At 38.3% G+C, this 144,179-nt stretch overlaps 1 protein-coding gene across 1 annotated transcript; it reads right to left on the bottom strand.

Moving 5' to 3' along the window:
• Positions 1 to 9,026: 9,026 nt before the first annotated feature.
• SEMA3D (semaphorin 3D) lies at positions 9,027 to 102,117 on the bottom strand. Its single transcript, XM_026052213.1, has 17 exons — positions 101,924 to 102,117; positions 85,661 to 85,821; positions 73,585 to 73,647; positions 71,901 to 72,020; positions 67,936 to 68,029; positions 64,667 to 64,795; positions 58,666 to 58,808; positions 44,890 to 45,004; positions 44,434 to 44,503; positions 43,065 to 43,209; positions 29,967 to 30,189; positions 27,056 to 27,144; positions 25,781 to 25,822; positions 24,417 to 24,574; positions 22,195 to 22,259; positions 19,874 to 20,013; positions 9,027 to 9,893 (listed from the first exon to the last, which is right to left on the bottom strand). The coding sequence occupies exons 1-17, from the start codon at positions 102,036 to 102,038 to the stop codon at positions 9,480 to 9,482; spliced, it is 2,286 nt and encodes a 761-aa protein (XP_025907998.1). The 5' UTR covers positions 102,039 to 102,117; the 3' UTR covers positions 9,027 to 9,479.
• Between the last annotated feature and the right edge of the window lie 42,062 nt (positions 102,118 to 144,179).

Genomic DNA, 144,179 nt, shown 5'->3' on the forward strand with positions numbered 1-144,179 from the left:
CAATTTTATTATTGTGACCAGTCTTCTTCGTAATACAGTATAAACCACAATGGATATTACTTTGATTCCATAACAGAGTTCTATGTCTCCTAAAATAAATAAAAAGATAATGACAATGGCACTGGTGTTTTTAAGGAATGTTTTATGTGGCCACACTCTCAGCTTCTGAAAGTAGACCAGCAATCTCAGCCCTGCCAGTGTCAGCACCTGGCTCAGCTTGAAATCRCTGAGAATAATGCCAGCAATGGGCAGAAACAAGTCTTGTGTTAAWAGATTCCAAACACTTTGTGTTTGTGGTTCTGTTTTTATGGGAAAAAAAAACAACCAAGTTTTATAGGGAACTATTACTGACCACACCTATCTGTAAGAGATAAAAAAAGCAGCTGCTAGCGCTTTCACTGACAGTTTTCTTTCCTGCATAGTGTTGCAAATAAATGCAACATTGGCAGATTAATTGCGTGTGATAGTGTCCTTAAAATTTTAATGGTGAGGCAAAGAATGAGGCTTTGGCTATAGAGTCAAGGTTTGTCATTTCCTGACCTAGCCCCTTAAGTTTAATTTAACAACTCCTAAAAAAATGCTTGCTAACTTTTTCCATGGTATATTTAGTTGTAAATTATCTTAAGGAATTTAAGCCAAACCAGCAAGGAAGATAATATTTGCATTTCACAAGCAGTTTTGTGCATCCTGGCATATTTTTTTGTTTGTTTGATTGTTTTGTCTTTTAATGTGAGATTTCTTGTAGCACTGGGGAACTGAAAGTTTGGTGACTGGCTACAGACAGGGCTAWTCCCATACGTACTAGCACTGTGGACGCAGCAGTGCAGAGTATATGAACCCCATAGCATCCTCTGCATCAGGTTTTACCTTGCAGAAACACAAGTGATTATGAATAGACAGCTCCCAGATGCCTATTGTTTTCACAGTACATATGGACCCTATGTGTGAACATGTCCCTGAATACTTCCAGTGATTTGAGTTAAGCACCTGATTTACCGCATGCCTCTTACCTTAAACACAGATTTCCTCAGCTAACAGCACTTCTGGTTTCTAAGGGCCTGGCAAAGAAAAGGCATCACTCACTGAAAAGAGTGGAACAGAACAAAATCAGGAAGCTAATCAATTTTAGAAATGTTTCTGAGCAACTGTAGTTTGATTTGATGAGCAACAAGGGTGTATGCTTTTTCCAGAGCCCCATCCCTAATTGTCTAGAAGTCTGACCTTGCTAAATCATTTCAGATAAAATGTCAGATTCCAGCTTAATTAGCTTTTCTTTCTACAAGTGGACACAAAGTAGAGCTGCATTTATGATCTTCGGAAGCATGYGGCTGCAGAAGGGAGCTCGAGCGTTTCTTTCTCATTCCCCTTCCCTCTCAACTCCATCACCGACTAATGAACCTGGATAATCACCAGACTTTGCAAAGCACCTCTTATCCTTCAGGAGCTACAAGTACTTTAGCAGCTGTACAGAGCACCAGATCGGGGACGGCCTGGCAGAATTCCCATTGACTTCAATGGGACCAAGATTGATCCTACACGAGACGTTATCAAGGGCGGCCACCTGCGGGGAGGGAGCGAGGGAACAGCAGCTGCTTAACAGGAACGCAGAAACAAGAGTTCCGACTAGGAAATGAAGGATGCCGTATCCAATTGCAACCACAGGTGGAATTTAGGTAAGTGGAACATTCTTGCCGCAGTTGGGACTTGGCATCGACTTTCAGGCCGGCAGGACCATAGGGTCTTTCCCAGTGAAGGGTCAGAACCACTGTGATCTAATGGACACAGCATGGGACTGGAAATCAAACATCCTCAAGTGCACYGGCATGGATGTCCTTGGAAATAATGTGACGACCGTCTGTTAGCAAAATATCCTCCTTAACCTTTAATATATCCCATGAAACACAAGKGGCTCTGCTGGAGGCTAGAAAAGGAGGTGGACAAGGGAGTCTATTTATTTCCTGCCTGAAGGACTTTTATTATTTTCCAAAATTCCCCTTTCCCTGTAGCCATTGAGAGAGGTAATGATACTTGATTAAAAAAACAAACAGCCTTTCCTTCTTCCAGAGATATCCCTATCCTAAAAACACTCCTAATTGCAGGAAACAGTCACACTCCCTTAGAGCCAAAGGTGGCTCCAGAGGCTGTCAGAGATAGAGGCTGGATCAATTTGACTGGAGGGTATCTGTGAAATACAATTTCAGTGCAGTCTTTAAGGATACTGGTGTTAATCATTTAGAAATGCATGCATTTAAAAGCTGTTATTGAATAAAACCCAACAAATATAGAGCTGCCTTTTGTGTATTGTTTTGTGTATACTAACTCCAAATCATGTAAGGCCTGTGGCTCCCCTAAGCTGTTTTTGGAGGTTCACTCTTTTTATTGGTCTGGAACATGTTCTCCATATAGGGGTGAAACTCCTTATTCAGGTAGGATGCCTTCTGAAGCAAGACACTTTGGATGGCTGACCTTATACTAATTCCATAGCCTTGGTATTTCCATTATTTCTATTGGGCTTTATTTCTCTGAAAGCTCATATTTTCCTCTAGAGTTGGATAGGGATTTAAAGAAGAAACACAGACTGAGAATTTGCTGTTTATTACAGTACAGATGAAAGATACATTTAATGGTTTCAGTTACCTTGCAGAATAAGATTGGAATCTCTAGTAAAATAGCAAGAATGGCAAGCTCATTGCTTATTATTGGTCTGAAGTGATTTTTCACTTATAATATTAGCACAATTAGCTGTAGTCATTTACAAATAGATACTCTTATTAAACAGTTTTACTCATATTATTCTATAGTTATGCTACAACAGTGAAATTCAGCCCCAGTCACAAGGCCAGCCTGTGTACCACTCATACTGTACAAATTAAAAAGGTTTAAGGAAAACTGTCCATGTGCTGGGCTTCTGAAGGAGCAATGTATTTTACCTTAGGAAAAAATATTAGTATTCATTGGTCAAATATGAGGCATTAATAAAAATTGTGATGGCAAATCCATTTAGTCTGTTTTTCCACTCTGGAATTTGGAGATATTCCTTTGTAATCTTTTCCTTTCTTCCCAGCCAATACACATCCTGAGATAATCCCAGGTCACTGGGGTAAAGGAAAGTAGAGAAGCATGCATCATCCACAATGAAAAATCCATGTAAACATTTGAAGATAATCTATTTTCACTTGTATTACCTCAGATCTGTATGCTTTGAATCCAGTTTTTACAACCAAGAGATGCTGACAAGCAGAATTAAAAGTGATTACTAGAATTCATTTCTACACAAAAAGTCTTTTACAGAAGTCACATAAAGTTTCAAACAATGATACAGGTAGTCTCTGCTGCTGCTTTCTAAGCTTTGAATACACTACACTTGGATATAACATTCCACTTCAACTTACAACTTTCCCATTTTTTTTCTAATTTTGCTTATCAAAAGACATTTCAAAGTGCAGATCAGAAAAAATATTTTAGAAAAGAAATTCTTAATTAAAAATAGTTTAAATAAAAACATATTTTAATGAAAGTTGATTATTAAATACATTTTTAAATCTGAAAATAAACTTCTGAAAGTCCTGAAAATAAAAAGTGGAAATTTCTGAGATTTTGTTAATGCATTTTTATTTGCATAATTCTGTCCAGTGACAGACCTAATAACAGCTTAGATTTTCTGTATCTATTTACATTGATAATGCTTTAAAATAAAAAAAAAAAGAAAAATACACCTTCTGTAAATTTATCCTCAATTTCAGCCCAGACTATATAAATGGTACAGTGTCTATTACATTTCAGTATAGTCATTAAAACCATAAGGCATTATCGACTATGATCATATTATGTTATCTCCATATCGAAATAGCTGCATAAAACTTCTGTCCCACTTATCATTTTGTCCTGTGTTGCATATCTAGAGAGTGTCTGGACTAGGGCACGGTTCTTCCTAGTGGTAGAAGTAGCAGAAATAAAATATTTAGAAGAAACACACACACAAACACACAAATAATATAATAAAAAAAAAAATCCAAAAGACCTTCAGGGAAAAAGGTCAAAGTAGGAGGCAACACCAAAACCAAAGTTTTTCTAGGCTTGTTAAAAATACTGTGGGTGTCTATGGCTGAGTAAAGGACTTCTTTGGCTTGTCCTTTTTGAAGCTATTAACCAGCAGTCCATATCAATCCAAAAAGTCACCCATAAATGTTCTTCTTCCACAATATGTAATATCTTACATTTTAAAGCATAAAAGACTTGGATTTTAAATTGGTGAATTTATTAAAGTATTAACATCAGCAAATGGAAAATGGAGAACTTTAAGTAAGACTCACTAAATTTCCACTGAAGGTGAAAAGCCAATCTGGTCTCTACCACACAGTAGTTTGTTAACATCTGATATAGAATGTAAAACCTAATGCTTAGAAATATCCTTGTTTGCAATATTCCTTCACAGAGAAGCAGAATTGCATGACAGAAGGAAAATGTCTCAAAGACATGAGAAAACTGGCTTAACTGGAGGAAGGAAAAAAAAATCAAACAAAAAGAAACCCCAAGTAAATACCCATTCTTGCTACTCCTGTCACCACAGATGGTTCAGCCACAAACTGGAAGGTGATAATCTGAGGTTTAGAATTTGTTACGTACCATTACCTGCCCCAAAAAAGAGGGGGGGGAAAAGAAAAAAAAAAAAGGTATTTACAATACATTTTAAGATGGTCACTATTTTGATATTATGTAGAACTTCGATTTTACAAAAAAAAAAAAAAAAAAAAAAAAAAACCCTATCTCTTGGAATGTATAATCAAATCATGTCTTCTGTTTTGTTGCCATAATGAACTTACTTTACAGATCTGGAGAACTGGCCTACAACTGCGAGGAATTTCACACTTCAGCTAACCACGGAAGCCTAACTCAGGGTAATGTTAGCAACACTAGAGTAAAATATTAYGATAGAGACCATTTAAAGTTTATAAAATGTAACAAAATATATGAGAGACATGAGGGCTTAATCATCCGTCCATGTTGATGTAATGCTTTAGACTTCCCCATCTCATCTGCAACTGTAGGAGAGAAGAACCAGCCCGATGCAGTGTATAGAACAACACACAGTTTGGACTGTCTAACTACTGGACTGTTAGTAAATAAGAGTCTATTTAGGCAAGGATTCAGTTCTGCTGAAGCCATTAGGATTTTAGTCTTTGCCATCAGTGGAAGCTGGTCTGAACCTCCTCCTGAAATCATTTGCAATTATCAGCTACAAAATGAGCAGACAATAACACGTTAAGACAAGACCTGCTATACATATGTGCTTCCATGGCAAATCATGAGCAAAATCAATTTTCATTACTAAATATTGATCAAACATTATTACAAGACTATGGACTCATTATATGAATAACAAGCAATAATAACAAATAATTGTCCACCATCTTAAATGCAGATCAATACRCATAACAGTCAGATTAAAGGGTTTGTAACACTTAAACGGTGGAGATCTTCTGATCTCAACAGTACATGGACCAGAAGAACTCCATTGCATTTAACCTAATTAGTACATTATGAGTGTCATAAGAAGTCCAAAAACTGCTTATGATTAGGCTGCTAAGATATCTCAAGCATGTGTAAGTTTAACTGCTTAGAGGGGGAAAAAATGCTTATGGCTTGAATACACATTCACACCTGCTGTTAGAGCTGATTCCAGTAACAGAACAGGTTTACCACAATAAGTGTTAATACTTTATTCCTTTTTTTTTTTGCTAATCCCATTTTCTGCTTTATTTTAACTGACTTCTTGATTGCTGCAAACTTTAGGACCCTGTTGGGCTTTAAAGCTTATGTCAATTTTTAACATTTTCATAACGTCAGCTCACATTGTGATGGTTATTCTAAGACTCCATCTGAAACCCCTGCACTTTGATTAAACTCCAGTTTTTATAGAAGTAGGGTCAGAAAGAGGAAAAGATAATTTATTATTTATTAATAATCAGACTCCTGGTAAATATGTAAATATATATCTATATTGCATCATATGAACTAAGGGATCTGTTTAAAATTTTCAGCTATTAAGGTGGAGGCAACAATTTTTCCACTCTGAATCAAAACTTCGTTTAACTTMATTTTTATTGAGCTCTTGAAGGAGTTTAGGTTCAGTTTCATTTTAACTATGAGCCTGTTGTGGCTTGTAGTGTAGCTTACAGCAGCACAACTAACCCCCAAATCCTCATTTTGAAATTCAAGTAAATTTAGATTTGAGGCTTTAAATTACACACAAGGTGAAACTTTTTTTTTTTTTTTTTTTTTTTTTTTTTTTAAATGGAGGACCTTTTCCAGTCCTCTCCTGTTACAATTTCTGGGTTTCTGGGTTATGTCATCCTTTGAAACCCTCTGGAGGATGCCAGGTTGCTGGATGACCCATTGCTCCTACTACTCCTACTTGTGACCTTGCATTAAGAGTCTAACCGAACAAAATCCTGTCTTACCTTCTTCTTTAGGGATCCCTGGTCTGTCCAACTCATACACTAGTCTCCTATGGCCTGTGGAAATGTGCATTAGCTGCTGCACACAAAAAGCTGTGCTAGCTGTGCAAGCTACAGGATATGTCTTATACAATGTATCRAACCACAGATTTTTATCTGTGCAATATTATTAAATACCTCTCCCTGGGGCAGTATGAACCCAATAGAGTGCACTGATCTGGAGGATATTGAAATTATTTCCCTGTGATGAAAGTGGCCTTATATATCACTTGGGGTTTCACTCTAGCAGCAAACCCCAGACTGATGAGGTCATTTCTTTAAGAAGAGTCTCATTGCAACAACATTTGGAATAAATGAAATAAAAGGCATTTTTTAGGAGTAATAACATTTTAATTCAACTACTTAAATTTAATGCTTCCAGTGCTGTGACCATTAGTCATTCAAGACTTCTACTGAAGTCAAAGGTGAGCTTCATTTGCAGAATACATACTCCCAGTCATTTCTAAATATGTCAAATGATTTAGTTTTCATGGAAGACGAAAAACAGGAAAGAAGGAGTTGATTTGCTTGTTAATTTAGAAAGCAAGCATGGGATAAGAACTTTCTGAAATGCAACAATTCAAGCATTGAGTCATCACTAGGGAGGAAAACAGATCTCTGTCAGTGCATGCAAATTTGTGCACCTAGACCTGAGTGTGATTCCACTCATTTACTTCAGGCCAAGTTAGAGAATTGGGACTTTATGGACTGATAAAAATCCAGTAAGGAATAATCTGGCAAGTTCTGTAAACTGACAGCATAAGTTTCCAGCCAGGAATACTGAGTATTCCAGGCTAAGGGTACTTTAAAACTAGCAGTTTAATACACCCCACATGTCCTTAGAGAAAACTAAATAGTCCKTAATATCAAGACACCTCAAATGACGAGTCTCTTGTGAAACATCTGGCCTTAGTTTTGCAGCAAAAAAAATGACAAAAAGTTCTATGCAGGTGCTCAGACATTGTACTACTGGTTAGTATCTTCAGCATCAGTCTCTCTGCTGATTAAAGCTCTTTTGCCACAAAATTCCCTCCTTCCCACAGCCATGTTTTTATAATATTTAGCACTCAGTGCTTTACACTATCAAAGCATTTTACGCATGCTATCTAATACCTTCCAATTAACTCATACATCTCCTATTAAAAAAAAAAAAAAACTAAAATTAATGACATATGGTACTGCTGGCTTTTATATAATATATGCAAATTCAGCTTTAAGGGACAAACTTGGGTAAGCTGAGCTCCTTTCCTGAAACCCTCCCTACACGTTGCCGCCTTAGTGCTTCTCAGCAGAAAGGAAATGAACAATGATGCAAATTGCAGCCACGCAATTAGGGGCCAGGGACCAAACGTACACGCAGACACCAGCGGGGCCATGGGCAAACTGCAACTTGCAGCGCCAAGGTTTTCAGTGCCTTAATGAGCTGCACACCAATTACACTGGCTTCCCACAGACCTTGCTCTGGAGATCTGCAGAATGCATGAGAAACGGGTGAAGTCTGTCGTTTTGGTAGCCATCAAAGCTCCCTTCCATGCGAGGAAGTGCCTAATTTGTCATTTCACACTCAAAAAGGCGTGAAAGGCAAAGGGGAGGGAGGTTAGATGGAAGACAGAAAATGGGGGAGCGACTCATGGGAAGGCATAGTAAGCCTAATTTTGAGCTTGTGTTTGTTGTTGCAAATCACGAATAAATTCGATGAAATCACACTGATATAAAACAGGTAAGAACGAGGCCCAGTGTTTCTCTTATATAGAAAGATTCAGACTCTTAAAACCCAAATATGAAACTAGGAGCAAGGAACACTTTATAAATGAGATTCTGGTCTATAGCAAATTTCTAACTTACATATTTTATTTACACATGGACATCTTTTGTTTTATTTAATTATAATAAAAAGTATTAATTCCAACAATGCAATTTTTTTCAACTTAAAAATACATAAGACCTTTGGGAGAAAAATCCCAAAGAATACAAACATCTGAGGAAAGTCTGCTCTGTATCAAGAGCACTGGTCTCAGCTGCTAAATATGTTTCCCTCATCGTCTTTTCTTTAGCTTCGCTGTTGTCTTTTATTTTTCTTTCTCTCTGCAAAAATGAAGCTAGCAAAGGGCCAGAGAAACAGTCAAATCCTTTGAGAGATAGGAGAGGTGCAGGCAGGAATCCCATTATTTGTTAATAGGATTTGTGCACATACCTCCCACGCATCACTTAGGAAATTTACTCCCAAGCATCTTGGTGGCAGTTTCAATTAGAGTCAACATTTCATTTCAGCAGATGGACTGCAAAATGATGGCTTCTCAAACTCTGAAGGATAACACTTTATAATTTCCCACTTTTAAAGCACAATTATGCCGTTTTCCTTTTGTGGGGAAAATGAATGTTGTCCCTAAGCCAACACTTAATTTTTTTTTTTTTTTTTTTTTTTTTTTTTTTGCTGAGCCTCTCCCTGCTCACAAATTCCACCCATGTGCCTTTATGCAAAATCAACGGGTTAAAAAGAGAAGGGAGAGGGAGCGCATTTTGCAGATCTGTCACACATTTCTACAGTGCTTCTTATTCAGAAAGATGCCAAAGAACTACAAATACGTCTGCCCTCCTCTGAAATGTAGCCACCTCTGAGGGGGAACGTGGCAGCAAGTACTAACACGGGAACATGGACACTAGCTCCTATGTGAAAATTATGCAAGAAGTACAGAATACAACTCGTGTAGCCTCAGGCTATCCAGAAATTACCTAAAGTGTACATCTTTTGTTCTTAATGAGTATATCTGAAACTATTGCCTGGTGTGTGGTACTCCAATAAGGAACATTTCATTTGGTACTGTATCCCATGACACAAACCCATAACATTATTAGTGATGGTGAGTTATCTGATTTTGACAAGAAGCAATATTAATTCATAGGCAAGATGCACAAAACCATAACACAGTATTTTTTTTTCTTTCCACAGAAAATGTCCTTGCTTTAAATAGAATTTCCAGACTACGTAGATGGTGGCCGGGCAGGCTCGTGATGCCTCCGGTTTCGCTTTTTCTTCATCTCCTGCACGTGCTTCCACTTGGCCCCACCTTTGTTCCGCTGCCGCCGCTTCTCGCGGTGCCACATCTGCTCACAGTACTCGTCCAGGCTGAAGCTGGGGCTGCTCACCAGCTGGATGTAGTCCTTGTACCTGAGCCGTGACTCGGTGAGCAAATCCCTCACCCGGCCCTCCTCGTCCTCCGTCTTCTGAGTGCTTTCCATTTGCCCATTCTCAATGACGTTTAAATTCAGCTTCACGATGGTGTGCACGAAGGTGTGCTCCTGGGCTTTGCAGTAGTAGGCTCCTGCATCCCGCCTTTGCAAGCTGCGGATCAGCAGCCCATGCTCCGTTTTGATGATCCTCTCATCGGCCTTTAGCTRTGTGATGGGACAAAGAAGAATACATGGCATTAATTTCATTGGATAAAGTGCTCCAAGACTGTCTCCAGTTGGAGGGAAGGCATAGTTGGTACATGGCACATCCCATCCACGGACTGCCAGCACRGATGGGGTATGTGAAGCTCAGGCAGGTGCCATGCAACCCCTGAATTTTGGAGGGATGCTCCTAATTATAGCATCTCCATCTCCAGCGTTTCAGCATGCGTTGGTGAAATACACACTCTGCACAGCTGAAAGGACCCCAACACTCAGCAGACCGAAATAAAGGTATCCTACATTCTCCATGGAAGGGTCAGCTTTTACTGCCCATAAATCCCCAACATTTTTTAACTCATGAAGCAGAGACTTTTTTTTGTTGAGGTATTTGTACTTCACCCGACATATTTGGGTCCTTGTACATACCTGAAGCACTGAGGCACTATTATCTTTCTTAATCCTACTACAACTACTGAGTTTTTAAAGTCACTTCATTTGATTCTGGTTTTCAACTTGGCTTTATAAAAGCGATATGGCTTTGACTCACTGGAATATGACTAAAACCACCATATAATACCAGAAGACTAAAACTCCACATAGTTCTTCATTTTTTTTTTCATCGTGTTGACTTTAAGGACAAAAAAGGAAAGAACTTACAGGGAAAAAAAAAATGTATACGTATAGGGAAAACGTACTGGCAACGAGAAGAAAAAAAAAAAAAAAGAGATTTTGAAGATTTCTAGTAGAGGCTCAAGTCTGTCAATGGAGAATTATACTTTGATTTACGAATGGAAATATTTCCCAAAATACAGCATAATATCTCTTGTTACAATAAGAAGCACCTTAAGAGTAATAGCACTGTCAGGTAAATTATATATCTGGTGATCTGAAGATGATTTACAAAATAACCTAACTCCCAGAAAACAACCAGGACAGAGCAGCAGGTACCCAAATATTTTTGCAGATGTAGTACCTAGAAGGTAAGTGATTTGCCAAAGCCCATGCAAAGATCGATAGCAGAGTTGGGAGTAGAAATGAGAGCCCAAACTACCAGTGTCTTTTTCTGACACCAGCCTTTGCTTGGAAAATGATCCAATTCCAGCAGCAAGCTGCCACCTTGGGGAGCGCTATGCTCTGCTGCCACGCAGAGGCTGCAGCACCCAACAGCACTGAGACGACCTGGAGCGCAGCTCCAGGAGCCCTCGTTAAAGCCAGTGCTTTAAATACTGCACCAGCACTGCTGGTGGTATCACTATAACGTTAAAAAAACTTCAGCACAAGACAGAGGATTCAGTTTAAAAAGGGAGAAAGGAGGGGGCAGAGAAACTCAGCGATGAATCTGGAAAATTTCCCAGGGTGTGCATCTGACCCTGCAGCAAACTTCAGAGAAGGAAGAGCAGGGAGGCATAAAGATGCCTAAATTAGATWTATTCACAGCGGGTAAGCTACACACTGCTTCTTTATGTAAAAAATCTGCACACGATTTCCTCCTCGAGTCCATGGGAAAAGCTGTGTGTGCGTGCAGTATGTGTGCATATGTGTATAGACATATACTTTTTACATATATATRTTGTGTGTATATATATGATAAGATTCCGTAGTAACTATTTTGTAATTACTAGATAGTTTTATAGACTATTCCTAGAGCACTAGAGAAAGCAATACACACATAGGTATACAAATAATACATGCAGAGATAGGGTGGCTCTGGTTTGATATAGTACCCACTATAACACTCTTGAGTAAGGTAMGGATAGACAGACAGATAGATCCATTCCTCTGTATTACCATTGATCTGACTGTATCAGAGACAAGAAATAACTGCTACAAATCCCACAACAGGACATGGCTCTGGCAGCCCAGTCCTTTGTTCAAACCCTATTTGGCTCCCGCCACTGTTCACAGTGTGGGACTGCCTCTCAGCTTCAGCTTCTTTAATCATAAACTGGATATAACCATGTGTACTGGCACCAGCGGTATGAAATCCTGCTAATTTCAGCAAATTCCTGGAAAAATGGATTATCTCCTGACAACAGGTGCTACATGAGCACAAGCTAGTTTTGATTTACTACACCAAATTTAAACCAGAGAATTCATGGTGGATACACAAGCACTTGTACAGACGATAGCAAGGGGACAGATAGTAAAGACCACTTCTCTATCCACAGAAGCTACAGTAGAAGACAGTAGTTCTTAATTTTAACAGCCTGTAACGCTTTATTCAAAGTTAAACTCTGTACCTTTCTCATTGTTGCTGTAAATGTAGGGGCACAGAAGGCATTAATGCATCAAAAGATAAGTAGCTGTAGGCAGATATGCATCTAGGGCAGGTGTTTTCTTGTGGGGCTGGACTCCACAAAGAGAGGGAGAGTGGGACCAGGTGGAAATGCCCAGGTGGGAGCTTTGCTTGTCATCACCTGATGGGGAAACCCTTCTCTCCTGCCCAGGCTTCATGCCAAGGATGGTGAATCCCACACATCCATGTGTGAGGAACTTGGGGAAAAGAAGGATGGGAAGCAGCCGATGATTCCCAGACATGTGGGTTCTGTGAAGTGCTACCACAGAGCCAGTTCCCACATTGTCTGAGTGAGAGCGGGAGCCAGTTTGTCGAGCGGGGGGCTCTGTGCAGTTGCACTCGTAGCATCTGCCGATCGGCATCTCTGCCAGAATTAGAGTCCAGAGTGGCTGGACAGCTGTGCACCTCCCACCCTTGGACGTGCTCCAGCCACTCCAAAGGGCCCCTACTAGCAGTCCGAGGATTTTCCAGTGAAAGGACAGCAGAAAAACGGCAGATATCCAGCTGGAAAGACCACCAGACCCCATCTCCCTGCAATTTGTAACCATTCACCATTGTGCCTTCTGATCTTAAACATGTTAACTAAAGGAGCTGCCCTCTCTGCCTGGGGTATCCCCGAGGAGGCTAACAGAGTAAATTGGTCATGTCCCTTAATCCCAGGCCATCACGACATCTATTTTTAATGAAGCAGTGCTCTTACAGAATGTCCTGTGCTAACCTTGGGTAATGATTTACGGGGACTGTCACCTCCTTCTTCTCTGTGGTTTCATTGTTCATTCCTTTCTTATCCTCTGGCAGGATGAAATTATGGCTCCGATTTCACACATATTGAGCAACACTTCATTATTGTTTTYCCTCCTTGCTTCTCTTTTCGGTATCCTGTTTATGTTGTTTTACCCACAGGTACARAACTCTTCCTGCCTTTCCTCTCTACTTGTTGCCCCACAGGGCTCTGGAGTTTCATAAACACCTGGCATTTCATTACTTGGTAGCAGATCTTTAACCTTTCTCTTGAATACTTAATGTGGTCTTTGGTTCCTGRACTATCGATGTAAAACATAATTTACTAGATTTTGGGGACAGTGAAAAAGTATATGTAGGTAAAAACATCATTTTATCTCAGTCAAATATGGATTTTTTTTCAATATATCATAACTARTTACTGTCTTGTATTACAACTCTTAAACTATTTATAAATTCGAYAACAATTCAGAATCACAAAAGCTTTAATTCCTAAAAGGATACAGATATGTGTTTAAATCTGTTTAAATGATTTAATCTTTAAATCATTTTCTTAGTGGAGATGGATCAGATTTTGACTATATTTTATCATAAAATGTATTTTTTAATCTGYAGTAATCACTTTAAGTTTGCATAAGACACATTACTTAAAACATGGGGCATGCCATAGATAGCAACAACACTGGACAACAGAAAAAGACCTCCATGTAAACCAAATACTTGATTTTCACTACCTGGATTTAACCGTGCAGAAAGAATAGGCCTTGCCAATAAGGATGGCAAATCTTTAAACAATCAGTAGGTTGGAAAACAACCAAGGATTTGAAAGTGCTGTGGCACCAGGTTAAGTCAATGCCTTTTGTCCTTTGCTAATGATGTGTTTAGATAGCTCCCTCTTTACAAATAATTCACATGTCAACTCTTTCACAGTTAAAACACTGCACCTGTCTGGGAGAAGAAAGTGGCTTCAAAGCCTGCCCTCCCTCATTAATCAACATGAGAAAAATGCTAGAGGTAAAGCTGGGCTAATCAAGGGTTAGCTGCAAACCCTGAAAAAAATCAAGCGTGGGAGGAAGGAAAAGGGAGAACATTTGCTGAGATTTTGCATTCATCTTTGTTTGTGCATTGTCTTCTTCATCCCCACCACTTGACTGGAAATAAAGGTCAGTCTGGAATTGCTGTTATATGCCATGTTGTTGCTTTTGTATGGGGAAAATAATCATTTAACTCTAACACAACTGCAGTGTTATTTTTTTCTCTTTTTTTTTTTGTTTTACTTTCTTTTTATTATTATTATTTACTAAGAAACTACAGGAAAAATTAAGAATATATTACTAGTACAATATTWTCATGGAGACATAAGAGTCCTATTACTTTCAAGGTGAACCTCTGAAGCTAATGTCTCACTACAAGTTTATTTTTAAACTCCTATCCCCAATTATATTCAGATGAAAGGAAAACAAAAAGTCACATGGCATATGTCAACTCAGAGTTACTTTTTTTCTCTACATTTTTCTAGACAACTCAAAAATATTAATCATATCTAATAATTTGACAATATTGAGGGAAAGTGGGATAATAAAACAACAATTCTAATCCAATGAATCAGTAAAACAAAAGAGGAAAGAAGGAGAGCTGCATTTAGTTCCCAGGCTGCAGAATCCACGTCTAAATGTTTTCCTTCTTTCTTGCTCTCTTTCTCACTGACCAAAGCTTCAGTGTGTGTCTGCAACACAAACACTGAACTGCACCCCTCTAACCAAGAGTCCTACTGAGACTCACACTTGACGCATTTCCTATTCCTCACTCAGCTCTCCACCAACTCTCAYGGAATCTGTGACCTTTAATCATAAGATGCTGCTGACCAGATGTTTGCAGCACAGATGACCATGGCTATTGTGATGCAAAATTGTCCAGACAAGAAACAACATGGAAGCTTTTGCTTCACACTGCTTCACTCACCAATGTATGCCTGATAAGGTTAAGTAAATGGGACATAAATCTAGGCTGGTCAAACTGAAAGATGCCTTCCAAGTCTGGCTAAAACACAGAAAGGGAACAACAGCTCTTTGCTCTGATGAGGTAAGTGGGTCAGAATGCTGTGCCTAGCAAGGCCTATTCTCTAATTCTGGACTAAGCCTTCCAGGTGGGCATTAAGCTGGGTCTTCAGGAAAACACAGCCTTGTTTTGGGGCCGGAATTTGGCAAAAGAGCTGCTGCAGGAGACACCAGAACATACTTCAGCCTTCCAGAGGATTCCTCCCCTCAGATATGAACAGAGCAAGAAAGAGCAAGGTAGGAAAGACTGGTGCCTATTCTTCATTACAAACCATATGGCTTGTGCTGTACCCTGCTAGGGTGCGTGGCAGCTTGGTAAACATCAGGGCACAGGTGACTTGGGCTAAAAAACTCAGCCTTATGTAGAGAGCCAAATATTTTTAAAAGCCATTGGACACTCAAAATAATGACTTTCTGTTCACTAATAGCCCTGCATTTGCTTTTTTATTCCCCCCCCCCCCAGTCCTGACACCTATTATATACATAGCACAACACACATGAATTTTAGGAGAAATAAACATCTGATTTTAACCTTCAGGAAACTTCATCACTTTAACACATTATGGACAAACGATGTCCCAACTTTTTATATGATTTCCACTCCCAATAAAGCTCTGACTCCACTCAGTGACTAAGCCTGAAAGCACGGGAATAAATATGATCAATTGCGTGAGCACCACAAGATGCAAAAGCACTCRATATTTGATTCGTGACCTTAAAACAGCCCCAAACTGCAGGGAAATGTACTCCCACTGGCWGTCAAATGACCTGGTGACAGCTCCTGTGTCACAGGAGATCCTGTCCCATCCCACAGGTCGTTCTGGCTGGAAGTTGGAGGCTGAACCATGACCTGGAGGGCGAAATGTCAAAGGCATCATGCTGGGCCAAATGCTTCCCATCTCCTCTGGATTTTGCCCTTTTCTTTTCCTCAGGAAGCTGGACTGCATGTCATGGACAAGGCATAACCTTGTACAACTGTTTGCAAAATGAGGTTTAAAGATTTGCTGAGACGTTACAGGTTCAGCTCTGGAACTAAAAGTCCATAACTTAAGTTCCAGGTGCAGAGTCATTTGTAGAGCCTGGTATCGTCATCACTATAAGTTATACCTTGAAGACACACACTGAAATAATGTATGGTGTTATTTGAGAAATCTACTGCAGGAAGAGGGAAAGAGCATAAAATATAACTGTAATAGGAAATATTACAGTAAGGCATTGGCCAAGCAAAGATCAAGCTACATGTTAAATATGACTGCATTGTTTCTGTCACATTCGGCATTTTGGTCAAATTGAAGAAATTTGAAAAAAAAAAAAAAAAGGAAAAGAAAAAAATATACAAATATATTCTATATTTGTATCTTTCAAACTCTCCATTTAGGCAACAATACTGAATAATTTGTTTTCACTGATGAATTACATTTCAAATTAGAACACATCAAATCTTTAATTTCTAGATCCCCAAATAGTGTTCTAACCGGAAAATATCTTTATTCTCTATAATAGGAGAAGTGATCACTCCGTATTTGAGTGATTTGGTAATTTATTTAGGCTACAATATATAAATCTGCTGCATTTCAAATGCATAGCTGTGCATTTGAAAACATTCAAAAATTAATACATTTATCTTAAAAAAAATAATAACATAAAGCTCCTCTTTAAAAAAAAAAAAGAAATTTCCCAGCATGATGATTTTGGGTGTGCAAAATGAGTTTACTTGCACTGACTTCCAGTTTTTACAACACTGACACTAACCTGCTTCAAAATACTAAGAAATCTGTTCCTATAGGAAGAAGAATTTTCTGGCAGGGACCAAACAAAGCTCATACTATCTCTAAATGATCTCATCCTGTGATTGCCCAAGTGTTTATGCATTTACATAGGCTGTAGTATTCAAAGACTGAAAAAAAAAATAAAAATAAACTAACAAAACTACCCTCAAGGAGTTCCGCAACATGTGCTCCAACTTCTATTTTATCAAAGTTAGATCACAGAAATACTGCTATGGCTTTAGGGACAATATGTGGCAAGAAGATATTTGCCTACTGTTAGCATTCATAATGCAGACAATCTGTCTGCAGATTTCTTCTTCAAATTTTCTTCTAAATTTGCCTCAAAGGTTAATCTAGTCTTTTAGCAAAGCTTTACTTTTCTCATACAAACAGATGCCAGGCTGTTTACACAGTAAACAGCACTGGGGAAGGCTGCTAATGTGCAAAGAAGTGTGCTGGGTGCTTGTTAAAGATCCAAGTGCTGTCGACCCATGCACCCCTTGCAATCCTTGGCTCTTTACTCAGGAAAACTGGGCCATCCCATGGGACAGCAGCATTACTGCTCCCGGATTACTGGTATTTCAGTACAAAATAGGGAGTGGAGTGCCAGTTCACTGCCCCAGTGAACCTTTYGTAAATAGGAACAGTAGCAGGAGATAATAAGGTAATAAAGCTTTAAGTTRGGCTATATTAGGTAGGCTTATAGGCTGCCTTAACTTTGTTCAAGAGCCAGTGTGACCTGCAGTCTGATCTACAATTGAATGAGAAAGACAACATGAATTTGGTTTCCTGACCTCCAGAGGTCTGTAATTAAAGCAGTATTTTGTAAGAAATTCAACCATTTTTTCCCCCTCAGTTTGAATAGACAAATCTGAGAAACAGCTCTGTACACAGCTCAGACTTTCAAAACCATAAAGTGGTATTTATTGTGATTCTGAATTACACAGTCTTCACAAGGAATTGGCCACATTTGGCATTTTGTAGCTTAGTTAGAGAAACGTGGACCTGTGTTATAATTAAAACACATTCTTTTTATAATGATTGAGGCTCCTTAAAACTTGATATAAACTTCTTGTTCAGGAAAAAAAAAGTGAAAAAAAAAAGAGAAAAAAAGTAAGTATCTGCTTAAATATATTTGAAAATGAGACTTAAACACGTGGTTGGAATTAAGCCTGTACTTAGCTTGTTTTCCTGAATGAGGATGGGTATAATCAAATATGTTAAGTGCATTTTCTGAACTGTTGCCTTAGGGAAGTAGAGCACAYAGTCATCTGTACAGGACAGTTAAAGATAAATCAATTACAGCATAAACCATGAATTTTCATAGGTCTTTAAAGACGGATAAACCCAAGCTTACGGTAAGTTTTGAGTTCAACCACCTGTGGCTATGAGCATGCTTGGCCTGCTGATCAGAAAACTGCATTTTTTTTCCAAGTATGGATTATAACAGAAGTTAAAGACAGCATTTCAAACCACTAACCTCCTTCCTTTGGTATTAAGCCCACACTATGGGAAATACTGTGCCTATCAATGACACGTTCTTTCTCTGCAGAAGAAGGAAGGTTTGCCAAACCAAAGCACAAGACAAAGGAAGAAAATTCGAAGTACTGCAGTGTTGCAATCCTGCATTTTTTGTCTCATCTGGAGGAAAATCAGAAGTGCTTGAGGCCTCCTTACCCTCATTTCCTGGGCCAACACATAACTGGAATTAGCAGCTCTAAGGCAGCCACTTTTTGGAGACTTGCCTTCACACTGTAAGCAGTGCTTTGAGTTTACCACGGTGAGCTGCATCTCAGCAAATGTGGCTGTGCTCACAGGTACCAGGGCAAGCCTAGGCCTCCCTGACATTTAAAAGCAAAGAGCCCRCGTTTGCACCTAGAAGGTCTCATAGGAAGAATGAGCATTGAAAAAGGAAGGCCACACTTGAAATGACACTKTGCATTTCACCGAATCAGAGAATCATACAATCCTTAAGGTTGGAAGGGACCTCTAGAGATGATCTAGTCCAACCTGCCTGCTCCAGTAGGGTCTCCTACAGTACATGGCAGAGTCGCATCCAGGCGGATTTGGAACATCTCCAGAGAAGGTCATTCAAACTAAATTTTATCTAGGTTGAATATTTAACAACAACAACAACAAAAGCCTATCTAACACCGGGGACCAGCTCATTTGAACAGACAGTTCTTTTCTCTTTCCCTGTTGCCATGGTTGCAATCACAGCAGGACTTGGCCTCAGATGCAGAATCGTTCATGTAAGAGAAAGGCTAGGAAGGCTTATGAGGTTGGAGATGCGCTCAAGCCCAGTCCAAAACAGTCCCACTCCATAGATCGTAGACTGTTTGGGTATGTGCTTGGGCCTCCTTCATTTTCTCACTAGCTCAGAGAGGAATCTGCAGGAAAATATGGAGGATACCAGCAGGGAACTAGAGTCTTTCCAAGGGCTTCTCCACCAGGGAGGACCCCTAGCCTGATCCTGCAGGAATTAGGGACAACCACAGATCTCACTGCTTTCTATTCCAGATGCAAAGAATGAATCTTTAACCTGACTTCTTCATACAAGTGCAGAGCAATATTTAAATAAAATCCTCAGACTCCACCAACAAAACAAGGTGGAAAAAAAAATTATGTCTGAATGGATTGTTCCTTCCTCAGGGAGGGATAGGGAGAAGAGAGCCATATATATCAGCCCTTAGCTACATCGCTCAACATGATAAGGGAAGGCAATCAGACACTGAAGTGAATAAAGTTTCATTTTTTTGATACATTTTTGTTCATAGAACTATTAGTTTTGCTAATTACTAGGAGGAAGAAAAGTAACTTTTTAGTACTTTTTAGATTTTTTACTGTTTAAAACACAATTTCTCTCTTTTTTTTTTTTTTTTTTTTTGGTAATAGAATGAGCATATAAGTCAAAGTAAATAAACAAAACTGCTTAAGATGCAGTACAAATGGCCTCTGTCTTCCCCCAATGTATGACCCAAATGGTGATACCAGAATGCTATGTGATAGCTAAGGTGAAGCAAGGAAAAGTAAAACATCTACTAATCCCAGTAACTCCTGCCTCTCAATACTCAGCTGAATTCTCTGTGGAAGAAACTTGCCTTGATGACTATAACTTACCTCTTCTCGATGTTCTTCTCCAGAGCGTTGAATATACCACCTAATAGAGGCTTGCTGCGACTTAGGAATACATTCCAGAAAAGTTGAATTAAATTCAATGCCAAAAATCACCTTTTCATCAGCAGTTTCATGACTAATGCCTGGAAAGCAAACACAGTACAGCAGATTAACCCTGACCTGATTTTTAAAGCAATGGGAAAATAGCCTGATTCAGAACAGATGCTATAAGAGCAAGTGAAGTACAAAAAAAGCAAAAGGAAACTTAACTTCTAGCTTAAAACATAACTATGAGGATTTAGAGGCGGCTGCTAACCTTCCTTCAGTGCAACTGGTTTTTAAGGAGGTCAATAAAATCTCTATCATGGGCTTGCTCCATTTTAAAGTTGAGGCTTTCACCTTTGAGGGATTTAAAACCTGCTCTGTATTTTTCCTGGAYGTAATGCTACTGCTGGACCTGACTGAGGGGGAGCAGTGACTGAAGCCAGGCTCTGGTCACTGGGGTCTGCTTTGCTCCTCCTGAACCCTGAGAAGGAGTCACRGGACTATTTGACTTTTTCAGTTGGTGGAACGCTGTGCAGACTGCTTTAGACAAAACTCCAAAGTTGAAATAAGCAGATCTGGGTTCCCTTTGTGGCCTTCTGTAAAACCTAAGCATGTCATTTCTAATCTCTGCTCTCTATTTTCCTTTCCAGTACAGTCTTATCTGCCTTATCTGGGTCTTATCTGCCTTATCATTAGGCACAAGCTGTTACTTACACTTTGTCAATATCAGTGAGGAAGGTGAAAGCAGCAGCTTCCCCTAAAACAAAAGTCAGCTCAAAAACAAAATGGATGCAATTTTGTTTTTTTTTTTCAATATTTTAAGTATATATAGTAGATCCACAGAAATTCAAGCTCTCTGAATTAAATGCTTTTCTTTTATTTCACTGCACCACAGAGGTTTCAGCAGAGGCAAACAACTTCATGAAGCCAAGACAGTCTGCAAACAGAAAATCTTGCACGATAGAGTACTAAACTTATATAAGCTTTGGGGCTGTAACACTGCTAATCATCACAAATAACARAGATTAGCCAAGAGCCTGGAGTGGTACAGGCCAGCTTCATGTTCTTATGGTGCACAGTGGTCATCCTCAGCAGGATAAAATTTATCTTGATGGCATGCAGGAGGACCAAGGATTTGTTTCAATTTGTGTACTGAGCCATTTTACATTTGTCCAGCAAGAACGTTTCTTTCACTATCTCTTTATGCATCCAGGAAAAAGTGGCATTGGCAGCCTTTCTCCTAGTGTTGCTGCAACTGAGAGCTTTGCACAGTCTCAGATACCGCAGTAAGTGGAGAAATGCTGGCCCTTTGGGAACCAACGGGAGTTTTGCCATTGACTCTAATGGAAATAAGATTTTTTGCCTGACTTTTTAATTATGTCTGCATGTACGCATGTACAGTGGGAGTCCTGTATACTGTGCAGCAGGCTCGGGCTTTGATCCTGTGGCAAGCAGCTCTGATTTCTGCAGTGTCTCACACTGAGATCTGCGGCAGGCATCCAGCGCCGCCACGGCATGAGAATAACCGGAGATCAGTCAAAAGTGGTGGCTTCACTCGAATCAAACGTTCAACTCTGCGATACGATCAATACTGTTTTGACTGGGCTGTTCACTTTAATAAGTGAATACAAGAACCCCAGACAAACCCAAGCTTGGTTTTGAATGCTTTCCATTTATTCATGCTGCCACAGAGATCGCTGTGTAACCACAGGACTTCATACTGACAGTGCAGGCTGCAAGGGAACGGCTGCAGTTGCCAACGGAGCAAGCCAGACACTTTGGCATCCGAAAAGAGGGTGTGGGAAAGGGAAGGGGGAGCTGGCAGGAGGAGGTCGAGGCTCTTGTTAATAACAGGAGTATTTAAGTAGCCTTGGGGAGGGGGAGCTGCACAGTTTGGCAGCTGGACCTGGGCCCTTGGACTTTTGTCTTGATGTGCATGGCAGCAGAGAAGAGGATGGAGCAGCCCCTGCTTGCCCATATAGGTTTCCTCATGAGATTATCTACTCTCTTTCTGAAGGAGTGTAGGTTCTGGTATCTGCTCAGGTGCAGTGTAAGGTTTTTGCATCGCTGGCACATTTTGGTGCTGTGGGTCAATGCTGGGATGCATTACACAAGGAGCATGAGGGGTGCTGGACACCATATCCAGCACTGGCCAAGCCTCAGCAAAGCCAAGGTACACAGTGGCAGCAGCTTCCCAAACGTCATCAGTCCCTCCAGCTCAGCAGATTTGCAACTGTTATTGAAACAACCAAAGGAAAAGAAAGATGCAAAATACTCACTGTCTTCAATGTCCCAGCACTGTGCAACAGGGTCTCCGTATTTGACATCCTGCCTTCTGGCTCGCCTATGGGAAGAGCATGAAAACTTGTAACACTTCAGACATAATTGCTGGAATTCAACAACAAAATGCAGAGGAGCTCAGCAGATGTGGACTTGCGTTGCTCCCACCCTACTGCTGACAATTACGGTCTTAACTAAAACCAGCCTCACCCTCAAAGCAGCATGTGGCCTAGAGAGATTTGTACAATTCACATCAAGAGAAAGGCTTGTGATTTGGGAAAACCGCTGGGAAGAGCAAGAGGGAAAAAGAAACAAAAAAAAAAGAGAAAGAGGGAAAAAGAGGGAAAAAACCCGTTTGCCTAGACTAAAAGATGTGGAATATGGTGATAGAGCATCTGAATTGCTCCAGGAGCTCTATCACAGATCTTCTGATAGAATTGATTGTCTTGGAAATATTCAAAAACATATTTAATGGTGTATGTTGTGAAAAAGAATTCTGGTTCAGTGGGTGATTCAAAGCTGAGCTCAGGATCTGCCCAGGATAAGTAGTAAGTCAACCATTAAAATGAAGAAGGAAAAACTTACAATTTACTTAAATTAAAAAGTAAATAAATGACACAAATCTGATTATCTTTCTTTATAAGGAAATGAACGGAGTAAAGTCCTGGGAGTCTTAGACTGTCAACCCAGTTTCACAACTAACTTGTTTGGTAATCTCTGGGTGTGTTACTTAAACTCACTGTGATTTAATGCTGTTTCATTATAATAGTTCTAAAGAAAAAAAAWTCTTCCCATGTCAATGACTGCATTTGTCTCCCAAGAGCTAGAAACAGAAGTTCATATTTTAATCTTTCAGTAGAAGCAGCTGAGACACAGGAAGGAGCTCACTTTCTCACAGCTACATTGCAAGTAAAAGGAGGAGGACAAAGYGATGCCTCGGCAGGAGAGCTGGATCCTGAGGCAGAGGTGTCCACTGTGGTAAAAGGTTTAGACATGCTGGAAGCAGAGGCAGCTAGACAGAGGGAAACATTTAAGTAACTGATCTACTGGAGGTTTCCCAAGGCCAGTCACCCATTCCTTCTTTTGGAGCCACAGATTTCTGGCCTATCCACCAAACCGAACATCTGTTTAAGAGCATGGACCATCAATCTCTGTATCCCAGTCCCATCTCAGGCTTCAGCAACCCTCACGTGTGACTAACTTTGCAGTGAGCCTGAACACTTGCTTTTCTGCTTTCATCTACATTTCACTGAATTTAGTTTACTTTGGCTTTGAGGGAAAATACATAAAGTTCCATGACACCATGACACAATAACCTATGACTCATTAACTTCAATGGCTTGTCTAATTGCTTAGGCCCCAGTCCTGCAGTCCCTAAGGCAGAAGAAGGTCTCATTCCAGAGCCTGAGCTCAGGCTGCAACCCCCGACCCTTACTACAAGAATTACTGTCAGGAAAGCTTCCTCCAAAGAGGAACAAACAGGCTGTAAAGGCAGCATGCTCAGAGCTCTGGCTAAATCGGCTAAATCAGCCAACAGTCCAAGAGGGACACTATGTGCCAAACAGCAAACACAGTTAGTGCTCCCCCTACATGTGAATTCATACCGGCTGTCCTAACCCATAGGTAAAGTTCATATATAGCCCCTTTCTTTGTGGAAAACTGCTCCCGATGTGTTCAAAACACACCATTGCAACCTCTGTCTGCCTCTCATGATTGGTTCATGAGTGCAATTTATGAGTGACACATTGAGCCGTAGCTGGCTTACTAAGTTATATGAGACAGGGGTAGCTTGTTAGTTTAGACTTGGAGAGTTAAACGCATCTGCTATTGACAGCTCTGGGGTGCTATACTAAACTCCACTATATGACTGTAAGTTTCCCCTATGCAAAAAGAGAGGGTCTTGCTTCTCTGTTTTCCATCACTACACTCACGCAGGCTCAGGCCTCAATCTAAGCATCTTGTAACTTAAAGCATTTGGCACAAAAAAGGGAAGTGATGAATTTACAGTGCCATTTGCAGTATCTGAGTTATTGTCACATGCACTTAAACAGTGTTATGTTGCCTTCACAGCTCTCCTAGCAGAAAAACAAATACAGTCAAAGCTTGATTATGATTTTAAGGCAAAAAGCGTGCCAAGTAAAAAGAAATACTCTGATTCGGAATCGCTAAATTCTTGCGAAGAAGAGGGTCTTTTGTGGTGCATAGCATTCTTTTTTCTCACCTTTTAGAAGTGGGGGCATATCTGGAACACGAGTTTCCATCCCAGGCACAGTATGGGTCTCTGGCAAGGCAGCAGTCTGCACAAGCCTTCCCATACGTGTGACATCTGTGCAGGGAGAGCTGAACCAATCCATCCCTGGAACCAATGTACAATTGTTGCTGCAAATCAGGCAAAGCAAATGAATTAGAAGCGTTCTCTGGGCAGCCCTTTTTAAAAGTTCCCTTCTGCAGGGTCACAGTTGCAGACTTTCAACCTTGTCCCAGATTTTATAAGGCGTGCGAGGACACCTCCTTCACTGCAAAATGTTTCTCAGGGCTCTGTTTRAATTGTACAATCTCCATCAATGCCGGACAACATGACAGTAAAGGGAGAGGACAGTAGTCCTGGAAAGACAACTGTACTCAACACCCTTTCACCTTTTGYCTGAACATATGAAAAAATCAGATGGTATCCACAGTGAGAGCAGTTTTAACAGTATGCTTAAAAAACAAGGGAAAGGATAGCCGTGGCAGAATCTGKATGGGGAACTAGCGATGACCTTGTGTGAATAAAACATTATCCCCGATTTGCTTCTGTTCTCCATGCAAAACAGGGATAATGTTACTTCCCTCTCCCCCAAGAGCGCGCGGGCTGCGTGCTGAGACAAGGGTGGTCCAGCGGCCGCTCTTGAGCCGGATCCGGCTCCGGCAGCGCTTCCAGCTGGCCCAACACCTCTTCCCGGGGGCGACGGATGGGAGGCAGCTGTGCAGTGCGTGTCCTGCTCGGCATGGCAGGCACGCCATGCTCTGCCACCACAGTGGGGTGGCGAGGGGGGCTCTGGTGTCATTGCGGCCCCCGAGTGCACGTGTGGCCACTGCAGAGCTGCCRTGGAGCAGCTTTTCACAGGGAGCTCCCCAATTGGTGCTGGACCTTGCCATTGCCAGCCTGGGACCACCCACATCTGCACTGTGAATTCGGAGCAGAGCCGCCAGTTTTCGGTCTGGGTAGGCACAACTTTTAGCACAAGGCCCTGATCTCAGTGAAGTCCTCTGTATTCCTAATAACAGAATAGCAGCAATAATAGTAACAAAAGTTTATTACTAGATTTAATAGAGTCAAGCATTTCTAATGTCAGGAAAATTGAGTGTGCATTGACTTCACTCACAAATTGCACAACTATATGACTAGAGATTTGTTTCCATGAATAATTTTGCTACACAAATTCCTGTTTGCAAGCAAATGTGAATTACTTTTTTTTTTCCTTTTTACCAAATACAATTTAAGAATCATCTCTGCAGAGTTTAGCAGATAAGCAACAGAAGTCATCAGAATATAAGAAGCTAGATGTCAAGTATACAATATATCTTAACAAACTTCTAAATTACCTGTTTCTGAGAAATCTCCATAGTTGAGATAAATGAAGGATGCTGAAAAATGAATTAGTAAAGCTTATTAATTTACATATTTTTCAGATGTTAATGGAAAAAGAGAACATCCGCACAACAACCACAAAAAAAGTAAGTAAAATTACAGATGAATTTACTTGGTTTAAATAGGTGTGGAAAAACAAAGCAAAACAAATACAAAACCTCCCCAGAAGCCTTTACATACATGCTTCCAGAAAAACCTCCCTGAATTACTGATGACTTCATTACTGATGAATTTTCCCTACTACTCATGAGGTGAGTGGCTCTTATTCACGGTCTGCAGTTTATCTCATCCCAGGGACTAGCAATGATCCTTCATATGAACCTAAGCACTATTTGAAAAGCTCAGATGGCTCTTAAGGGATGCAAAGGCAGATCTTCTGCACCAGAGCTTATTTCACTCCTATGAAAGACAGTGCAAGTTTTGTGAATGACTGATGGAAGARCAGGACAGAGCTCAGAGTACTATCTATTTCCTAACAGAAAATGATTCATTTAAGTCTAATGTTTAATTTTAATGTTTATTTTTAATTTTAATGAATATTTTAAGCCCTTCACTCTCTTCAATTTTTTTTTGTATTCAAAAGCACACAAGTAATATTTATAAAAGTTACCAAAAAGCCTTAAAAGAATGTCTGCTGAGCAGAAAAAAAAATCTACTTTTTTTTTTTTTTTTTTTTTTTTTTTTTTTTTTTTTGTATTAAATATGATATGGGGCATTTGCCCTTGATGTTATATTCTAAGAATGCAGCAAATTGGTACACATAGTGAAACTCTTGATTACTTGGCAGACCATTGAGTGATCTTGGTATTTTCAAAGTGATATTTATAATTAGTGTTCAAGACAGTGGAAAGAAGACATGAAGAACAAAAGCCTGACATATTAAAAGATATATGGAGAAATAATATATAAAGCTTTTGTCCTTAGGCTTGGAAAACACTGTGTTTAACTTCTAACTTCATTTATTTAATATTGGTCAGAACTTCTGGCTAAGGCCACCTCTAGCACATAAGAGAGAGAATATATGATAAAGTGATCAAAAAATATGGAGTTTTGTTTCTTTTTCTCATTTGACTTAGCCAAGGAATACCAACACATTTAAAATTTTAAACAGTGTCCCTCTGGAAACTTGAACTAGTTCCAATAAACAAACAACCAGACATATGAGGTCACTCTGGGCCTTAAATTCCCCTAAATAATATTTAATTAATGTTGTTTCTATTAATACTTACCTTGAATATTTGGAGTTCTTCTAGGACTACCTCCTCTTTAGTCCACTTCTCCTTTGTGATGCTCACAACTTTCAACACTGTGCCTATGTCTGAAACAAAAACACATTGCATTATCCCTACAGTCATGTTTCAGTACAAAAGTGCTTCTTCCTTTCTTATTTTATATCAACTTGATCTTGGATTCCTTTTTTAATAAATAAAATAATAAAAAAGCGATGTTCTAAACTTAGATTACAAAGAAAAAAATGAAATAATGGCCATTGGAAAACAAGTTAGTGAACCAGGGATGTAGTCTTCAAACAACATCTATCCATGCTAGGTATGTGAATGGCTCCTGTACACTACACTTGTGTTTTTACTGTATTGATGAGCSAATGGAACTGTAGGCTGCTCTTGGCATCAGTGATCTAACTTGCCTGCTGCACACACAGGCACACATGCATACACACCACGCACATGCATACACACCCCTACACACACTTCCCAGCTACTAGTTTCTGCACTTTTCCTTGCCCCAGACTTGGAGCCCATCTCACACCCAAAGAGAGTCAACTTGGAGAGCTACAGTGGCAGGAAGCTACTTGCTTTTGTTTTAGAGGATCAGTTTTTATACTGCTGAGCTTCTTAGTGAGAAGTAGGTTGCATTTTAATGTGTGGAATTATGCATTATATTTTTTCTCATTTACCCTGATACTCGGGGGAAATTTTTGAACAAATAATTCTTTTCACATCAGGACATTCATTTAGAAACTGTAGAAAGAGCTTGCTTAGATATACCTGGAGGGTTTTTGTTCTTTTTTTTTCAAGTTGAAGTTATTTGTTAATTTCAACTTTAATTCCTGATTAATGAATAAAATAGCTACCCAGTTCAACTCATATCTCCACAAACATGTGAATTTTGAACTGCCTTAAAAATAAACATTGAAAGTGAGATGGGGAAGTGGACTGAGTGGCTCGAATATACAATGTGGAAATGCCAAAAGACAGCCTGATCCTAAGCATTATGCACAATATTAAAAGGGTAACAGCACAGGAAAGTGGAAGGAGTGAGATTATCATTCTAAGTTTCCCAAAAAGCATCATATGACTAATCACAATGAAAAATATTTCAATTTGTCTTGGCCAGTTTACCATGTTTGCCAAAGTCTGTGCATGTGTAAGGGGTTGCAGGGAGGCTGGGTACTGAGCTGCCAGCCTCCCTGAGGTCTGTCACATTCAAACACACAAACTCCCAAACTGCTGCTGCTCAAAATCTTGAGTTATTTGCTATATTTGTGTTTGGTCTCTACATATAACAGCTGAAATTCTATCTTTGAGTTTACTTTTCTCTTTTTCTTAGGACAATTTTATGTGGGTAAAATGGAACAAAACCATGTGCTTTTGGAAAAGAAAACTCTCACTTTTAATGAAGGCAGTGCAGACAAAAAAAAGTTTGTGTATTACAGAGTGCCACCTAGTGACTACATCATATATGCTGGTCTAAAAAGCTCCAAGCCTGAAGAATTACTCTGCAAATTTAATCATTTATGCTGGTCAGTAACAGTATTCTAGCCACTAAACTCTTTATATAGTTTAATTCCTATGAGAAATGATTATAATCAAGGATAGCAAAACCCTGAGAGTAACCTATGCAACCACTGGAAGGAAATTTTGTACGCTTTAGCTAGCAAACTTATGTTTCCTTACAGCTTAAGCTTAAATTTTTTTTCTACTTTATTATCATATGAAAAGTAAGACTTAGATGGAGCAGGCACTCTCTCAAATTCAAGACATCTCACAACTTAAGAAATGTGGTCATTTTTCCACTTGGGTGACTATAAGAACGATTTCGTTCAGAAAGCAACCAGGATTTTCCATGATTATGGCACCAAGGCAACCCTTCTAGCTCTGTGTACCTCAGCTTCCCCTCTTGTGGGATAAGGATAACGACAATGACCTCCTTAGCAAAGCATTTAAATGGGAAAGAAAGTGCTTTGTTAGAGCTGGTAATACTCAAGGAATTTCAAATGTGGATTGGGAATAAGGAATTCCAGTAAAGTAAGTGTGTGTATAATTACTTCTGAAACACTATGAATAGGTATGGTATGCTAATGTTTCTTTGCATACCATGCTGCTGGGTGATCCTTCCAGTGATTTGAAACTTAATTGCAATTATAAAATTAGACTTTCTCCTTAAGGTATACAATAATCATACAAATGTAAATAGATACATAATTATGCATAATATAACCACAAAGCATGTTTTTTCCTGTCAGAGTAGCTCAATCTCAATCTATTCATCAAACTCAGACCTCTGATTTGAAGCTATTCATGTTGCAAAGTAATATTTTTTAAGTGTTTTAGTGGAATAAGGCAAGAGCTTTAGGCCTGATTTTAAATGTTCAATGTCACATAAAACTTAATACTGAAGCAGTAGGTCATTTTTGATAATGGAAATTACTTCTTTAAGCTACTAAGGGTTTTTCTTTTTATTGCTTTGTTGTGTTTTGCTTTTTAATGGCTTACTGATGTGCTGCCATCAAGAAGTAGAGCCAGATAACCATGTAGTTTATACTGTATACACTATCATGTAGTTTATCCCAGTCAGGCACTTGGACAGGAAGAAAGTCTATTCTCAATTTATCTGAGTTATCTCCTCAAGAGCATGACATGTTAAAATCCTCATCTCAGTAGTGATTCTCTGAGCCAACAAGTTCATCTAATATCAGTGTTTTTATGAAGTGCTGGCACACACTTGAGGGTACCTGAAACCTTCATGAAGTTGCATCCAGGCGAAAAAAAATATTACTTTTAAAAGAAGATTTTGAGCTTTCTGATGCTTACCGGAATGTTTACTGGTGCCTGCTGGTTCAAAAGAAATTGTTCTTAAGGGACAAGTGTTCTGTAGCGTGACCCTGGAAATCTTACATACCTGTTCCTAGGAACATAACATCATACTGTCCATCCTCTGCCATGACGTGATCCACCACAATCTGTGTCAGTCGGTAGTCCACATTGATTCGAGTGAACACTGGTCCTCTGGTCACTGGGTAGACTGATTTGTACATCAATGGATGGCGTTTTATAAAGCTGATGACTTCATCAGGGAAATCTCTGGTAGACTTTATAAGCGGGTCGTAAGTTTTGCTTGGACACTGAACAAAAGAGAGGGAACAAGAAGATGAAAGGAATATTAGGAAAGAAATAGGGGTAATTGCAGATATTTTTGTGTGTGTATTTTGAAGACTAGAGGTTTCTATCTAGCTTCTCAGTTTTCTTGAAAAGCAGGATACTGACACATGTGCCTAAATAGAAATATAAGTTTAGTCAGATGTTTCCTTAACCTAAAACCTTGGCCAAGAAAGGCTTGTTCTGTATACGTGTAAACACACAAATCCATTCAAAGAATAGCTCCCATCTATTTTMTTTTATCTTTTAAAACTACCTAAAACTTGCTAATTTTTCTCATCCTACCTACTTGTGCTACTATAGTCAGAATCACAAATCTTCTGTAATATTTCGATACCTGCACCTACCCCACAGATGTATGTATATTCTGAAGAAAGAACCCTGAAGAAAGTTATGTTCCAGACATAACTTGGGCTAACACAAATTTAACATTAAAAAGGCAATATGAGAAAAAAAAAAGGTTGTCTGTTCAATGGTGGATAGTATTAGATGTAACATTAATAGTCTTACCACTAAACCAATCATGACGATACAACACTATTCTCAACCTGCTTCTTTCAAGCCATACATTCATGACATATTTTTAGGTTTTTTTTTCTTTGCAATATATATTGGCATCATCAAAATTTAATCATTAACAATCCAATCATGTAGGATAATTCCAACTATTCTTATAGCATTTTGGAACTACTGAGATATAATACTGTAATATCCAATGACAGTCTAGATCCCATGAGAAATTTGGTCTCATATAAGTCCATATAAGATGAATTCAGTCCACATTCAATTAGAAACCAAGTCTTCTGCCAGAACATTGGGAAATCTTTTTGAATCTGTAAGAAATCAGGGTGCTCAGTTCATCATTTCATACCACTGACCAGAAAGCCGCACTAGTGCCCACTATTTCATTCACAGAAAGCATCTCTCTATCTCTCTCATATATAGATATGTATATATTTACATATAAATAATCACATATATAGCATATGTATAGATATTAATCTGGAGAGTTTTCATGGTGGGATGCATATATCCCTAGAGAGTTTTACCTCCCTCATTCTCTGCCCCACTCACAGGAGCCTTCTCACTTCAGGTGTTTTCCGAGAGGGAAATCAAGTCTGAAATGAATAAATGATCTATTATTCCAYTCAGCTTGCCATTTCAAGGTACAGGTACCCATACACAGTTCAAGCACAGATACCCATATACAGTTCAATTTGCTATATACTGAATAAACTAATTTTCCTGGTAGCTGTGCAGGAGACTTTCAAAGGTAAATCTGCACTGCCCTCCAGTGGCTATTGCTGGATAATCTCAACGACTCAAATCACAGGAACTAGTCACAAGTCATTTATTTTCTGCTGATTTTATTTCCTCTATCTTCAGCAAAGCCAGAGAATGTGTCCTCTGTGCATAGAGGAGAGAAATCAAGCACAACACATGTATGAAAGGCAGTGGATTTAGGCAGAAGTATTTCTGCCAATTTCCTATTCCTGAGTGATGGGTGATGTCTGATTGCCCCTCTCTCTCAGGCCAAGTATCTGCCCTGGTGTTGAAGTGGACAAGAACTGGGCAAGTGACCCACTGACTTGAGGCTTGACTAATGCTTGGCTTGACTAATGGCTGAATCTTTGGGGAATAAGTCCAGAGTCATAGTAGTAGAAGGCGACTAGTAAGTGCTTTAATAATGTTCCTTTTTTTTTATTTTCCTTTTTTTTTTTTTTTTTGTTACCTCTTGACTGAATTGCCCACACCTATCTTTTTGATTGCCTACAGGCAATAAAGGACCATAACTTTCTAATAAATTGCATAGGACAGCCTCATTTTTATTTTTCTTATAATAAAAGGCATATTCCACAGATGTCAAATGATTTCTCAGAGGAGAGTTTCGTTTCTTATTCGCGTAGCTGAAAGTTGTGCCCCAGCTCACAGATCTAGGGCTGCTCTCTGGCTCTGAACAGTGCAGCCTCATCCTCTTCCAAGGATGCTGAGATCCCTCTTTTAGACCACACTTGCCCAGTGTCTCTTGTTCACTGTTGAGGTTGGCTCCCATTTCTATTTGGCCTTTACCAACAACCTAATCAAATCCTGCTGTTCATTTTTTCTTACACACATCTTTGTGCTTTACTCCAGGCTGATCCTCACATTTCCTGCTTTCAGAATGCCAAAAACCTTCCTCCCCAATCTCCTTCAAGKGTCTCCTTAACATGCCTGTTGGTGTGAGTCCAAGAAGTTCTACAAGGCTGATTATATCGATACTTTGCGATCCATATTCTCTCAAATTCATCTTTGTACCTTCTTTCCTTCTACGACTTCTTACATGTTTTTACTGTCCCGTTTTACACTTAATCTGTCACCTGAGTCTGAGACACTTTTTAGTTTCAGTCTGGATTTATCTAAATGCATTACTGGGAAGTACTAATTCCTAGACAATAATAAGAACTAGAGACCATATTCCAAGTGATGACATGCCTTCATGTATGTCCTGCGGTTTGCTTAATTTTTCAAACTACTTTTTTTCCCTGTGCTTCCTGCCAGGTGGAGCCATAACACAGTTTGTGAAGAAAGAAATATGAACAAGTAATATCTTCGCAAGGTTGGGATTTGAAGTGAAGTTGCTTTGCAATCCTCCTTCACAGTTAATCCCTACAAACAGAAAGCACTACACTCCCCAGTTCTCCAGCTCAACACGCCTTCCATTTGTGGTGCCAATTAAGGACTTGCAGTCAGGATTTATTCCATGATGTAAGGGTTGGCATTATCCAAAGCATTTGAATTAGGAATGATATACACTGTGCCAAGGGCTGAGCACATGCCTCTCCCTTTGCTGGTGCTTATCCTCCCAGTGAGGCAACTTTAGCTAACTAGGAGCGGATCTCTCCCTGTGGACTCTGTACCAAACTTGGATCCATCTCCCCTTAAAGACCCTTTTCCTCTCCAATGACAATTCCCTACCTTGGAAAAGTAAAAGTTAATAGGACAGGGCATGACTGAAGCTTTGATCTTGCAGATTTAGCTTCACAAGGGGTGTTGTGTGCCTGTATCTAAATACATCTAATACAATGCACTTCATATCCAGTTCCATGAACACACACCTGCACAAATAAACTAAAAGGAAAGATAGACCAATTTGTCAAGCAAAATATTCTGAGGATAACATTCTTAAAAATGTCAGAGATTCACTGAAGATAAAACAGGTCAGTGAAGTACAGTCCAGCTACTGTTTTTATAGTTTAATTCTCTTTCTTATTTTCCAAAACAGGGTAGAAACATCAAATCTGCAGGGGACATTTCCAGATCTGTCTTCAACCCCAAACAGGCCTACAGGATTGCCTGGGGGACACATGCCTCAAGTATACTAGCATTATACCCTACTAGCATTAAGAAGCATGAAAAAAACAGTTCATTTAGAAGTATATATACTTTTGTTAAGAGCTAATCCTATGGATTTTCTGCTAGCATTTGCRCAAGAAATTTATCCTCTGGTTTGCTGAGTATGATCTCCCATGCTCTGTGTCCTGCTGCGCTTTCACACATTAAAGGCTTTACAAGGTTACACTCTTGAGGTGGGTTGTAATCTTATTTTTTTAAGATAATAATGTTAGTTTAATAATTTGACAAAGAAATACATAGTTCTGAATTACTTACCAAAAGACACTGAAGAATAGGTGTGACAAACAATATAATATCGATTTTATACTTTTGTTTTTGGGAAAAAAATTGAGCAATACTACAAAAGAAATGATTAAAACAGCTCGATAACTATACAAATGCCAAGTTATATACACACTTTCAACATAAACAATGCTTCAGAAATGGACATTTCTCTTTATCTTTAGAACAATTTAGTCTGAATCTCTTCCTACTTACACTGGAATCCAGACTCAAAAATCTTACTGATTTCAAAAAGGAATTTGTGTTTAACGGGCTGAACTGAAGTTTTTTGAATTTAGTAGAAAGAGACTCATTTTCCATATTTACACAGGACCAGAATCAAAGTCATTGTTATTTGCTTCCCCAGCTGTACTCTCTTTTCCCTTACTCAGTACTACAGTTTGATTTTCCCTTATATGTGCATTTTCTGTGGTTCATGCTCTCACTCAATAACTTTAAGATACAGCCTACATCTTCTGTGGCTCTGTTTATTGTTCACCTACCTCTGGCCAGAAATGTATTTCTATTTCAAAATGAGAATAGCCCAATGAGTCTAAAAGATGTCCCAGATTTTTGCCAAGCTTGGGATGTGAAGTGCTTAAGCACCTTATCAAAAATGTTTAAACAAAGGATGATGAGAGTAGTGACATCACTTACTAARGACAGCTAGGTTAAAATGTATACCAACATGGAACTATAAAGCTGTTAAAATATTCCCAGAAGCCCTAAACCTATCATGCACAATATGGGGAAATCTCTGCCAACTTGTGTAGTTCATTTATGAGAAACAAGAACTAAAGGTCTGATCTAGAGTCCACTTGAGTCAACAGGACTTTTCCAATTATATCAGTGGGCTCTGGATCCCATCCTAAGAAAGCATGACCACCAAGAACAGCTGGCCAGGTGTGACTCTATTATGCTTGGCAAAGGGGGCTATTTCCAGAGGCATCACCAACCGTGGCACRATGAATGGAATGAAAACTGCATTTGGGCCACCCTTTGGCAAAGTCCTCAGGCAGCTGTTAAAAACTGTGTCCACCCATCATTACAGAACAATTCCTGTAAGCTTGTGCTTCCTTTTGGAGCGATCAATAGGATGTATGATGATAAAGGCTGGATGGCCAAGTGGGTGAGTGAAGTAGCCTTTCACCTCAGAAAATGTGAGATCACATCCTGGTGCATGTCCCATGTGATAATGGTAGGGTGTTCTCTGCCCAGTTCACAGGGGACATTTATTCACATCATCAGCACCAGATGCTGTCTCAGATATGTRAAATGGTCTCCCACTGGAGACAATGAGAGATCTGCATTTGTATCAAATGTCACAGGCGTAGGCTGGCAGTTTTGTTTTGTGTGAATTACACAGGCATCCATTTCCACAGAAGTTCTTATAATATTATCACTCTGCTATCTCATCATGTGTTTTACAATAGATAAGGGATTCATCTCACCTCACTTAGATTCTTCCCTTGGCTGCATATGAACTTTTCAAAGGAGATGTCTATCTCTTTCTTTCTAACAAACAAATCTAAAGAAACAGCTCAGAGATGATRCTTTTCTTCTAGATAGTTAATGTCAAGAAAAATGAATCATCTAATGGGAAATGGGAAAATTCTAATGGGAAAATTAGTTTTGCCGGAGAGAAATAATGCAAAGAACATTCACTGTGCAATTTATTCTTTTCAGGTTTCTTACACTTTTGTTATCATGAAGGATAACAATATAAATCTGCATGTTAAGAAATGAAAAATTTCTTGAATGAAAAATGAAAAAGAGAGAAAAAATAACCACCACAAAACACGGTGAAAAGTGCTATGTATACTTCTATTCAACTGCTGTACAAACTCCAAGTTACAAAACTTTTACAGAATTAATTCACTATTTACTTTAAGTCTTTTCAATACCTTCAATGTAACCTCAAGTTGACAATAATCACACTGGATCCAGTTCTAATCCTGAATGATCTGAAAAAAAATGCCTTTTCTTCTTCCCTCACTTGTCTGTATCCAAACTTGATCAGGAGGTGGTAAATGAAAGTTAATCTTTCTCAACTAAAAGTAAATATTCACTAACTCAGCTGCACTACACACACGTGAGATTTTCTCTTTTTTCACTTATCTTATTAAATTTGCAGCTTAGCGTGGTACTGGATGTGTAGATCTCACACAATACTAAGACATACGGTGCAACTGTGTTAACATTATGTGGGGCCTCTGGCCAAGATTTTCAAAGGCTTGTGCCAGAAGTCAGGGTCCTAAATAAATGCCTGATTTGCCAAAATGCATAGTGCTTCATAGCATCCAGTGAAGTCAGTAAGAGCTGCTGGATCTAACACCTATTAAAATTGTGACAATTATTTAGGAATCTACCTTTAAAGACTGTAAAAAAAAATCCTTTTCATTTAGTGGTGTGTCTTTAATTCAGTAATAATGTTGACTGTCAACAATTTTTAAACACTGAATGCCCTTCCCTGTGATCTTCAAGAGTTCTGCTTTCTACTGTGCCTAAAGTCCTAGCTTAAGAGTGACTTACCACTCTTCCTTAATCTTAGATCTCCTTAACAKCCTAACACCCACAGGCTGGATACACAAGAGGCACTCGACATAAYTGAGCGCAGGGGGCATCTGCTTGACAAATTTCACAACCTCCAGGTAATTTTATGCAACTCACAAGGAAAAATAAGCACTATACTAATCCAGGCACTTTCTTGAGAGCATCTGAAGAAGTTAGTGGGAAATACTACGGCTGTTAAACTGTAAATTTTTGCTATCCTGGAGAATGAGATACCTTAGTCTGGATACTCTCCTGAGGGAAGGTTCCCTCTGTTCCAGGCTAATGGACCTGAATCATCCTGGGATCTCCCCCATTCCTTCCTGTGGAAGGTGTTTCACTGCTCATGGAATAACTATTATTAGTTTAACCAAAATACTAAGGATGTAATATATTAACCAAGGAGGCAAAAGATATGTTTTCCACTGGAAAACTCTCTTTTACACTAAGTGCTGCAGGAACTGGGAAAAAAGCTCTGCTTTACAGGAGAATGTATTAACCAGACACCAATACAGACACGGTCCTTGTCTCTACAACTCTCACATAGTGAATTTTTACCTAATAAGAGGACACAATGAAAAAAAATATGGTGCAGTCCATCAGCATTCCCCAATGATATAAAGTGTCCCAAGCTCTAAATGAGTTTTCTTATCACTGAATCATCTATTCACTTCTTTGTTAAATATAGACCTTCCCTTGACATTAAATGATGATTCTTAGGATTTAGGCACTTTCATGCTGTTGGAGATCTAGCTATAAACTGTTTTGAAGATGAGCTGACTCTGAGTCAGCTCGATGTGTGGCTCCTACTCAGCAGTTTGATCAGAGCTGCACAATACATTTGGCATTTGGACGTGCCTGCAAAGAGCCTTACTGTTTCTCTGTAGAACGGATGGGTTGTGTCAGAAAAAGAAAGTCTGGACATTTATCGGAAAGAATTTCTTGCTAACTTTGTAGTTACTGAGAGCAAGTATTAAAGAGGCCAAAGAATAAAAAGGCTCTCACAGATCACAGAATGTTCAAGTTTGGAAGGGACCTCTGGAGATCATCTAGTCCAACCTTCCTGCTGAAGCAGGGACATCTACAGCATGTGGCACAGGGCGGCATCCAGGCGGGTTTTGAAGACCTCCAGAGGAGGAGTCTCCACAACCTCCCTGGGCAGCCTGTTCCAGGGCTCTGTCACCCTCACAGGAATGAAATTCCTCCTCACACGGAGATGGAATTTCCTGTGTTTCAACTTACACCCATTTCCCCTTGTCCTGTCACTGGCCACCACTGAGAAGAGCTTGGCCCCTTCCTCCCTACATTCACCCTTCATGAACTTATACATGTTCATCAGGTGCCCTCTCAGTTTTCTCCAAGCTGAACAGGCCCAGTTCACTCAGTCTCTCCTCATACGGGAGATGTTCCAGTCCCTTAATCATCTTTGTCGCTCTCTGCTGGACCCTCCCTAGGAGCTCCACGTCCCTTTTGTACTGGGGAGCCCAGAACTGCACACAGTACTCCAGGTGAAGCCTCACCAGAGCTGAGTAGAGGGGCAGAATCACCTCCCTTGACCTGCTGGCAACACTCTTCATCATGCAGKCCAGGATCCCGTTGGCCTTCCTGGCCACGAGGGCACACTGCTSACTCATGGTTAACTTAGTGTCAACCAGGACTCCCACGTCCCTCTCCGTGGAGCTGCTCTCCAGCAGGTCGACCCCTAATCTGTACTGATGCCTGGGGTTATTCCTCCCCAGGTGCAGGACCCTGCACTTGTCCCCATTGAACCTCATGAGGTTCCTCTCTGCCCAACTCACCAGCCTGTCCAGGTCTCTCTGGATGGCAGCACAGCCCTCCAAAATGTTGGCCACCCCACCCAGCTTGGTATCACCTGCGAACTTGCTCAGGGTGCACTCAGTGCCCTCGTCCAGGTCATTGATGAAGAAATTGAACAGCACTGGGCCCAGTACTGACCCCTGGGGGACACCACTGGCCACAGGCCTCCAAGTGTACTCGGCCCCATTTATTACCACCCTCTGAGCTCTGCCATCCAGCCAGTTCTCCAGCTAGTTCTCTCCAGCCAGTTCTCTTCTTCTCTGAAGAGAAGAAGAAAACAGCCCAAATTTTTAGTGGAATTAAGAAGAACCTCCTCCCTCTGCTTAAAGAGTATAATCAAGCAAAACAAACAAACAAAAAATCTCTCTAAAACAAATTGGACATGGCAAATCTGCCCTATGCTGTCCTGGTATCTGCACTTTCACTGTGTATTTCTTTACCATTTAACACACCTGTTCTGTTGATGGTAGAGGCTGATACAAGAAAGCATTAATCTGAGGCCAACCAGACTGAGAACATTTGGATGAGCAAACTGGACTTTGCAGGTGGCACTTTGCAATCCTGCGCCAACCTCTGCAAGTGGGAAAGGTGACTGGGTTCACAGAGTTTCGAGAGGAGGCTATGAGCTGAACCATGATTCATGTTGGGGAAAACATGTTGGTAAGTAAGAGGAAGTGGAGGAGGATTTCTCAGGAAAACAAACCCCTAAAGTGAAACATTTCGCTTAATTGAGCAGCCCCATTTACAGTGGGGAGATCAAAGGGCTGAGGAATTGGAGAAGTGAAGAATGCATTCCACCCTATAAAAGAGCAGGTGAAGGAGGAAGAAAGTCTAAAAATAACAAGGAAAACCTGTGCATCCTCGGTGTTTTATGAACACACTTATTAAAGCAGCAAAACTAACCAGATGGGAGGACAGCGGGAAGCTTTTTGGCAGACAATGTTGTAGCATCTTTCTCTGTGGCTCAGCCAAGTCACAATAGGATGGATACAATATCCTGGCCAGCCTGTGCATTGGGTTAACAGAAGAAATAAAAGAAAGGGCTTCATTGAAGAAGGAGAGAAAAAATAAAGATGAGAAAGATCACAGAATAGCCAAACTGTCATMAGATTGTAAAGGTTTTGGAAAAAAATAAATAAAACAGAGTATCTGGAGGCTCAGGGCCATATTTTGGTGTTCAGGTAGGAAGTGGAATGAGGTGAGATGTAATGTTCTTAAAATGGACAAAAGGTGCATCCTCCATTCTGGACAGTTTTTTATTGTGATCAAGAAATCAATCAGAATACAAAATTCTGGCTTTGTTAATTCAGAAAATTCTTTTGAACTTTTGGCAAATTGATTAATATGAAAACCAGATCCCTCCGGAAGTATTTGGTGTTGCCCCAAATAAGAATTAAGGTCTGTGGTATTTTGATAGATTCGATTAAATGTTAATCAGCATTTTTAAACACTAAAAGTCTGGCCATAGTGATGATCTATTCATCAATAAAGGCAGGATGATTCCTTATATTCCTTATAAGGGTTACCAAATGGGCTGAATTCACTGTGTGATGCTCTGATACTACAATAGGTACAGCTACAGAAATGGGCTAGAAATGCTCTTTCCTCTTTATTTACTGAAAATCTTATTCTAATGCTTTCTCTGATCCCTCATTGGGCATTCTGAAAACTGTTCTAGGACACAGAGAAGATTCAGAACACATTTTAAGCAAAGTTCATGATTTCTTTTTCAATTGATAATTTTATGAATGAATCCTTAAAGGACTGGAAGAAAACTAGTTTTATTATCTGGGAACAGCTTCAGACATGCAAGTCCAATTTTCAAACAGTTAAAAAAAGACACGGCTAAAGCTCCCTCGGCTTCCAAGCCATCCTATGTGCTGGGGATGTTTCTTTTGTCTCTGTTTTTTTTTTTGCAGCTTCCCAATCTAAGGGTATTTCAAGCATTATCTCTGCTTAATTTCCATTATTTCCACTTCCTACCAACAGTGAGAAGAAAGCTGCAGGATCTGCAGGCGTGAGACATCAGACATGGGCCTGTCAGGGGGTCCCAGAGCTGACACCAGAGGGCAGGCGGACCATGCGGGTGCGCGAGACCCGGAGCTGCTGCCCCCAGTGCAGCAGGCGCCGCATTGTGAAGGAATGATCTCATGGTCATGTTGGGAGTTTATCGCCAGCACAAATTGCCACAGGAAGCATTTTGTCAAAATTTCAATATCAAAGTGGTCACAGCCCCTATAGTGAACAGCTTTATTTACTTAGGAGATAAAGGCAGCTGAGCAGAACGTTAAATTAGGGTAAGCAGGCTCCTGCTTCTGTATAAATGCTGAAAGGAAGTCAATGTCTCTCTGGAAGTCAAACTTCAAAAGGAAATGCATTTCATAATATAAGCATTTTTAGAAGTGGTTAGTTGCTTAAAATATAAGAAATATAAAACCAGAGGAGTACTGATCATGCTAATAGTGGGCAACACTTAGGGAAAGTTTTAATCTAAAAAAGAAAAAAAAAAATCTTAAAAATGGATGGATTATCCATCTTTGGCATTATTCTGAGCACTCCTGAACCAAAAAAGTGAAGACATTTGTCTTTAAGGAGTGGTGTTGCAGTACTTACACAAACTGAAGCTTTCTGAAGGCACAGCGCATACTGCCTCCCTTCCCTGCCATAGAGCACAGATCCCTGTTTTGGGATCACAGCCTAAACCTGTGCTGTTCCATAAGCTTGGCTTAGCCCATTATAAGATAAGAGTATGGCATAAGACTATTTTTTTATTTGGATGCCCTACCTTTAACCACCAAGCTTAAAGTATGTTGCAATCTAAGACTACTCCAGCTCACTAAGACATTAAAGATAAATAACTGTGCAGCAATACATTTACCTTATCTATACAGCAAAAAATTACAGATAGCCTTCCTCAGAGAGCTTTCTTCAGTAAAATCCGTTTCTATCCTCAGCCTATGGTCAGACAAACTGCTACAAAGATCATCTGGGTATGGAGGTCTTAAGGATTTTCATGGGACCATTTTCTCACAGCTGTTATCAGGTGCTTAAAGGAAGCAGTTGTAGAGTTAAGGGGTGGCTTATGGAAAATATCTGTTTATCTTTAAACTCCCAACCTTTAAAATACTTTAATGGATACTCAAATCAGTGATAAAGATCAGTGTTGACATGCTTCAGCATGACATGTTTCCTTCCTTGTGAATCCCAGCTCAACCATGTGATGGCTAATACACTCAAAAATGCAATGAGCTTATGACCCGTCTGTCTGTGCAGAGTGTTCATCCTTATGGGGCACCGTGAGCTTTTCAAGAGAGTTATTTTAATCTCTTCAGATACCATGGGACCAGCTATTGTTCTCACTGGCACCATTTTTGTACTTAAAATTAAATGCATCTGCACTTCTTGACCAGTAATGGAGTTGCATGTGCTGAAGAAATAATGATTAAAATAATTAAACGTAATCTTNTTTTTTTTTTTTTTTTTTTTTTTTTCTGGGGACATCATGCATTCTGCACAAGAGCAAGACATGTAAGCTACACTGTCTAAATTAGGAGTCTATTTGCTCCAGCAGTTCAGATCCCAGGCGGTCTGAATCAGGCTCTGAAGCTGCCTTGCTCTTTATGGAGATCATTTATGCCTTAAAGACATGGGCCAAGGCTTGGTCCATAGCCTGCTGAAGGGGGAATGGCTAGTTCAGTAGTTAATTGAGGCCTATAATTTTGAACTACATATAAAGACATTTACATATAAATAAATTGTGAACTACAACATCCAGAACTCTGATAATTATACTCTGATACATATGTGCCTGAACGTACCATTCAAAGATAAGCTGTTCAAATATGTGTTATAGATGCCCACTCCAACTTGTACCACTTATCTCCCAGATATGTAGGACAACAGTGGACTTGGCAGGAAGGCAGGAAGGTGCATTGACAGGATGATGAAGAGTACACAGATACACAAGTGAAATAGTGAGAAGATCTAAATAAACCAGAAAATATGGCCAGAAACTAAGGTTACGCTGATGCTGACATCCCAGAAATCACACCGAGCCACCTGGATGGATTTTAGCTGAGGCAGCAGTGCCATTCTGACCATGGAAGCTTGGTGCTCAGCTGGGTTTGCACAGCTGCCTACTACCACTTTGCTCAGTACCTGACCTAGATTATATAAAGCTATCTTAGATAATATCTATATTACTCCTAATTTATTTCACTCTGACCTTCTAAGTAAAATTCTACTCATTTTATTTTCTGCTTTTTTAAAATTATTATTAAGTGGTTGCATTTTTTTGAAATATCCTTTTCTTCCTCAACTGCGAATGCAGGACCATGATTTAAAAAATTTATTGTTGCAGTACAAAGATAAAACAAAAAGTCAGAAATGTGAGAATTCAAATAAAACACCTCTTCATAATTTAATAGTCTGAAAAGAAAAGCATTTAGCTTTTTATGGAGTGTTGGTGTCTCAGGGGTGATATGTCTCAACAGATGGGAATATAGCTGAATAGTAGAGAATAGCTGAATAGTAGGAGACCACAATATGAGAGACAATCAGGAAATGGACAGTCTGGACACAATGTTATCTCAGAGAAGTGGAAACTGTGCGTGTCTGTGTGTGTGTATATATATACACACACAAACACATACATATTTAAGAAGGGTAGGTAGAAGTCTGAGCTGTCAACCGTAGGGAAAGAGTTGAGAGGATAATTTAAAACATCCTGAGTGGAAAATGTTAGTTACTAATCTGGAGGGGAGAAAAGTATAATGACCTTTCAGTAAAAATAGCAGTATGTAATTAAGGAGACACTTACTGTACCAGGTCTGGGATACGGGATACGACCTTCGTATTGTACCCATCGATGATCTGCACTCTCTTTGTGAGCGTAAGGGCCATTGAAGACAGCCCGGATGTCTGCCATGCTGTACACACAAACCGCTGAGCCCTTGAAGACAGAGCTGAAAAGAGAAGGCAGGTAGAAATGCATGTTTCAAGTGTTAATAAGAGTATCTTTGATCAGATCAATTAATTCTGCTGAGTCTGATAGGTTCTGCATCAAGTCCTGCACCCAAGAGTTGCTACAAATGGTGCTAAATAACAGATGTTGTGTACTGGTCTGGTAATTTCACATGATTTATGTTGCTGTCACTGCAGTTTAAATATTGCTCACCAGGACTTGCTGGTCCTTGGGATAACTTGCTAGACTGTCATTTCTCCTAGTGGCAGACTGGTTCTTATGTCATTTATTGACTATTATGATAAGAACCTTCTGCAGCTGGAAGTCTGCATTTGTATCATTTTGTAGAATTATGAGTACATAAAACAGAATTAAAGAAGAGATAGAGAGGAATKAATATTCTGTGTTCTTTTCTAAAAGAAACAGTCCATTTCTTTAGTGAAACCCCATCACGCTGCAGACAGAGATGTATTTTAGTTATTTCCTGGGCCATCATCAGCAACATTTCATTCCATTCTAAATATTTAATGTGGTTGCAAGTTCTGTGGATCCACAGTGGAGGTTGTTTCTCACTTAAGGAATGTCTTTTCACTACGCTTGCAGTGTTCAAGGTACAATTAGTTCTTATTAATTACACTAAATTCAGAGGTTCTGGAGGCAAAATAAATAATAATTTTCTGACAGTTCTGCATAGCTTGCCTCACTATCATAACTGAGATGTTCATTACTCTACCCCATGAGATAAAGTTATTCTTCAATCAACTCTGCATATAAAATGGTAGTGCTTTATGAATTTTTCWTTAACAAAAATGGCATCTTGATATACTGCTTTAAAGCACAATACTTTTTGATCTAAAGACAAGTTGATATCAAGCCATTGTTTATAGAAAAGATAACATTTGATGTCAATAAAATATATTAAATAGGTACTATTTGGATCTTAATAATGTAGTTTGCAAATTTGAATCAGTATGTTCTTGTTTGTTTTTAAATTTGTATGTTGTTTTTTCATAAGTTAGGCACACAAAGRTTTAGGAAAATTAGTTTTTCCATTTCTGAAAATACTGGCCAYATTGATTACAGCCCCACTATGGTAAACCTTACTCCAGCAGTCTCCTGTTGCTCTTAAAATGAGGGTGAACTGATATCAGGGTTTTATGAAAGGCCTGAGCTAAACCTTCAGGACTGGTTTGGTGGTGGTAGGGAACACAATCCTAACACATACCTTGTTGTAGTGAAGACTCCATATACAAGAGGGTTTCTCTCATCTCTGGTAGAAAGTAAGAATATATCTTCTGCAATGGGAAAAGAGCCTTTTTTAATTAAACATCCATTTAACATTTATATTTATAATTTGGAGTTTTGTAAACACTTAAGCTTCATTTTTCAGTTTTAATTTATGCCACATGAATTCATGCAAATATTCTGAGGTATCTACATTCGCAGATAGTCTGCTTCCTATACAGAATCATCAGGTCACTTTGCAGGTAGGGGAAAGAAAGTAGAAAAAAAAATCTGAGTGGAATAATGGCAGTTATAATCAAGGACCTCTAATAAAAGACAGAGATATTGCCAGCAGTGAAAAATGAGTGAAATCAGAATGAGACATGGTGCTCTGACAAAGCAGAAACAAACAAGCAAAGTTCATGTCAAAACAAGCCATTAAGGAAACACAACTTACGCAATTCATCAAAATGTGTGTCGGCTCCCTCAGGACCAGGTATCGAGCACACAAGCCTAGCTTTCAGAAAAGTGGTCCACTTGTTTATTAGGCTCCGTTGACCTCCCATATCATTCTAGTAAAAACAGTAAAAACCACAACAGTGATTTTTTTTGCCTTTGTTTTCTCAAAACACAGGACATTTTTTTTTATAAATAGCTCCAGTAGTTGCTTCTCAGCTCAGAGAATGAGAAATTAAAAATTCTTAATTATATCCAGATCTATTTGCAATATTCTCTGAACAGCTCCACAGCTGGAATGCCCCAAAAACATATGTCTAGGTCATGTGATTTCATGTTCCATGTAATGTGATTTTTTGCAATCAGTGGTTCTTCAAGAATTGTTTACAAACTCAATAATAGTACAGAATATTTTGGATAGATTTCTTAAAAATGAAAAACTGTATTCACAAACAAATTCCAGAGATGCAAATACTGAACTGCTTTGTATATATATCAAAGATAGGCATGCCAGGGAAAGACAGTCATGTTATTTTAATAATTATTGTTATGGAAATATCATTCTACCCTCCACAAAATATTTGTTTTGTACCATTTATCTTATTTTAGTTCTCAAAGATATTAGGACACTTGCCCAAATTCTCTGCAGCCAACAGAGAAAGGGTAACTGGAAATTTGAATTKCCCTTCTGAAGGGTAGGTATCCTTTCACTGACTTTAAGTGAACCTGTGTGCATAAAGATAAGCGAAAGACAGGACTTGATAATTCCATCTAGCTGCATTTAAGAAATTAAGCTATTTCTAAAATGACTGGAGATATTCAAAAACATTCCTCTGAAGGAAACAGAATAGCATGACAGAAGTGTTTCAAAATACTAATGAGTATGTCAAAGACAGTAGTAATCATTTGTCAGGAAATAAAAAAAAAATGGAGGGGCAGTAGATCTTAGAAGGAATTTTTAAATTTTAGAAAGCAGGAACTAGGAGTCTGCTTAAGAATTTACTTCTTTCTGATGAGAATATGAGCAAACTATTGATTTTGTGTGTTCCCTATTGTCCCGAATCACAGATGTCTTTCAATTCCACAGCCCTATTTGGGCACAAAATTTTATATATTGGCATATGCAAGGATATTGATGAGCAGAAACCAAGATTTTGAACACTTGAGAGAAACATTCTCATCACTAACAGTGGTCTGTAGGCTTTATAGATGTCTACCTCACTTCATTTATAAACTATGAAAGCATAAAATTTAAGGGGTTGTTGCTCTGAAGTTAGGCACTGCAAATATGGTTATAAAAGCCATCGTCTCTAGATTCATTAGAACAAAGGGAAAAAAAAAGAAAAAAAAAAAAAGACTTCRTAAAGATCAATTGAATCTGAAGGTCTAGAACCAGCCAACAGGAAACACTGGGTAAAGAGAGTTAAGTGCTATTTCCATGGATTATATGTGACCCTTTAGGGCTATATCATAAATATTACAGGCGTTCACAAAGAGAGTTTTAAGTGTTGAAATTCACTTCATGAGGAGTAGCAATTTTCTGGTAATGCACTCTGACTGACTTCCCTTTTCATCTACTAGCTACTTTTAGATAGTTTAGCTCAGTTGGAAATAATTTTTGTTAATATATTGCCTCTGGAACTCCTGTTCTTACAGGAATTGCTACCTCTCCTCTTGATTTCCTAAAGGCCTGCCAAGCCTGAACCTTTGCATCTAGCTAACAGATTTATTACAAAGGTGTCAAAATTAGCAGCCTTAAGCCAATAGAAGTCAGCTGTGCCTGTGTGTGTGTTCCATTCAAAGGCATGAGAGATAAACGTTGCGGCATAATTAAAACCAAACAATTACAAAGACATGACAAAGACTCTTAAAAAGAAAGAAAAGAAAAAAGAAAAAAAAAAAAAAAAAAGTGTTAAGCTTTTCCTGCCTCTGGTAATTCAGATCAGCTAAACAATTCTTGTGTTGCACTGCTTTGACTTAGGTTTCTGGTGGATGCTCGCATGCCCCTGAGATGTGCGTAACCACCTGGCTAGGATCAGAAAGCTGGGAGGCAGCAAGAGGTGTTGGGGCTGGAATGGAAAAAACAGCATTGTCCAGCTCCTGCTCCTGTCATCTCAGACATTCAGCTTCTGTGAGGAACTGGAAAATCCAGAAATGTGTTTTACACCCTGAAGCTGTGATCCAAGAGAATATTTTTGCAAGTGTTTATTTTAAACATATCAGTAATTCTACAGAGTGAACTGAGAGAGACTACTAAAGAGTAGTGCAAACCAAACACTTTGCTGGAAGGAAGCAGTCTTAGCAAGTGCTATGTATTTTGAAATATAAGTTTCCCTTGGATTTAAGATGCTTCCATATTTCCTCATGTTCAAGCCAAGACACAATGTTAACCATGTTACTTGAATTTAAGATACATTAGCAAAGACATTTAGTTGAGTGTGCCTTATGTTTGAAGCATAAATCTAAATGTTGCCAATAACACTATACTAATTATAAGGGAATAAAGAGAAATTCATGACCAGCCAGCACTATAAATGGAGTCTGTCTGCAGAGACCAAAAAACTCATGGTAAAAATTTTATTTGAGGCAAAAAGTACTCTTTACTTGTTTAAACAGTTCTATATAAGATATTCTGACACATCCTTCAACATGCTTCAACCTACAGAAACCTAAAATGTATATTTTATTTTTTTAATTTGATTAGCAGTCGTATAATACTTTCATCTCTCTTCTGCCATCTCTGAATAATGCCGTATCTTTGAATGCCTAATGATACACTGACTGTGAAACTGCAAGAACTGATGACAGCTGTGACAGTTTTAACTACAAGGTGGACTTAGTTCAGCTCAGAGCAAAGAGATTCCAAACCAATCAGTAGTTTAGACAAATACCTGCTCTTGGATTCCCAGGTAACATCTGGAATCCGTAGAAATCTCCATGTCATAACGGAAGGACAGCCCTTCCTTCCTAACATTATTTATTTGATATAGATTAGATTAAACTTTGAGAGCTGTCTTGACGTTTCAGCTGCTGAAAAACATGTGATTATCTGCCTTTTCTTCAGACCATATTGGTACAAACTAGTTAGCCTTGCATCCTATCTGCTGACCTTGACATGGATACCTCAGGTCCTCATATTTCATCATTATTGGTCCCTGAAAGGTTGGGTAAAGGAGTAATTGGCCCAACATCTGTCTGAGATGGGGTTGATCCACAAGAAAAACAATCTCTTCTATGGAAAAATTGGCTTAATAAAATCAGTCCACAATGAATCACTGATATTTGCTAAAATGCTGCAAACCTTGATGACTGGGTTATTATAGCGAGATGAAGAGGCTGCGCAATCAGTGGGTTAGAAAGAAGGCTGAATAAGAAAGCAAAGATAACATGGATCACAGAAAGAAAATCAAGAAAGGGGAGGCCAGGGCAGTGGTGAACTTAAAGGTGAACTTAATACAAAGTAAAAGATTCCTAAAATCCCTGTTTGACTGATTTACACCAAGCAAGGATTGGGCTCAGTGCCACTGGAGCATGTAGTTGATACGCTGCAATGGTTCTGAGTTGGAGATACCAGGACTGAAAACAAAGAACACTAGGTATTTCGGTGAGATGAAACAAGAAGACAAGACAAATTTAAGATTTAAGTGCTCAGAGAAAAGCAGAATGAACAGTCCTTTCATTCCAAAAATATGGCTAATCTCCCTGTAACAGACAGCACCCACAAGTATCTGAAATCTTATCTCACAAAATATCACTTCTAAGCACAGTGGATTAACAGTGTTTACTATAAACCTTGTTACATTACAGATGAAGGCACTTAAGACTGCATATTTCTTTTGAATATAAATAAAAGTTTAATTATCACTTACTGCTTTGCAGTTTCACAAGCTGTAACAAATACCAAATTTTTTGCCTGAAATACCTTCTCTATGACAGAAAAAAAGAAGTGCCTGTAAAATCTCTAACTTGTTTTTGTCTGATTGGAGATTTAGATAAATTGTCAGCTAGAAGGCAGACAGTTCAATGTGTCATGCATAGAGAACTAAAACAACAAAAAAAMCCACAAAGGCCGAAATGCAGAAATTATCCACAAAAGTAGGTATTTCATTATATTGATAGAGATAAATTAGAAATTAAAGAGTTTTTGCTATTTTTTTTTGCTATGCCTTTGTTCTAAAAATAATTAGATTTGGAGTGAAAAATCAGGTTTCAAGCTGCAAAAAGAATTAAAATAACTGATGCACAACTTAGATTAAAATACAGGTACACCTGTAAATGTTTCACTAAATAATCAAATCACTAAAGCCTCACTTCAAATCACTAAAAAATGATGTTTAAATGCCATAATCTAACATTTGTGAAGTAAAAAATATTTTTACTGGGAGAATTCTATGCATATCTGCAATTTACATATAGCAGAACAAATGTGATTTTCAAACCATTTGCTTAGAGATGCTACCAGCTTACTGTGAATTAATCCTGTTGGAATAGAGTTAAGAACAAGTGGTTTAAAAAACAAGTTATACTAAAGACTTTCTGTTGCATCAGCTTTCCCTCCGGCTATGTCTTCTGCATGATAGAAATTTAGCTTCATCAAAATGCACAAATGTGTGTCATAGAAGCTACTAAGCAAGCAAACAGATCGCAACAAAGCTAAAGAACATCTGCATCTTAGAGGCTCTAAATCTTTTGTTTGTTTCTAAGTAATAGTGACAAATTGAGCATTAGAACAGAAAGTGCAGKTTTTCGGAAAATCAATCAACTTCAAAGATGTCAAACACTGTGATTCATAAAACTTTTAAAATAGTAATTATCCTGAACAACCACTTAAATCAAAGAAGACAATGACTGGAATTTCTAGAAACAGGTTATTAATTAGAGCCAGTGGCAAGATATGCAAAAGAATCCTCCAAAGTGAATTCCTTGACTGAACAAAAGGAAATGCTGAGGAATAGAGGGGGAAAGTGCTGAAACTGCAAACAGCCCTGGAGCCCTTCTTTTGTTTGCAGTCTAAACAGTAAAGCCACCATAAACACATTAAATATAAGAAGTAAAGTCACACATTATGGAAAAATCTTTCAGCAGACTTCAGGAATTTCTATAAGGACAAACAGCCAACATACTTATCAGTGGACTAATGTGTTCAAAGCCGTATTTCATTTACTATTATGTCTTGTTGCATACATTCTGTCCGTTCCCAACTCTCATAAAGTACTGGCCGTGCACAGGAAAGTAAGACGTCTCCCTTCACAAATCTAGCTTCAAAGTCTCTAGTCTGAACTATACTGATGTAGAAGGAAAGATTCCTCACATGATTCCAACAGGTTGTGGTGCAGATACAGGCAACCCATGAAGTGCGACCGAGAGAGAGWGTAAAAATTCAGTTGATACATAAACAAGAGAAATATGATTTAAATATGGGACTGCTCTTTTATAGAAGTCTGGAGTAGCTTTGGGAAAGCCAGTTCACCTTTCTGTCTCCAGGTCTTATCTGAAAGTGAAGGTGGCAATTCTGTCTAGCATTTCTGCTATTTCTGTGAAATGACAGAGCCTTTGCATGGAAATGCTTTTTACCATGAGATCATATACTTTTATATACAAGGCAGCTTCAGCTYTTCTGGGTACTGTGGCTATTGCTAGTTTATAGCACTTCTGCTAATTGATCTTCTATAGCCAAAATCAKGATATGGCTGGGACTCAGTCACACCTTTCACATGTTTTCCCAGTAACAGATGTTACCAAGCACGCAAGTAGCAGAACGGTGAAAATCTTCAGCACACAGTCTGTGCATTGCAAGGTCTCCAGCACCACAGCAGACCTAAGACACAATTAGAACTAAATCTAAGTGAGAACGTGTACAGAGAGCTGATGTGAACTGCTCAGCCGCATGTCACCTCCATAGGAAGGCTTGGGATAAACAGAACCTCCGCAGGACTCCTCAAACTACAGGCCACGTCATCTTTGTCCTCTAGGGACAAAATCAGAAGTTCCTCTGTATCTGTGAAGCTCCTCTGTTGGCCTTTGCACTACCCAAACTTGCTTTCACAGCTGGTTTGACCATTTTCCCCACAACTCTTCAGAGCTGGGTKTTATTGCAAATCAAACAGAAAACTCAGTCTAGAGTGCAGATGTGCAAACCCCAGACTGCCACTTGGTCCCTGTGGGGCTGTCACGTCTGAAATCTTTCTGGACTAAGACTCTGTTATAGTCCAGTACCTAATACATCACTGGTCCTGCATTTCTGTCTGTATTCCCCAACCTGAGACAGAGCCATAGCGTCAGGCAGAGAGACTAAAGAGTCTTCATCTTTAACTTTGCAAGTTTTCCACTCTCAAACACTGTCACTGCTCTAGCCTCCTCTTAGTGTAAACCACGCTGTTTGCTGCAAAAGAAACCAGAGAGGTTAAATAGCATCTTTTGCAGACTAAGATTATAGGTTGTGGTTCAGATCATTCAGTGAGCTGTGCGCAAGTACAAAGCCAATTGCACAACCAGGATTAAATATAGATTTCAAAATCAAAACAAACCAAAAGGCCAAACATTTGTCTCAACCTGTGCCCTTACTCAACTAGACACCAGCCTTAGGCAGCAGAGAGACAATTTTCCATAGCCAGTAGCAACTGGGGCTAGTTGTCAAAATCACTCCTGATTTTGACTCCCTTTGCTGAAAGCAGGGAGTGCCCAGTAGGACTGAGCAAGGGAAGTCTTTGGACTGAATCCGGAGAGAAGTTGCAGGAGCTGAACACAGGACAAGATGACTTAGTCCCTTGACCACACACCGTGAGACATCATAAAGCTTAYGTGAAACTTGCAAGGTAAGGATGCCATTCTGGGCATCCACATATTTCGAGACTTTAAGACAATAGGAAAGTAGGTCTTTATCATAAATGAAAAACACAGCTAAAACTGGAATACTGTAGTCTGAAAGGGCCACATTCACTATGGAAATGTCCTTTGTGTGAACCATGGGTTCAGATGGGTAAAAAAATATATGGGAAAAATAAACTGTGGGTTTATTTTAGCTTTGAGTTCCTGCTCTTCAAACGATTTGCTGCTATTTCATTCAGAGCGGTAATTTACTTATGCTAAGCATGCACAATTATTTGGTTCACAATGGAAAAAATTGGCTCTTATTTTGGAAGATGTTTAAACCTCATACCCAGAGTCTTTTTTCTGTTTGAAATAGGATCCAAATTGGAAAATGTAACCATACAGAAAAGRAAAGTTTGGGAATGTTGCTATGCATACCATGAGAAAAACAAAAACCAGAAATAAATGGTCTCAGGTGAAGAGAAAGAGATGACAACAGCATGCTTGAATGTGTTTCAGGAGAAATACAATAATAAAATTAAGCTTTTCACTGATAAACTCCAYTTTACCACATGGCCACTCAATATTCATGCTAAGATCCTACAACACCTTGTTTGTCAGCATTAAGAAGACTTCCCAAAGCTGTTCAAAGACTGCCATGGACTACTTATACTCTATAWATTTACTGTTAGTCTGTTTGCTCTCATGCTGATGGGATTTTCAAATGAGTACATGATGATGGCTAAAATGAACACATTATAAAATTAATTCTCAGTGAAAAGCAATCTTAGATTTTGAGTATAAACACTTTAGAGTTCATTCCACCGTTTGACTTGCCTCTACCTATCTGTTGTCCAAACTCTCAGATTTAAAATCAACTGTGCAGAATAAATGCATAAAAAATGATATAAAATGAGAGAGGAAAAAAATCTTCAAGTACGGTTTTTGACCRTGAAGTCATGAAGTCTAGTCCAATGACTAGACAGATCATGCAGCTAAACCGAACTTCTATGGTTTGAGTAGCTGTATTGAGAAACCTTGTACTGAAGTATCATAAAGAAGTGGGCATGGCAATATTGGCATAGGCTATTTTCTTTATAAAAAAACAACCTTAAATCACCCAGAATTTCACATTTTGAATAAGTATACAGCTAATTTTATGATGGAAAAAAAAAAAAAAAAGGCACCATTACTACTTTTAAAAATATTTAATGATATTAACAAAAAGCAGTCTGAAGACAGGGGCTTTGGATTAAGCTGAGAGATGCATAGGAAATCTACTGCAGTTAATTTTGCGAGTTCTACACTTCTATATCAGTGGGGAAAGATAGTATGCTCTGAAAAGCAACTAGAAAGCTTTCCAGACTTTGTTTTAGATATTTTCCAGCTGCATTTCTATAATCCATTTTTAAAACTGTATCTTGACACTACATTTTCTTTTTGATTTTCCCTGAGGCTCAGTAAAATTCAGTTACACCTCTTATATATAATCATAGCCTACATATTTTTGCTTCACTGGCAAATCATGAAATTTAATAAAAAAAAATGCTGATTACATTGTTGAAACACACCCATTAGGGACAAAAAAAAAAGAGAATTTCCTATACTCATGCCTGTACCTTTGCAATAGGCAAGCTGGAGCTACGGACCTGACAAAGTCCAGTCATATCTCATAACTCATTACAGTTAGAAACRAATACAGTGTGGAACTGGGCTGTCTCCAAAGCATCAGCCCTTAAAATGACATCATCTTGATGAGCATCTGCTTTTCTTACATCATTTGAAAACTTTCAAATGGCATATAAGGCTAAAAGAACCCTTCCTCAAAAAAAAAAAAATCACTATTGTGTCTGGGCAACATTATGGTGTCATAGAAAGTATGCAAGCATGTAAGTGTCAGTAATTTTGGTCTCCCAGCTCGTCTGGAATGAGACGCCTCCAGAACTGGAAGCCGGATAGCTGTGCTCGCATGGCACCAAGCCCATGCTAATTAGCCCTGCTGAGAACATGTTAACATGGCTATTTTGCTTCCGGGACCTGAGCTAATATTGCCAAATGGTATAGCATTACGCTATAAAGCCCTCGGTCGTTTTTGGAGGTAGCTCAATTATCTATATACGGTGATGCATTACATAATATAGAAACAGAAGGAATGTTAATGATCCGGTTATCCCGACTCACACTAACGGGGTGGCTAGACTATTTCCCAGACAAGAAAAACACCTCTTAACTCTTAGACCCAACCAGCCCAACGCTGGAGACCACTGGAGCCCCCGTGCCTGGGCTCGCGGGAGGAAAGCTGGCACTCCAGGAGTACAAATTGCCCTAAAGCATCAGACGGGATGCAAGGTCATGGTCTTGAACTCTTCTTGTGCTCATGGCTTTGGAAATGAATTGCATTCCCCCAAGGTGGAATGCAGGGTGTGTCCTCCGCTCTTGACTCAGGGGCTCTTAAAATGATTGCATTCCACCGCCCTGAGAAAGCAGCGTTTAAGCAGGAGGGCTGTGCCTAATTGCTATATTCCCTGTCCCCAGGTACAGATCAGTATATGTCGGGTGGAAGGGTATATAGAAAAAGGACAAAGAGCTCAATTGTTCCCACCCAGCACAAAGAAAGCTTCTGGATGCTGAATGCGCTGGGAAATACACACATCAGGGGCTGAAGTCTGATTTTTTGGCAGCTGAGGTCTCTTAGAAATCAGTCTCTAAGCCCACATGCAGTAACTTTTGCAATACATCACCAGAGCCATTAAAGAGCAGCTTGTAATACAAGAAATAGACATTGCTGTAATAATAAACAGGATTTTCATACTGCAGCAGAGAGACTACTGCTTCTGGCTAATTTACATTCCATTCCAATAGAATGAGGTTGTAACTGCAAAAAAAAATGTGATTCTATGAAGAAAAACAAACAAACAAAAATCTCCTCAACCTACCTCCCTCTCCAGAACCTTTGTGGGGAGTCTTAGAAGCTAGGATTTTTACTTTTCATTTCATTCAAATGGGAAATAAGAAAGAAAATATAAGCCTTTTCACAGAATCACAGAATGGTTAAGGCTGGAAGGGACCTCTAGAGATATCTAGTCCAACCCCTCTGCTCCAGTGGGGACACCTACAGCACATGGCATAGGGTTGCATCCAGACAGGTTTTGAAGCTCTCCAAAGGAGGAGACTTCACTGCCTCTCCGGGCAGCCTGTTTTCCAGGGTTATATTTGTTTTTATATGCGGTGTGCTTAAACACAATGACAATTCTGTCATCACATTACAGTGAATATATATGCCAAAGTGTAGCTGACACTGCTTGACTGCAAAGGGCACAGTGCATRGATGGTACATATTATTTTCAAAATCTAGCTCTAGGTGTAGTGACTGGGTCAGGTCTTTAGCAGATGCAAACTGGTGCAGTAGCATTGACTTGAAGGCAATGCAACTGAAACAGCTTATGCCTCTTTTTCCAGAATTAGATATATATATTGATGCATGTATTGAAGCAATGGTCTGTGTGATGCATTCAATACATGGGAGTATATCTGTACGTGTTTTCACTTATGAAAAGAAAACAAATAACCCAAAATATCACACTTCACATGAGTACAAATATATCATAAGACATATCATGTATTTCAGATAGGTCGATGATACTTTCTCCCCCTCCCTCAAAGCAAAAATAGGAAATGCCATTTGCCATGATAAATGGCACAACAGGGTCTGAAAGTGACTGTTGAAAGCACTTCCTCCCCATTCGTAACGATATCCCCTAATGACACACAGAGTGCAGATGACGTAAATCTAAATTAGTGCTGTTCAGCACTGCAGCAGCTCCATTATTACGGAACATGCTGCTTGACGGTAAGCATAAGGATGGGCTGAAGAACAGGACAAGTGACAGCTGTTTGACTCGGGGCAAAGAACTGCCAGGGAGTATRTTGTAATCTTCTGGGCCTGAAAGCAGCCGGGAGATGGGAATGCTTTCTGGAGAAGCTGTTCCCTAAGGGGGATGACCAGTGAGCCGGCACATTGTTCAGACAGCAAAAAAGTAGCCAAAGAATAGGCTGCATTGACCAACCTCCTTATTAAAAACAAAGCCTATTCTAATTTCAGCATGTCTCTGACATTAATRTACAGGAGCCCTGAGGCACCGTGAGGTAGAGAGTAATTAAGCTCTAGTGGAAGGAAATTGGGTTTACACCAAGCAAAAGATTTCAACAGTTGCTGGTCTTCTCCCATATACCGGTGTTCTGTGCTTGCTATGGGAAGAAGGCAAAGGCTTATCTTTATGCAGTACAGACCACACTAACTAGGCAGAGTAAGCAGAAACCGTCATAGGCATCAATTCCATATCAGAGAATTAACTGTTACAGACATCAATTGCATATCAGAAAATTAAGCACAGCATATTTATCACAGCAGACCACAGATCCAGAGCACCTTAGAAGATTAGTGTGCAAAAAGCGGAATGTGCTTACACATCATTAATTTATAATTTATATCAAATAATAATTTTATTCATATTGAAGTTTGAAGGTAATTTAGACAAATATAATAAAAAAAAAAAAAAAAAAAAAAAGCATGAGTCTAAATTTTTCAGTAGAAGTCTACAGCCTTCAGGAAGTTCTCAATGTGTAAAACAAGACAGTGTAAAACTAATTATAATCACCTTACCTATAAGTTTCCATTGTTCTAATGAAAAAAAAAGAAAAGAGTTCGGAGATGCTCAATCTCTTGAGAGTTTCCTCCTTTCTATCAGAGGGTGATGGGTCCTCTTGAATGTCTGCCCTCATGTGCATTTGTGTGAGCATGCACAAAAACACACACACAGATGCACATTACAACTGTGCTATGTGTGTCTTGCTACACACACTAATGCATTATCATTGCATAAATAAAATAATATAAATATAATAAATAAATAATATATTATTTATATTTTATAATAAATATATAGATGCATATATAATAAAATAAAAACTATTTTTATGCATGAGTGTAATAAAACACGTTCGACTGTTTTCAAGGTGTTTGTGTTCCTAATCTGACCATTAAATCTGTTTTAATGGTCATTTTTTTCATGCTACCAATGCTCAATACCAATTTCATGCTACTACTAAATAATTTTTTAATGGTCAGATCTGTTCCTGATCTATTAAAAAATAAAATTCAAGGCTTTTATTTTTCCCCTAACATGCTTACTTTACAAATTCAGTCTCTTGTGAGTGTTTTGAGGTACAATTATGCCTRCTCATTAGGAATACCTTATAATATGTCTGCTTTTGTTAGGATACCTTATCTGCCTTTTTTTTTCCTAGTAAAGGATGTTAGAGCTCTCTTGCTAATATATCTTAGTTTAATGTAATCTCTCATGTGCCTTGGCTTGAAAATGTTGTCCATCAAGTTTTCCTAATGCATTAAGTGCTTTCTCATAATCAGCAAATGCCATGTCACAGCAAATCATATGTGTTTGCATTTCCAGTCTGCCATTAATCATACTTCTGAGAAATACCCAACTGAAAATTATCCATTCTTTCRTCTAGTTAAAAACCTCCTAGTGAACTGATTAATGAATGAGGTGTTTTTGTTTGTTTGTTTTCTTAACATTTAGATCAAGGGCCGAAGTGTGAAATGTCTGTGGTAACTGAAATCTCATTTATTAGGGGGTCCCTGGACTGCAGAAGACTCACAGATTTACATATCCACACATTCCATACAAGTGGTGTTTGCTTTTATTAGTGAGTGTCCCTCTTATTTCTGGCATTTTTTTTTTTAAACACATCTTATGGCAAATCACTGTTTTGTTCATTTGTTTACTTTCAGTCCTTTCCTTAAGAAAACACTCACTGTCAGCAGAGTAATGTTGCTCAAAAAATACATGTCAATGAAAACCTGTGAACAAAACATCACAGAARTATGTTACCTAATTGAGTGATTACTATGATGGCGTTTACTGATCATCTGGAGATAAACATTTGCTCAAAGCTTATATTTTGTTATTATATTTGTTGTTATATGTTATATGAAGACAACTTTAAAGCCCCATTTTGCTGACTTTTAGCAATGATTCCTGCGTACCTGGATTGACTGAAGGACAGGATGGCAGCACCCATACAAATCCACTCCTTCAGCACTAGGCACTACAGGGGTGAGAGAGAATAAGTCTGCCAAAGCCCATAGTCTCTTCTGCTGCCACCAGAGGAAGATATTAGGAACAATAGCGGGMTGCTAAATAGCAGACTCTCTACTGGTCACCACTGCCATGTAACGGTAATTGTTTTATCTTTGCATTACCGTTTTAAAAGAGGCTCCTGGCCTTATCAGAAATGCTGCTACAATGAGTGCAGTTCAAGAAAATCTAGGTCCAGGTTAAGTGCACCACAGGGGCAGATATCTTTCATAAGGCACAATGCTAAAYGTAATAAAAGAGAAGTGGAATGGGGCAGTCTTCTAAAATGGGTCAGGTACTACTAATAGACTTAAACTTTTAGTGCTGGAGCAGACTTGGCACCTGATGATCAACTGTTCAAGGACTGCACTTTACCACGGGGAAGGACACCTTCAGGGAGATGTGGATGTAGCTCAGGAAAAGGTATAACCTTTTAACTTCCTCCCAACTCAACACCCACATGAGGTGTGCACAGAAACAAATGAATGATCCCAGCTTTTCGCAGTGCCCAGAGATGACGTACTGATGTACATTAAATATACATACCAACAAGTGAACCCTCACTGAAAGCTAATGAAACAGACACTGTCACTATTTTATAAMCTCAAAGTCAATATATTATTATTTGCATATGCTGAGTTATCACTTATATTAGCTTTTTTTTCTAAAAGTAATACACACATTCAATATCAAGCTTATTTTTCAGTGAAGCATGTATCATTACTTCTTTCTGATTATTTGGGAAAAAAAAAAATCCCACAGAAGCACACCAAACTTTTCTATTAAAAATAATGTGAGAGATTCCTCACCTTACAAACCCTCCCAACTCTGGAAAGGATTGTCTTGTCAGATGTTCCACTATCTTGTGATATTTCTCGGAAAAAGAAGTAGATTTTGTCATCATCTGGGTTATAGGTGTCCGGAATAGGAAAAGTTCCAATGAATTTTGCTCCTGGAAATTCCAAAAATATGTTTTAAAAGTATGAAGAAAGTCCTAATATATGATACTACTATACTACTACATTTCTGCTTCCCCAGCTGCTTTTATATTACATCCTCCAGTGAAATTAAAAAAAAAAAAATCACTATATAGACTTGTAGTAGAAAATCTGTTATTAACTCTGAGTGAAAAATATCATGGATTCTGAAGTATATACTCTTAGCACACTGTTTTTGTGTGTACCTTACTTTCACTTGCACAAACATGCAGCATTATCATTTTGTGTGTTTCAGTATAAAATATTGCCTACAAAAATCTGCTTCACTTCTCTTACCACATTGTCAGGCTTAGGTTTTCCTAAATTGCAYGACTAACTTAAATTTATTTTATCATACATTTATAAATCAAAAACTTATAAGTGCTGTAACAAGATTATGGAGTATATCTACAAAATGCAAAACAGCATCTTGCTGAGATCAAGCATATCAAAGTCCAAGGCTGATCTGTATATCTTAATGCCACAGTTTCTTGCTAAGCAGAGACATTGACCTGCATTGGCAGAACAAGTTAGCTACCTCAACACGACAGTCTTTTGGGACTATTAAAACTTGCTTTTATCAAGGAATGCCATGGCATACTTTGCCCTAACATGGTGAGCACTTACACTACTTCTGGTGTCTTTCAAAAAAAGCTTGGATATTTCTGTCCACACTGTACAGGAATGTCTACTGGAACAAAAACTTGATACAAATCCTTCATTGTATATATATACTTCTTAATCAGCTTTCCTGTTCATAATCTCCAGTCCTCATCTACTCTCGCTCTCCACATTTCTCATTTGCAATAAAATCAGAAATGAAATTCCAGGGTTTAAGTTCACCGTTGCACCAGTGAACCAGGTATTTGGGGAAGTGATTTACAGGACATTCCCTGATATGCTACAACAGATGAGCTCTTCTGAGGACCCTTGGATCAATAATGTTTTACTTTAAACAGAAGAGAGCTACTAGCTAGGCTAATGCAGTGTGAAGAGACCCTTGACTCTAAAATACATTACTTCAACAGTAAAACACRTAGACTTGTTCTTACAATAAGGCAGACTGTCGGAGCAAGCTGTAAAGAGGAGGCTGACAGATGTTGGAGTAAACAGTGCACATCATTGATTATTTGTGGGGTATATTATTATATGCTTCTAATATATGTACTCATAATGCTGTCTCTATTCTAATTATTATTGCTTTATATTAACCTTGAGAAATYTACAGTACACAAAGAACAATAAGATGGTCCTTGATTCATTATTTCACAGTTTAAGACAACAGGCGAAGTGGGATGGATTTAAGTGCTGAGTATGTACCTTAAGGCCAGAAAAGGAAGATTTATGAGTTAAAATAGCCACACTAGTATTTCCATTTGAAACCTTTCTGACACTACAGAATGGCATCAGCAGGAAAATTAAATGATGAAGGCATCAAGCCCTATAAATTAAAGTTAGGATTTTGAAATGARCCTAAAGAATATTCAATTACTCCTGAGGCCCTTTCAGTCTGCTTTGAAGATTAGATCTGTAAGCGTAAAAAAATACATTAATATGCATCCAATATAGTTTCTAAAATATGTGGTCAGTTAATTAATTATTTAATAGGAAAAATCTGTTAAATATTTCTATAACATTCTTATGAATTTCATATAATTTTTTTAAACTCACATCCACAGAACTAAACTCTTAATATTAATTTTTTAAAAACTTAAATTTCATTGCTTTGCTTGGCAAGCTAAACACAAAAACAAATGTCTCAATATCAGTTCCTGGAACAGATTTAGAACAAATTAAAAGAACACAAATATTTAAGGAGTTTAAATCGCAATTGAAAACACTGACACTGAGAGTGATACAAAAATACCCTYTAAAAGATATGAAGAGAAAGAGATTGAAAAAAATTTAATAAAAGAGATCACAATCTGAAAAGCACATTATGTTCTGCAAGTAAGATCTATGTCACATCTTCTGTAATCTGTCCATACTACATAAAAAAAATAATAAAATCAATCACAAACAAGGGTGTTTTTTTTTCTTCTTTTCATGGGAAAAAGCCTATGATGATCATTTTAAACCACTGTTTGTTTTCTCATACACAGTATTTCCCCTTTCAAAAATCTGAGTTATTTTAACAGAAACTTCTCCTTCATGGTAATCTCATGGTTAGATAGTATGTAAGCAAGCAGGGGATTAAATGCAACATATATACTCTGAGAATAGTGGGTACAATAAATTCTGGCATTATCCTTTTTTTTTTTTTTTTTTTAAGTACTTCTGTGGCCTAGCAGGAATGGCCTTTACACCCAGTCCTTCACTACAGCCTTCACTGAAGTGGTTATACATTTCCATGTTTGATTCTACAACATCCTTCATGTAGGTTAATGGCACATGCCTTAAGAAGGCCTACACAGAAGTAAGGCCTATATTCTATATGGAAGAGAAAGAGAAGACAGTGTATAAGTTAACAAATCCCATAAAAAAAGACAAGTGACAAAGACTCCCAACTTGTCAAAGTCTTTCTGTAGTAGCTCTTTGTAGTTGGGCTTCCAGGAGTATGGGACATGATGATACATGGGATAGCACTCATTTTGGTTAACTTAAACCACCTGGAACTCAAGTTCAAATATACACTTATCTGGGTCCTCCCTCTCTCAGGGAAGGACATGGAGGAGAAGAACAAAGTGACAGTCAACAGTTCCATTTGAGGACAGATTCCTGCAAGAGGTGGGGTGCGTCACGCTCTGGCAGTGCAAATTATATAAAGGGACAACTAAAATGACTGAGCTCAGACAGGATGCTAAGTTTTGCCTTTTAAAGCTAAGTGAACTGAAACCCCTCCAAAGCAGGCAGGATATAAAGCAAGAGCGATCATTGCCTGCAAGTATCCGTCCCTGGCAAAGGCGACTAAACTGGAACAAAAAAAAAAAAAAAAAAAAAGAAGGTTCATTCTATTCATGGAAACATTCACTCTAATGATGACTTTAGCTTCCTATAAAAGCAGGAGGAATGTGCAGCTGTTCAGGGCACGCTTGCGTGCACAGCGTGGTATCCCTCCATGGGATGCATCCCTGCGCTCGGCCAGGGCAAGCCRGGCTCAGTCGGCGGGTCGCCTTCCGGAGCGAGGTAGACGTCCCTGAATGTCTTTGTCCCCTGCCCTGGCAGCTCTGGTGSGGAACCCTGTTAGTGCCTTGTTCTTCAGCTAGGCTGGAGAAGGGCTCACTTGSAGCAGGGACGGCATCGCCTCTGTCTGCAGTGTCGCTGCGGGCAGGAGCATGAGCCTGGGTGAGTCATGGGAAAGATTAGCTGCCTTCCTCCCTTCTCTTTTGTAGGGCTGCTATTCAGTCATTGAGATTAAGACATGTCTTAATTAGTCAAGATAGAGATGCCCTGCAATGAACTGGAAGGTATCCTACGCATTTTTCCCTTGTGCTTTGCCTTTTCCTCCCTTCCCCTAGGAAAGAACAATCCTGTTTCCAGAAAGGGGATAAGACAAAATTTAAAAAATGTTAAGATGCATGAAAGGAAAATCTTCTCAGCCCWAAGAGAAAAAAAAAATACATTTTATGCTTATCCTAAGTAAAACATGAGTCACGCCTGGAAATAATTTATTTCTAATTGTAAAATTACTTAAGCATGGACAACCATTCCTGGAGATCTAACACATACTTGGTAAATGGATGGTAGATTTAGGGAACTGGAGGGTTGCATGACAAAGAGGTTTTAAACCTGAAATCAAGTAAATATTTTTTTTACACCAAAATCTGCTGAAAGCATGAAGTGTATGCAATTGATAATGTTACATAATAAATTAATAATGCAATGGCTAACATATTCCTTATTGCAGATGTGTTCCCATCATTTAGAATTGCACTCATTTTTTTTTCAGACCTAAAAGGACCTTTTCAAAATATTAGAAGCACCTAGTTTATACCTATGCCTTTTAGTATAACACTCCATGGATTATATATGTGAGCTTTCAGACAGAGCGTGGCTGTAGGATTTTATATAGATGGAAATAGGGCAAGCCTGAAGCATATATGGGGTCTTCATGTGTTTACGTAATATAGGATAGTTTTCACACCACAGCCTAATACATTAAAGCTGCTTTTCAAAGCCAGACATATTAATATGTTATTCTCTTTGGGAAACTTTCAGTAATACAGACATTTCAAGTGAAAACAGAATTAAGAAAATGAAATGATAGAAAAGAAAAAAGACACCCCCCCACAACACCCCTCAAAACTAAAACACATAAACACTCCTCAAGCTTTTAGTTTATCCTGTGTTCTTGTAATATTCCCTCATCTCCAGCTGCTCATGAGGAACACTTTAAGCATAAAGAAATGCTTGGAACAGTGGGTATTTGAGCTGCAAGTTCTTCAGGGCTGGGAACTAAGCCTTCTTTCATACCTCTGAATGAGGTGGATCTATACTAATGCTAACACCAGATGCTCCTTGGTTCCAAAATGCAATAAATCTTTCCTTTCCGGATATTACAGTATCCCTTAGAAAAGCAACTACTTCAAAACATCTTTCCATCCTGAGTACCAATTCAGTAGCCAGTGATAAAAAGAGTTGTTCAGTCGTATGAGAGTTGCCTTTGGAAGGACCTATTCTGATTAATATTACTTTCAGCCCATTTCTGGTCTATATTGCACAATGAGCTTTTTGCAATGTGCTCTAGTGGAAGACAGAAGACAAGAGAGAAGGGCCAGGTTTTGAGCCATTCATCTGAGGAACATCAGAGATCAAAGTGGGGTGGGTTATCAGAGTCCAATGTGAGATCTTCTACTGGCTCAGAAGGACTGATCTTATTGGGAAAGGTGAGTTATGTGTTGTGGGCTTTTTTTATCCTTCCTTTCCACCCCTACGAGAAATCCTGAGTATACAGCATGACATCTAGTCAGAAATGTAGGGAAGCAGCTTAGGGAAGAGAGAAAGAGTACAAAAAAAAATCCTCTTATTGAGGTCTCCAAGTGTTAAGAGATGAAATTATCCCTTTSAAAAGTTGACTGCTGGGAAGACAACCCTGTGGTCAGCAGGCTCTGACTTTACAATATGCCCATAATAGTCACACAGGCATCCTGAATCAGGGCCAGTGTTGCCACATCTTTAAAGACAGTTGATGGCTAAAAGGGGGATGCTTTAAGTGAACGGGTTAGCTTGTGAGTGAAGCTTTCCATGTTACTCCGTGTGTGGTTTGTGACTGCCTGGGTGTAAATGCAGCCAGTTTTTTAGAGGGTTTACTAGCTCCGAATGTTTTTAACAGGGAAGAAAAAAGGCGTGTTTTGCTTGGGAAGCTATTTCAGGGTGCCCTCAGTGGTTTTAAAATGATCCTCATAGCAACAAAGGGTGTTTCTTCACCTTCTAAAAAGAATAAAAGAGAAAAAAAAAAAAAAAGAGGAGACCTCCTACCTAAAAATGTCCTAGTCTGTCATTTTGACAAGCTGTAGGAAACTTTTTTTTAAGAAGTGATTGGAAAAAAAAAGTTTTAAAAATATTCCAGCAACACTGAAAATAGAAGCACTTAAATCATGATATTATTCATATTATTCATTTATCGGACTATATACAAATGTATGGATCAAAGACAGAAAGAAGTATTAGGTCTTCTATTGCTTCTTTCATTAGCATTTTCACCTCTGCAACATTTCTCTAGAGCCTTTTATTCCACTGAACTTTTTAAAAAGGAGGCTATATAATCCAAAGATACCGCAATACAGTATCTATATTTATAGTTACTGGACATATATTTATATAAGAAAGRGGCTATTAACTTCAGAGAGACTAGGACGATGCAAATGACAACAGCATATGTTTGAGATCTTACCCGTAAGCCAGTAATGTTCAGAAATGTCAGTTCTGATGTAATGGTGATCGTGAGAAGGGCCCAGAGAACGTGTTAGAGCAGTATCTTTGCCAAGGAAATCAGAAGCTGTTCCAGCATAAAGATACTCATCTGTAAATGAAAAATAAATAGTTTTTCTACAGCTATATGGTAAACAAAATTAAACTTTCTATTTTTATTATRTGAACAATACCCATATCTAATTTGCCTATGAACTAATTTAATGTTTTAAAGTATTATTGCCATACATTTTAATGACTTGTGTTTCTATTGTTTGTATATTGTATATTTGTAAATATATGCTTAAGTAATGAAGGAATCCCAGTCTAATTTTTGAATGCGTTAGCCACTCAAGTAGGTAGATTAACCCCCTAGGGTTTAGTGAGTCCTGGGATATCCAGGACAAAAAGGCCTAGCTTTAGAGCAGTATTGCTAATTTTTTTGCTCCTTGACCTGAGTTGATTGAGCATGATGGACACTTCACTGTGGGAAATAAGTAGCATGTCCCATGACCAGTGTAGGGATCTCTGCCCAACATTTCAGTCATGAAGAGGAATTTAGGCACTACGGGAATTCTTCTCAACTATGTAATGTGTTAATAGTAGGAATATGGCTACAGACCCAAATCATGATCATGAGTGAAGCCATTAAAATAAATGAGACATCTTACTTGAACAGGGCAGCCAGAATGGGTCTTGCAAGCAAAGTGTATTTGTAATATAGTACAGCATGCTTGCTAGAATTGCAGCTGCTGTTTATTCTTCCRTTAGCTCTGTGGGCAAGGCAAGACTTCACCACTCTAAGCATTACACAGTGCTTCCTCTTTTCCTTTGGATCTCATTACTTTTGTAAAGAGAAGAAAAAAAAAATCACTGTGAATTTTTTTTACTTTTTTTTTTTGGATGGAGGAGTTCTGGTTTTACTTAATGACTTGCAATGTTAAAWCTCTGGAATGTGTAAAAAGAAATAAGGCAATTGTCATGTTTATATAGAATAATCACATACAAAATAACATGATATATCCAAATCCCCTTCCCCCRTGTTGTGTTGCTACCCTATACAGAAACGTTTTGCAAGATCAGTTAGAGTGGTCTTTTGTTGACAGTTAATGCAGAATAAATACTATTCAGTAAAGATGTTATGTTTTCAGTTGTATTTACTAAAAAGAAAGAAAGAAAAAAAAAGAAAAAAAAAAAAACTAAAGCATTGCATCCGTCCAGAAAAAGATCTACCAGTTTTCTTTCCACTTCATTATTATTGTTACTTATGTATTATTTCCATGACAGTATTGAAAAGCACATCTTTCAGACAGCATGTCGCCTTTGTAGAGAAACAATGGTACATTCTGAAAGGTATTTGTCATAATGAGGAATGGGCAGGATAATTGGTATTTGCTAACTGACAGGCACTCAATGATTGATAAATCTGAAAAGCTAAAAGAAATTGCCCATCTTTGCTTAGTCTTTGCTGACAAGGAATTTTCAGCACTTCCCTCTGCTTTTGGCATTGCGCATTCCAAGTTGCACTTATTTCCCTAACAGTTTTGGTGAGCAATACTTTGTAATAAAGATGGATGATCAGCAGGTGATTTAATTTTACAGTTATAAAGACTAGCTTTTCACATAGGGTATAATTTACCTGTGGAATTTACTTGGGGCAAAATACTTTGCAGAATGAAAGATGAGGCATTTCTACAAAGAATGAAAATTACTCAGGTGTATTAGCCTACACATATGTATGAGTAAAACCAAATGAAATATTATTTAGCTCATATATTTATAAATTATTTCAAAATGCATTCTGAAGGACACAGGAAATTTTTATTAGCATTTTACAGATGAATAAAATGAGGCAGAGTGAAGAAATTCTGAGAGCCTCTCTGTGGCAGAGGGTAGGCACTGAGCTCCTCTGTGTCCCGGTGCAGTATCTGATCCATGAGCAATATTGCTCTTTGTATTCACTTTTTATTCACTTTTGTGAATAAAATGATCTTAAAAACATCAAGATGTCAAGAACACATTCTCTGATCAGGCCTGTAATTCCTTAGAATATTCTTTGCACATTATTTTAAGCGCTTGACACCAGCCACAGTCAGAGAAGGGATATTGGAATAGCCTGATCATTAATTTTATCTAGCCTGAAAATTCCTATATACCAAAGTTCATGTTTTACTTAGCTAAAACATGGCAGTTTCTTCATTTCACAAGATTTAATATAGAGCAGTCAAAGCACTAGAGTGCTACTGAAATTATCCGATGGGATAATAAATCAAGGAGTTTCATTGCATTAAAAGAAAAATAGTTAAAGTTTCTAGAATTCCATTTTATAAATAGACTTCACGGTCATTAAATAGTTCTAGGGGTCCCAGAGAAGAATAAGCACTAGCTTTAATCTATTGTTTTTAATAAAGGAAGTCCTGCCCCATCTGCTGGGTCAAAATCACAAATCATCTATCTTATTATCTAAGAATAAAGACTGAACATTAGTCATATTCTTTTTATAACACGGAGTGACTGATACTTCAAAGCATTGTCATTACCACTCTATGGCTGTAAGGGGAAACGTCATGGTGCTTCACTCTTATCTTGTGTTCATATGCTTGATGGACAAGTTAAATGAAAATTGTCCTGAGCTATGAACCAAACCATGACAAAAGTGGCTCTTATAGTGGTTTGAAATCTGGAGGTCAGGCTGACATTCCATGGCACCGAGTGTCAGACCACACAGCACTGCAAGACACGCAGGAGGCCGATTGCTCTATCTTGTTCTGAGACTTGGAGCCTCAGAAGTGGCTCAAGTAAATAGAAACCTCAAAAATGTATTTATGGAAATAGCAGATGTCAGCAGACTTCAAAGGGCTGAGCATATTGATAATTGCAGAAAAAAAAAAAAAGGGCCAGAAACATTTGAAACACTGTCTGTCCATGGTTGTGTGTGTGTGTATGTGTGTGTGTGTTTCTGTATAGACGTCTTAAAGGAGAAATAACTGGGTAAGGGTGAAACCCCCTCCAGTCTGAACTGGCAGTATTCTCACATTTGCTCAAACGTCTCTGTTTGCATTGCTGCATTTCCAGCTCTGGTGTTTGCAGACTGAAGGCTCCCCTGGCTCAAAGAGCAAAACTCAGCATCTGAAACACTGCTCATRCCAGAGGAGCTCTGCTGATGACATCTGCTGAGCTACTGTCTCTGATGTCTCACTGTGAAGCCAATGCATGACAGAGGAGTGCCTGGCTCAGATAGATGGGTCTTACCTGCCATCACTGAAGCAAAAGGCTGCTGAGGATCAAAGGGACATTTCATCCTGCCGGACTCCAAGTTCTGAGCATCCAGCCTGAATATTGTTTCCTGAGAATAAACACATATCCATTACCCTGCTGTAGCTGCATAGAAAAACTCGATTGGACAAACTGTCCTGCTAACATATGAGGTGAAGGTGTGTTAGATCATGCAGCTGTCATGTCAGCATTGATGTTTACAGTTTGTGTCTCTGTTTTATATCTGGATGTTTTCACTCATTGCTTTAATGTATCCTGCTCGTTCTATAGCAAAAAGTAAACCTTAGAAACATAAAAATATGTTTTTAAAAAAGAATGCATTCTTCGCTTCTATTCAAATTAAAAGACGGATTGCACTTAAAAGACACTGGCTTCTATTTGGGAAAGTGCTGATAGACTCTGCTGCAACAGGAGACCCAGAGGGGATTCTGGCTGACTCCAAAATTTCTCTAGGGACTGCTGAATAATGTTCACCACAGACACAGTTTTCAGCTCCTTTTAAATGAGAGTAGCATATGATCTTCCTTGTTATTTTTAACAAGGCTAGTGATATTAGATATATCAGGACAGATTCTTGTTTGTTGTTCCCAAATACATTGTGACTAATTCTTGGGTCACAGAAGAAGGACATAGGGAAAGAAAAATAAAATGAATTGTTTAAGAATGATTCCTTGTGTTTTAAATAGGATGATCTTATTTTTCCATTTGATTTTTTTGTTAAGCATAATTTGAAGTATCATTACAGATATGAATTGCCAAATTGGTCACTTTTATTTCTTTCTTCATTAGTTTCTCAGTTGCTTACTTAAACCTGAACCCCTACTGGAATCATGAATCCTACTGGAAGCAAACTGCTTACGCAGAAAAACAGAGTGAGGTCTCTGCTGAGGTTGCTAACATACCACACCTCTACAGATCTTTAAAATCCTAGTGGTACTCAGAAATCAAATAATTTTAGGCTTAAAATCAATTGTAGAGGCACATATCTTGAAAGATAAACCTCTGTTTGCTTTAACCAAATACTTGAAAAAGGATGCAGTGACTTTAAGTACTTATTTCTACATATCCATCTCCACAAATAATTGCTAAGTATACCTAAAGAAGGCCATATAGGATCAATCTTCACAGCACACTAATCCAGTTTACCATCAGTATTCATCCAATTACAAATGATTAAAGCTTTTTATTTAACTGAGGTATCGTCTAAACTCCCCAGGCACAGAAGACAAAAGCCCGGGATATTGAATAATTAAGCTCCTTAAAAGAAAAAAAAATCAATTTCAATCTATGAACATAAATTCCGTTTCTGCCATCGATCATGGCATGAAGCAGAATTTAATCATTGAACAGCAACCCATATTACCACCCCAAACCTTTGGTATATTAGAAAAATCAAATCCTCAGGCTCTAAAGTAGGTGAGAACAGAGTACAAAGTATTAAAGTTAGTAAAAAATTAAAAACTAATCTATTTTGTTTGCTGACTTTAATATGTTACTAAGCCATTCTCCAAACAAATGTAAACCTGAGCTGCTTCTGGCATTATCAAACACAAATAGACCATCTCCACATTGTTGCATTTGTGCAACATAGATTTAGACTATGTAGATTTAGACTGTGTAGATTTAGACTACTAAATCTACAGATTAACATTAAATATTTAAGATTTCACCTAGACAAACTAATGGACACAGGCAGGCATTCACACAGAAATTAGCTTCCTGCTTTCACTCTGGACAAAGCTTTTAAAGAAAAGTCTGTCCCTTGGAGAGCTGTGGCTAGCGACGCTCGTTGGGCCCAGCCTCTTCCTCAGCAGTCAAGAGAAGTTCTGGCAGAGACCTCAGGAATAGCAAGACTAGGGCTTTAATCCCCTTTAATTGTGTGATCCTGGCGGGGATTTGTACTACTTCAAAACCAGTGTGCACCGAGGTTTGGCATCACCTGATCCCTTCCAACTCGTCTGGCACTGGGCAGCAGGCCGTCGGCAGAGCCACCACTGCCTTGGCAGTCTCCACAGCTTTCAAGACCTCCACACAGCTATCTTGGGCCCTGGCTCTCCCAAGCATCCCACAGCTTCTTGAAGAGGCTCCTACTTACMAAACATCCATTCTTATAGTCRGAGATTAAAAAAAWAATAATAATAAAGACGACTAACAGAATTCATCTGGAAAAAGTGGTTTGAATCACTGCATGGGAGCCCTGGCTTCGGTCCTCAAAACCAGGGGACATTTACTGCTTCTCGTCAACTCAGARCACGGTGTTTGCAGGGACAGGGGAGATTAAATGAAATGTCACTTCTCTCTGGAGAGCCCTAGGACCTAAGGAGGACTATAGGACCTAAGGAGGGAATTTCATGCCATTCAAAGCGATGAATTCACTAAGATCTTGCATAAACAGTGCACTGCAAGAAGAGGCTTGAATAGTGATGAATGCAAAATTTACCATTGCTGCTGAGCAACCGGTGAATGCCAGACAGGCAGGACTGCAGCAACAGTGAGGTGATTAGGGAACATAATATGGGGATTTGTCTTCTCCTCTGGCAAGGTGATTGATCGGGTCTGGTCAAGAAATGTCCCTTGTCTAGACTGGCTGCCAGACTGAACAATTAGGCCAAATCCATAATTTCATGATGTCTGATGAAAACATCCTTCATAAATGGAGTCATTATAGGTATAGGTATAGGTATAATGCTCAGCTGTTTCTTACTGGAATATTTTAAGTACCGAAGCAAAGACGCCTACAGGACAATTTCTTTGTAAACCCAATTATGCAATGCCTACAAACAACAATAAGAGCATTAACAATTTCCCAGAAAGGAACAACAACAGGAAGATTTTAGACAGCTTTAGATTTCTGTAACATAGGCAGTGGCTCTGGGTTGGTCATCAAGCTCACASATCAGGTGGGATGAAAAGATGGGACTTAGTTTGGGCAAAACAGTTTTAATATTTTTTTATATATACTTTTTTCTTTTTATTTTTCCCCAAGAGCATTGGTCCTTGATTCTGTGTGTCTGAATAATTCTGATATGCACATATTTCAAGTTATTGCGTTTACTAATATATTTCTTTAATTCTCAAATTTCACTTTCACTCAGGGAGAAGAGAAAGAAGCTGTAGTTTCAGAGAATAACTACATGGAGGGTAATCATTCAGGAAGGTCACTTCTAGCCACTGTCTGAAAAAATAGTCAATGTTACAAATATAGCCAAGGTGTTATACATACAAGAATTAGAGAGAGACTTRTGTACTAAGTGGCTGATATACCCAACACAACAGCAAAATTTTTCTGCTGTGAGGGTTTGGTCTAAAATATTTACCACTTAGGAGAGAGATTTCTGTGTCGTCAGCAAATGAAGACCAATCAGCTTCTAAGTTCAGTGCAGGGATATGCCACTAGTGATGGAGGATACCAGGACCTSCTTGGCAACAGGGTTGTAAACTATTTGCAATGTGCTAAGATGCTGCCCTTCAACTCAAGTTCTGAAGAGTTCATTTAAAAAACTCTATGCTATCTTTAAGTACAAGAAATAGGAAATCTTTGAGGAGAGAGGAATATGTATACATTAAAAATAGAATTATGAATCTTGAACTATGCAAGTGTAAGTAGAAAATATGTGGGGAAGTGACTTACTAGAAAGCAAGACATCTGGCTTGAATGTGCTCTTCACTTAGTTAATCATGGAAAAATGTCATTCTGAAGAAGTTTGCACATTAAGTCTTACCAAGAAAAGTGCTTTGTGCAAGCATGATATGCACATATCAAATGTGAGCACACAAGTTCTTGTCTGACCTGTAAAATCCACCATTTACCCAGTTATTTATGTAAGCTGCTGTCAGTTCATTTTTTATGCACTCACACAGTATTCTCAAATCTCTGATGAATGCTAAACAAGAGGAAGGTTACTCCTTGACAGGTCAGAGCAGCGAGGAAAATAAATTACCTCTTTGTGAGTTCCAAGTTCAATGTATCCGCAGAGAGGATGAAATGCTCCTGTGCCACAGACATAAACATGGGTTCGGTTGTAGGGCTGAAGAACTCTGATAAAATTGGCACATTCTGTCTATTGTTAAAAAAAWGAGAAAACAAAATTCATTTCCATGCTTATTCTTCAGTCAAATTGTACATTGTGTGAAGTTGTAGCCATAGTATCCCTGTACTTCAGTCAAAACTACTGTAACAGTGGTTGTTTACTACACAGTTCAAAGTTGTGATGGCTGAAACCTTGCGGTGGCTCCACCAAGCAGTTCATCCATCAGGCTTGCAAACTTATTCTAGTTATAATGCTCATAGTCATGAGCTATGATAAGCTGYGTGGTAACAACATAGCTTGGAGGATATCTGTTCACTTGCTCATAATAAACATTCCCTGTCAACAACTGCCCAGAAGCAGGAGAGCTGCAGGATGAACCTGACTTCAAGTTCTCCTGCTTTTGCCCCCAATTAAGGGGGCACAAGCCCCCTTAAGCACAAGCTTTAAAGCACAAGCTTAAAAGCACAAGCTTTAACAACAATTACATGATAAAAATTACTGTGGCGAAGTGGGGGGAGCTCTAACATACTTTAGAGTGCCTTTTTGTGTATGAGTGAGCTAGCTCCCTTTACACCAACCACATCCTACTGATCCATTTATATGTACATTTCTGTGAGTCTCAGGTCAATCCCAGCTCTAGAACAAAAATATTCTCCTTCCTTTTTTGGCTGAGGATAGGAATAGATGACTACAAATCCTACATATAAACCAGGATCAGCATTTTCCCAGTGCTCAGGAGAGGTGATGTTTGGTTCTTGTCTGCTATAAAGATAAGGGTAGAAATGAGTTATGATAAAAAGTTGAAATTCCTCAGGCAGAGAGCTGAGGGAGTGTTTCGAGCTGGAATCCACCTTGCTAACAGACAAATTGGATGGAAAACACAAGATTTGTGGAGAGAAAAGGAAGAAAATTTATTATACATCTGGAAAATGCTTATATTTATGATGGACTCTGGATACATAATGCAATTTGTGCTATGCAAAAGAAATATTTTATATATGAATACATCTTATATATACACAGAAACTTTTAAAGAAAAATACTTGTAGTTCCAAGGAAAAGTTAATGAGTCTGAGATTTTGTTTTAACATTATGTCATTGCAGCTGGCTACAAAATAAGTTAATTTGTAATATGTACTGTTACTCTGCTTCGTTAATGACTTGTAAAGAAGTTATATTCAGAATGTTCCCAAGAAAAAAGAGCAGTCTGATGGGAAAGAAAGGACTGTGATTACAACAGTACAGTCATATTCAGACTCTTGTGGATTTCAAATCAAACTCTCCAAGTGCATCTCCCAGGAAACATTTCAGAGGAAAGTCTTCTCTCAATAGTATCTATTATGTAAATTGATTGTAAGCATATTTGCTACTTATCCTATTCAATATTTTGTTCCTRAAGAACTAATATTTAAAGAAAAGCATGTAAGTGCAATGATTTTTAAATGAAGAACTTTTTTTCTGATTTACCTTTTTTTCCATTCACTAGGAAAATACATGTAAAATTAAGAATAGTTTAAAAAAACAATTTTGTGAATTTAGAAGCAAATCTACAGATGTGCTACATTCTTAGTAACAACAGGGGAAATATACTTACATGGGCATCTTTCCCAGCTAGTTTACACAATTCCACCTTTTCTTTTGCTGCAGGCCAGTAAATCTGCAACATAGTTAACATTAAAAAAGTCAGACAAAGATTATAAGTATTTTATATTTTAACTTTTTTTCTGTAATAGCAGCTTACCTATTTCCTTGAAAGAACAATTAATAAATGATGAAGGAATTTACATACGAATAGAAATGAATGAGGCTATGAATACTTGTTGTTACATAGTAAGTACAGAGGCTTTAAGTCAAATACCTTGTTCTTTTCCTTTTTTCTTTTTTCCTTTTTTTTTTTTATTTCAACTTGTATATCTACTTTTTAAAAATGTCATTGTCATTAATTGCTTATGTTTCACAAAGACATGATGAGCCAAATCAGTTTTAGATTACACTGACTGCAAAAGAGGGAAAATTACATTTGGGATGCATTTAGYGAAATAGTTTTAAAAAATAGCTATTCTTGCCAGTTTTAAGAATGAAAGGAAGTTTTGTTCAAGAAACTGAAGGTAGCTTAAGGGAAAGTTGTAGAATTAAAAGTACATTTGACAGAAATTAATAGCATAATGTTTAGTAACATCACCTGTCAACAGCAACTGAGTAAGGTATGCAGATGTAGAGAATCACTTAGTGGGAAATCATGTACCCTACATACTTTGTATTGCTTATTATTATTATTATTATTATTATTATTATTTCTGCTGTTTCTTTCAACTGCTCTGCAGAATCCAGTAAATTAGATTTTGGGGAAGATGAAGCCAGATGACAAATTGTTATCAGTTACTGTAACTCTTCTGGTACTCGTGAAGATATGTTAATTAACAGCAGATGAGGCTTTGACTCACTGACTTCAATTAACCAGCTAAAATGGGATATAATTGAGTTTATATTTGATTCTAATAAATTAAAAGTAAAAACTAAATACAAAGTCTTTGAGAATCACCATGATAGCAACAGATCTTAYTTTCTACCTAATTTTGTCAAGAGATAGTTGCAGATGTTTTTCATAATTAATTATTGTAAGGCAAAAACAAAACAAAACAAACAAACAAAAACCAAAAAAAAACAAAAAATTAATGCTACTAATTGGTGATTAGAAGAATGTCTTGTGTTCCAGGAACCAATATATAAATTACCCTGTACCCAGTAGTCCTGACTGTTTAGTAAGAGAGTATGTTTGCTGATGAAGACCTCAGAAGCTGGAGGGAAAATGTCCTTTTAGTCATTCAGTTGTTCACACCTTGTAGGATGTAAGAAGTCTGCCACAGCATGCCCCACACACAAGCTTTTCCTGAGAAGGAAATTTAAGAGACTAACAGCCTTGCCACAGTTAAAAATCCACAGCCAATATTTCCCTGAGCCTGGAAACAATCTTTCCACTTCAGTACTTTCTATACTATTCCCAGTGAAAATGAATGCATTGGAAATTAATTTCCTTTTAAGTGAATTTAGTAGCTATTAGTGTGTGTGTRTGTGTATATATATATTAATATACATATAATAGATAGATTAGAAGTTATTAGTATATATGCTTTATACAAACCTTAATTGTTTACAGAAATATATACTTAAGAGGTAAGACAGTATAAAAACGGTATAAAAACTGGAGCATAAATTTACTGTCCCAGAGCATTTTCTCAGTATGATGTAATGATAGCACCTAGGTACTAGAGCTCCATATGAATTTAGCCATGATAGTGTGTCTGGATTACATAATAATTCCAGAAATTACAGAGGAAAATATTAGAATTGTGGAAAGACCATCCAGAAGAACCTATGTTGGCACCATTGAATTCATCTGGTCCCTGAATAGGCAGAGCAGGAGTTCTAACATTTGTAGTTATGATAACACTTAGAGGAAGAAGAGTTGGAGGCTTAAGAGGAGCTGGTGAAGATAAGGTGGTGAGAAGAAACTGCTGRAGGATTTTAAGACCTATCTGTTCTACAGATACATTTGGCCAGATTGAATTAAGATAATTCACAAAAAACACATGTTCAATTCTGCACAAGTTCCCCATATCATCAAAAGAGAAGGGTAGAGGCTTTTGAGAGTTCTTGGAGAAAGACATTTTTTGACTACATTTAGATATCAAAGGAACCAGACCCTCATTTTGGGGACCTCATTCTACATACTAAGATAGCACATGTATTGATGGCCTTGACTCTATCCTTATTTTCTGTCTGKATTTCTTCATTAGAAATAGTCTTTGTTGTATAAGATGGACTAGTCAGATGAGATATACTCATTCCCTATCTTGTTGACAGAGGAAAAGACCACAGTCAATCATGATAGAAAAGTCAATTGTTTTGCTTTCTGGCTACTCTACAACCTCATTATTTAGCATTCTGCAAAGGTCCATTACTCACTGAAAAATGTAGCTAAATGATCCAACTTAAAAATCAATATACAATTATATATGGGGGATTTAAAGTGAAATTTATTTAGTTTCTGTATGAGAACTGAGAGGTTCCCAGAAACTGTCATTTCCAATCTGTAATAGGTTAAGAAAACTGCATAATAAATAATGGGCCCGTGTACTCAGACAGAAAACATAAATTTAGTTTCCTATTAGATCACACTGCCTACAAACAGGACTTATTCTCTCAAATATTGATACATAAATGATTTTATGCACATGAATAGTCTCTCTGGCTTTTCACATGCTCACATTTACTTACAGGAATGCATGTTAACTTTTTTATATGGATAGAATTAAAATGAGATACTTTAGTTATTTTGTTTAGCATATGCAAAAATAAGACTAGATGTTTCAGTAGTTCATTTTCTATTTAAAATCTTTGAGTTTGTAGATGTTTTGATGCATTGAAATTGATTATTTTGTTTTATAATGTTTTTCAGTTCAGGTGCTCATTTTACGAGAATAACATCTTTTCATAAGTCTTTCAATTAAATTCCTTAAAGAAAAACACATGATGGTAACAATGATAGTAACATGATAAAATGGAAATAGCATTTCACGTTACAAGCAGCMCAAGCAATATTATATATTTCATGATTGCATTTATATCTGAATGTTCTAACTGTATCTAGAATATTCACAAAAATCTTAGAATAGTTAGGTGGGATCACTTTTAAGTGAAGAATGAAACTTTCTTTAATATGAGAGTCATTCTCTTGAACAGGATTGTTTTCACCACTTAATCTTTAGTTTATTTTTCTTGTAAAGTATCTATATCAAAATTCAAAAGGTCAAGGCTACTATCATGATATCCCGACTTTATATTTTATAGCCTCATCAAAAAAATTACCCTGTTATTACTTTTAAATAATTCTAAAAATATTTTCTTAAATTTAGTAACAGGAAAGAAATTAAAATCTCCTAATGAATGCAAGCCAATATGTTCTTTGCTAGCAGAGTGAAAGAAAACCTCCCAGGAGTACAAAATTAAGTAATACATAAATATAGGATAGATGAGGTATCACTTTAAAGGGAAACTGGAAATTGAATTCTGATTAAAACAAAACATTAGCAACATCAAAGGTTCCCTTCAGATCAGCAAGAATGAATTTAAAACTCACACTTTTGTATCTTCTAAGTATGTATTTTTACTATGAAAAAGAGTGCAAAARGAAAAATTAATTTAAAAGAGAAAATTTAGAAAGACAGATACATATTATATATATGTGTGTATTATATAAATCACCCCATTTCAATTCTGCATGTGGTAGAGCTCCTCTCAAATAAATAAAGCATTTCATATTGCCTCATGGAAATTGATTAGTTCAGCTTTAGAAAATAGATACTATTAAAAGAAAAATGGTCTGATGAGTAAAGAACTGACTAAAAGAAAAYGACAGAATGACAGAATGGTTGAGGTTGGAAGGGACTTCTAGAGATCATCCAGTCCAACTCCCCTGCTCAAGCAGGCACACTTAGAGCATGTGGCACAGGGTGGCATCCAGGCGGKTTTTGAAGACCTCCAGAGAAGGAGACTCCACAACCTCCCTGGGCAGCCTGTTCCAGTGCTCTGTCACCCTCACAGGAAAGAAGTTCTTCCTCAAATGCAGATGGAACTTCCCCACATTCTCCCCTCAGGTACTTAGACATATTGATCAGATGTCCTCTCAGCCTTCTCTTCTCCAGGCTAAACAGGCCCAGCTCGCTTAGTCTCTACTTGTACAATAGTTGCTCCATTCCCTTAATCGTCTTTGTTGACCTCCCCAGGCCCTCTCTAGAAGCTCCACATCCMTTTTATACTGGGGAGACCAGAACTGCACCCAATATTCTAGGTGCGGCCTCACCAGAGGGGAGTAAAGGGGCAGAATCACCTCCCTTGACCTGCTGGCAACACTCCTCATCATGCAGGCCAGGATCCTATTGGCCTTCTTGGCCACGAGGGCACAATGCTGACTCATGGTTAACTTGTTGTCAACCAGAACTCCCACATCCCTCTCTGCGGAGCTGCTCTCCAGCAGGTCRACMCCTAATCTGTACTGGTGCCTGGGGTTATTCCTTCCCAGGTGCACTTCTCCTTGTTGAAACTCAGGAGATTCCTCTCTGCCCAACTCTCCAGCCTGTCCAGGTCCCTCTGAATAGCAGCCCAGCCCTCTGGAGTGTTGGCCACTCCACCCAGCTTGGTATCATCTGCGAACTTGCTGAGGGTGCACTCAGTGCCCTCGTTCAGGTCACTGATGAACAAGTTGAACAGTGCTGGACCCAGTACTGACCCCTGGGGGACACCACTGGCCACAAGWCTTCTTCAACAAGACTTGGCCCCATTTATCATCACCCTCTGAGCTCTGCCTTCCAGCCAGTTCTCMATCCACCTTCATGTCCAATGACAAWGGACTGAGGTGAATAAGAGGCAGTCACTCATGGAGATCATGAGTAATTAATGCAAGTGAAGACAAGAAATATTATGCAGGAAAACGAAAGAAGTGTGAAGACTAGGATTATGAACAGTGAGAGGAAATTAGTATAACTAATRTAAGGAATAATAAAAAAGACCAATACTGGAACTTCAGAGTGGCAAGGTTCTGTGAGTAATGACTTTTTTTCACAGAAATTGCATGATGTATCCTCAACTCTAGTTACTGCAGAGCTGGATCAGTATATTAAAGGAATAACTTCTACGAGTCATGGTTGAAAATCAAGAATTATACCATCGAATGATTCCTGTCACTGCCATGCCCCTAGGATATCTGCTCTCATGCCAACAGTGACCACTTGAGTGGTCCCATTGAGGTCAATGGATTTCAGCAGCTCTCCAGGTTTCACCGGAGCCACTCGTATGCTTGACGCAATGAATGTGCTTAAGCACTTCTGTATCAGTAGGGTCTCTGCTACAAGAAAAACCCCAAGTGCTCTATTAGTGGCACATGTAGCAGCAGTTGGATGTTRCAGTATCTGGATTGAGGGACAGCAGCTGACCAGCACGTCACATATCACCCACTCACTGAGTCTGAGTCCTGTGAAAACATGGATTGCTTCCTTCCTATTTCAAAGGAATAAAGGTTGGGTGGAGCACACAGGGAAAAAATATGTTGATTTTAAGTAACTATTTTCTGCAGCAAGAGACAATGATAAAAAAGTCTTTATATATATATATATAGAGAGAGAGAGATGTGTACTAGCTTTGTGTTGCTTTCATGCTAGAAAAGGACACTGAAATTGCTGCTTCCTGGCATCAAAATATTTCAGTAAGATCTTGTGAATCATGTGATCACGTAAACCATGATTCAGAAACATAAATTCAATGATGCGAGTGTACTTCCAATGACAGTCCCTGCTGTGGCTTCCAAAAAACAAAGGCAGATCAAGCTGTAAGATCCCTGTCATCCTGGCATGAGAAACAACACACGCAATGATGTCTCCCTGAGGAGCTCTCATTTCTCCATGAGAAAAGAGCCCCTGTGAAAAAGGGATTGCAACTTAACGCAGTGTGATCATAAAACAGGTGCAGTAAAGGAGGCAACATAATCTAAAAACATGAATTAAATCAGAAGATTAAGTTTAATCCCAGCCTTGCCACTTCCCTGCTCTTTGTTGCACTCAGATCCCAGTTTTCCCACCAGTGAAATGAATCTCTCTTATTTTTTTCCTGTTTTCTAAATTCAAAGTAAGTTATAGCTAAAAAATGAAAATGAAAAACAGTAAGATCAAGCAGCATGGAGGAAATATGTGACACTGACAACAGAATGAGAGAGAACAAAAAAGAAGAGAGAATGCTGTCACATTATGGTGTAAGACAATATCATACATATCATAGTCCGATACAATAAAAGTGAGTGTTCATAGATTTGCTTCCTGTGAATCAGGATATTTGTCTCTCCTGACCCTCCTAGGATAATTTCACTGAAAGTTACTGGAAGCAGTAGAATTTATTGAATTTCCCAACAAAAGTCAGAAGGCATTTCATGCATTTTTTAGTATGAGTGTCTTAATTAATGGGAAATGGAGTTGATTTTAGCACACCATGCATGTGTACCAGTTGGTCTGTAAATACCTCACATCTGTTCCACTCATGAGCCTGGTATGGGAAGTTCACAAATTAGAGAACCGCACAGATTGTTCTCACATGCAGTCCTGAGAGGAAGGTTACCCTAACCAGTTCCTTTATTTAGCTCCTGCTGCATTTGCCATACTTTGAAATTCAATATTCAATATCAGTAAGCAAAAGAATGAAAAAGATGAATGAAAAGATGTTCCTTATCTGGATTTCTCCCTGTATTTAAATACCTGAATAGATTGTCTTTAGAATTAGATTTTAAATTTAGTTTTAATAGTTTTATCAAGGTATCAATGTTTAGTTAACCTCAGGGGCAGTCAGAGACTGAAAGCCCTGAAAGCCAAGAATATACTCCTAAAAATCCTYTTCTTTGGTATCTGCGAGACACTTCCTTCTTTCAACAGGTACGTGTACATCCAGCACATTTGCCCCTGCATGGGAAATATACTTCCATGGAGACATTTGACAGGGCTTTCCAATTCCTGTTCTTTTATAGTAGCAGAAAATTGGATTTCTGAAAGATATAACATGATATATATAGTGGTGGGGGAGAGGATACAGAGATTGATTTGGTTTGATTTATAACACCCTGGAGAGGAAAGTGCTAGGTTCACTGTATTGCATTCTTTATTTTCATGGTGCCGTCAGTCYGAGCAAAATTCACTGGAAGTCAGAGGTACACAACAGCATTTGATTTGGATGCTTTGCTTCCCATATTGCTGGTAATTTGAATTTGGCTGGTAGTTGTAGGCAGTAAATTCTGATTAGAAGCAAACAGGATGGTTTTCTATTGCRTTTGTGCAAGTATTAAAGTGAGATCTTGATGTGACAAAGTTCTTGTCTTAAAACATGATCCTCTATCAATTACAATATAAAAATAAAAACAGCAAGCTTTATGCATTATCAGAGATATATTATCAGCATATTGGCAAATTTAAGGAAAATGGACCAGATGTTTATTTCACTTACATTGAACTAAATCTTGAAAACCCTCACTGTATTTACACTTGMCTTTCCACAATGTAACATAATAGACTTTGGTCTGTTGTCTATTTCTCATTAACAGAAATTGTACCCCAGGGATTTTAGGATAAATGGCATTGCTCCTTACATGTTTGTCACTTCAGACTGACAACAAATCTTATCTTTGAAAATCTCTGGGCCTGGAGGGAGCAAGACTCATCAGACAGCAGGATACTGATTGTTTTTTACACCAAAACATATCAGGAAAATGTGATGAAAAATGGACAGAGGATGTTTATGGAAAAGTAACTTATGGCAACAATGCAAAAGGAAATAATAGAGATACTTTCTTACATCTAAAAGTGCTGTCATTATTGTCACAGATTGCAGGCTCAGTATTTTGCTGCAGTCGGCTGTTTTGTGTTSGTAAACATTCTTCAAACTTCCGCTTTTCCTACACAGGTGCTAAATACAGGTTTGGCAAACAATGTTGTTGACTCCAAGGTTCAAAACAGTAGCAAGAACCAAGGACCATCAAGCACAAAGTTGTCATTTCTGTCTTCAGCAGTCTTGGAGTTCCAGGGCCACAAGAAGCAGCTGAGATTTTGTCYATATTACATAAGACTCTGACTTGAAGGCGGAACTGAAGCCTTGCTTCAGAGCTGGCTAAATTCCCACTGAGCTCAGTCCTAATTGAGATAACACTCACGTGGGCGGACAGGAGGTTTCCTGGGGCAATGAAGGTAAAACTGTGCTCCAAACTCCTGAGGGTATTTCATAAATGTATTTATACACCTATATATGTATGTACATGTGTGTATATATATGTGTATTCATACACACAGTTTTTACCATCAAATGTACATAATCAAAGTCAATCCAAAAGGAGATCAAAAGATTAGTCACAAGGCAGTTGCACCTGGTAATATCAAGAAAAGCCAAACAGCCCACTGTAACAATTGCAAATTAAGGATGCACCGAGCGACAGTAATTTGTGAGTTGGTGCCAACACACTCTGGGCAGATCAAAACAAGCTGCTGCGAAGCGGCTCGTGAGACCTGACATGTTTATCTAGTTGGGCCACATGTGGCTGTGTCCCCTCGCAGTGACAGCTCCTGCGGGCTGGCAGCGCTTCAAGAGCTTGTCCGTCCCCGATAGCATCCGTGCCGCGCAGAGCAGGCACCCGATAGCCGCGTGTTCTGCACACCACGCTTATTTAGTTTTCCAATAGCAAAATAGCAAAGCTTTTGAGCAAACTGTACCAAAGTACCGTTCCGGCAGGGTCTTGGAAACTAAGACTCCTACCAAATTTCTTCTCCATCTGCTAACACTATTTAAACGTGTTTCTTTTTAAACTGCYCTTCCCTTGGTTATGACATAGCTGTCTTCAAATTTATTGTCTGCATGTGGAAGGCTGTGACAAATATAAACTACTGCTCCTTTGTGCCTCCTTTCGCTGAGCATACTTCTTTTCTTTATTTAATTCATAAGAATGAACCACAAGTCCTCCTGTTTATAAATAGCTTGTAATACTTGACAGGGGTCTTAGGATCTCTCAGAAAAAAAAGATGTTAGTAAAGATTATTCTATCCCTGCAACAGGGGCTGCGGGCTTCTTTTAAGTTCAAGTTCATAGAAATTATATTCTTGCCATGGAAAAATGTTTGTCCTTCGTTAAACATTAGGTATTTGTAGATTGCTTTTTAGGCCTCTGCATTCTTGGGAGGACTTTTCAGTTATGCTATGGTAATTGTTCTTGCTTTTTAATAAGGTTTGCAGTGGAAACTGGGTGGATTTCTCTCAGGCTGCCAGCTAAGGAAGTTTTCCACCAATTATACAATATATTGAATAAAAATTACAATGACTTGAAAAAATGTGAACTAAAGAAGAACTATTGATTTATTCCATCAGGAAAAAATATACCAGGAAATAAAACCATAACTTAATATAAGTAAGTTAAATTAACTAAGTTAGGTAAATAATTAGGTTATGAAAAGGAAGTAATTAAATGATATGTATACATACTCATGTATATTGTTATATTACAGAGGAGAACAGGATACAGTGCTCTGGATGTTATTTTAAATACTATTATGGGAATATTTGAATATGGGCATCATACTCCACAATACAACTTTGACAAGTGACTATACCCACAGAAGAGGATATACTAAGAGTAAACTGTTTCAGACTTAGGCTTCACTTTTCAGGTGTATTAGCACTTTCCCAGTATAGCCAGTTTCTGAAAGTGAGAATTTCAGTGATCTCTCTAGATCCACCCAGTATTAAGCTATTAACACTCAGTTTGGTTTCAAAGAAAGAAGAAAAACAAAACATTGCACAAGGTTTCATTCTAGTTTCAAAGCTATTGTATCTKCCTCCCCCACTCAGCATACTCTCTGTTAACTGTTCTTCTTCGGAGTCATTAATAAATCCCTCATTTAGAGGAGGAAATTTAATATTCTAATTAACTGCTTCCATCTTCCGTGGCTGCATAGTAGAATCCAATATATATTTTTTTCCGGAAGCCTCCTTATTCCAAAGAGTACAAAGGACACACTTCAGACCCTCGTCCTCCCCACATGTGTGGTTTCCTCGCACTGGGAAAGCCTGGAAAGGAGCCGCCTGGCCCGGCGCCAACCCAAACCGCGGTCAGTCTAAACACGGCGCAGGGCGGACGCCGCGTGCGGATGCTGCTCTGCTACCGGTGCTGCCGGTCGGAGCAGCTCCCTGCATCCCTGCAGCTCCCATCGCTGCCCTCACTGACATGTAGCGACCGGCCCCGAGCTGATGAATCGTCTCGTATTGCCCAAAAGGGCAAAGCTGTGAAGTTGCTGATGAGCCACCGAGACCGTGGGAATCACTACAGACTGATGCACTGCAAAGCTGTTGAGCCTCTTTCAAATGTTTAAGTATGATTTCACTTATCCTAAAAGTTAAAGGCTACCTGAACACTTATCCTGAAAAGTAAGCAGATGGAAACATTCATAARCATCCAGACTATTCTTTCTCTAGTCCAAATACAAAACTGTTTAATTGTTTACAAATTTTCTTTTTTCTTTTTTTTTCAGGTTGATACAGGCACCTAGGCATAATTTTTTTATTCAATTTATCAAACGCAGATTCTCTTTCAAATGCAGAGTTTTTGCGCTGCAACATCTGTATTGAGCGGCAYTGCCTGATTCCATATTAATTCTCTTGGCTCACACTGCATTCTGTGCTTCTTTAAATGCTCAACACCCATAATAATCATAATTRGTCTGTCGAAAAACAATATAATCAGCTTGACCAGTGGGTCTGATGGCATAAGGTGCTGATTCCTCCAAAGAGCTCCAGACAAATCAGTCCCTCCGGAACATGATAGGAAGTGACAGCTTTCAGCGTCTCTCAGGAGGAAGGCAGCACCCCACCGAAAGAGAAGTCCACTTTTTACAAAAACAAGATTTCTTTCTACAGAAAGCCAATGCCAAAAGTCAATCAGTAACCTGAAAATCTGAAATACAAATAATGCAGTTACCACTAAAATATCCTGAGAAGATAATTTTTTTAAGCAAATGGCTGAGTTGGAAGATGAAAGTTTAATTGTCCAAGTTTTCAAGGGAAGAAATTTTCTGTTATGCTCAGAATCTGAGTTTTAAAGAAAGTGCCATGTGGATCACTGCATAAATCTAAATAAGATATTCACTTTAGTACTAGAAACTATTCTCTGTAAAGGCAGCATGTGTTGCATTCAAACATGCAGAGCAAAACTCTCTCCTGTTACACCTGCTAAGTCCCCAGGCTTCAGTCGTATTAATTCAGGCTCGGTTACGCTTTAAAACTGACAGCAGAACATAGTCATTCAAAACCTCCTGCTTGTGCTTAAAGGATATATAAAGCACAGCTGAGAATTTAAATTGTCTTCAACAAGTAGCATATCTGTAACAACCAGGAAAGCAGTTTTCATGTATGTTCCTACACAGGCATCTGTTTTTTATATATAGCAGTCAATCATGCTTGCAAAAGCACCAGTTCATCAYGTCTATGGGAACTACTGAAGGGTAAATTGCCGCTCGATTATCCAGTTACCCAGAGTTAACAYGTTGCTGCAAAGCACAGGGAACGGAGAGGTATAATAGATCCCAGTGGAAGCTTCCCCTATCATTACTAATTCTAAATATTAATACAAGTGTTAATATTAAAATTGTCACCACCATCAACAAAACTGCCTCTGCCYGGAGTTTAAAGTAACGTAAATCTAGTGACATGAGGAAGCAGGGAAAGGCCTGTCTTGAGTTATCTTCTTTCTAACGCTTTCTTTTGAGAAACATGAGTCTAACACAAGAGGAAAAAAAATAAACAAAACATACTGAGCTGCATCTTTACCTATTTGCTGATGTTTTGGTTTTATACACTGCAGAGGTACCTGTAAGGCAAAGGTTGTAGGACTTCATTCTCACCAWAGGTCACATACTGTGAGAAATTCAATATATTAAAAGATAATCCATGTAACAAGGGGAAGCAAGATTATTAAATCCTGATGCAATGCTTTGCACAGCGAATCCATCAGTAACCCAGTGAAGCGAAAGAGAAAGAAAAATGGAGAAGAAAGGCCAAAAGATGAATTTATCAGATGAAATCTGGGGAAAACAAACTGACCTTTTTTACATTTTTGTTTAAATCAACCAAGTTGAGCAGGAAGATGTGGTCTTTAGCCCCGATTAGCAGCCGGCCCCTCTCCTCATCCAGCAGCAGGGTTCGAAAATCAAGACCCTCACTTGAGCCCAGGAATGGGATGCAGCTGTTTGAAAGCAGCAAGTCTGTGGGAAAATGAAGAAAATCTTTATAATCAAAATGTTTACATATGACTCATTGGTGTCTTTTATAAATATATGCAACCAGCATGGAGCATGCCGGTGAGATAACCGCAGTCTTAAAGCATGTCTTTCTAGGGTCATAATATGGTTCCTGTCAACCTTGGTTTTCTTTAGGGATTTTTACTTCCAAAGTGGGTAATATTTAATTTCACAAAATATTTCTTTCTCTATGAAATGCACTTAATATATTATATATGTGGAAAAAAAAAGAAATTACATTCTTAATAATTAGAAATAAACAAAAAGACAAAACTTTGGAATATATGTACCATACTTTTTTCATTTTAAGAAAATTCATGTATGTTATATCACAATATTGATGCATATCACAGAGTATTTGATGTTTTACATATAAGACTTTACATAAAGCTCATTTGTCCATTGTCTAATATTAAGTGCTGATGGTAAACTGGAGGACTACTATACTGAGAACTGAAAATGCGAATCACAACCCATCAAAAGAAGGTATATCCACACAGCATGATACTAAAATTTAGAAGCGTATTGAGGTCAGCATCCAGCAAAAGTACCACCTCTACGGCCTTGAGGACTCTGCCCTCCTTATGGAGGTGACAATGGGTGTCTTTTCCAGTATCCTTGTCTGTTCTGCTTGAGAAGTCAACATATAACTATGGTTATAGCTTCTTTATTTTACCATCAAACCTATTCCTATTAAAAGTACAAATTTTTGGCACTTAAATATTACTGTGATTTAATAACGGCTTCCAATCTCCTTCAAGAAGTAATTAAGAAATATCCTTCTCTATGAAACTACTGAAAGAATCTATACTTCTTCCATAATAAATGAACTTCTTCCAATAAATAAATAAATAAATAAATACAGCTGACAGGTCATAAAATAAAAAGTCTGAAACTCTTTGCTTAATGGAAACTCTGTGGAGTAAATTCTGAAGGAGGAAATAAGAAATATACAGAAAAGAGCACAACGAGAGTATAGCCCTTTTGGGCAGCTGTTAGGTTGTGGAGAACAGAAATAAACATGTGAATCGATTCTTCCACAAGCAAATTCTCCAAGAAAAACTATTCATAAATCTTGGGGCAGAAAAGCAAATCCTGTATTCAATTAAAAATAAAATTAAAGATATTCCACCTTCCTGGCACTGGCCAGATAGTCTGTCCTTCCTACTAGGGAGGATAGGTTTACTTGGATCAGTATAAGTTATTTACATTCCCTGAGTTTGAAGAAAAACGAGGTCAATATTTTGCAGAGAAATTTCTGAATTGATAAAAATGCAGAGAAACTACCCCTTTGTCCTAAGCTCTCTCACAAACTGTTTGACAGGAAAGGTAAAGATCAAATCCTATATTGAGGTAATAAACAGTGTTGAGGGAGAAAAAAGAAAAACAGCTTTATTCAACCAACTACCTGGTACGTATTATTGCAATTTTGATTTGGCTCTGGCACTCCTATTTAAGTCTGTTTGGTTTTGCCTGGCTCACTATTAAGTGTTGCAAGTGTACAATCTGAAAACAAATTGTATTGCTCCTATTCCCCGAGGTAATATTTGTTTGGCAGTACTTTGAAAAATCTTACTTCACACTGGAAAAATAAATCATATGTTAAGCTCCACGTCACTTTGTGCCTGTACTGTCCTTACTCATATATCTTCTGTGCAGCCAAAAAATGTTGTCAGTGTTTTGCAAGTTAGTAACACTTTAACAGACCTGCTTATTAATTGATAGCAAGATCACTCAAGGGCAAATAACAGTTTTTTATGAGAACCTAAGTTCCATTCCAACTACTTCTTGCCTTGGAACTGCCTGAAGAAGAGCAAAGAGTGAAGAACAGCAAAGCCAGCATTATAACTAAATACAAATTTCCTAAAAGAAAGGCTCCCTAAACACTAGACCTTCAAAGTTTACCTCACTCTTCTAGAGYATTTTCAATAAGGAACAGAGATTTAATCCTCTTGACACATTTGTTTATTGTGTTCTCTGTTATGGTAACCACTTCTCGTGATAATATATATATATTTTTTAATTCTGCTAATTTGTAAGTATGTCAACATTAGGCATCATACTCAATACAAATCTTCTCCCCTGTTTTTTCTAGACTGAAAATTCTTGGTAGTAGGTGTAATGGAGCTGTCCATGGAGAGCAGATGCTTTGATGCTGACCACAGCATATTAGGAAGTTTAGGTCAGTGAGAGTTCCCTTGGGCTACTCAAACTTGCCTCAGCTGAAACTCGAAGTATTGTTTATCAGCTGAGCAGCACTTGAGCTCATTTTTGCGTAAACTTCTTCCTCTTCTTTGTGCATGACATCTTTGATGATGTAAGAGCTGGCTGCATTCAACCTTATCTGGTCTGCTATGCATATAAATAAATGCCCTAAAAATTGCAATCTAGATTAAATCTCAGTTTAACAGCTGTTTTTGCACTTAGTAGAGAGCCCAGAGGGAGGAAAAGGAACATGGGATGATAATATAAAGTATTTAGGTCTTCACGGGCATTAACTTATGATTACACAGGCTATTGTATTTCAGCAAMACAAGTCAATCTCTGTTATATCTGTCCTAAATCCTCTCTGAGGACAGACTTCCAGTCACATCACTGTGCTAGGCCATGTACATGGGTACCTTGGATGGAGGGTAAGCTCTCCACTTCATCCACAGGAATTTCATCTTAATAAGGAGAACATAAATGTTCACACAGGTACACTACACTGCTTGGCTTCACCAACGAGAGGGACAGACAATGTAGGCACTGACATTTAACTTTCCAAAATATACAGATCTAGCTCTTGACTACCACTGAAAGATGACTGAGACACTGCTTTCCACTTCCTGTTCTTTTATAGTTGACAGGAAAGGTCTCTGACCCTGAGCATCTCAAAAGGACAATAGCCAACTATTACTCAACTTGTAATTCTCAGGAAAGCAATAAAGTATCACCTAGGACAGCCACAACTGGAAGGGAAAAGGTTGTCTCATGACTGAAACGCCCAGCTGGGAATGCACATTGCACAGTGCCTTGTACAGATATTTGGCTCACTGCATCATACTGAAAGCATCTGTAAAAGGGCACAAACTGAAATGACAGCATCGCTCTGATTTGTTTTTTATGGTCATAAACAATAACATAAGCTGCAAAGTGGTGAAGAATTAAGTTTCCAATGCTTTTGCCCAGTTATTTACTATCTACTGAAAAGAGAATGGAAATAAAACTCTGAGCATGGCCACTGATAAGATTAAAACTGAAATTTGACCTACTAAAATCTGTCAAGTAAACATTAGCAGAGAACTGATTAAATTATAGCCAAATTAATCATTGTACTCACTCAACAAAAACAATCCAACCTTAGGGCTTGGAATTATCCTTCATGGATAGATATGTTAAATTTCATCAAGGACATTACTCTGAAAAATATTGCCATGAAAATACAACTTGTCCATTGAGGCTCTAGAGAATACATTCTGCTTCAAAAAAATTGGTTTTTTTTTGTATCACTGTTTCTCTGTAAAAAGCCCAAAATGGAAAYAACATTCTCACTGTGCACAGAAACATAATTAGTTGCAAGGCTGATTTCTTATGAGTGCATTTTCAACATTCAATTTTTAATGTGTTTGCTGTTTTACTAAAGAGCAGCTATTTTTTCCTTTTTTTTTTTTTTCTTTTTTTTTCTCCTTTTTTCCTTTTCACAGGCTGCAATCTGACCATTAAATCAGTATTCAGCAAACTTCCTGCCTGGGTTAATGTTTCATTCCTAAGCAGTAGTAAGACTGAAATAGTCACTCATTTTCTTCATTTATAAAAATCTCAGTAGAGCTAGCTCAGAACAACTCTACCATTACTTACATGATTACAGCTGCAGAGCCATAGCAAAAGCCTTCTAATGAAAAATTGTCATTGTGTTCTGGTAATATTTTTTTACATTTATATAGCATATTTTGACGTTTTATCCTCAAGTTGTGCCCTCAAAGACCATGCTTTCCTTCCTCAACTTCAGCATGGTGTAAGCATACAAATATATGGAACCTGTTTGGCTAAGACTCAGAACTGCCACTGTGGCCAGTCACAGAAATTTCCATAAATTATGGGCTAGAGAGATTTAATTCCCCTAATTTGTGGGAAGGGAACTCCTAAACCTGTTTCTAAACATCTACATGCAATGATGTCTTTGAAGGGCCATATGTTTAAAGTCTGCATATGTGTAATTTCTGGATAGTCAATAACAAAATGTCATGTTATTTTCCTCCAGATAGGAAGAAGCTCTTTAAAGTATTGGTAAACATCCATGACAATTTGCATGGCTATTGTCCTCCATTAAATTGCTGGAGTAAAAAACTTCATGTAACATTAATGCACCAATTTACTCAGCTTCTAAAATGCTATGAGTTTAAAAGATACAATTGACCTCAGATACATGTGCATGAAGGCAAAAAGAGTAATTTAACTTTATGATCATCCTCTACCTCTTATTGCAAGAAGCAAGTTGTATTTTATTTGCTTGCATCTCACCACAGRCAATGAGAGTTTGTGGTGCATGGCATTTGGTTGTTTCTGTTTGGAATGAATTTTACTGGGTGGTGAGGAAAAACATTACATTAGGGGAAAAACAGTAGTGTCTTTCCAAAAGGATGTGGATTACTTGGAGCACAGAAAAATAGTTTTCTTGTTGGCACAATATTGTGTCAAAATTTTCTTTGTTCTCTTACAAACCAGGCCTCTGCAGTTAAATCTGTCCCTCTACTTCAGAGCCTGGTGCAGAACTAGTCTATGGTGCGGGCAGCATGTAACCTGAGTTTGGAAGAACTGTAATACTGCAGAACAAAATAGATGCTAAGCACCAAAAATACATCTCCTCTAAGCTTGGACTAAACAATTCTCGCTTATGTTTATGAAAGTATATTTTAGTTGTGTCTTAACTCCAAACAAATTTGACTAGTGAAACAGCTGCACAAATAACTTACAAAGTGTTATTATTGCATAGATGAYTAAAAGCTGTTTTGTGACTTCATGTTATTGGTCAAAAAAGGCAAAAGCCCAGCTCACAAACTGCACAGAGCCAAACCAAATAGTTAGCTTTAGACAGCACAAATGAAAATGTACCCAAGTGAAACTTTTTTTTTTTTTTTTTTCTGAAGAAGACCTAAGGCCGTGGATTTGCACAGGTTGCCTTTTCCTAAGTAGTTTATCTTCCTTGTACAACTGCCAAAGAAAGCAAACTCACTACTTTTTCCAAGGCTAAATCAAGTCACTATTTTTTTAATGATACCGTGGCTATCAAAAGGTTATGTAATACAAATTTAATTCAGTGCAAATAAGTTGCAAGCATATGAGGTTTGGTACAATATCAATATCTGTTGAACTCACACCTGTTCATTAGGAATGCCTGGTGCTTTCAAGGACTTAAATGGTAACCAAATCTACTTTCCAACAGAAAGATAGACCATACAAATTACTTCCCATTACTTCTATTTCCTCATTTTCAAGTGTCAGGACTGAACTTGACTGTTCATGTCTCCTAGATCCTCCACTTTCATGTGTGGTAAGTAAGTAATCTGAGTTTTGCAACTAAATTTCATTTTCTTCCTCTTCCATCAGATTTAAAATGTCCTTTAAAGCATCCTACTATGGCAGAAACCTTTCAGGAGTGAACTAAAGTTGTAGATTCTTTTTGAAGCTGGAAGTCCACCTTCTTCTTGACTGTTCTTGATTTAACAGAACAGTAGTTAATAATTTGACTAGAAAATAACCTCTATTTCTTTTTCCTTCTTTCAATGACTGTATCAAGCAGGTAAGGGAAAACTTTTGCTATCTTTGGAGGAAGATGCTCTCAACAGGCCAATTTCTAAAGCCATTCTAAAGATTCATATTACTACATGCTGCCACAATGGCAAACAGGCTATAAATCCATTGACTCTGGAAAAAATACACTTTTAAATTAGCTGCTCTGCTCACACTCTTTCTCAGTCAATTTGCACCAAATGAAAAGCAAGAGTCCTCTTCACCTGCACTGATGTAAGTCCTTTCCACATACACACCTTGCTTACACAAGCAAGCCTCACAACCTCTTTTTTTTTCCCCATCTCTCAGCAAAACRTATAAATAGCAGTAGCGAGCTGATAGGCTTCAGGTAGAAAATAAATATCAAAACCTTCTTTGACTGACTAACTTAGATAAGCTGAGTTAAATTCATTAACTGAATCTGTTTCTAGCAATCTCATCTTGCTAAATTCCCAGATATTTTTAAGTGCATAACATGATCTCCAGTTCAAATGACACGAACCTTATGAAGGACAGAGCCACAGAGAATTAAGTGAGAAGATCAGCCAGCAGTGAGGAAGAGGCAACACAAGCAATATTCACTGACCTAATATTCATAGTAGCTTTRACCTAGTGAAGTCTATCAACAAAATAATTGCATTAAATTCCATGAATTATAGTGCAGCCATGGACTTGCTCTTGCTTGCTTGGATCAAGTGTGTTGCACTTTGCAAGTATGTGCAAGTGTCGAAAATATAACATAAAGACTATATTTAGCAGTTTTAGGCACACAGCTCTTCCTTTGTCAAACTATGGTATGTAAAATTATATTCAGTATTATCCATCATTTCAAAACAGATGACAGTCATTATATTACATTTGCTTCCAAAATAGCACCAGCCTTTAATTTTAGACCTTACTTTCTTCAGGGTGACCTAAAAATGACTCCAGTATTTTCAAGCACCTGTAAACTGCAAATTTCAAGTAGCTTCATTCTCAGAGAATCTTTTGAGAACACCTTTTTTTTTCTTTTTTTTTTTTTTTCTTCCTGAGGATACCCACAGGACTTGGGGCCAGGCAAAGCCACAACATTTTATGGCCCGTATTCCTTTGGGCTGAAAAAAACAACAGCAGGTTGTGCAATTTCTTCTATGACACTTGGTAGTAACTGTACAGAACATGACATATTTTTAAACCCTTATTCCATTTTTACTCTGTAGATAAAATTCTGTGCTTCGGAAGCAAAACACTTGAAACAACAAATCTAGATTTGGTTCAAGAATTTACAATACATAGAGTGCTGACTCCTCTTTAGATATCTGACTAACTCTATTTATATTTGCTTTCTCATCTCAGGGATTGCTTCTTTGGGCTACATCTGTTGTATATGAAAAATGTTGTTTTCAAAAAGGTCACATTTCCCAATAATATTTTCAAGCCAACATTTTCATACCAGGTTCAAATGTGTTTGCCAAGTTCTTAATGAGAGTGTTGTTCCGAACAAAACAGATAGAGCTAAAAGATGAGAGACTTTTATTATAACAGACCATTCTGTTGTAGCAAAAATGTCAAATAACACGGACCTGTGAAGCACATTAATATTGTTCTTGACAGGCTTAGAGGAGATGCATAGTAGCAAAAGCTATTCCCCAGGAAGGCAAGTTGACAATGTAAAGGAGTGCCAAGTCTACTTTGTTAGTAGTTACCTCCTTCATCAGCACTTTCAGTACCATCCATTTTTATGACTTGAAAGAATAGTTCACAGACAGAAAACTCCAGCTGTGCTCCCTACCACTGCTGTCATTGAAAATGATCTGTAATTTTGAGTATAATCATGCTATATATCAGTTAGCAACACAGATTTTTATGCAAGTATTCTCTAACTGTACGTCCCACCCTTCCCTGTCCTCTTCACTCAAATGCTCATCCAAGACTCATAGCCAGATACTCAGTTTAACCATTGGGACTTGTATTAACTTTATCAGCTGAGCATCCAGCCCTAGCACTGAGCAAGAAGCTATGAGGACTATTCCTCTAGCAGATTCCAAGCATTGGACCAGAGCCTTAACAAGCTTGGATTACAATACAGGACTGCAATGCTGAATAAGACAGAGAGATGAAGCCCTAACTGCTAGCAGCGTGCATCCTAGCCAAAGATCTGACGAGGGCTGGATCTGGTGCAATAAAAAAGGGCAGGTCCATGCATCTGGGAGCAGATTAGGAGGGAGAGAAATGCATATGTGTCTTTAGGGAGAAGGGAAGAGGGAGGGGCACTTCCTCCTCTCAGAAGCGGCACGCTCTCATATTGACTCGGCTGCCATGAAACTGCTGTCTGAGACAGCCTGGAAGACCTCTTAAGTGCTGGTGGTCCTTCAACACCCTTGCCTCAATCCCCCAAGGGCAGACAAGCTTCTTCACAACTGGTTTCGAATCATTTTCTGTTTTTTTAACTCAACCCTAGTCAACGGAGAAGTGGCTGCAGGGAAACAGGTGGGATCAGGTCTGCAAAATGATGGCCAACTTGGCGGTTCGTCACAGCACAGATGCAACATTTGGCACTGGCCAAGTAGCACTGGCAGGAGGGAGCATGCATGCAGGAAGGGAGGGCAAGGGCAGGAATCTTTGTGAGCAGATTTACCTGTTGGTGGGTTAGGCATTTCCTCTGCTGGCAGCAAATCTGCCGCACCAGGTTCCTGCTTTCTCCRACCACACGTAACTGCCTGTTCCTGTCCCCGCAGAGGAGTTCCCTGCCTGACTCGGGCATGACAAATTATTTCCCATGTTCCCCTGATGGTGGGAGTCATCATAATATTTGACGCTGGGAGCCATTGTAGTGTTTCAGCTCTTTCTTCCAGATAYTGGTTCAGCTCTCAAGTCAAAGCCTCACAGTAGCTTGCTACAGCATTGCAGTTCAGGGATGCATTATTGCCTAGGATTTGGGCTAAACGTGCTGATCCAGTATTCTCTGATAGAACTGTGATATTTAAATGTAACGAATGACTGTTTTTGAGAAATKTGGAATATTCTGGATTTTTTTCTCCTTATACTGTATTTTTTCCAGTTTTCATTCCTAGATATGCATGATTAAAAAGCAAGCAAGTATAGCAAGCTGTAAAAGATATAGCAAGGTATAGCTGTTGTAAAGCAAGTTTCCTCAATAGTTGTACAGTGGTGATAGAAAAGAGTCACTTCCATCAATGAAAATAAAAATGATTCACATTATAAAAGTTCAGTCTGTTGTACTGTTTTCTCATGGCAAAGTGAAATATAATAATTAGTAATATTTTCTGATAATGACAGGACTTAAGGTCTTATAAAATCATTGAAATCAGAGGTCACTCAATTTCTAAATTAATTCTCTTCTGTGTTAGTTGTTTGTACTGGAGCTGAGCCCAGCTGCCTCAGTTAGATTCAGTCTCATGTGCAGATGTGTAGATGGAACCAGTCTCTGCCTTGCAGACTTTCTGAGAGGAATGTGCTAACTAGAAGATACAGCATAAGGCATATCAGAGATATATGTCTGCAGAGGCTCATATGTCCTGTCCAATTTCCTCTTGTTAATTATTTTTATTATAATATGAACAAAAGATATTATTTAATATACCAGGCTTTTTAAAATATATATATTATTTACTTCTGTTTATGCTTTTAGGCACACTCATAGGTTTTGCATGGGCAGCTGTGATGTTATATGACCCTAATATATTTATCACCCTAAATATTTCACCAGAAACTTTATTATAAAGGAATCCAGATTGCATGGATTATGCATAGGGAGGTGTAAAGTCTTCTCAAAGATCCAGCTAAACTGGGCATAAAACTTTGGTGTCTTCAGGAACAGGACAATATTGTAACCTCTTAGGCAGCAAACTCCTACAGTGCAACACAACACACTGATTGTCTGAAGAACACATCTATATTGGGAACAACAGAGATGGAGAGGAAGGAAAGGGAAATGCGACTGGAGGAATCACACCACAAACACAGGTGTCAACAGTTAGATGCTCACTGACGTCAAGAGGGCCATGCCCTCAAATCAGTGCRTAGGAAAACATCAAGGTTGTTTTTTTCAAAACTATTTAACATTGATTTTGTTTTGCAACCTCCTTTAGTAAAGGCATATGTAAAGAAACATTTCTGAAAATAACTCCTTTGAAGCTGATGACATTGATCATGTATCTCCCCCACATTCTTCTGTGGGAGCAATTCCTTGGAGCTGCCCTGTCCTCCCTTTTACAAGGGCCCAATCATTCCTCCTGAAGTCCTATTCTTTTGTTTCCCTATCATCTGCTGGGATTTAATCAAGTGAACATTCAGCAGAATAGTATGGCATTCTGCAAACACAATTCCTTTTTTTTTTTTTTTTTCCCAATTGAGGTCCTTTTGTGATCATGAAAAAAGAAAACTGTTGTGAGCTACAGGCTGTTTACACTGTTAAGAGGTTGATACGGGTCAGTTCCCTAAGGTTATTCTTAGTTCACTGCTATGTAAACTGTTGATGTCACTGACTGGAGGCTGCTCTCCAGGACATTATATATATGATAATTATATGACAGAAAATGYAACATATAGTTGGATCTGACCTCCAAGTTCACTAGCTAAGAAAAGGGAAAAAATGTTCTTTGTAAGAAAGTTCTTGGTTTTCTAGTTACTAAAACATTATTAAACCCCTTAAGTTTATACCTAGTCTAAGTAGAGAACAAGAAAGAGTCTTTCTAGGCAGGGATAGGAGTACTTATCCAGCTTCACCTAGGGTATGTTTTAAGTCTCAGTGCGCATTGCCTTCAAAATGCACTTTTGGGACAACAGGTAGGACAAAATATACTTCCTAGATTACCAGATCACACAAYAACCTGGACATAGGATCTTTTTAACTCTCAGATATAAATTTCAAGTTATCTGACAAAGTAAGCAGAGGCAGTAAGAGTTTTATTTTCTTTTGTTTTCTTTTTTCGGAAGAAATCAATACTAATCAAAAATGAATGAAGCAAAAAGTGAAATAAGGAATTACCCTAAAAGAAGCTCTCCCTAAGATTTTTGTTACTCTTCATACTTATCACTGCTGRTATTACCACAGACGCAGGTTCTTTACTGTTTTTTTCTTCCTCTTCCTGTACAGCCAGCACAGCTGAAAAAATGCAAGCTAATTTCTAGGCTTTTTGTACATCATTGTTTTCCTATATTCCAGTCATTCATACTTGTCCAACCTTCTTCACTGGGATTTTTACAACATCACAGACAGTTGGAYGAGGTTCATGGTGCTACACAATTTTATCTATATTCTACATATGTAATTAAATGATGTATGCATAGAGATAAGCCGCCTTTACTGAAACTGAACAAACTGACTGCTCTGATACAAGAGTTAAACATCTCTTTAGTCATAAACTGGATGTGTTTAAAGCAAAAAGAATTTAGAAAACAGGATGCTTGGCATTGTAAAGTATTATGTTCAAAGGTTCATTTTTAGAACATTAAGGAAATTTACACAGTAAATTTTTCAAAAGAATTTCTGGCACTGAAATGTTATTCTCTGTTTCTGACTGTATCTTAAGAATGGAACATTCTTAGGGGGATGCATGTAAAACACTGCATGAAGCTAAACAGTATTCCTAAACAGATAATTTCCATGTGGGTTGATGATTTGTTTTCCTTCAACAGAGGAGAAAGAAATATGTCTTCATTTCACATACATATATAAAAAGACATGAGAAGCAATGCAAGTTTGTTCCTGATGCCATCTTCTTTGGTCCAAAATCTCTTGCCATGAATTCAGAAGGATAGAGACTGCAAGTTATTTCATTTAATGTGAAAAAAAGTCTCCAGCACAGGCAGCAGGTGCACATKAAGGCATGTGCAGTGCAGAGTACTTCTGAGGCATCCATGAAAAGCAGACAAATAAAGCATGCCAGTAGGCTTAAATTTGTTGTTGAGCATCTGCATCTACCCTGGAATTTTTTTTAGTAGCATCATGAATGGAAAGGCTGAAAAAATGAAATTTCTCTAGGAGGAGATTAAACTTTGGGTCTAGTTAGTCACTGTGAATACGCACACAAATCTGAATACAGGTATCTGTCAATCAGTTGGCAAAGTCTATCACACAGAAGATGGAGAGAAATAAGACTGCCTACATTTTTATATCTATAATATAGTAGTAGCATATAGAATTGTCAGAACTATTACTGTCYTCTGAATAATGGTGAGATGAATATACAAAAACTTTCTGCATTTATTGTCCAGGTTGAAAGAAGGGCACTAAATGAAGTAGGGGACAGCAAAACAAAAGGACATACAGCTCAGGGAAGCTGAATGTTGCCTCTGTGCTTCAGTTCTTCTGTGATCTGGAGGACAGCCATTGGGCAGCTTCAGCCACAGCAGATACTGCAGATACTATTTGAATATTACCAAAATATCAGACTTGATGCTTCTGAAGATGTCAATCTCCTATTAGCAGACACATTTTCTTTTTTKTTGTTGTTGTTTTTAATTTTATAGCTATAAAGGCACCTTGCAATCTTGCAAAAGTATCTAAAAAGCACATTGACGTCTATGTAGTGAGAGCTTAATAGAAACATCAAGATAGCAATGATAGTTTCTGTGGTAGGAATGATATGCCCCACTTTAGAAAGCTAAAGGTTAAGATGAAAAGAAGACTAAAAGCAACTTTTATTTTTTCAAATAAAAAAATCAGCTAAATATGGAAACAAGGTATGTAATTAAAAAAAGACAACATAGCATATTATCAACACTGAAAAAGTGTATATATTTGTGACTTGAAATTGTAATGCAGATATTTAAACTGATTGTGTGCTTGCAAGTTTTTGTTTGTACAGTCTTTCAAACATATTTTTTAAAACTAGGGCAGAGAACAAAGAAAATCCATCATCTGGCATCATGTTGATACCCACATGATTCACTAGAATATCTGGAATCTTAACATTTCTGGCACAGATTTCTGCTATTTAAGCTATCTCAGAGCAGATGAAAACACGTAGCTGCCACGCAGACAAGCTCTGCAGTTTTAATTGCTGTCTGTAGGCAGAGGGCTGAGAAGGCACTAAGGTTTATTAAAGCTCTAAAGGGAGTTTGCTCTTGTGGTTATAGGGACTGCTTTCAACTACCTCACCCTGCACCTTCCCCCTCTTCCTCCATCCACGGCTGACTTCGCTCTTTCTCACTTTGCTCCTTCTCCATGCTCCTTTACTACCCACCCCTTGTTCCTCTTCTCCCATCCCCTGTACTTCTCCATCCTCAGCACTCAGGGTCTTCTTTCTTCTCCTTACTTCCAGGTTATGGGAAGAAAGTGGTTTCTGGTTTTGCACCACAGTGGCCTGTGCTGCAGTCGTAAGATGAAGCCGTGGAGAGGAAAGTCCTGCCTGGTTCCAGCGGTCCTGCCCTAGCAAATGCTCTGCAGTTCTGGGAAATGGGAGCTATTCCACCCTATAAATACATTGCAGTTGGAAAGGGATGAAGCCGCTTCCCTTGAAAGACAACATCCTTCGCAGCCAGATGAACCAAACATGTGTGATCAAGCTTTCAGAGCCTCCWGATGTGGCCAAGTTCAGTCTGTTTTCCACAGAGGTAGAAAATGGYCTCATATTAACCTCCTGATAATCCAAGGAGTTCCGKTCAGTCCTGATAGTTCCTATTTACMTGATAGTTCAGGTCTTAACTCTAGAGAATGGAGAAGCCAGAAATTGTCCATCATATGACTCTAATGATTTTATAAGTACAGGCAAGATGGTTCATTTCCCCTGTTATTCTCAGGGGTTGTTTTACTAAAACATTTTTTTTAAAATAAAGCTTAATTCTGACATTTATATTAATATTCAAGACTTCTGACTTCCATATAACCACAAAAATATTACTAATTTTGAGAGGCACTACCTGTGCCATATACAACTCCAACTCCATCAAGGAAAAACTTCAAGACATGTGGAAAAACAGAGACATGTGGATGCAGAGAGGTCACCTGACCAGCATTGACCACAAGCATTATCCATTGCTTAATCAAACCTGGTTGTTTTTGAAATAATAGTCTGCAATATTGACTGCATCAATTTATGGTTTATGAAGACACGGTTGGCTTCTAGAKATTGAACTCAGTATCTTCAAAAACTGCTTTTTAAGTCACTTTGTGGATAAGAAAAGTGGATTTCCTTCAGAATTCATATCAGCTCTGTGTTTTTCTTTATTTCTTATCTCCTTTTCACCTATCCATATATTATTCAGAAACATAGAAGCAAGCGAATATAGCAGACGAGATATTTTAGAACACTTTTTCCCTAATTTCTATTTTAATGCATCTGGAAATGTGAAAACAATGTCATTATATATATATTTTTTAATTTATTTTCCTACAGGAAAAGTAATCTCTTCCCCCTACCTTCCACCCCTCCTCAAAAAAGAAATAAAATAGAAAAAAAAAAAAAAAGGGAAACACAATAAAATACAATAACATCTGATAATTCTCTCCCTCTTTTGGCTTTTTAGTCATATTACACACAGATCTCCAAATTAAGATTATGYGCCAGCTTTTATCTGTTGTTCCTTTTTTTTTTTTTTTCCCCTAAAGTGATATAGGTGGAAAAGTTTGAATAGGAAACTAGAATCCTCAAGCCAAAGTGAAAGGTTAATAAAGTTCCTAATAAAAGTTTGGGTTACAGCCTAAATATCAATCATCCCCTCATTGTCTTCTTAAACGAGCTGAGGCATTTTCCCAACCACTCCCAGCAGGTCTCCACCACTAATTTAAACTAAGATTTCAGTTTAGTATGATTTCTTTTTCTGTGTTGACCTCTGCAATTTTTATCTCTTCTCTTCTACCTGCCAAATTTATCCATCAGAATTTTGCCAAAGGCTATCTGCCTTAGAAGTACAGAGGAAATGACTGTGAATGTCAAATCCACAATAAATGCCATCTCCATGTGATATAGGCTTCTACTGGGAATGATCTCTAGCTGCTAAAAATCTGCCCATATGTTAGAGAGTTTTACTGCTAACATTCATATTTCAAGTCAGGCCTTTTAGTTTCTGTGTTCACTAACTTAAGTGAGTGCAACTGTTTCCTGAACGTATAAAAATGTTGTCAAGATCTCTTCATCCCTTTCACTCACACGTGTAGAAATGCATGTATACACCACACGCAGCGATGGACACAACTAGCAAAGCAGCAACTTGGAGATCCATAGGATTTCACTGTGCTTACTCAATGAATTCCTGTATGTGCTACAGCTCAAGACAAACATATCATAATTGCTGGTGAAGGCTTTACAGCCTCCTGTCCCACCTGACCATCTTGAGCTTTATTCTACCATGTAGAGGAAGAGCTCTATTTGAAAAGCTGACAGCAGAATTAGCTCCCATAAGGGCAGGGAGCTGACACAGTTGAAAAATAACTAACTGAAGTTGAAAAATAACTAACTGAAGAGCATTTCCAAATCTCCAGTTTCAGCTAAAGACGGTATCAAAGTAATATATCTTTATGTCTCGCAAAAACTGCAAGTATACTGTACGTCCAAAGCAATAAGAAATCAACACTTTCTATAAGAAGAAGAATTAAAAATATATATGCATTTAAACCCCTCAACCTGTGACATGCTCAACAGGAAAAAAAAAAAAAAAAAGATATAAAAGCTTTTCAAAGAATAATGTCTAGCAAAGTTTTAATCAAAAATTCAATTAATGAAGTATTCATAAAAAGAACATAGAATAGATAGACTTAAGACTAAGGAATCCTCTGAAAAGTAGGGGTTTGTTTTTCAAAGGGGTGAGAAGAAAACAACATTTTGACAGTTTCACATCCATTTTAATGTTAGACAAAAAAAAAAAGAGATTATGAAAAAATAGGTGTCTAAACTTTGGCATCCTTTGAATTGTTTGGGATATTTTACTGATCTGTTGTTCTAGAAGCATATGGGTATTCCCTCTGGTCTCATGTCATCCCAGCCGTGTGGTTACATGGGACTGTCTACAAATTACGGTGTTTCAAGGAGCTCTAGGAACCTTTTTTAAGTAAGTGAATCCCACCTAATTTACGTAGATAACATCTATTTCCTTCTAGAGCAAACTACAATGATAATAATAATAGAAAAAGAATAATCTTTATTTGATAAATAGGTACCTCTTCCCTCAGAACACAATTTAAGATTGTCCCAGGACAGGATTCATACATCTTTAAAGATTCTACTGTGTGTTCCTGGGAACTGTAGTGACAACCATATTTCATTTTCTTGTTTAATAACATAAATGAAGTGCTGGCAACATCACATCAAAACAGAAGTGGCAGAATCAGAAAAACTGCTGAAAAGTTTACCTTTATAGGAAAGCTTAAGTCTTGGGATATTTTGTTTTGACGTTCCRGTGACTGGAAGGAACAGCATTGCTAAACATAACAAACTGCAGGCACGTGGTACTTGGGAAGATCTCATTCTGCTTTCTTCTTCTGTATCTTTTTTTGAACTTCAGTGAAAAATCTCCCCGCTTTTCAGACAATCCAAATTTAATCTGAAAACAAAATAAAACATCTGTAGCTCTTTTGCATTGTCATATAAATAATGTTTCTGAAAACAAGACAGACCTCTTTAAGGAGTAGCTTAAGCAGTTAGCACACTTGCTAAAAAGGATTTTTTCTGTAGTAGAAACCAACACATTGTAAATCTATTTCTTTAATACTAAATTTATACATTTGGAGATTGGAAAAATATATAAGCTTTTCAAAGATTAATGTCTAGCATAGTTAACTTTTAATCAAAAATTGAAATGGTGCTGCATCTAAAAAGACCATTTGCATCTAAAAAGACCATCTCATTAGTTCATACTGATCTATTGGATATCTTAATGTTTTATAACTGTCTTTATCTCAGTACTATAGCTATTRTATGTTTATTCTATGACTAGAATCGAGTGCAATATCTCAGACACCATGGGCATCCACACTGAGTTAACAGTGAGTACATATCCGTCACAAGCATTCACATATAAACTAAATAAAATTGGATGTGACAGGCAGTTGTGTTTAGTTTTAATGTAYAAAAAAACAGTATGCACAGCTGATGGATTTAAAAGTACTTTTCAATATGATGTTTTCTGTAGAACAATTGTGAGGCATAGYTGCTTCAGTTCACGCACAGTAATGTCCTATAAACTTTAATGAGCAGTTCAAGCTAAGGTCAATAGGCTGATATGGGATTATGTTAACACAGTGCACAACTAAGCCAGCTTTGCAACACTTTTCACTTAATAACAGTCATTCATATTCCATAAATCTTAAACTGTTTTACAAAAGAAAGTAATTATCACTGTCCTTATTTTCCCTATGCAAAAACGGATTCATAAAACTGGAGTGAACCTAATTCCTCAGGGTCACCCAGTCACCCTGGGAGCTGAACACAGAACAGCAACAGTTCTCTATTTGGTAGCAATTTCAGGAGAATTTGTCCATTAATACAACTTTTGCATATGTAGGTATTTGAATTTGCATGCTAAGTTTTGAAAGCAGAATATGATGGTTAATAAATCACAGATGTCAGAGCATGAATATGCCTGTGGGACCAGGTCTGTGCCCCTTCAAGTGCATCATACCAGAGGTCAAACAAAATAGTGAAATGACAGAGGTCAGTGTTCATGCAATGCTGTAAATCAGTGAATAAGCAAATGTTATGGTTAGTATTTACAGCTGGGAGATTAATGGCTTGTGACTTTTCATGGAGAGGACTTCAAATTCTTTTCTGAAAGGCACTGAAACTACCCGTTTGATGGAGTAACACTAGCACCCTTGTAGGCAAGCACTGTGCAAGCTTSGAAGAGAAGGCTCCTTGCTCATCTACCAGAGTGCAGCACAGACCAGGGCCCCAGCTGCACCAGAGGGATCCAGACTCTGGAGAAGTTGGGGCTTTCTGGCCCTCCAGCACTTCTGCCAATAGTGAAAGACAAGTGAGTTTGTAGAAAGAGTGTGATGGAGATGAAGAGAGGAAAAAATTTTGCATGAATGCCTGCAGCATCTTTCCTATTTGAAAACACTGAGCTGCTTTCTTCTCAGTCCCTTCCTCAACATCCAGATTCAATGTCTGCACATACTCCCTTTGGCTAAATGCCATTACATATTCATGAGATGGCATGAAAAGAATGCAAAACAAACATCAGATGCCTCTGGTTTGCTCTTCTTCCCCTTCTCTTTACTAGAGTGTAGGATTCTAAGAGGAAGCCCAYATTTATTCCATATCGATACATCTATTTGTGGTTGGAATAATAAAGACTGGTGTTTACTTCTACTATTACAGGGCTATACCACATTAAAGAAATCTTTTTAGAGAGAAGAAGGAGGAAAGAAAAAGAGGGGGGGGGAAGATGGGAAGAAAGGCTATGTAAAGGCAAGACACACCAGCCTTGTTCAACTTCAGTGGGATAAGCCACATTTCAAAAAGAAGCAGTTAACAAGGAGCCAGTCTCGCTACAAACATGCTGAGAAGCCATGGCTTGAGGGCCTGGGTCTCAGCCAACAGGGATCTCACCAGAGGATTTGGATTCATTTTTTTGAAGCAAAGTACAGTGAAGAATCAAGACTGTCAGAATGGAGCAGTTGCACAAACAGACTGTCATTTGCTTACTTACAGATTGAGGAACAGTGCTGAATTTGGCCTTTTGGGTGTGATGAACCTGACATTCTCTTGTAAAGGTTTTTTATCTGTTTGTTTAATGGAAACCTTCCTTTTTTTTATTTTTATTTTTTTTTTTATTTCTGAATGATGCCTGTGAAAAACCATTTACTTTAGTTCTTGACACAAGGCATTTAGTTTACACAAGAGGCAGCTGCTCTGTGAGCTTGAGCCAACCCTGTCTTGTCCTAGATTCACTGCAAGCTGGCCAGATTGTCACATATATTTTTAGTTTATGATGATCTCCTAATATAACTCCAGCTTCCACACAAGAGTCCTTCCAAGAATCTAATGACTTGCTCAGGTTAATGAACTTCAGACCAACTAACCAGCCATTAATCTTCAGGAAATACCCTTACTCTCTTTAACATATGCAATGTTAAATGGGCTGAAAAGAGCTGAAGTCACACAGATCAGAAGCAATCAGGCTTATGAACAGAAATAAAATATAAAACTTCTCAGAAAAACCAAATCAAACAAAACAAAACACTAAGACGATTTTTTTTGGGGGGTGGAAAGCTGTTTTTTTCCTTGAGTTCTTAAGAGTTCTGCTAAGCACTCCACATGCTTTAAAACTTTTTTGTGATAAACTGGCCCAAAGTAAAGGAGGTAGATGAATGTGAAAATAAAAATGCTGTGGCTAAAGCTTCTTTCTCACCTTAGCTTCAGCTAAGGATATATMCACCCCACCTCCCATTTTCACCTGCACAACTGCTCGAGGAAGGAAGTTATACAGACATCTGACTGAAACACAGGGATATTTCCAGAACAATTTCCCACCCTGCTGCGGTGGGAAGCATGATGGGAGTGATGCACCTGGCTCAGTCCTGGYAGAACCTCCCTGGGGTCTCATAAACTGGTAATGAGAGGGTAAAACTGCCAAAAGACCCAATTGGAGACCTGCTGGTATTCTGCCATCCTGCCAGTGGGAGCCAGCTGGATATACCCGGTCCACGTGCGATGTCACTTCCATGACACGAGGTGTCACCTCCCCACAATAGGTCAGATTTAGTGGAGCTCATAAAATAGATTACTCTGAAGCTACTGTCTGAAACAGGAAAACCTGGAGCCAATTTACTAACCATAATTTATTCCAGGCCCTTTGTTGCAATCAACAGAGCTCTTTGGCCTTCCTGAATATCCAGCCAATAGGGAGCTCTGTGATTAGGTGATCTTTTTTCAGGTTGTTCAGCTAAACCCTATTAAAACACAAAATCTAGTGTTCACAAATATAGTGTTGCTTTCTGATTTCCCCTGGTGTCCTAAAGTCCAGAAGCTGAAGGACTCTGACCCACCCAYACAAACATATTTTTTTAAACCAACACTTATATAAAAAGTGTGATAATAATATAAATATTCTAAGTTACCTAAGCCATTGAATTGCAAGATGTAAAATAGCTGGGGTTTTCTTTCAGCTGCTTCTGAGATCATGGGATTTTATTTTATTTTTACACAACATGAGTAGAAAATAAATGAAAATATCGTTTGCAGACATAAACCAAATAGCCTAAGTGGACTGACATTTAAGTGCATTGCTTGAATCAATGTAACACTAATTAGCACCAAAAGAGAAATAAATAATACTCCACTTACAAGTGAATTATCTATTGAAAGGTATGTGCCTGTCTACTTATATTGTACACATACTTTACCTACATTCATTCTTTTTTCCTGCTGATATATCAATTCTAAGTGGTCATGTCTGCTTCCAARAGGAATATTTCTGAGGCTATCTATTTTGTACTTCAAGGCTGTACCATGAACTGAATATTGAACATTCTGCCTTAGCAAAAGGGAAAACTACAAATAMAAGAGTCAGATTAATAGCTCATCAAACAAAATAGACTAAAAGTAAAATTTAGTCTTAGGCTCACTTAACATCCTCAATTTGCTTTTTAAATAACAAAGATGACATTGATCCAGACCACAATGAAACTATGCTCTTGTACTGCTTAGATAGACAGTCTGTTGATACACTATTTGGCAGAGATGACTTTTCTCTTCATTGTGAAATCTCAGTTTAAAGCTAACTCCATCCAAGAACTGGTAAACAGTACTATTCATAGCTATTTTCTCATTTATTAAGTAGCTTTTGTGCAGTTTACAGTGCAGCAAATGTTCTCCTCTTCTAGGATTCAGAGAAATACTTCTCCATTTTACAAAAAATCTCAGATCAGTATCACGTCACTTCCCACAACTATGGGAAATAACAGAACAAAAATACAATGATGCCCTCCAAAAAATGAACTGACTCTTGGTGGCTGACTAAGTGTTGTTTTTCTCCTTTATGTGTGTGATTTTTTTTAAATCATTGCTACTAGTATATCTGGTTTTTACTATAAGGTTTTACTATATAGGTTTTACTATAAGGTTTTTACTATATAGGTTTTTACTATAAAACAGATATTGATACTACTAAATACTCTAATGAATAATGGTGAATGGTATGATGCATACTGCAGCTTATAATGATTTTTTTTACAAGCACAATATTTACTTTTATTAAGCTCCTCAGAGGATTTATACCCTATCCATTCAATAAAAGTGTTTGGAAGTCTAAACTGCTCTCTGCTCTGATTCCCATTTGAGAAGAGTAAAACAGCAAAGAAAAATGAAGGGGTGGGGAGAAAAAGTAGGAGAACTGAGGGAGCAAAGAGTTACCAACAATCTTATTTTCATTAGAGAGTATCAGCTGATAAATAAAGTTTTCCAATGGGTAGAAAATATTTTTGAGGATTAGATGGTATTTTCAGTACATTAGGACAAAGATAAACTGAATTCAAAAATGGATACAAAGGAAGTGAAACAAGAGAAAGSAAGCAGTAAAGTATGATCTTTTTCATTTGTCTTTTACAATTTTCTGTGACTTCCTAAATATAGGATTCAGTGAAGCTGAATCTAATGTGAAGCACTTAAAAACAACACATAGCCTGTTAAGAGATAAAACAGGTAAAAAGARATTTCCGCTATAGGTAAGTCTGTATAGTATTGCTGTGTGCACATAAACTTTAATATATATTTAATATGATAGGAATAGGAATAGGAAATGAGCAATAGATCCTTAAAAGGAACCTTTTTTCTTTTTCCTTCCCCTGGCCCAGGTCTTTAATGTCAATGCGGTCAGGATTTCATTCATAGATTTCACCTAGAAATATAAGTAATACTTTCAGAATGTGATATATAGACAGCCCTGCATGTACACACATGTATCATTATATATCATTAAAAACAGTGCTTCTGGGAAGCTTTATCTATACACTATGCCTTCRGGACATATAACTCATTAATGACTGAGCATAAAAAAAAACTGCACTTTTGGAAAGAGTAGATAGGCAGATGAATGAACAGTGTGAATTAGCCAGATGTGCAACTGATGTCATCCAAACATAAATATCTACATGCCTTTCGCTTTAATGTTAGATGCATCAGCATTTCATATATTTTTTTCTTTTTTTTTTGCATGTGTTTAAAGAACTGCGACTTCTGCTACTGCATTTTTAATAAATGCTCCCTATCACTTCCCTTTTTAGAGCCACATGAAAACTTACTACATTTCTGATTTAAAAAACAAATGAAAAATGTGAATAAAAGAGGAAAGTAGTGTACACCACAGTTTAGGAACACACGTAAGAATCAAACTGAGCCAAACCTCAGCATGACATTATTTTTGGTATGGAACGACCCAGCAACTATAAAACTCAAGCTATGAAAAGTGTTTCTAAGTTGGGGCTTGCAACTCTTTTTTTACCCAAAAGAAAAGACAGTAGGAACAAAATTCCTAAAGGCCTTAATGAAAAGGTAGATGAGATGAAAGCCACTTCCTGCCGAGTGCTGTGACGCTTAAAGGTTTCCCAACAGAGCAGAGAATTTTCCTCTAAAATATCAGTCACCACCTACAGCCCTTGGAGTTGCTTGCCTCAGCTCTGAAAAAGCAGACAGAGAGATGAAGCAGGCAGGAGCTTGGCCTGTTATCGAGAAGAGAACAAAAAGCCACAAAAGTGTCATGGTGGCAGTCAGGAAAAATAAATGCTCGTTTTGGGATGACCTGCTTAAGCATTAACAGATCACATTTGTCCTACTAAAACCTGAATTAACCCCAGGCAGCAATGTCAAGCCAGCTAAACCACTGACCCTGCAACTACCATTATTTTGCTRGAAGAAACATATATCTACAACAGCCAACTCAAAGGAAGGATTACAGCCCTCTTTTTCACCTCCAGGAATCCTARCCAGTGTTTTGCTATGGAAAAAATGTATTCTGAGCCTCCTTTCATAAGATGCTTTCCAACATCTGCAAGGGTGGAACAGGAGTCCTCCAGCAGTGACAGTTTTACTATCAGAGGTCTRGGCTCGCTGCTCTTTCTGGGATCACCAGTAACTAGTAGAAAAGGGATATTTTACAGATGAGCTGCTTGCAGAAGACGAATCCTGTCCTATATTTTGTGTGCTTGTGAAAAACCCAGCTTGACAGCAAGGCACTGGTTACACTGATGATGGATCACCTGAACAGCCAAGCAAGACAGAAGGTTTTCTACCTCTGCCACCACCAAAAGCCTGGAGCTAGGAGAGGACTTTAGGGCATAAAACAAGTCATCTTCTGATGATGAAAGAAGTAAATTTTATATTAGTAGGAAGTTAAAAATAAGTAGTCTGCAAGATTGATGTTAGCAGAGTAAAACGGGAAGTAAAAAACATATCTGAGTCTGAACAACACCGCAAACATACGTATGTGGATTTTTTTTCACATTAACTCTGTGTTTACACTGACATTATTCTAGACTGCTTACTTATTGTACAACAATAAGGTAAATAATAGTCCATAATCTGAAAGTTAATAGTCTGTAGGTATGTCTATATGGCTATGTCCATATACAAATAGGTAGGGCTCTTCTGTCCTTGCTTCAAGCAATTGCTTCAAGTTCATACCTAAGTCAAAACTAATTGTTATTTAGCTCCACTAATTAGGATACCATACCACAGCATACTCAACATTTCAGTTATATGTTCATTATATGTCCATTATATGTCAGATATGTCTACAAATACTCCARGACTGGCCACTGCATGTTTCAGTTTGCATCCTATGCAAATCAACCTATGCAATCAACCATTTTAAGATTATTTCTAATGCACTAATCCTGATAAGATGCTTCATTATCTGGCAGTATTATCTAATTCAGCAGCAGCAGTGTAAATCCCTGATYTGCTAATTTTCAAAGGCATTCTGTTTATTCCTGGGCCTATATTCAAGCTAATACAGTCATGGTTACAGAAATGTTTATTTCATATGACATCTGGTCTTTGATCAAAAATGTTTGCTGTATACCAAACCGCATGTTTTCACATAATTCCTTTCATCAATGTATGGTATGGCCTCATTATTTGATACACTGTCAGTGAACTCTGCATAAAAAAATTTGCAAGGCTTTAATACATAAACTTCARTATAGGAAGAAACATGCTGGAAGGATCTTAATTTACATTTCCAACAGACTTTGGTTTAATAATTCATGATCATATATTTGAACTCTTTCGAAGGAACKTTTTATATCAGTTTGTCCAGCTAAATTTTGGATTGACTTTTTGTACAGCCAATTTGTAAAATGATATCTGAAGAGATTTCTTGAAGAGTACACTGCAGTGGAGGGAGTCTTATTTGTGAGTTAACCTAGTTGCTATATATTGAAAGGCTGAGTGCGTTTGATTTCTTCCTTTTTTATGTAATATTTTATAGTATTTGGTTAAGGTTTTGTTTGGAGGATGTGGGAGAGGGAGTCAGCACAGCCCCTAAAAGATCTCCCATTTGTAAGCTTACACAACYCATTGCATCCCAACTTAATGTGAACATATTCCTGCTGACGGGGTTCCCCAGAGTACACCACAGCACCTGAATGGGCTTAAAAGCCCTAATGCCTTTTTCCTCATCAATTGGAGGATATTGATTTTTTTTTAATGCTATGGTAGGAGTTGACATCACTTCAGAAAGGTCACACCAGCAGTTAGGTTCGGTACCCACATCCCCTCAACATCCAGTCAGCTTCTTAGTCATCAAGCCACCCTTCTCACCAGGGACTCGCGCTGCCTGTGRCAGGACGGCTGACTCACATACCACTTCTTCCAGTGTCTTACTCTTGGTTTAAGATCTCATGCAAACTGCAGAAGTGATCATTGTTTCRTCCTCAATAAACTCATAGAGTCTGCTTAAAGCGTAATGTACAACCAGGATGAGTTTGGATGGCAGGTTATCAAAGTTTTAACAAAGCTGCATTAACTGTTCTCTATTTTTACATTTCCAAGGGTCAAAACGTTCTACTATTAGACTCTTAAAGAGAACTTTCCGTATGTGTTGCAGCAGAAATCAATTTCTCTTTAGTGCAATAAAGTTGTTTTGCTAGTCTATTTTTAAGCTGCTCTGTGAAGGGTGATAGCATGAAAGTTCCTGGAATCTAAAACAGCCATACTGAAAAGTAAACAAGAATTCAGGCATCACCACCTCCATTCAGCACAGAACTATTTCCACTCTGGTTTCAAACCACAATAACTTTCCTTTGTCTCGTGAGGACAAAGTGAGGACACAGAATGCACAGATGAATCAATACTTAAATGAAACACAGTAAGGCTTTTTAGACTGTTAACCAGCTAGTTACTGAGGAGGTGTGGGCTATAGATCCTTTCTCATAGTCACAGGTTTGAATGAAAACCATGCCACAATAATTCATGATTTTAAAGCATCCCTAAATGTGGACTGCAGCGTCTGCAGCCCCATGCAAAGATCCAGTTCAGTGACTTTCCAATTTTTCTCACTCAGCAATGGTCTCTTTGACAAGCTGAAAAGTCTCCTTTGAAAAAAGCTTAGTTACCTATAGTGTCTGCCCTGTGAGGACAGACACTTATCTCCTATCTAAAGCGGACAGTAGCACACACTTGAGTGGACACCCTCCTGGGCTAATCCTGAACAAGCCTACAGCTATCTTTGTCACCACATCAGCAGTAGAGTCCATTCATTTTTTTTTCTTTTTGCATTATCCTRGTGGCTTGTAGTAGGGGATCTAGCCAGGCCTTGCTCTTAAAAGGTGACACTCCCACCTCCTATCCTATAGGAGACAGGAATGTCTTAAGCACAAGGTTCTCTAAAAACATCATTTACAACCTTTACTCCAGGTGACTCTGGCTAGGTCAGAAATATAGTGAAAATGGGAAGAGTAAAAAACAAAGGAAAAAAAAAAGTTTTCATAAGCTGCCTAGCTGTCCCTGATTCACTTTAATAGTTTACTTAGTGATCATCTGACATAATATATTTCCAGTTCTGGGGAAGATACTCCAGAATCTCATTTCTCTCTTTTTTCAAAAGCTTTCTTTCCCTTTTTCCAATCCTATGACTTGCATTTATGTGCAGTAGCTCTGCTTTAAAAAGAGTGCTGACAAAGAAGAAGCAAYCCTGAAATCTCTGGTGCTGGTTGAAGAGGACATTTTTGTGAGATATGAAAAGTCTCAAACCCCATGATAAAGAAGAGCAAAATCTCAAACTTAATACTTTCTAGAAGATTGAAATAACAGCTATACTGATATGAAAAAGAGTATAAAACACTACCTCTAATTTTCTTTGCCCCAGTAGACACCCCTTAAAAATGATGAGTCAGACTTGACCACGAAGAAATTCTGAGGTTTTATTTCCTATGCAGGTGGTCAGACACTTAAAGGGCTGCAGAGAGGCTGTAGCATCTCCATTTTTGGAGAAACTCAAAAGTTGACTGGACAAGGTTTAAGTGGAACCAGAGATCTCCAGATGTCCCCTCCAACTCAATTATTTCTACCAGTTCTGAGGAATAACTAAACTAGATCATACATTGAAGGTCTTCAGTAGCATCTAAAACTTTTACACTAATCTTTCCATTTGGCTCTAATATCCATCAAATGGCTGCTATTAATCTCCAGTCATCCTTACCTTTCGAGAGATCCTTAGGATGGGGGACAAAGCCTGTTTGTCAGCTCACAAATCAGCTCCTCTACAGCTGAAATAAAACTGAAATCAGAAACACCTTACTTGTATAAGACTTGCCAAAAGTTGCAGGTATTTAAGAGCTGATTCACAAGCAGCTAATAAATCCTTGTATGAAAAATAGCAATGTTGTCATGATGGGTGAAATATATATAGGATGGCTATGTAAATAGCTTTAGCTACATAATATATCTCAAGGCTGCTACATATTGTTCACCCACACAGTCCTAGTTTGCCTCTGCCATGGGAACTAGGTTGCAGAATCAAGTGCTTAAATTATTTACATTGTATTTGAGATAAACTTTTTGTCCACATTCACAAGACAAGAAGGTGATTTCTGCTAGAATTTCCTAATTGAAGCTAGAAGAGGAAGATGCCATGGCAGTGTGGGAAATATCACTGGGTACACTGGTCACCAGGAAGTTTTGCTTACCCAGAAAAGAAAACATGAGCTCTGTGCTAAAATCCAGGGGCAACTCTCCCACCATCTCCCAGCAGGATCAAGATATGGAATCCACTGTAATTAGCACACTAAATGCTTCTGAAGCGAAAGGGGAGAGAAGCCATTAGAAAGGATTTGGCCTCCGCAGTGACTTAACCAGTTAACTAAACCTAAGTTTTGTTTCCATGGCCACAGCTAAGCAGGTGTAAAACATCCACCACAGGTGCTGGTTCTAAAGAGGACCCCATTCCCTGGAAAAACAGGCACCCCTCAAAGAAATTGGAGCCTGAAGCTACCTAGCACTCTTCAAGTCAGATGGGCCCTCAGTAAGTTTATAAAATGCCTTGGGATCCTCATGATTAACTGTCTTCTATAAGCTATTCCCTACTGGGGTTTAGTGCTTTTAAACCACTGACCCTTTGAATTAAAAAAGGTAGATTTCTCTTTTCACAGCTGTGGCTCAACACAGGGAGGAATTCAGAAACATCTGAAAACAAAGCTAGGCAAAGTTTAAAACAAAATCCTTCAATGACAGGTTTAGAGAGTGATGGCTGCAGCTGGAGCTTGAAAATATTACCAGCTAAATGAGTATTTGTTACACAAAAACCTTACAGGGAATGACTTCCTGAAAGGCAATTTTTTTTCATTAACAAAAAAAAAAAAAAAAAAAAGTAAAATTAGATATTGTCCCTGTTTGAAAGGATCCTTTAGAAAACTGAATGGCAAATACTTCTAAAATACAGAGGAAAGTATAATTAATTCTTGATCCTTTTTGTATCTGCAATGCAAAATGGTGAAATCCCTATAGGTGGAAAAGAATAAAATTCTGAAAAGATATAGTATTTAGAATGAATATACTTTTCACCCATTTAAATCCAATCGTATAACTAACTAGCACATACATTGTTGAATCTTTGCTAGGGAGATGCATTATTCCAATTTCAAAGCTAGAAAAGCTGATGCTAAAAACACTCAGTAGCCCTGCTAAGCAGACTGGAAGTGAGTAAGAAATGGAAACAGATTATATTAATTAATAATTATTGATGCCATAAACTTTAACATAATATTCTTTTTCTATCCATTAAAGATGTCTATTTGATGCAGTATATCAGTTTTAAATGATCACAACCGTAAGACTGAAATAAAGAAAAAACACAACAAATATATTGAAGATACTGGAGCATGGAACGCAGTTGCAGAGGAATAAAACAATAGACCATCTTCCTACAACTTTGCAAAGCCAAAGAGAGATAACTATTGGACAACCTTGTTTCCCTTGTCTGCTCAGCTGAAGTATGTGACTTGCATTGATGGCACAGGGAATAATATACTTGCACTTAGATCCAGGACTGGCTGATGTCAAATGAARTTCAGCAATATATATTAATGGGATGAGAATATGACTATGGGAATGGAAGTCTAACAGACCTTAGGGTCATATATTGACAAGCTATCAAGCACTTCCCCTATTGTACTGACTGCTCTCCATTCTGCAAGAGGTCTGTTGTTCAGACGCTTAATGCCAGTACAGCTGCTTTGTGCTCTTCTAGCAACTCAGAAAGAACTAATTGAAAATTTGTCCTGTGTAATGTGCAAAACAGGACCACAGAATCACAGAATGGTTGAGGTYGGAAGGGCTAGATCATCTTTTAATCATCTATTCCAACCTGCCCTGCTCATGAAGAGATACCTAAACCATAATGTACAGGGTCACACCCAGGCAGGTTTGGAAGATCTCCAGAGAAGAAGACTCCACAACCTCTCTGGGCAGCCTGATCCTGGGCTCTGTCACCCTCACAGTGAAGGTCTTCCTCACATGGAAATGGAACTTCCTGCACTTCAATTTGTACCCTATACTCCTTTTCCTGTCATTGGCCACCACTGAGAAGAGTTTGGCCCCATCCTCCCTGCATTCTCTCCTCAAGTACTTAGACATATTGATTAAATCTCCTCTCAGCCTTCTCTTCTACAAGCTAAACAGGCCGAGCTCACTTAGTCTTTCCTCATACGAGAGATGATCCAGTCCCTTAATCATCTTTGTCACTCTCCACTGGACTCTCTCTAGAAGCTCCACATCCCTCTTATACTGGGGAGAACTGCAGAACTGCACACAAGACTCCAGGTGCATCCTCACCAGAGCTAAGAATGGCAGGATCTCCTCCCTTGACCTACTGGTGACACTCCTCCTGATGCAGACCAGGAGCCCATTGGCCTTCTTGGCCAGGAGGGCACATTGCTGACTCATGGTTAACTTGTTGTCAACCAGCACTCCCACATCCCTCTCTGTGGAGCTGCCCTCCAGCAAGTCACTCTGCACCGAGATTATTCCTCCCCAGGTAGAGGACCCTGCACTTGTTCTTGTAGAACCTCATGAGGTTCCTCTCTGCCCAACTCTTCAGCCTTTCCAGGTCCCTCTGAATGGCAGCGCAGCCCTCTGGGGTGTAGACCACTCCACCGAGTTTGGTATTGTCTGCAAACTTGTTCAAGGTGTACTCGGTCCCCTTGTCCAAGTCACTGATGAACAATTTGAACAGCACTGGGCCCAGTACTGACTCCTGCTGACACCACTGGCCACAGATCTCCAACAAGACTCAGCCCCATTTATCACCACCCTCTGAACTCTGCCTTCCAGCTAGTTCTCGATCCACCTCACTGTCCACCCATCCAGTCCACATTTCCTGAGCTTCCCATGAGGATGTTATGGGAGACTGTGTCAAAAGTATTGCGGAAGTCAACGTAGACAACATCCATGGCTCTACCATTCTCCATCCATCCAGTCATCTCATTGTAGAAGACTATCAGGTTTGTCAAATATGACCTCCCCTTGATGAATCCACGGTGACTAGTCTTGATCATCTGCTTTTCCTTGGTACAAAGAAAGACCTCACACATCCCCTTCTAGAGCAGTACAAAATAGCCTTATGTCTCCTCAATGTGGAAAAAAATAAAGGGCACATACATGCAAATGCTGCATCTTATTTTTCTGGATATTTGCTAGTGATTGAGACCTATGATCACAGGAGGGCCATTAATGATAAAAAAGACTGAAAGGTCTAACCCAGGAAGTAGAAAGATGACGAACATTTTTTTACCAAGAACAATATTGCTAAATTCCTATGGTCTTGTCATTAATAACTGGGAAAAGGTTGTTCTTTCAGATAGAATCTATGGAAACTATTCCCTCAGCATTTTTCATGACAGGTTCCAGAGTATGTTTAAACTGGTAGATTATAATCACTGTAACAGCCAGCTATTTCAGATGGGTGCTAGAAATCTGTGGCAGATAAAGTGCCAAAATGTTAACATGAACAAAGAAAACCACGGAAGCAGAATTTTGTTCTTCATATCAAGCAGAGATATTGGGGGAGTAAGTACAGACATGATTTTCACCATCATCATTAATGCTCATTATATTACTAACAACAATAACAACACCCACATACATTTTCTTTTTCTACATTTCCACAATGATTCTGTCACAGGCTAAGTTAAATTTTATGGATGATAAGGAAGTTGGCTGTTTCCAGTGACATTGAGAAGTTATAACCCATCTCTGACAGTTAGGACTTGCAGAATAACCCCATTCAAAAAACTCACTGAAACCTTGGCACTTCTATCCCTTCTGAGGCACCTCAGTAACATTCTTGTTTTTCAGAAGTGCTTGTATAAACATTAAAAAATACAAAGTAATAAAAAGATAAGAATCCAACATGCAAGGCCAATCCCAACAATGGATAAGACAAATGGTGAAAACAAGATTAAAACAAATGCCTTATGTGCATAATAAAAAATTTCAATTTTATGAGTCACTGAATTGACTCATGAACTAGAGAATTGACCATTTCTCTTTTAATTGTTTCAAATAATGATCTCCTCTTTGAAAAAGGATGTGTATTTTTGGAACACAGAGTTGCTACAGTTGATTGTTCTGTTTGTTAATAATATTCGCATACTATAGTGCAACTATTTTCTTCATTTAAACAGTATTGGTTTTCCTTCACTTCCTACATTCATTTTCTGTTCCACAGAAGAAACCCTCGAATAACTGTAAGAAGTAAGAAGGAAACTGAATATATTTGTGTATATATATTTGAATATATATCTGTGTATATATATTTTGGCATGAATATATTAATGCCAAAAGTTTATCTTGTCAAGCTCTCTATTTTCAGCAGTGTGGGTAAGAAAGAGTAAAAATGGAGCACACATATATGATGTTTCTTCTAAAAAGGAAGGTAGTTGTTTTTTTTAGCCAAAAAGTAGATTTCACTGTACTATAAAAATAGAAATATAATGATTTACTTGAGACTCTCCAACGATTTTTTCATTCCAGGCTTTATGCATATTATACCATTATTTTTCTATTATAACGGATTCAGAGATTGGCTGGAAGGTCAGAGAAAATTAAGAATGTGGTACTCAGCTCCAGTAGGTGTCTTGCTACTATGAATGGCCAGGACAGCACATAGTATTTGAGAGTTGATTCTTTGGTCTGACTCCACAACCAGCTTTACACGCTCAGCCACAGAAGTTTTCGTCAAGGTTGGCAAACACATGAGGGTGTGAAAATCACTTTTTTGAATTAGTGAAAGAGAAGCTTTCAAGATTTCACAGCCAACAGCATCTCAACAAGAGCAAGAAAGGTTTCACACATCATTCTAGATGAACACCACTAGAAGCTGGGACAAGCAAAGTATCCCAGGACCAGCAGTTCTGTGGCTAGGCCATCTACCTATCTAACAAGGTCCTTTGCCTCTCTAACATTGGCATAAAATTCAGCTTTATTGTACCGAAATGGCCAACTTTCCCCACATCCAGAACTTCAATTCTCATTATAAAAGAAATAAAAAGAGGATAAAAAGAGGAGAGAGGGCAAGGGTTTGACTTTTCCAAACACTGATTGCATCCCTCAAGTATGTTTTGTTTTTAAAATTATTAGGATAAGTAATCTAGGAAGTATATTTAAACGTTTATGCTACATGTTAAAACTTCTGTAAATCTTCATGTTTCAAGGTGTGAGTGTTGAAAGAAGGAATATCTTGCAGTTTAGAGCAGTAAAATTGCCAAGATTTATGTTTTCCATTGAAACATCTGGTCTTGACGCCCTTGGTGCCAGAATGGCAGGCTGGATGAGCTACTTGTTTATTCCAGCCATGTGTTTCCTTGACTTTTAGACTTTCTGTTAAGACATAATGAAGATCTCACTCCCACTGGAGAATTTTTTACTCTCATCAAGTCAGTAGGTCAAAACTTAAAATTTACAGCTCATGAAAGGGATTCCTAAGTTGAGTTTGTTTTGTTATAGTGGTCTGTTAGACAAACAAAAATACTAAAGAACAATTATACTTTATATACTTCTTGCTTATATGTTATACTGCACTGACATTAATTTAAAGCCTGTCAGAATATAGCTTTCTTTAGCAATATCTCACATAGCGAATCATGCAGAATATTAAATATACAAATGTGCTACTATCATGGAAATGCTACAATAATTCCAATTGAAAAATACTTCTCTTTTCATACTACACAAGAAAAATTTTTAAATCACTGTCAAAGCTATAACTATTTAAGAGGACTAAATTAGTTACATATACTTATTTATACTTAAATGTTATTTAGTAACTTAGATTATGCCTATGAAAATGTCAAGTTTCAAGCTAGATATTTATTTATATAGGATCACAACAACATAATTAAAACTCTGCTATTGTCTGGATGAGTGTTTCAGAATGCTTTGAAAAAAATCATATTTTGAAAATTGCTATGACTTTTTTCATCAAAAATTAACATTAAAAAGGTGATGGAAAAAATTACACTTAGAAAAAAAATCTCATTAAGTAAAACAGAAAAGTTGCACCTCCTTTTTCAAATACAGCTATTTTTAAGATTTTTCCAAAGGTAGCTACAATTTGGCTTCAATCCTGCTATTGCGAAGTGCCAAAAATACCTAATTAGAGTAGGGAAAATGTTGTATTCACACATATGCATGTGTTTGTCTATAGTCTGTCTGAGCAATTGAAAGTTATCCAAAACATACATACAGTAAAACACATAAATTACTCTTATAAAGAGTAACGTTCTTGTTAAAACAGAGAATAATGAAAGGACAGATGATACTTCTCAGCACGAAAGTATAGTGCTTCATTTAATGAGGAGTCCCTGTGGTACACTGATATTTAACTTGCAATCCAGCAAGCTACAAAACTTTGTAGTACTTCTGTTGATGTTTGATTCCTTGTTAAGTGATTATAATGCTTAATTGTATGTATACATGTGTATACATGTATGCATATATATGTGTGTGTGTGTACTTACATACTTTTTATGTGCCCATATACAGAATTTCTACATTTTATCCATTACAATATGATTTTCTGATTCCTAAACATTAAATGATTTAAAAAATAAAAGCACATTCAATTTCAGAGTGCCTAAATCTTGAGCCACAAATGATTAGAGACTGGTAAAAACTGAAACCTACATCCAAAGCTTCTCCAGTGCCTGAATCCATTCTGACTTGAGAAGAGAAGAGAAGAGAAGAGAAGAGAAGAGAAGAGAAGAGAAGAGAAGAGAAGAGAAGAGAAGAGAAGAGAAGAGAAGAGAAGAGAAGAGAANAGAAGAGAAGAGAAGAGAAGAGAAGAGAAGAGAAGAGGTTTTAATAACAACAGCACAACACAAGTTGCACTGTTTCTCAGGTGGATAATAGTCAGAAGGCACATTCATTCATAAGTCCATTGAGTTGAATAATACTTAAAAAATCATTAAACTTAGGTATAGCAACAATTATACAACAACAGCAACAATAGCAACAATTTACAAACAGGTAAACAGATAAATTTTGTAAAGCTATTTGTGAAGACAGGAAGAAAAATGGTATCTCACCCCCACCTTTTTAATTATTTTAATTTTCAATTGTGAAAAAACTTCTACCAAAGACAGCCAGTCAAGACAGCGCATCTGCACAGGGAAACAGGAATTGGCAAATAAAATTCGTTGGAAGTGAGGTATTTCTTCTTTGACTACATGATGAAGTAGGTACAGTAGCATTTCAGAATAAATTAAGATCAGAATTTATCAAATGAGATTCAGCATCTGGCACTGCTGTTATACTGCTTTGCAGATGGCAGAGAGGCAGAAGGACTGCTGCAGTTAGCACTGAACACCTTTTCAGCAGTGAATATGAAAAGAAAGCAGTTTTCCTGACCAATAAATTGGATTTTCTGAAAAAAAAAGAAAAAAAAAAGATTTGGCAAAAATTTGCTTAGTTGTGGGGAGCAGGATTATGGGGCATTTAGTTGTGTGTAAGCTTGGATTAATAGAAGACACTGATGGCTTTGGATGGCTGTTGTTTTAGGAGAACTGTTGTTTTAGGAGAACTACAAGGGCCGAAGAAGAGAAGCTTCTCATTCTGCCTCCATTCCTACACCACTGCCTCTTCCCTAAGTGCAGGGCAAGCTTTTGAGATTGGTATTTGGCAAATTATGGCTTCAGTTATTAAAAAAAAAAAAAAAAAACTAATAAATGAATAGGGAGTTCAACTATTCAACAAACATCAAACCTCTCGGTATCATGCTACAGCAATTTCAACTGCATTTTAATATTTCACCATGTGCACAGGATGCAGCTTTCACTGTTTTGGTTGATCCTACATAGGCTGTTGAGCAGCTTCTTCAGTATGTGAATGTCCTTTAACTTCTCATATCAGTGAAAACATACAGCAATAAATCAGCCTACTCGGCAATTTTGTACACTTAAAGATTCTATACAAAAATCCTTTTTTTTCCTTTCTTTTTTTTTCTTTCTTGTTTTCTCTCTCTCTTTTTTTTTTTTTTTTTTTTTTTTTTTTTTTTTTTTTTTTTTTTTTTTAGGAAAGAGATGTTAAATATTGATAGGATCTACACCATATTGCTTTCTGATAGGCCAATTCCAGAATCACAGAACTTACCTATTTTCTGTATTTCAGTGTGTCTGCACATTTACAGTTACCAGTTCAAAAGCAGCTTTACAGCACCCTGTAAGGTTGTTATAACAGACTAAGGAAAGATGGACTCAAACGGGGCAAGAGTCACAGAAAAGAAATATATGCTCAGATGTAGGTACGCACAGTATGTATATACAAATATCTTGTCTATGAGGAAAAATAACAATTTACAGAAACTGAATATCAGCTTATACCTTCTATAATTTATTTCCTAAATATTAAACCAGCATGCAATTTGCAGATTTTTTTTTCTAAAAAGCACTAAGTATCAATCATGGCTCAGCTATATTTTATTTGGCATAATTTTGTATTTCACACAAGAGACCTTTGATATCTAAGCATAGCTGAAATATCAAAATTCCTTCAAATACTTATCACTTTTAATGATAACTGCAGCTGCATTCAGAAGCTGCTGCCCTTGGTATCACTTACATTCCCACAGGAACATAAATCTCTGCAAGGCAAGGCTTTTAGAAAGGTATTCTTCCTAGGCCACTGCTAAACACAGAGATTTATTCTTTTGATGCTGCATAGCAATTTTATTGGGTAATGAATGCTGAAATATATGTTCTTTCTACTTTTTTTTTTTTTTTTTTTTTAACTTATCTACTTTTACAATATTAATCTGAAAACAGGCCAAAAGAAAAGCCAGGATGAGAGATCCAGCAAATCCAGAATTCAAGTACTGTCATTTGGGCCACTGAGTATCTTCAATGAAAGCGATTTAGTTCTAGGCATGGGAACACTGAAACAGAAACATTATAAAGAGAGACTACTGAAAGCTAGTTGTTATCTGCCTGAGATCAAAGGAGATCAAAGCAAATATGAAAATGCCTTTTGTGGATGAACTAATAATGTACATTGTGAAGTTGATCAGAACTGTTTAAATATTCATATTTCAGTATTTTATTTTGAAATATGCATATTTAAATCCTATGAGTAATCCAACAATGATAGTCACAATGTAGAAATATAGCATTACATGGAAAAATGAGACCTATTCCATCCTTTTCCACTAAGGACTAAGAAAGTCAAAACGATTTATTTTGTCATGGTAATGCCATATTGTTTTGAAAACCTAGTGGCCATATTTGTTTAATTTAATTTATAAGTCTCTGGATATCCCTGCAATTCTATTCATACAAAAGTCATCTAATGTGCACTGCTATAGCTGATGTATATTGAAAAAATCAGGAAAATAAACACTAAAATAATAATAACAATCTTAGAGCCACATCACCAACCCTTATAGAAGTGTCAGTCATGTCACGAGTGAAGTGCAAACTTAGAAAAACATCATCACACAACAAACAAACAGCATTAGCTGAACCAAATACATGTGTCTTGGATTGTGCTCTCAGACTAATTGGTCTCAGGCTCTGGTGCGGTACAGCAGGATGCCTTGGTTGAGAAATCCCTCCAAACGGTCGTGCAAAGTTCAACACAGAGCACAACAGCAATTGCTTAACTCTGGGAGCAAGAGACACAGCGAGAGATCTCCAAAACTGGGCTGGGAAATAGTGCAGGGATATGAGAGTCTATATGAGAAAGCAAGGAGCAAAGTCTTCTGAGCTAATTGGCCCCCCTAACCAAATCAGGGGCCAGCGTCCGATCCTACAAGCATGCCCCTGGTTGGCCACCATCACTCCCTTAGTATTCAATTCGAGTCAAGCAGGATAGAGCAAGCTGATAGCCAGGCCCCCTTGACAATAGAAGTGTAGGTGGAATGGCCTGCCTTTCATTAGTCTTGCCTTCAAAAGTAGAGGCATATCTAAAGGAAAAAAAAAAAAAAAAGGAAACAAGAAAGAAGAATCACTATATGAATAGCAGAAGTTGAACAGAAGCAAGCATACCTGTTGATTGCTAGATTGTCATGTTCAAGGGGGCTATGATCTGAATCAATCACAGTAGACTCAGGTCATCTGGGCTAATTTTAAGCATCTACTTTTAGAACAACGTTTAATTTAGAAGTCTATTGGTACAAGGCAGATAGTTGTGACTCCCTGGTACATCCAGAGACAGACACACAAACAACTAAAAGGAGCTTGGTCATTGTCAGAAACCTATTCTAATCTGTTAAAAGACACTGGGTGCAAGCAAGGAACTAGAGGACACATTCAGTTGTATTTGGCCCAGTTCAATATCCAAGCTGAAGGAAATAACAAGTTCTAAAGATGGATGCAACCTCTTTCCTCCGGTCCCATATGACAGACTAGCCCAGATCCTAAGCGTATATTCTGGCTTAGTCATCTCCAACCTGTGATTACAGAGGATAGACTGCCTGTAAGTCCTCATGCTTTGATTTCACTACCTGGGCTTACCAGGGCACTACCAATAAAATCTGATGGTTCTGAGGGAGATAAAAATGCAATGCTGCCCTCCAGTTAGTAGCTTGCTGTCAGCAGCAACAAGGTTGAATTGGTTATTAGTGGGCTATTGAACCCCAACCAAACTGGAAATCTTGCCATATGGGTCTGACAACTCCATTGCATTTACACAGTGCCACAACTGGGTAGCTGCAGAACATGTTTGTGAAAAGAATCTGAAGAACGTAGCAAAGAGGGAAGAATGCTTCAGACGTGGTAATATAGGTTTAATACAGCTGAAAGTGGAAAAGGGCTGAGTTGATTACCCTGTGTGAACTGATCATAGGAACAATAAATACCCAGACAAAAGATTATCTAACACAATTCTTACAAAACAGCCTGTTCGGAGAGACAACATCGGAAAAGGCAACATCGTTTTAAAAAATTCTCAGGATATTAACTTCATATTTGTGTGTTGTATTAAGAAGACTAACGTCATGACAACAGCTCAATTTAGAACAAACAATAAGCCAATAAATACAATACTAGAGCCTTAAAATAATTAAATAACCATTTGTTCTTGCATTTGAGTTTCTTCCAAATACTGACAGAATTCCTCTAAATAAACAAACAACTTTTTCCTTGTTTAATTTCTAAAGATTCCATGTTGACCATAATTTAGGCAAATCTGGAACATTTGTTCCATTCATCTGAGGTGAAAAGAAACAAAGACAGATCTATCATGTTGCATTTTTCACTCCTAGAAAGCCAAAGCAAGGGCCCTTCAGGGAACTAGAAGTTTTATTATAAACTATCACTGTGAAACAAGATAGATTCTGCGACATATCTCTAAGCACATATTCAATACACTAAGCCAATATAATCTGAAGCGTATTTTTTGTTCTGCAGGGCCAAGATTCTCTTATGGTGTAAGCAGATTAAAAAAAATAGGAAGAAATCAGCAAAGTAAAGATTAATTGTAGAAGCACAAAGCCTAATGCAAAATAATGTTCATAATATGGTTAGTAATCTTGCAGAAGCACTCAGTAGAATATACAGACATGAGAACTCTGTCATCAGCTGTACAAATTAAGAGTCACAGTGCACAACAAATCACGTTTTCTTCATTGAAGATTTCATTAACTCAGTTCTGGTAAACCTTGTCACAACTGTGTCAACAACCACAAAATCTTCTTAAAGAAAAACAAAATTACTTCTATATTCTATTTCAATTTTTGTCAAAAAATCGGTAATCTTCACTTTAAAACATCACTTAATCCTACATGATATACCAAATAGTTTTTTATAATTTCTATAAAGATCAAAACTGTTCTCACAAAATCCACCCAAAAGGAAAAATGTGATTCTTTAATTAAAAAAAAAAAAAAAAAGTTGAAAGAATCTGCAGCTCATTGAGGCTACTTAATAATGTAGCAACGGATTTCAATTATTTAACAGTGAAGAAAATGAGTTATGTCAATAACACTGTCAATGAGGTCAAGCCCCATAGGAATCCCTATGAATTCCTTTTAAAATCCTGTGTAGATCTGTAAAGCACTAAGTCATGATCTTACCCACCACATCGGTGAAGTATGGAGCTTATTTTAAACTACTGCATACTGACAGCCTAATTCTGTTTTCTCAAAGGTGAACTGGGTCTCTGGAAAGGCATATAGCTGCCTTGTGTTATGAGAAGAGTCCATCTGGCAAATCGATTCTCCTAGAGAAATGTGTTACAGAAGTAAGTATGCAAGTTTTGAGCTGAATTTAACTTAGAAAAATAAAACTCAAGAATTCCTCTTTTCTAAAATTCCCACTTCACACTAGCAGTGGATGCTAATTTTTGTTTCATTTTCTAAAAAGATACATTTCTACTTAGATCTAATATATACAGTGATAAAAATAAAATTATTTATCAATAGAAGTAACAATCTTTTCCGTGTTCAGTTTCTTCAAAGGCATTTAAGTTTCCAGAAAGCATGCAATTTCTAAGGATGGTAACATAAAAGTTCATCTACTTCGCTCAAATACTGATGATCAATGCCTTGGAGAGGCTTATGGTTTGCAGTGATTATGTGTTTATTAATTCTCAATTTCTTTTTTTATTCCTTTCACAGCAATTAGCTTTTTTCTTTTTTTTTTTTTTCAGTGAATATCCTGACAATCCTGACTTTTTTTTTAAAGAGCTGAGATTCATAATAAAGAAAAATATATTCACTACTGAGCTGTATCAGCATAATGCAGAGAGTAAACACTAGGGTTTACACAGGGACACATACTGATACGTGTCCACTGGCTTCAATGAAGTTGAAGTCAGAAATTGGTGCAACTTCAAAGATGCACCAATTTGTTAGGAAAGGGTCGCAATCATACAATACTGGTGAAATTTGTGATCATTAGTACACAAATACTAACTTTATCTTCTTAAATCCAATTTTGAATTCTTTAGTGGATATGTTCATTCAGACCATTTCAATGAAAGAAAAAAAAATACTGTAAAAAATGTTTTTAAGATCTCTGGGGTCATTTTCCCTCCTTTCAGTTTAGGTACCTGAGAAGTACCAGGCTTGACAACTGACAAATTTGCAGCCTTCTTAAAGCTACATACAAAACCAATAAAGAAAAACAAGAACCACCAAAAATGAATCACATGATCTATATAATTGAGTTGCTTAGCCCGGCTGATTCCCATTTAGTGTATGTATAGGCTGAAAAAATCTCTAAGTCCTTGCTTGTTTCTCTTTTTGACCATACCAGCCCAAATAGAACCTTCCAAGAATAACAAACAGCAGTTACTTCCATTTCTCCAGTTCCAGATTTATGTGTAGTTACTCCATACATAATTCACTTCACTGTGGATCATGTGCTGAAGCATTACAAAATTCTGACATGTCTAAGCATGGTCTTCTACTGCAGGAGGTAAAGGAATGAATCTCTCAGATGGTAGCAGTTACAAGCTGTTATGCCATTACTAAAAAAGGAAAAACATATTAGCTATATTGGGTGCATGCGCCAGTACTAGCATCATATTCACACTTGAGAAGAAATAAAATAAAAAGTCCCGCTACACAAAATGGATTCCATGATACATTAAAGATGAAGATTACAAAGTCAAGAACTGGAAAGTTATGAATGTCGGAACTATAGCTGGAATGATAGCTGGAATGTAATGGCAAACAATGTGATGTTGCCTCTTCCTGGCAAATCTGTGCTGCAGATAGAAAGAAAGAAAAATGAAAAGAAAAAAAAAAAAAAAAAAAAAAAAAAGCTTCTAGGTCTTACTGAGCTCTTTTAAAAATAAAAAGACAACATTTCTTCTTCCTTTGTGTTTATCTCATTCAGTATCCACCCTATGTAGTAATGACCCAGAGGTCCTGAGGAATACATGCTTTCTGATTGCATGCTTAAAAAATGCAGCCCAGTACATATACATTAGAGAGTGGGAAGGAATAAAAGTGCAGACAACTGTCCTTTGGGAGCCTGATAATGAAAGCACTTGCAAGGGATTTGTCATTGCTTCCCACTGAGGGGAGGATGGCTGCAAATGTTTGAAAATTAGCATATCTAAATGTATGTTAGTGCTTCATTTTTATTAATCAAAATAAGAACAGTATTTTCCTTTTTTATCTCTGCAGACATACCCTCTGCACTCAATTAGTAAAGCAGAGGTCTGATTAGCCTTGTATATTATTAAAGGTCATAGTCATGGTGTCTATTATCAAAGAACATATGATTCTGTGTTCCAAATCAGAAGTCCTGATCACTTGTCAAAAACTAGGACCAATGATAGAACTGTCATGCCAGTTACTGAAATCTTATAAAGATGTGATATAATAATATAATATTATTATTCTAGTGATAAAGCAAACAGGATGGGAAACTTGCTTAGCAACTTAAGGAAAGATTTCTTTTTTTTTTACGTTTTCTTCTAAGCTTTTCACTTTATTTACAGAAGTTACAGCTATATATATATATAATATATATATGCATATACATATCAAATATAAGTGAAGCAAACTGATTCAAGGAACTGAAAAACATATCTTTACTATTTCTTAAGACCCCAGGTTAGCCAAACCATCTATGCCTGGCTTCTGGTAACATTTCTGTCTCTGAGTTTTGGGGACGGAGCAAAGCAGTTCTCTCCTGGAGGTCCCAGGACATTTCACTTAATCTTCAGTCTCCCATTGTGGATCTCAGTCACATATTTTGGTTTCTCTCCCTGTGTGGCCATGGTGAGAGCACTCAGAAGCTCACCCATGGGTAAGAAACAGGGAAGATGGGGAACTGCAAGCAAGTCTGCCTGGACATATTGAAAAATGCTCCCAATTCATTAAGCGCAAGAAGAAGACTGAACTTCCTCAGTGTTATTGTTTTACCCTTCTTTCCAAATTATAACTTAATGTTTTTTTATCCTCTATGAACTATTGCACTACACACAATAACCTAATGGTAAAGTATTTGAAAAACACTAAAGTAAACATATAATAATAATAATGTAAATGGACTGACATGTGTTTATGATTATTGTTACAAATGCCTTTTAGAGAGGCTATATAGAATCCTTGAAATTTATCTTCTTAAACCGTGGCTCAAAATTTAGGGTTCTGCTAAGCACATTCAGCTTGAATCTTTTTGAGTTTCCATGTCAAGAAAGTATAGGCTTTCAAAACAGACAGAGTCTGGCCATAACACCGCAGGATCACAGACACGCTGCTGCCGCGAGGGAAAGCACTTCAAACATCAGGGTGCCAGTCTGTCAGCACTTATCACTCAGTGGGTTACACTATCTCTCAAGCAGATTCTCCATCCAAAGTTATACTTCATCACGGTCCTGACCTTGCCAGATTAGGCCCCTTCAGCACAGTTCAAGGCAGTACTGTGCAAGACATGAACAGTTTCCTTACTGCTTCTCATTACCATCGCAGAGTTTTGTTCACTGTGAGCCAAATGATTTTTAGGGTGTTCATGGAGAAGGGGCTGAAGCAAAGTACCACTAAGAGAGTGTTACACAGCAAAGAACTTGAGCAAATACCCACCAGCTCATGAGCAAATGATTGCTTTTCTGCCAGTTTGGTGGGCAGAGTCCAAAAATGGGATTGAAATGGTGACATCCAGGACATACTGTGCTCCAGCTAATAAAGTGCTTTAGATCAAGAAAAAATATGGCAAGGYTGCATCATTCTGGTCTGCGTCATATGGACTTTTTTCCCCTTCTTAAATATTCCATGTGCTGTTCATGCCAAGACAAGAAAAGAAATACTTTCAGCCTTAGGGGTCTGACATAAGTGTGCAAGCAAAATAGCCAAGGATAAACTGAGAAAGGTTTTGCAGCTTTCAAGTAGCTACTCTTTGTTCCTTCCTCTATGGTACAGTTATAGTAAGGAAATTCACTCTAAGCTCTAAACAAACAGTGGAGTCCAGATTCATCTGCCTTTATTTGCACTGAAACTATATGGAGAACACGGCTAAATATTCTACAAATATAAAGTAAGTGTCAATACCTCCCCTGATGAGCTCACATCTAAAAAGACAAAATAAACAAAAGGTGGGAGGAGGAGAAGCATGTGTAATTACAGGAATGTAGTGCAGTCACCCCCAGTCCAGCTCTGACTTGAGTCTCTAGATCCCTAAGGATAAGTCTATGTCAATAACTAAAACGTGCTAGATGTTATTTGCAGGTCCTGAGATAGATAGTTTATGTCTATACACCTAAATTCTTTCATTTCAGAGAAAGCTTGGCCTCATCCATACTGTCCTCTGGGAACCCTCTGCATCCCTCAACTTCTGCTAGAGCACTTCTTGGGAAAGTATCAGTTGGCAAGGGCCAAAAAACAGGCCAACAAGCATATTAGCAAACATTATGGGTTATTGCAGTAGTCCAGCTCTGTGCCTTGATCTTTATTAACTTATAAATACAGATGCAACCCATCTGTTTCATGCGGTCTGCCTGAAAGCCCCTGCTCCCACAACGAAAATATGCCCTTCAAGTGATTAGTGGAGCAAGATAGCTAGTCAGAGAGAAAGCCAGAACAGCACCACATCATGTTTTGGCATTTAAAAATGCTGTCTTTTGCTGTGTACTTTCAGGGGAAATAATGTGATGGTCTGGAATCCTGAAAAAAGAAAAAGAAAAAGAAAAAGAAAAAGAAAAAGAAAAAGAAAAAGAAAAAGAAAAAGAAAAAGAAAAAGAAAAAGAAAAAGAAAAAGAAAAAGAAAGAAAGAAAGAAAGAAAGAAAGAAAGAAAGAAAGAAAGAAAGAAAGAAAGAAAGAAAGAAAGAAAGAAAAGAAAAATCCATAATGTGAATTTAGATGACAGAATCAAACTAATGTGACAATCAGTTAGAAATCAGCTGAAATTTGACAAATGATCAAATAACAGCAAGCAGCTGATATCTACCACAATGCTTACAAGTGTCCTACAACATCCTGCTCGCGGGACATGCTTTGAAAACAGAACTTGACCTACTTCTCCACAGACATCTTTTGATCACTTCCATGAGATACGGGCCTCCAAAAAAAGAAAGAGTGGAGACAGAAACCGTACGGCCAGCACTGTGACTCCAGTCTAACACTTGGAGGGGCAGCACTCACCTCCGGTACTTGTCACAGCCCTCATATCACATGTCACCACCTCTTCCCTTCTGCCACAAGATCTGCTCACGGAATCACCCTCTGTTTCAGTCAKCTTTGGTTGAATTCATTTAAGCTTAAGTACAATACTGCAATGCTTCTGGTAACAGATCTGCAGGACTGATGAGGAAGGATCACAGTGACGAAAGGTGAGTGGAAATGGGCATTGTCTTTTTCAGCTGTTAGAGCTACAAAAGAGGACTTGTGATGAACTCCTTGCTCTCTTAAGCTACATGGTCAGGAAAAGGGATTAACACTGATCATACTTATCACCAGTGTGCTCTTTTCATGTCCAAAAGACATAATGTTTTTTTCTTTTCAATCAAATTTGTGAGAATTAAAAACCAAAACAAGTAAGAGCGTGGATCTTGGAAGAAAGTTACAGGAAATGTTTAATGGAAAAGCACAGTCCTTCTGCCATCCAGCTATTTGTTTTGTTTTAGCAGTTCATGAGAGGGGAACTTCTCCAGCTTCTTTTTGCCATTCCAAAAGCCTTGGGGAGGTTTCTTTTCAATCTTGAGCCTACTCTTCTGCTGGGAATTCTTTTCCCAAAGGGTGAATGTGAGTGATATGAATGGAGATCATGCTGCTGCTTACATCTTCTCYTGCTACTCTGTGTTACTTGCCTACCGCTTTCTGAAAGCACAGATAGAAACCCTCTTTTCTTTTTATTTGCAGCTGTGGACACAAGATACTCTGAGTCCCTACTCCCATTTATAAATTGTTCCGCAAAACTGAAGCAGCATTTCTGGTGTGGAGAAGGCCTGGAATCAGGAGCTCYGGATTTGCCTGATGCAGAAAACCTGATTGCCGTGGGACTCAGCGCCCACACCTCCCGGTCTGCTGGGCCTCCCAAAAGCTAGCAAAAAAAGAACCAAAACAAGGGCACTCCAAACACTTGTTGGAGAGTCTGGTATCTCTTATTTACATGTTAAAATGCTGAAATGTGTTTCCTGTGTTGCTGTGTTGCCTTCCCAGCCCCTGGCAAAGTTTATCCTGAAGCAGAATGATGCAGTGCTGCAGACATCTCCCTCTCCAAGTTCCACTCCAGGAAAAAGGCACCATGGAGATGAAGAGAAACTATAAAAACCTAACACAGGTGTTATAGAAAGCAAAAAAATAAAGACTTTTCTCTCCAGTTTCCTGTTTGTGTATGTTGTGTCTGCAGACAAGTTATGGACTTAAAAGGCCCTGTCCAACTCTTTGAAGTAAAGGCAACCACTCCAGTCTCCTTAATCAGATTCTCTTTGCTTTACTCATTAATAGCATTTGTGACGTGACATAAAAGCATGCAGCAAGCTGTTGCATTCCCTTCAAAAAAGAGCTATCCAGATGCTCAACAGTTGTGGCAATGATCTTCCTAAATCAAACCCTGTGTGGTTTTCCTACACTACCATACGCTCCTGCAGCATCAACAGTGATCAGTGGTGAATATYAGCTCCAGCAGCCACTTGCCAGCAGTGTGGAAACCTGTCCCAGTTCAGCAGCAGACTGGAGACACTAACTGTGCTCCTAGCTGCAAAAGCATGTTTCTCTGAGGATGAAGGGAACAGGAGAAAAACTCTGCTGCAGAGGTTATTTGGCTGAACCTTCTGGCAGTGAAGCAGGCTCCTGTTTTGCCAATTAAGAGGTTCGCCCGAGCTCACTGCCTCTAAGCACTGAAACCTAAGTGAACAGTAAATATTTTGGACTATGGTTGGTGTCGGAGATGCTGCTTTCCAAGCTAATCTTGCCATCAATACCCTCAATGTACTCCTAGTGGGGAAATGTAGTTGAGAGGGAATTAAAGGAATACTGTGATTCTAAAGCTATGATTCTGCCATCCTAAATTTAGTAATCTAAAAATGAGGTGTCAATTCTTTTAGTTTCCATTTATAGTCATTAGAGAGAAAGGCATTTCAGGGGCTGATTCATCTCAGAAACTTTAGATTCATGGATAGGAGTCTGTCCTGAGGTGTTGCCCTCTCTACAGATTAAACAGAGGATCTATGTGACCAGCTTAAATTGAATACTCAGACTTTCCACTTGCAACTCTCAAACAAGGTTCCCAAATGGACACAGTTCTCCAACAACTGGATTCACTGCCCCAGTAGGAACATATCAGTACAGGCTGGGGGCTGGCCTGCCGGAAAGCAGCTCTGTGGAGAAGGACATGGGTATCCTGGTGAACAGGAAGTTGATCATAAATCACCGCTATGCTTTTGTGACCAAGAAGGTCAATGTTATCCCGGGGTGCATTGGGAAGAACACTGCCAGCAGAAGGCACTCAGAAAGTGTAACTTTCTGCCAGCAGAAAGTTACTCAGAACTGGTAAGGCCACCTCTGGAATACAATGTTCAGTTCTGGGCTTCCCAGTATAAGAGAGACATGGTCCAGCAAAGTCCAACAAAGATGATTAAGGGACTGGAGCACCTCTTATACGAGGAATGGCTGAGAGAGCTGCGCTTCTTCAGCCTGGAGGGAAGGCTGATGTGGGAAAGTCTTATCAGTGTGCATAAGTATCTGAAGAGAAGGTGTAAAGAGGTAAATGTGTAAGGTGTAAAGGTGTAAATGCTGGGGTGCATTAAGAAAAGCGTCTCCAGCAGGTCGAGGGAAGTGATCATCCCCCTCTACTCAGCCCTGGTGAGGCCACATCTGGAGACTGTGTCCAGTTCTGGGCTCCCCAGTACAAGAGGRATGTGGAGCTGCTGGAGAGAGTCCAGCGCAGGGCTACCAGGATGATCAGGGGCCTGGAACATCTGCCCTATGAGCAAAGGCTGAGAGAGCTGGGTCTGTTCAGCCTGGAGAAGAGGAGGCTGAGGGGGGACCTGATCAGCGTGTATAAATACCTCAAGGGAGGCAGTGAGGAGGAGGGGGGCAGCCTCTTTTCAGTGGTGGGCAGGGATAGGACTAGAGGAAATGGCTTCAAACTGAAGCATCGGAAGTTCCACAGGAACTTAAGGAAGCATTTCTTCACTGTGAGGGTGACARAGCMCTGGAACAGGCTGCCCAGAGAGGTTGTGGAGTCTCCTTCTTTGGAGATCTTTAAAACCCGCTTGGATGCAGCCCTGTGCCACGTGCTCTAGGTGACCCTGCRTGAGCAGGGGGGTTGGACTCGATGACCTCTGAGGTCCCTTCCAACCTTCGGCATTCTATGATTCTATGATTCTAAGAGGATAGGATGAGATACTTTTTAGTGGGCCACTGATAGGATGAGAAGCAACAGGCACAAACTGAAAGACAGGAAGTTCTATCTGAACACAAGGGGAAAAAAATCCTTACTGTGAGGGTGACAAAGCACTGGAAAAGGTTATTTGTGGAGATGTTGTGGAGTCTCCTTCTGTAGAGCAGTTAAGAAGTCATCTGGACACATTCCTGGGCAACACTGTGTGGGTGACTCTGGACAAGCAGGAAAGTTGGACTAGATGATCTCTAGGAGTCTGTTCCAAACTTAACCATTCTGTGATTCTGTACTTGCACAAGAGGGTCTTTCTAGTGAAAATGCATCAAGGTTTGAAAGGGTTGCTAGAATCAATTTTCCTTCAACAACTGCCTGAAAGTAAGTGCTGTAGGTTCAGACTTAGATGTTACAGTGAAATAATCCTCTGCAACATGAAAGAGTTCATCAAGGGCATTTTCAGTCTTTCAAAACACCACTAAGCAACCAAGCAACCCTATCAAATCAGCTTCAAGCAGCACCTATTTACAGTTGTGAAAATGCAAGTCACTTYATCTCTAACTCAAAGCTGACTGAGGACAATGCTTCATTCTTGTGGCAAGTTCATTTTCTAATATATTTGATTTCTTTTCCTCTGAAGAGATTTAACTCATGTAACCTAGTAAAGCTGTGAGCCCAGGTGAGCCTTACAAAACCAACTGCAACACAAATGATAATATTAACATCTATTCCCATTATGCATTAACCTTGCACACCTCAAAAGCTGTCAGATAAACTGTTTCCCTTGATTTGATTCTACCTGGTGCAACATGAACAGGCTATGCTGTCTCAGGAAAGAGGAAGCTGGTGCAACACCCTGGGCAAGAGCTGCAAAAACATAGAAAACACTAATGAAGCACAGTCTGATTCCTTTATTTTACAATTTATGTTTTACTATTAATCTTGGAAAATCTCCAAAATAAACCTGATAAAGTCCTAAGTGTCACAAATGATGAATTCTTCCCCATACCTGTACATCATCTCTGGCAAACTTCCCAATTTTACTAATCATAGACTTTCCCCAGGTCCCCCACAGATAGCTCAGAGATATAAAACTTTGAGTGTGCTATCTTCTGTTTTTAACTCGGAAATCTACAGCAAGTTATTACATGAACCATACATTAGACAGTASAGTAATTCAATGCCAAAGACTGTTTAGGCCTCTGTATGATTTGCTTGACGGATGTTACATTGCTGTTTTAGTTGTGTGCATTATTTACACTGGTATAGAGCCYGGAAGCCCCAGTCAAGGGCAGGGCGTTATAGTGCTCCCTATACCATGAAGAGGAATGAGAAAGGCCCACTTCCCAACATTTAATAATTTAAATATTTAATGAATGACACTGGATGGATGAAACAGTCAGAGGGAGCAGAAAGTGAAAGAGTTATGAATACAATAAGTAACAGTCAGAGCACAGTAGCTATTTTGCTATATATAGGCAGCCTTGTGTTCCCGTCACCRTTCTCTGTGCACTCTCTGTTCTCCATATTGTGTTTTACAGCCACCTGCTGTGGCGTGTGGATGAACAAGGCTTTACTCTGTGAACGCTTATGCATAAGACCTTGGGTCTCAAGCACTGGAATTGCCTTTCACTGCCCACACTGGGCATCTCTTCTGTGAGATTCAGTGGACTGCAAGACAGAAGTACAGAGAAGTACACCCTACAGAGGGTGATTCAGTGCCTCTGAAATTGGTACTTATGATGTGAATTCATGTGGAGTCATAGGAAGGATTAGGGCTCTTGACTGTTTAGAGAGCCCAGGAATAATCTGGTATTGGTGTAAACTGGCAGCAGAAACTACCTTGAGCTCTTACAGCACATAGTAATGCAACAACTAGCTTATGTCTAGGCTCTCTGGGAAGCCAAAGATTGGCGTAGCTCCCATCCAGCCCACTGGCCAGGTCTTAAGCCATTGAGGATGGCTAGAGACACTTGCAGTGGGCTCCTAAATTCATAGCCTTGCAAGTCAAAGTCTCTTCTTGCATGTGAGACTTCTTATTTCACATCGTTCCTTTACTTAAGAGGATGTGACTCAGTAGTGCTCCACACSTGACCAAGGCCCCTGAAGCTTTTGGATACCCTCTGTGAAGCCTTAATCATCCTCTAAACTTAGGACAACTCATCTCTGATTTTCTAACGATGCAGTGTCTGAAGCAACAGGCCTGCACATCAGTAAAAAACAGTAAAATAAAATTCATGAAAAAATCATGAAAAATATAATAAAATTCATGAAAAATTATTTTGCTTCTCTGCATTCAGCATCCTTTGTCATGCTTTATCGTAAGTTTGTCCTGATATCATAACTATCCAGAGCCTCTCTGACACAAATTCCCTATTGCCACAGGAGCTGCTCACTCGCCTGTCCCTGCTTCTTCACTAGCAGTTGAGTCAGCAACTGAGCCTGAATACTAGAGATTCACCCTCTCACCCTCCCCTCCCTGCAGAGCCAGCAAAGTAGGCAAGAGACTAGCAGTGGTGAGGAAAATGAACATCCAGCTGTGTGAAGATGAACTTTGTCAGGGCTGGAGGTGGGACCTTCCAAAACAACAGGGACAAAGCATGAAAGCAATATTTTTTTCTTTGAAGAGTGGAAAGCAAAAAGAGCAAACTAGTCACAGAGATTGGTGCCCCACAGGGTAATGAATGTAATAATACAATGGAGGACTCTATCATGGAGTCACGCCTACAGGAGGGTAAACTAATTAAGCTCATCTTTCTTTGAAATGCAAACTTGTGAAATTGCATGGGTTAGCAGGGGCCTCAGATGGGTCATCTCAGTCTCCTTCACTAGTCTATATTGCTCAATCCATGCTACAGATGGATGCATGTGGACCTCCAGCAGCTCTAATGGAATTTCCCAGCATTTTTGTAGTATCTTCATGTGTCAATTTTCCTATTAATATTAAAAAAAAATCACAATGCCCATAATTGTAACTTCTGTGACAATCAATGTCAAGTAGGTAGCTACAAGCTAGAGGTAACACACTGTTCCAGCTAGCATAAGGCCATATTGCTAAAGACATTAGAAACAGATTTCCAAAAGGGTTCAGCTCACAATGAATTGCGAAGGCCTAGATTTCCAAATACAGTATTATGCAACTTGAAACACACAGGTCTTAATAGATACAATATTTCTTATTAGTACTTGCACTGTGGAATTTTTTGGGATGTTGCTAGTCTGCAAAAGGGCTGTGTCACAGAATTTGGAGGAGTGGGAGCACTATCGCATTGTTAATTTTTCCACAAAGGGCTCTTGAACTTCTAGTCAAGTATAACAGGAGGAAAACACAAGTTCTTTGAGGTGACTTCTGCAATTCTTTGACAGAACATTTCAGAATACCTTTTCACTAGAACCTTACCCCCTCCTTAAGATCAGGCATTTATTTTCCCTAGCTTTAGCTATCTAAAATACAGTCTTGATTCCCTGCAAAGGTGATGAGATGGACATTGCTGGGGTGAATTCATCCCTTGCCTTGGATAGCTATCTACAAGTAGGACAAACTGTATTTAAGAACAACTTATTTCTGTATACTGAATACAGGAGGAGCTTAGCTGACCACCTACAGACAAGTGAAACGTAATCAAGATAGGATTTATTTTCTTTTGCTTCTATTCAGTATATTTCAATGGCTTCCATTATTTCCATTTCTAAATGTCCCTATATTCTGAATCCATCAKTCTTGTGCCCCTATCTATAGTGTAGTTTTATATCCATTTACAGACATAGCTGAGGCAGGTAGATGCCAAGATTCAGACCTGCAAAGGTATTTAGCAAGCTTATTGTCTAAATTAGGTAATTTGCAATCTCAGCTGACTAACAACTAATGACATAGACAAAGAAGTAGCAGCTGGATGCCTTTAGGAATTTGCTAGGATCTAAGCATAAATGACTTGCCCTGGGACATAAATCATGGAAATAACATGAGGTCTCCTGAGCTGACAGCTTAACTTAGAAAAAAATGCTCTGTTTTCTTTGTTGTTATTGAACTTCTGAAGTATTTACGGCAATGTTTTCTTCTTTGTTAAACTCACAGAAGGTATGAACACTTAAATCCTTTATTTTTTTCTTCATAAATCTAATCTGACTCAAATTCTCCCTTCTCAAGTTATTGCTTTTCTCTGAGATCTCCTCAGATATTAATTTACCAGTTAGCAAAATGAGGCCATAATCTCAGGTTGGATTTTTAGGTGTTGCCATGATACAAATAAACACATGAACATCAACATGGATTTTCAGTGAAAATACTATCCTCACTGCAATGAGCTCAGAGCCCTGGTCATGTAGCATTTGGGCTGTCTGCATCTCAGTACAGTGCAGAGACACCGTTTGCAAGCAATAACTGAGCAAGACCTTAAAATTGAAGCACTTAAAGCTTCTCAACAGGAGAGAGTCAGGGCACAGAAAGTGAAGGMGCAGATTAGCAACATACCAGCTATCATGAGTCACTTCCCATAAAAATGTACATTAGAAGCCTTTTAATTAGAGAAGTGKCTTATTTCACTTTGAAAGCAGAAGTAGTATGTATGCCCTGAGACTGGTCATGCAGAGAGTTCATGTAAAGAYACCACTCTGCACTTTGAAGCATGCTGCCTTCTGCATGTAGACAACCCTTATCAGACTGGAGCAGGCTTCAGTATTAGGCCATATCTATTTCTTAGAATAATCTTGGGGAAAACTGCTGAACACAAGCCTGTCCTCTGACCTTACTGGGACTTCTCTACCTGGGGATCCTAGCACAGAATGGGGTTCAGTAATGTAAAATAAGAGGAGATGCTTTATAAAATAGGTTCTATTTATCTCATCTTCTTGGGTGTTTGGTTGTCTTTTTTATGCTTTTGGCAAAGTGAAAGAGAAAAACAAGTTTCCATAGGGACAGAGCTGAGTCTCAAACTATCCAAATAAATTGAAAGAATAAAACATTTTTTTCTAATGCTACATAAGAGCAGTTTTCCCTTCTCAAGCCAGCAACATTGATCTCTAAACCACCTAGAACCATCATATTTTGCTTTTGAATTGTCAAAGTCCATCCATATTTCTTTCCAGAAACTTTAAGCACGAATATAGGCCGCTTGTGGGAAACATTCATATGTCATACAAAATATTTAAATAATTATGAATTTTTTTCACATTGTAGATTAATAGAGAGACATTTGATCTACTGATATGAAACAGATCACAGAACTTACCTGGCTACCCTTATACTGAATCCAATAGCTTGTTCGTAAACTAGTGCATATTTTGCAGTAAGACTGTCTGAGGAAACCAAGAAAAGGAAATTCAGACACTCCCTTAATAAAACTTGGTTTATCCATACTTTCCAACATCTTTTCTATCAAATTACCTTACCTATCATCTTAATTTGAAAAAAAAAAAGCAAACACCTAATCATAAATCAGAAAGGTTCTTGCTGAACAACCCAGCTTCAGAACAAGGAAACATATTTGTTTCCTGTACTGGAGTTTCTAAGATATCTTTTGTAAGCCACAAGTGGGRCACTTTACTTAAAAGCTGTATACTAATAAGAAAATTGCATTGGCCTCCATCTGTAGGGGATCAAGAACAAATATTTACAAACATCACTGAAAACTCAAGTGCCTTTTTGGTACTTTCTTGTAGCCTAATAGAAAAGCAGGAGATGGAAAAGACGCCAGAAGGAAGGGGTGGAGGGGATGGAATTGCTATCTTGAGACCACATCTTCAACCTTAACAGGTTTGGAAAATAAAGAGCAGTTGCTGATGCCTCTACAGCTGCAAGAGCAGTGGTGTGCAGGCAGGCCAAGTCTGGGAAGCTTTCCATGAGGCAGCCTATTTGAAACTCAGATGATACTCCACAAGGCAAGTCTACTAACACTAAATAGATTTGATCAAAAAAAGAGCTACCTATGATTAGGAGAAAGCACTGGACACACAGTCCATYTGGGCACAATGCCTTGCAGGACCATATGGAACTATATATACAAGAACCTTTGTTTCCACAAATGTCACTCAGGAGTTTCTCCATCCCCTGCCAGCACGTTTAAACTTTCCTAAGAACTTGTGCTCACACCTTTGCCTCTGTGTGGCTGAATGATGAATGAGAGACAGCACAGTTTAAAAGGGCCATGCCTTCCAAGCACTGTGCTATTTTGTCCAGAAAAGAATGAAAACAGATAGACAACAGGGATAATACAGCATCTATTGTGAGATTTGCCCAAGGGCATCACATAGGACCTTGGTATTCTCTGATGATGCTTACACCAAAGATAGCAATGCACCTTCTGCTCAAAGTCACTGTGTCCCAGTTATTCCAGCCTTTCCACAATGTCACTTAAATCTCAAACAGATGAGTACAACACTTTATAGGCAGTCTGATACTTTTATCTTGGAGGTGTCAGATCCCACTTTCCTTTGTGTTCTGTGAATTCCTGAACAGAGAGCAATTGTAATGAATACAAACATATTCCAAAGTGTTCTTTTCAGAACATTTTAATGGTATTTACTTTGCTTGCAGGAAAAAAAAGAGCACAAAAGGGACAAAAAGGACTTTTCCCCCCTCCTGTCATTCATTAAAGCAGATATTATTACAAAAACKGTGTGATAATCTAGGATAAAATTATAAGTACACTTAGTACAGAACACACCTGTTCTGTACTAAGAAAATTACTATCCATATTTCAGSCCAGATGAACTGAGATGTACCACTAAGATGAACGGTGTAAAAGCTATCACAAAGAAAGGCCTTCTTTAAGCCATTGTCATGAAAATCTGACACTAGGCCCCAAATTGCCTGTTTCTGTTGTGTCTCCCTTTTAACAGCTTAACAGCACACATGCAATATTGCTGCTGAGTGCAGCACCCTTGGGGAGTCCACGTCTGGTCTATTGCTAGGACTTGACAGCAGGCAGTATAACTGTGCCTAGAGCTTTTACTGGGACACTGAAAAGGCATTAAGTTGTAAGAGCAGAAGAGAAGAATTTAAGAGCAGGGGAAGACGACGGAGGATCAGGGTGCAGAGCAGTTGGAAAGTACCTGCAGAACTGCTGAAGCAAAAGCATGAAGATGGTTAGACGTATCTAGTGGAATAAGTCACTGTGCCACAGAGGAACATGCTGGCAGTCACCATGGGCTCCCCACAGTGGAAGAACCAGAGACAGAGAACAAAGTGAGAATATAACAACTTTGYTCTGGCTTTTATTTATTTATTTTGCTCACTCTCTCCTCCTTCCCTCTATGCAACCAGATGGTTGGGACTAAGAGCAGTAATTTCCCTGCTCTGTTCATTGCTGAAACTTACAGCTTTTCTTTCAGGCTGTGAAAAGGTATAGAAACTGGTATTTGAGCTTTCAGCAGTGTTTTGTGCCTAAGCTTTTATTCTTCATCCTTACACACTTCTGCACAGCAACAAATAAAAATAAATAAAATAATAATAATAACAATAATAATAATAATTAATAATAAAGAGACAGAAAAGCTGCCATCACCGTGGGAGCTAAAGTACTGCAATTTCTCTATATACCATCATGTTTGATTTTAAGAACCATCAAGAAAATTGATCTCTCTTTCATTCTAGTGCTCATGCTGCCATTTAGTAAAATAATGAGCTATAACAACACACTGTGCTTGTGAGCACAGCACAATATTGATCTATATCTGAAAGTGCAAATCTCTGAAAAGTCTTACGTTTTTTCTTCTTTTTATTTTCCCCCTCTCCAGAGGAATATCTTAATAACAGAGGTCTCTTGTTTCCCTCTTTACATACTTTGTGAGTGAGTTTAAGCAGKGTTCCACAGTCTATAATGATTTTTCTTGAAGCTGGAAACTCTTCCCATAAGAAAACTAGCCTAATTTCACTGAAAGGTGTTCATGCAGTCTGGGTATCATATTGGGAAAGAGWTTTCTTCACTATAGATTTATTTTTACCTTTTTCCAGCCTAGGCAGCTTTATGACATATATTATGTCTGCTTTTTGTATATGTCACTAGAGACTATAATCACAAAGTCATAACTCCAGAATAAATCTATATACTGCAAACAATATTACCCAGGACACTCATCTTAGCAAGATAGGCAGCAAAGAACAGCAGATGTAAATGCACTCTTTCTTCTACAAAGAGGACCTAAAAGACCCTTGAACCTGGACAGTGTTAGTAACGTAGTTGGATGAATCAATTCTCTCATTTTTCCTCAATTAGCTGCAACCAGCCTTCCAAATATCACTCCCAGTCAGTTTTGCCTTAAAGCCTTTAAAACTTTGAGTTAAGTTTAAAAAAATAATAAATTGAGTCCTAAAATAAACACCTTGGATTTCTTTAGGTCTGAGAAAAACCTCAGTTCTGACAGCATTATATACTGTATAAGATATCAGATAAACAGACCACAATGATTCAGTCGGTAGTTATGTAAAGCATCCTTGTCTATTAATATTGTTTTAGCCAAAAAAAATCAGATTCATAACAGAGATTTATGTTCTTAGCAGCCTCTTTAGCCATCCAAGTCCAGACGAACATAAGAAATTGTTTTTTGCTGTTACTGCAACCTGATACATAGTCAAAGTTCCTTGGCACACAGGCATCAGCTCTTGAGTGCATATTCACCAGTCAGGATTATCTGACTCGGAGCTGGTGCTCCAAGAGTTTAGTATTTATGCCATGAAGAAAATAGGCATTGCTTTGCTCTGTCCGTCTAGGTGGATAGGCCTGTTCATAGCATTTCCAGTTCTCCCAACAAACCAAACCTAAATGAGCATCTCCTTACCTCCTTCATCCAGAAGCCATAGGCTTAGAGCTGTCTCTCAGGAATAAGTAGGGTTGGACCCCTGTTCTAATGATTAATTCAACATTGAGGTCTGTATATGCAGAAAGCAATAACACCAGCACCAAAATATTAACAGGAGCTGATCCAGGAAGGGAAATCTTTTGCATATTCCAACCATTGAGCCATACAGGGACTTTCTGTGGAGGCCCTGACAAGGCAGCACTTGCAGACAGGTAGAGTTGCAGCGACTGTGAAAGGCAGCTCCAAAATACTCATCTGCAACCAGACTCTGACACGCTATAACAAACCACAGCGTCTGGACACCTCAAAGAAAAGCAAGCATATGAAATGCTAAAATATATGCTTAAAATATGTGTGTGTGTGTACATATATATATAGAGAGAKATTTATACATACACACATATATTTTTACCTATTCATATATTTTTCAAATAAAGGAAGATGCCAATCTGCTCAGATAGCTCCTGAGTTGCTAGCTGCTTCTGAAGGCATTTGACAACTGTTATAAATCACTAGAGTAATTCCAGTTAAGCTCCTCTAATTTACAYCCATTGAAGATGGAGCTCATTATATGTTGAATGTTTTGCAGTATAGTGATTGTTTTATCCTGCTATCATTGCCACCAAGGCTGTCCAGTTCCTCAGTACAGCAGTTTTATTTAAGAGCTAAAGCACAAGTTTACTCCTCATCTCCAGAGCATACTGTCTTAATAGAAATATACTGTGACCTGCACAAAACTAAACAAAAAAGGAGGAAAAAAAAAAAAAAAAAAACCCTATGTGGATGGTTTTCCTGGAATTAAAATGAGCTTTATCAAACCCCTCACCCCGGGCTATTTTAATGGAATCCCACCCAGAAGCTATGTTTTCTTAAGTTATGACTCTGAGCCAAAGCTATACAGATTTAAAAATCCATTGGCAAACAACAAAAATTGTGTGTTAGATCTGGGGGTTAGGAAAGAAAGGAGGCAATAAATATATCTTATTAGCTTAGTCTTTTCTATTCCTTTGCATTAATCTCTTCCTGCAGCCTAATGGCTTGCAGTGTTTTGCTCTCTGCTCACCTTTCACCTGGGCGACAACAGATGCATTCACTGTTAAGGTGCAGAGAGATATGTGCAGATGAGGTAATAATTGGTTTGCCTGTTCCACAGATGAATACATTGAAATGTCCTCTCTCCTTCTTAGAAAATCTGTGTTTCTACACAGAATATCTAACAGATATTTGCTAATATAAAGAGTTCTGCTCCAGTTGAAAGGAAAAGGTTTAGTGCTGAGATCCAAAGTATTGCACGGCTCCACGGCTCCCAGAATTCCACATTTTCTCATGTGGAAACTTTGTGCCTCTGGAAAATCCTCTAGCTTCCTTTCAGCATGCCTCCCCAGAATAAAGTGGATTCCTTGAAGCTTTGTCATTCATAAATTAATCTGCTAACCTAAGGAGGCCACAGGAACTGAAAGTCAGGTTAATTCAATCTAAATAATTTATTTAGGCATTAGGCCAAATTGGATATTTATCTTTCACAACAGGGAATCTCATCATGCTGCTACAAGTTTAGCTCTGCCCTGATTCGTCTATCATTCAACAACCAAAAAACAGTCTGCTAATGTTCTTTATTCTATCAAATAAAACTATTTATTTTTATTTGCTTTCTTGGTGCATCCATGTCTCTTAGTCTCATGTACTTGCTGATTCTCGCCCTATATTATGGTTGTAAATGTTTTTTTGCTTAACCAAACACATCAGAACTGCTGCATATAAGGGGACAAAGTCATGAAGTTAATACAAGTAACGAAGTTACTGACTGGRATCTCCTGATGCTGCTGCAATGTCACTACTAAATTAATAACAACAKTTTTAAGGGAGAAAAAAAGTTCACTTTTTTGCAACTAATGAGTATAAAAGAATGAAGTGATAAATTATAGTGATCTGTATCTTTTGTGAGCTTCACACTAAAACTAAGATCTTAACAATATGGGAAATAAAATATATTCTAAGTGTGTCTCAATATTTTATGTACAAGTGAAAGACATCTTTTAAAATTCAGAAATCTTGCAATGGCACAGGTTGTAAAGAAGGCCAGCAAACTAGTGAGGAAACCTTACGGTCTAGGCTGTGTCTTTCTTACTTTTGGAAAAAACTACATTTGCAACCGTGTATTGCTATTTGCCATTGCCGGTCTATTTTATTTACTTTTCCTTAAGTGTAGCTGTTTAGCTCTTTTCATGCCGAAGGATGTTATAAGCACAGTTTTCCTTTATTACACTGCTCTAAAGCCTTTTCTACTATGTCGTCACAAAATCTCACATATGCATATTATAAAATTACAAGGAATAAGTTCCATATGAAAAAAACATCATATTTCTTCATACTGCTTTTTAGCAGAGATTCTGACATTAAGCACGAGAGCAACAGACRTTGTTTTAATTTCTCTTTGTGGAAGGAAAAAGATCAACTTTTTGCCTTTGGTTGAGAAAGAATTTTTTTACATTCTCTCTCTTTGCATTCTCTCCCTTGSAAAACCAAAAAAGGATTTTAGCCACACAAAAAGTAACCACAATTATATGGATTGTGTCATTGATAAATTCCAAGGGAATA

Source organism: Nothoprocta perdicaria, unplaced genomic scaffold (assembly GCF_003342845.1).
Source record: "Nothoprocta perdicaria isolate Ctin4 unplaced genomic scaffold, notPer1 scaffold_85, whole genome shotgun sequence".
Lineage (NCBI taxonomy): Eukaryota > Metazoa > Chordata > Aves > Tinamiformes > Tinamidae > Nothoprocta > Nothoprocta perdicaria.